This window comes from Talpa europaea, assembly GCF_964194135.1.
Source record: "Talpa europaea genome assembly, chromosome: 1".
NCBI classification, from domain to species: domain Eukaryota; kingdom Metazoa; phylum Chordata; class Mammalia; order Eulipotyphla; family Talpidae; genus Talpa; species Talpa europaea.
Genome location: NC_140073.1, coordinates 72317619 through 72461797, shown reverse-complemented (window position 1 = coordinate 72461797; position 144179 = coordinate 72317619). Strand labels below are relative to the sequence as shown.

At 43.2% G+C, this 144179-nt stretch overlaps 2 protein-coding genes across 2 annotated transcripts; both read left to right on the top strand.

Moving 5' to 3' along the window:
- Positions 1-38065: 38065 nt before the first annotated feature.
- CFAP221 (cilia and flagella associated protein 221) lies at positions 38066-124073 on the top strand (the record flags this gene model as incomplete). Its single annotated transcript, XM_084254269.1, has 23 exons — positions 38066-38204; positions 40310-40410; positions 50115-50201; positions 50336-50434; positions 51779-51879; positions 74862-74965; positions 91067-91226; positions 92108-92228; positions 92312-92423; positions 92624-92732; positions 94577-94664; positions 95551-95640; positions 96958-97056; positions 100580-100685; positions 102196-102326; positions 104753-104833; positions 106515-106622; positions 106711-106845; positions 108459-108617; positions 109855-109946; positions 117220-117312; positions 119779-119874; positions 123965-124073. The coding sequence occupies 23 exons, from the start codon at positions 38066-38068 to the stop codon at positions 124071-124073; spliced, it is 2520 nt and encodes an 839-aa protein (XP_084110395.1).
- Positions 124074-138986: 14913 nt separating this feature from the next.
- On the top strand, positions 138987-139940 carry TMEM177 (transmembrane protein 177; the record flags this gene model as incomplete). Its single annotated transcript, XM_084242905.1, has 1 exon — positions 138987-139940. The coding sequence occupies exon 1, from the start codon at positions 139005-139007 to the stop codon at positions 139938-139940; it is 936 nt and encodes a 311-aa protein (XP_084099031.1). The 5' UTR covers positions 138987-139004.
- Between the last annotated feature and the right edge of the window lie 4239 nt (positions 139941-144179).

Below are 144179 nucleotides of genomic sequence, written 5' to 3'. Positions count from 1 at the left end.
CAATGAGGGACTGGTCTAAAGACAGATATGCGGGGGCCTCCCCGGTGGCGCAGCGGTTGAGAGTCCCACATGGCGCGCAGACCTCTCCTGCCGCCCGCTGCTCCCCTCAGCAGTGTATTTCATCGGTCTGTCTGTTCTGTTCCCCACTCTGGCTCTGGTGAATTCTCTCACCCTCCCGCACTTCTGACTGTACCCAGTGCTTGTATAAATAAATAAATAAATAAATCTTTAAAAAAAAAAAAAGACAGATATGTGGGACCAGAAATAAATTCTCACATATATGTTAAAGGACAAGGGTGCCAAGATAATTCAGTGGGAAAAGGATAGTCGTTCCATAGATGATGCAGAGAAAACTGGATATGCACATGCAAAAGAATGAACTTGGATCCTTAGCTTATAGCATACACAAAAATTAACATAGGATCTAAATGTAAGAGCTGAAACTAGAAAATTCCTAAAAAAAACCACAGGTGAAAGTTTCATGACATTGATTTCCTGACTATGACAACAAAGGTACAGAAAACAAAAGTAAAAATAGATACATTAGATTATATCAAACTTAAAAACTTCTGTACACATCAAAAGACACAATCAACAGAATCAAAGGCAATCTACAGAAAGGAGAAATTATTTGCAAATCATGTATCTGACAAAGAGCTATATCCAGAATATGTGAAGAACTCCTACAACTCAACAATAAAAAGCTAAGCAACCCTATTTTAAAATAGGAATTATATCTGAAATTAATATAATCTTATAAGTACACTATACCTCAGTAGGAAAAAAATATAAGTTAGGTAAATAAAAATGGGCAAGGAATTGAATAGATATCTTTTCAAAGAACATATACATTGGGCCAACAAGCTCTTGAAAAAAATGCTCAAAACCATTAATCATTAGGGAAAAGCAGATCAAAACAATGAGAGACACCACTTCATACTGATTAAGATGTCTGTTATCATAAAACAAACAGAAAATAACAAGTGTTGGTGAAGACATGGAGAAATTGGCCCTTTGAGCTCTGTTGATGAGAATGTAAAATAGTGCACCCCACTATGGAAAACAGTATGGTGGTTCCTCAGAAAAATTAAAATAGAATTACCATGCGATCCAGCAATTCTACTGCTGGACATATACTGAAAAGAACTGAAAACAAGAACTTGAGGAGGTAATTTCCAAACCCATATTCACAGAAACACTATTCACTATAGTTAAGAGTTAGAAGCAACCCAGGTATCTATCAATGGATGAAAGGATACAAAATATGGAATATTATGCAGCCTCAAAAGGGGAGGAAATTGTGCTACACACTACAACTTTTATGAATTCTGAAGACTTTATGCTAAGTGAAATAAGCTAATTACAAAAAACAAATACCATGTAATTCCACTTATAAGAAGTACCTAGAATGGTCAAATTCAATGAAACAGACAGTAGAATGATGGAGGCCAGGGGAGGGGGTAGGGGAGAGGCATTGTTATCAAATGGGTAGAAAAGTTCCAGTTTTGCAAGATGAAGAGTTTGGGAGGTTGGATGCTCCACAATAGTAATTAACACTATTGCACTGAACACTCAGGAATGGCTAAGATAAATCTTACGTTGTGTCTTTTTTAATACACTCAAAACATTTTAGATTAAAAATTGGTTAAGATACTAAATCGTTTATGTCTTTCACCACAATTAAAACAACAAAATAAAACACTGACAACACCAAAGGCTGGTGATGTGGACCTACAGGAACTTTCATTCACTGCTGGTAGGAATGCAAAATAGTTCCACTTCACAGTTTGGAAAGACAGTTTGGCAATTTATTGTAAAACTAGCCATACTCCTATCAAGTGATCCAGGTATCAAACCACCTGTATTTATCCAAACAGTTAAAAATTTTTGTTTACATGGAAGAAACTTATTTATAATTGCCAAAACTTAAAAGCAACCAAGATATCCTTCAGAATGTGGAGAGATAAACTGTTGCATTCAGGCGATGTGTATTATTCAGCTGTAAGAAGAAATGCCCTCTCAAGCCTCGCCAGGACAGGGAGAAAACCTTAAGTGCACACTACTAAGTGAAAGAAACCAATCTGGACAAGTGATACGTGGTGTGATTTCAATTATCTGAAGTTCTGAAAACTATGGTGACAGTAAAAAGCATCAGTTGTTGCCAGGGATAGGGGAGAGGGAGGGCAAAGCACAGAGGATTTTTAGGGCAGAGTCTCAATCCTGTATGAGAATGTAATTATAGATACATGTCATAATACATTTGTCCCAAATGACAGAATGTACAACGCCAAGAGTGAACCCTAATGTAAACTGTGGTCTTTGGGGGATAACGATGCATCAGTTAGGAATATCATATGTACAGGGACAGGGTATTATTTCTGGGACAGGCTGAGTATTTGGGGGTTGGGGAGCAGGACATATGTGGAAATTCTCTGTATTTCCTTTCCCCTTAATTTTGCAGTAAATTGTTCTAAAAAATAAAGTCCACTAAAAATTAAAATAAAGTAGCCATTTCAACATGTATAATTCAGCAGTAGACTCACAGTACTGTGCAGTGACCACCTTCATGTCGTTCTAAGACATTTGCGCCACCACCCAAAGGATACCTCAATTATCCAACTGGCAATTGAAGTGAGAGTGGTAAGAGGCATACAGCCTTGACAAGTACTTTCACCAGACTCTAGCCTTGGTGTTGTCATCTTGCAAAAACCAGTGGTATGAAAATGCTGGCGATATCCACAAGCCCAGAGAAAAGAGGAGTGGTGGTGATGGGGATTTGGGAGTGTCTAGACTGCTTGTGAGCATCATTCATTTGGGACTCTTCCCCCAGGCTCATTTTTACCCGTAGGGGTACTGCTGGTTTGGCTCTTCCTGGCTCAGTGAATAAGCTTCCCTGACCCAGTGGGAACACAACCCACAGGCAAGAATGGACTAACGTGGGCCACGTACCTGAGGCTGGCTGCTCCGTGGCCAGGTCTCCTGTCCTCTCCTTGGAGAGTTCCTGCAGGCACTGGTCTTGTTCTTCCCACAGCACCTGCAGCACATCACACAGTCGGGGGAGGGCTCCTACCTGCAAGTTCAAAGCCAAGAATGTTCATCACTGCCACTTCATTTTATCACATCAGGATTTTCTGTGAGCAAGAATGGGGCTCAACAATGGGGATTCAAAATAAGGAAGGCAAAGTCACAGCCCACAGGGAGCCCCTATTCCACAACAAGGCAGAGGCAGTCAATCTCAGGGGATAATTCAGAACACAGCTGGGATGGCTGAAGCTTGCCCACTGCAAATCTTGCTCTTAAGTTTAGCAAGGCTCCCCAGGCCAATGAGCTATTTGCTTTCTGGACACCTTATTATTAGTCATACCAGTCTATTATTAGTCTTATTATTATTAGGAATTGCTTTATTCTACTCCAATGGTATTTATTTCTCAGGCTTTGAAAGTTGTTCAGTTCAGAAAGGTCTTTGAAACCAATACTTAACCATCTCTCTGTCCTGCAGAAAAGCACATACACCAACCCAAAAGAACAGCAGTGAGAGAGGAGTTGGACAGGAAGGCAGAGAAAGTCCTATTTCTTCTTACAGATTTCTACAGCATGGCTTTCCTATTTCACATCTGTCTGAGGCTAGACAAACATGTGAATGAATGAATGAATGAATGAACGCTGATCATTGAATTGGAATCCTACTCTACTTTTACAGAATACAGAATTTTAGTATTACAGTCTTTGCACATACACTGACTTAGTCATTTTTGAAATAACACTGTAAAGAAAGACAGAGGAGGAAACTGAGGCCCATGGTGACAGGGAACCAAGGCTGTACACTCAAGGGTTTCCAACTCCAGAAACTAACCTTCTAAAAGTCAAGGACCCGGCTTTGGTATAATTCTTGTCACCCCTACATCACTATTTTAGATATGGACATTTCAATGTAATGGAGCAGGAGGGAAAAGTCCCAAGGAACAAGACCATGCTCCAAAATGGCCAAATTAACAAGCACTTTAGATCAGAGAAAGGCAGCTAAAGTAGCATTGTATTCAAATGATTCCCAAGGCAAAGGTCAACTCCCAAGAATCTCCTACTTGAGGCTTTCCACATTTTACCTCCCTTCACTAATGCAGTCTGAAGGGCTCTACCAGCTGTGAGCAATTGCTCTCTTCTACCCATCCCTGACACCCATAAACACACACATCACCTCCCCATTACCTCCCCTGGCCTGTGATCATCCTGTTGAGGAAGTACCTGGATATGTCCTGCTTCTAAGATCATTATCATGCTCACTCCTTCTCTGCCCCTCGCCCTTAAGTTTTCATCTCACTTCTGACATCTTACAGCAAGTGACTTCATCACACTGCTGGGTTACTCAGACTCTGACATTGAAGCAAGTGATTTCCTAAGAATATAGATTGTCAAGAGAACTGGCTTTGGCACACGGCCCTAGATACTCATGCCCTGTCCTCTTCACGGGTTCTTGCCTGGTCCTTGCTGAGGCCTGTTATCTCCAGCTCCCTCTGGTTCTTCAGTGGAGGCGGTGGGAGAGCTAGGGCAGAAAAGCTCACAACAGGTTGGCAGTAAGTTGGCACCGCCTTCAGTTCACTACGTAGGCACACATTCTGTTCAGTACCACGTTGAAACCAACATGACTCTTCAAAGACAGAAACTTCTGGAGGTCATGTTGTTACAGGGCAGGGAGGGGGCAACCCAGAACCCCCAAAACTGCCCGCTCTAAATAGGTTCCGCCATCCACCGCATCAACACAAAACATGAGTCTCCAGTGGGAAGGAACTTTAATACAATTAGTAAACAATGCAGGAAAGGCAAAGAATATAGTCTCTAAATTAAGCACCCATAGTTACCCATTGTCGGTAAAAGTCCACCCAAGCAGGATTGGCCCAGAGCAAGGCCCCAAAGCTGCCACAAGTCTAAAGGACCTTTCAGTGGGGACCCACAGAAAAGGATCAGAAACAACCAGACAAGTTTGGGAGGAAAAGAGCAAAATCAACATCAAGGTAAAAGCTGCCACAGTCACCTCCCCATGGGTCTCTCACCCGCATCTGTGTCACCCAGTCCAGGACCAAAAGGCAATTGTAGTTTCTTCATGTGTCTCTGCTCCACGTGCCTCCTCCAGGTCTCCTTCTGGCTCCATCCACCTTCCTTCCTCCCTCAGTCTCCTCTGCAGCTTCTCCTCCTTCTTGCTCAGCTCCACCCTCCCTTGGGTAGAGCAGTAAACCTGAAACCTCCCCCTTTCCTGGGGACCACGCTGTCACAGTGTGAATAGATACTGTCCTTCAGCAATTTAATTACATGTTGCCACAAAAATATTCATACCCTTGAGCCAACTGATCCCACTTCTAGGAATCAATTCCATAAATGGGAAAAGCTTTATATCAAAAGATTCTGTAGCAGCTTATATAATCCAGGGCTGAAGCCAAAGACTTCAGGTGGGGACCCCTGGAGGGGGTTACTGGTGAGGAAGGATAGCCCCAGGCGAAATACAAAGTGTGGGTGGGGGTGGAACTCTGATAAGAAACAAGGGATTGCAGAAGCAGCCCCTGGGTTCAGCTTTCAGAATTTCAGCGGTTTCTGATTTTCAGCGATTCCAGGGTCAGCCACTTCTGCCCTCACCATGCTGACCTTCCAGAAAGTTGTTGTGGGTCTCTGAAGGATGTAGAGAGGCTTCCAGCCACCAACCTCAGAGAAGAAAAGTATGGAGGCTTTGTGGATAGCTGAGCCACTGAAAATGTTCCCAGCTTTGCTGCTGTTATAGCACGGAAGGGAAGGACCTGGAGTCAGGCCCCTCGCTGAACTGCATGAAGTGGCCATTTGTCAGGTCATTTGGCTGTGGCAGGTGCTGCTTTGAGTACAGGTTGTCTGGTGCTGTGCTGGGGCATCTCAGCAGCTCCAATGAGCACCTCCTGTGGTGTCTTCTGCTGTCTCCATGAGTTGGATCCTGGCCTGTAGTCTGGCTGCCACGTGCCCCAGGCCCGCAGTGGCAGGAAGAAGCCACCTGAGGAGCGTTTGTGTTTAGGACTTTGAAACACTGGACACAGCTTAGGGTGAGGTAAGCAGCCATTTGTGGCCTCAGTGACTGTTTTCCGTGGTTTGTTAAATAAATCCTATTATTGTTCTCTGAAACTGAGTGGTCTTACAATTGTGCACACAGGTGAAGAACTCAGACAGTGACCGCTCAACTATTTGGGCACTGTGGTTGGCCAGTTTTAGTGCCCCTTGCTGCTCTGTATCACTTATATTTAATAGGAAAAAAAACAACAACAGATGAACTTCTGCTTTCAGGAATATAGAGATGTAATTTTCCCTATTACTCCCACAGACCACAAGTAAACTTTTGAACATTACATATAAGACAAGCATACTCTGCAAGGTGGAGGGATGGCCAAGTCACTCTAATGATACTGGGATCCGGGTAAGTTTCCTGAGTATCGTCTTCACCAGTGGTGCTCACGTGTTCCAGTGTCTGCACATCCTCATCAATCCTTGTTTTTCAGTTTTGCTTTAATAATAGCAACCCCAAGGGTAGAAGTGGATCATCCCACATTTCTTTAAAGCATAAGAGACCAAGACAATTTTGTGTGGTGTACAGAAGTGTACAGTCTGCCGATGTCTGTGACAGCAGCAGTCTTCTGATGTGGGGACTGAGCTCAGGGCTTGGAGGCCATGAGCAGCACTGGGGGTGGGGGGAGGGGGTCCCCAGGGCTCCGGGGAGTAGCAGGGAAGACCCGGTGCTCAGGGGAGCAACCATCTGGTAGATAGATGTCTGGGAGGGAGAAGGATTTGTCTATCATATGCAGTCATACCGGAGTTGACAAAGAAAAATAAGAGTTTCCTTCCTTAACATTCACCTGCTTTCCAGAGGAACTATTTTCCACTTGTTTTCATTGTTTATTTTTATTTTTATCTCCATATTTTAAAATTATTTTTCCACATTGCTGTTTCTTGATTTACTAGAGACATTATCCAATACTCTGTCGTGGAAGATCAATACTTAGACGTTCTAAAACCGCCCTACTTATACTTATCTTCTCTGTAGATTACATGTACTTCTTTTATATAATTCTTAGTTAAATGAAAGGTCTGTATCATAAAATGACTTATTTTGACTATGAAACATTGTTCAGTGCTGAGTGTAGCCATGTAAAATGATTATGTCTCTTCTTGTACATTTTGTTTTTCCTGAGATCGATAATTACTTTGCTTTTTCATTTGATTAATTTTCTGTTTTTTCAAGGGCAACTCAGGTCTGCTAGACATCGACCAACAGGTCTGTTTGTTTACGTCTGGAGGCCCTTCTCTCTCAAACTTCTCTCTCAGTCTCGGCCATGGTTTCAGGTACTCGGGCTCCTTCCCTGCCAGCCTAGGGTTCATTTCCCAGATTCTGGGTGTCTTTCCCCTGCTTTGCTTCCTTGTTTTGCAGAAATACATTCTCGACTAATATTTCCCCAGAAAGAGTACATTGGAAATAATTTTTTAATCTTTGTAAGGGCAAAAAAGCTTTTATTAATTTGATTAACAATTTGGGTAGAGAATTCTAGATGGGAAATAATTTTCTTCTTGAATTTGGAAGGTATTTCTCTTTTTCTCTTCCTATATTGTTGATAAGAAATTCAATTCTGGTTCCAAAGCTTTTATATATGACATATTTTGCTGCTTCATTAGAAATATCAAGGCATTTTGTTTGTTTTCCAATATTTTAAAATTCTTTGAGCAAATGATTTCTTTTTACTCACTAGTTAGATATTCAATGGACATTTTATCTAAAGATTTGTGTTCCTCATTTCTGGGAATTAATAAAATTAAGTTATTTATTTTATTATCTACTATTATCTTCTCTATTTAGTCTTCCTGGAATACTTACTAGTTGAATAATGGACAGTGGGGACTGATCCCGCAATTTTTTTTCCACCTTTCTCTACTATTCTTCCACCATTCCGTCCATGTGATCTTCTTTCTGGCATCTTGTCTAGACATCATCAGTTGAGTTTTCAGCTGAATGCCTTGTCATCACACACCCAGACTCCAAGAAACCTTTCCTAGTCTCTGATGATTCCTTTTCCTTAGCATCCTCTTTCCCATACTTACTCTTCTTGACTCCAGCATCCTTTTTATTTTTATAGAATTATTTATTTATGCATACAAGAACTGGGGTACAGGCCAGAGGTGCAAGGGGTGAGAGGATTCACCAGAGACAGAGTGGGGAACAGAACAGGCAGACTAGACTGGCTGAAATACACTGCTGAGGGGAGCAGTGGGCAAGACAGGAGAGGTCTGCGGCCCATGTGGGTTGCTCCCTGGTCGGGGATCGAACTCATGCTGCAGTGGCTGCCGATAGCTTCAGGCTGAGTCTTAACCCCTTGTGCCATCAGGGAGGCCCTCCAGCATCCTTTTTAAAAAATTGTGTTTGGGCCTCCCCTGGTGGCGCAGACAGTTGAGCGCAGTGCTGTGAAGCTGTTCGCAGCCTCTGCAGCATGAGTTCGATCCCTGGCTAGGGAGCTACCCACATGGCTCAGCAGACCTTTCCTGTCTCACCCGCGCTGCTCCCCTCAGCAGTGTATTTCAGTCAGTCTGCCTGTTCTGTTCCCCGCTCTGTCTCTGGTGGATCCTCTCACCCTCCCGAGCCTCTGGCCTGTACCCCGGTTCTTGTATAAATAAATCTTCAAAAAAAAAATTGTGTTTCAGGATATTACCTCTAGTCATGTGCTGTAAGTTTCTCTCCTCTTGTGATGTCTCTGTTCTTTTACATTTCTTTCTCTCGTGTGTTTGTTGCCACACTGAAGTCCTTTCTCAATGTCACATTTAAGTTGGTGGTACTAAAGAGTTCCTAGAACTAAAATATTCCTGGAACCAGGGTGGTTCTGAACTTTGTAAACTGTTGGCCTTGACTATAAGGTACTCAGGACCAGAGGGATCCCCTGTCAGGGGCTATAGAGTGATTTTTTCTCTGGTTTGGGGTTCTTCCGGGGTGCTGAACAATTTCTCACATGCCCCCTCCCACCACTATAGGCATTTAGGTTGTTATTTTCTCCTCACTGCTACCATTACTTCCTTCAGTTCCCATTTCCCAAAGATTTATTGAAATCTTAACTTTTACTGTTATTTTTTATCTTGTTCTTTTTGACTGTGTGGATATATGTCTTTTTCATTCCTTTGCTGTTGTTTTAAGGGTGTTTCCAAAGGGTTTTAAGGGTTTATCCAGAGCTGACAAACACATGTGGTTAATCTGCCATTTTTAACCGGATGTCCTAACATGATACTGGGATATAATAAGAAAGATGTATCTGATCTTTGTCCCTGGTTCCTGCCACAGAGCTCCCAAACCCCTTGCAATTTCCTGAATGATGGAGAGAAGAGCATCTTTTGTTATGATATTTGATTTTAGTCCCGATCCTCATACAAAAAGCTTCTAAGACCCCTGGAATCTCCAGAGAGATGCGTGGCCCTTTTGAATGCTAATAAGATGACAGGTGCTAAAGGCAAGTGGCAGGGGACACCCAACATTCTGCTCTGGGTGCCTCACAAGTTTCAAGAACATGGAAAAATAGAAAAGGGGGAAAGCTCGGGCATTGGGGGAGATAAGTTTGGAAGGCTGGGCTTGTGTCATGATAGAGCTGCCAAGGAAGATCACACGAAAGAAAGAGTGAGCAGAGGGAAGAGGTCAAGGGCAAAGAAAGGGCCTGGGGCAGTGACCTTGCAAGGCCAAGAAGGGGAGCTCAGGAAAAAGCAGCAGAAGAGCAGAATGGGAAGCAGGAGCCAGTGAAAAAACAGAAGCCAAGGGAGGGAGAATGGAGAGGAGGGTGTCTCAGCAGGAAGCTTTGCTGCCTGCCCTGCCTGCCCACTTTGCCCAGGGTATATGCCTCTGTCTCGGAGCCATTGTTCGTGATATCCCGTCTCGCTCACAAATCATGTGGCCCCCTCGGAAGGGCTAGGACTGAAAAGGATCTAGTGAATGTGACAAAGTGAAGGTCACTGTAAGACTGATTTCAGAGGGTAATGGGGTGGGTGGGTGGGTGGGTGGGAACCAGGTTGCAGTGGGCTCAGAAGTGAATGGAAGTGGAGGCAGTGGTGGTGGGCACATCCTCCAAGAAGCTGGTCATCAGGGGCTGGAGCCAGGCCTACGGCCCAGAGTGTGGAGGGAGGGCTCTTTACTGCCTCGGCCTGACATTTGGGCAAGCTGACCGATTAATGGAAAAAAGCCAGCCAAGAGGAAGACAGTGAAGCCTGGGAAGAGTACTGCCATCGTGTCAGCTCAGGACAGAGGTCCATGTGGATTGTGGGGGCGGGAATAGGGGAATAAAGGTTAGGGACTGGCCACAGTGAGGAGCAGGGTCTCTCTTCCACTCAGATGGTGTTATGGACCAAATGTTTGTCCACCTCCCTGCCCCCTCTGCCCTGCAATCTGCAGTTGAAGCCCTAACCCAGTGTGACTGTATTGGGACATATGGTCTATAAGAAGGTAATTAGGGTTAAATGAAGTAATAAATGGAGGGCCCTTAGCTGATATGATTAGTGTCCTTAAAAGAAAAGACAACAGAGTTCTCTCTCTCTCTCTCTCTCTCACTTTCCCCTCTCCCCCGCTCCCCAAAAGAAAGGACATATGAGGACAAAAAGACCATAAGCAAGTCAGGAAGAGAGCTCTCACCAGAACCCAACCTTGCCGGCCCCTGATCTAGGACTCCCAGCCTCCAGGACTGTGGGAAAATCAATGTCTGTTGTTTAGGTCACCCAGTCTATAGTATTTGGGTCGCCCTAGATGTCTGAGACAGATGGGGGAAGGGAACAAGAGGGTTTAGACTCGTCTATAAGCAGATGCTAGTCAGAAAGGTTCATCGAGGCAGGCTTGACTCTCAGACATGGGAGACAAACCTGTCTGCTGAAAATGAAAGGCGAGGTGGCTAGGGCAGGATGGTCATGAGCAGTCACGTGACGAGCAGGAGTGCCCCTTGAGAGCCAGCAGTGAGGGAACTGCTGCTGGACCTGTGGGGATTGTGGAGAAGACTCTAGAAAACTTAGGGCTGGGACTGTAGGCTCAACTAGGAAGGTCCCAGCCCGAAGGGCCCCTGGAATCAGAATGTGCTGCAGGAGGCCTTGTTGCTCCAGCCAGATAGGATACTGACAAGCAGCTAAGAGAAAGGGTCTCACACCGTGGGGCTGAAGATCTGGCATCCCTTTGCTTTTTGTTCATGGACATAGAGAAAAAATTATCACAAAGTATATTAGGCAATAAATTATATGTATCAGCATACTGTAAGTAAATAGCATGGAAAATTGTCTGTTTAGAAATTAGTTGTTGGGCAGTTTGGCCCACTTGACAATGGGAGATGGTTTATTAAACATGCCTGACAAGCATTACAATACAATAATTATAATAGGTCCTTCTTTTGCCTTCTCTTGAAGTTTCTTGGAAAAGTTTTTAATATAAAGCTATTTGAGTTAAGGAATTTCTAGGTAGAAAAAGTTCTGATAGCTAAGCAACAGCTGGTCTCCGGCTGAAGGTCATGTGAATAGAATAGTCCTTTGATGCTTAGGCTTTAGCTGATAGGGATGCACTGGCGGTTATTCACTGTTTTAAATAATTGTCTAAATAAAAAAAATAAGTAGCTTTAATGTTAGGTTTGGTTTACTATCTGTTAACCTTGAAAGCTGCCGTCTAGCTGAGACCTGTAGGGGCCAGTAGTCTATGGGAAACATAATATACTAATTGTTTTTGCTTTACACATGATAATGTATTTCCTTATTATTATTACTAATAATGAATAAAAAAAGACCTGCTGAGTCTCTCAGCAGAAGATACTAGCACCTCACCAAGTGTCAGTGTCTCCTCATTCTACCTCATCCCCTTCCCCTCAGCCCTTAAGTTTCAGATCTTTCGTTTTCGCCGGCCAAGATTGCACTAGACATCATACAATGCACGAGAGAATGCCCCACAACAAAGGATTATCTGCAGCCCCCTCTCCAACCTGTCCCCAATTCTCCCAGCTTATCATTTCCTCCCATGTCAAGAAAGGGCACAGCTCTCCTCATGCACCACCCCCCACCCACACACACACAGCCATTGTCAAAAGCCCAGGTTTAACATCCAAGATTATAGTGTCAAAGTTAAGAAACCTAGCATGAAGGAAAAAGCAGCCCTCTGCATCCTCTTTAACTCACTAAGGTTAAGACGCTGGCAGTTTGCCAAACTTCTACCTTGGATTAAAAAGTTCTATCTTGAATGACTTTCCAGTTTGCTTGACACATTTATGAACAAATTTATAAGCACTGATTGCTTTCAGGATGCCGTTTGTCATTACTTGTTGCTCCCTATAGAAGCCACCATTATTTTATTCTTCATTCATTCATTCATTCAGTCAGTCAATCAACACACACCCTTTAACCCAGTGGTGGGTTATAGGAATGGAGATTGAACCAGATGAAGTCTCATTGCTCAAGTACAAAGTGTGTGTATTAGGGAGAGATGGGAGGGCAAGTGTGCTAGAAAATAAATACAATATTGTTGCAGGTACATGAGACACCTGGGGGTGGGGGTAGTAAAGGGAGATGTGTGTCAGTGTCTCCTATGGAGATCTCGGAAAACTGGGCCCATCAACCATCATCACTTTTTGGTTTATATTTGCATACAGAGAGATTCCTGTCTGCAGGCAAAGGCAAGTGGGGATAGTAATAGACAATTTGGCCTTAATATCGTCCCCATGCCCCCACCTTAGGAAGATACCTATGAAATCCCTCAAGGGGGAGCCCCAAACAAATAAAAACTATTTGAATTCCCTTAATTTCAAAATCAAATGCTTGCCCACTCAGTCTATCAAATAGAAGAAAAGCCGGTTTCGTAGCCTGGGAAATACTCCAGCCACAATAGGTAAGTTCCACTCCTATTTATTAAGGGACTTCCCTGCCAAGAAGTGTGAGAACTCAGGTCTTGCTATGCCCACATAAAACCAGATTTACAGCCCCCCAAAAAACCATCTCATAACACACTTGTGGTTCTATGAAAAGGACATGTAAAGACAAGGGACACAGCCCTCCCTGAGTGGCTGGGAATGAAGTGATCGGGGTTCTAGCACCAGCTCTGCTACGAACTTGCTGATTGGGAAGGTTCCTTCTCTGCATGTCAGTTTGCCCCTCTATAAAATGAGGGAATTGGACATAGTGAAGCCTTCCTTCTCCCTAGGTACAGAGAAGACTGGCACCCAGTGTGGGCTCTCACCTTCTTTGTTTATTCCTGAGATACCCTGGGGACATGTTTAGGTACAGAGAAGACTGGCACCCAGTGTGGGCTCTCACCTTCTTTGTTTATTCCTGAGATACCCTGGGGACATGTTTGAGAGTAAAATGTGTATTGAACCTCAATCCTGAAGTCCAACTATCTGTTGATTTCTTCTGGCAACCTCAGGGCTACTGCAAATACTTGAGAAGGAGTCTGGAAGGGATGTCAAGGCTTTGGGGCAGAATGATGTAAGTTCCCACCATCTTTTCCTGAGGTAAGGTTTTAGCCTCTCTGGGTGTGGGTGTAGGTGCTTTAGCACCTTCAACACCAGCACTGCCACTGAGAAGTGGGTCCAAGTTTACAAGGAAGCAGGGAGCAAATTCCACTCTCCTAGATTGCTACGGCTGGAATGTCATAGAACTGTTAGGAAGATGGGCACCTCATGAGAGTCAACACTCCCATCAACTTGGGGAGCAGAGGTTTTTCTTATAAGCCAAAAGGAGAGAACTACAGTAAGAAAAGGTTATTGGACACTAGGAGGGCCTTGCCCAGGACAGATTGGAGACTCAGAGTTGGGTCTCCAAGCATTTCCCCTGGGGAGATTTTTGGCTTTTGGGGGACAGTGTGAAGCGCTGGTGGGAAGGAATGACTTTGAAATCTGTATTCCCATCCTCTACCTCATCATCCCTCCCCATTCCTTCCATCTAGCCCCTGGGTGTAGCCACTCTGCCATTCACAAAGCCCAGAGGGTGAGGCCAGGATTCCCAGGAGTTTCTGTGGGAAAGAAAAAGAAGGCAGGCACTCTACCACCTTCTCTTTTCTCTTTCAGTTAGTTTCTGGACCTGGTTTGTGGAGACCAGCTGTTCCCAGGAATCCCCAGACATGCATACGCTAGGGAGCCAAATCCCACAGCAGAGGTGGGAGGGAGCTACAAACTGTCCCATCACAGACCGGAAGCTGTGGTCATTCTGAGGTTTTCCAGTCTGCAGAGATGTGTGTGTGTGTGTGTGTGTGCATGCGCACGCGTGCATGTGCACGCACTAGAGAGAGAGAGAAAGAGAGAGAGAAGGGGGGGCTGGATGTCAAGGCTTTAGGGCAGAATGATAAAGGTTCCCACCATCTTTTCCTGGGGCAAGGCTTTTAGCCTCTCTGGGCCTACAGCTTCTAAAGGCAAAAGAGCACCTGTACGCCTACATTTATTGCAGCACTATTTACAATAGGTAAAACCTGGAAAAAACCCAAATGCCCCAAAATAGATGACTGGATCAAGAAGATGTGGCATATACACACAATGGAATATTACTCAGCTATCAAAAAAGATAAACTCATGCCATTCACAGCAACGTGGATGGAGCTAGAAGGAATTATGCTCAGTGAAATAAGCCAGAAGGAAAAAGAAAAATATCGGATGGTTTCACGTATAGCAGGAATATAGGGGAACCAAATAAGACACCAGTGTAAAAAAATAATAACAGGACAAAACACAACAAAGCAAAAACGGACAATTATAAACCAGAGCCATCCTGCAGGGGAGGGGGAGGGAGAGGGATCAGAGGGAGGGAGGGAGGAGCACAGGGGACTGAGGTGATGGTGCACGGGGGCCTTGGGGAAGGAAACTCTGTGGGGACTACACCTGAGGGGTTGGGGGGAAGCAAATATTGTTTAAAAATGAACAATGATGTAAAAAAATAAAAAATAATATAAAAATAAAATAAAAATAAATAAACACTAATTGTTGAACGACAATAGAATAAAATAAGATAAAGGTAATTACGCGCTTTCAGTGCAGGAATGGAGGCACAGCGCCCAGCACACCATAGGCATAGCCGGGGCAGGGCTCCAAAATTTCCGTCGAGGCTCAGCCTGAAGGGGAGAACGGGTGGCAGGCAAGGGGACTGCTTTGCCGGCCGCACAGGCTCTTTTTATTTTAGCGGAGGGGGCCCTCCGGAGAGGAGCTGATCGAGATAATTGTTTGGGGGGGAGCGGAGGTAAAGACGGCTAGTCTTCAGCAGAGGGTCTGCGGGTGTCCCTCCCCGCCATTCCGCGGGGCCCCGGGCTGCCCCCCGCCCGCGCAGGGCCCGGTACTCACGGAGTGCGCGGCGCAGGTGAGCCACAGCAGCAGGAGGGCGGGCGGCAGCAGGTGCGGATGCATGGTGGGGGCGCGCCCCAGGCTAAGCCCGGACAGCAGCCCGCCAGTGCGCACTACCCGCCCTGGAGCTCAGCGCCCCCGGCGGGGCCCCCGACCCCGGCCGACCTCCGCACCCGGAGGAGCCATGGTTGGGCACCCCAACTCGCGCCTGTCCTCCGCACTGCTGCTCCTGGGACGCGGCGGCCGTGCGCGCTAAGCCTCCCGGCCCATGGATGAGGACGCGGCTGCCTGGGCTCCTCCACCCAGGCAGAATCGGCGCGCGGGCGGGCGGGGAGGCTGGCAAGGGAGGGGGCAGAGGGAGGGCGTAGGGGGCCCGGAGCGAGCTGTTGCAGGCTGGGCGGGGTGGAGGTGGGGGTTAGTGGCGGAAAAGACCAGGAGAGGGCACGCTGCCTTAGCCTTCGGTGCTGCAACACCCCCAAATCCGGAGAGAGCACTCTGTTTTCTGGTCAGTCCTGCTACAACCTTGGTGCGTGCATTTGGGCAACGTAGGCCAACTAGCAACTCATCTAATAATAATAACGGACATAATGTCGTGCTAGGGCCTGATGGATATGGCTGATTCTCAGTAAATGCCTGTTGCATCTATTCTGTGGGACAGTTAGGCTGAACTTTGTCTCTAGACTTCACTTTATTTTCCATTATTATTAAAGTCACACTCGCCCCTTCCAGGCAGCTTCACTGCCGTTAGCAGCATCATATGAGACCAAGGAGGACCATCTGGTACAGCTGGGGATTGGGGGCTGTGCTGAAAATGAACAGCTGGAGGCTTTGTGTTTCCTGGTGTCCCTGGGAGACTATTTAAACACCAGGCAGATAGTCCCAGTAGCCTACTCAACCTACATCTGAGTTGGAGGTTGGCTTTTAACTTCTCAGAACGATGTACTCTCAAATGGCTCTTGTAGAACCAATTTTTCTCTCTGTACTGGTGTGCATTCCTTTTTTTCTTTATCTTTGAAACTGGGCCCCCATGTGGGCTGTGGGGCAGGATTGGCTCTTCCCCTCTGCTGGCTGGCTAAATGGCAGGAGTTGCTGGAACAGTAGTGCCATAAGTTGCTGCCTGTGGGAAGCCCCTCCATTGGGCACCAGCTGAGAATAAGCCAGCCTAAGCCCAAGGGGGAGTTTGCTGCTGGCTGCCTAAAGTGCTACCAGGCCGCCCTGCAGCAGAAGGCTGCTGAACTGCTAGAGGAAGGTCCTGGGCTGGCAGGACTTGATGGCTGACTGGCACTGGCTTTTTCACATTTGGCTCCTGGATCATAGAATGGACCCATGAGGTGCAAGCAATACCACCTATCATGTTCATCAGTTCATTCGTTAATTATTCTGCACCAAAAGGCCATATTGGTCTTTAAATGATCCACTTGCTCACTTAGAATTGAAAATGGTCCAATCAGGCAGGGAGGGTTGGGGACCCTGAAATAGGATATAAGGCAGGGCAGGGGCCAGCTAGAAATTCCGAGACTCCTGCCCTGTTCCTGGTCTCCCAAAAAGAAAGAAGCATCATCCAGCAGCCAATCTCTAGAGAGTGACATTTAAGAGCTTTGAAGGCACTGGGCAGGTGCACCTGCCTCAGATCCTGCCGCTGCCACTGGGTGAAAAGAGCACGAAAGGCCCCAGACCTGGTGTCTCAAAGAGCTATTTGCTGCTGTTGTGGGCTAGCAACTCACAAAGAGCTATAATGCTGCTGTTTCTAACATTGTATCTGGTGACCAGGCAACTGGCACTACTGGCCAGTGCTGGCCAGACCTGGGTCACTTTGAGTGCTGTTAGCATGGTGTATCTGATGGTCTGGCACCACCTCCTGGTGCTGCTGCCTCCATTGCTATCTGGTCCAGTGTCCAGTGCTGTCCATCCTGAGCTTCAGACTGTTGCTGTGGGTTGCAGCAGTGTCATCTCAATAGCCCAGCCTGTGAGCATCTCCAGCTGTGCTGAGTTGGATGCTGGCCCTCTGCTTGCTGATACCATGAGTCCAGGCCCTTATTGGCAGGACGATGCCATCTTGAGTGAGTGACCTTTTGTTTGGGACTTCTGGACAGTTTCTGGGGTGAGATAGCCAGCCACTTGTGGCCTTAGAAACTTTTTTTTCACTTGTGTGTTAAATAACCCCACTGTTGTTGCTCCCTGAGCCTAAAGTGGTCTTGCATTTGTGCATGGGATGAAAACCCGTAGACAGTGACCTGTCCTCTTGATACAGGGTCCTCCTTGGTGGCCTAGGGGTTAAGTCTCTATGCTATCACTGCTATGGCCTGAGTTTGATCCCCAGCCAGGGAGTTAACCCACATATGGTGCAGCAGACCTCTCCTGTCTCCCCCGCTGCTCCCCTTATAGTGTATTTCAGTAAATCCACCTGTTCTGCTCCCCATTCTGTCTCTGGTGAATCTTCTCACTGCCGCAACCCCCCCGCCGCCCCGCCCTCCCCAGCTTCTGGCCTATAATCCTGTTCTTATGTGCAAAAAAAAAAAAAATTCTCTTGATACAGGGGTCAAGTGACCAAAAATATCTTGCTCGCTGATATTGTGGAATGTATTGCCAGTGTCTTCTCCTATGTATTTGTATTGCTGCAGATCTTAAATTGAAATCTTTAATCCATTTGAAATTTATTTTTGTGTGTGCTGTTAGTGAATGATCCAACTTCGTTCTTTTGTGGCTTTCAACTTTTTCCAGCACCACTTATTAAAGAGATTATCTTTTCTCCATTTTATGGTCATGGATGTTTTATCATAGATTAGATGTTGGTATATGTGTAGATTTACTTCTGGGCTTTTGATTCTGTTCCAATGGTCCACATGTCTATTTTTGTGCTAATACCATATAGTTTTTTTTGTTTTTTTTTTATTTTTTTTTTAGAGGCATGTTTTATTTATTTATTTTATTTGTTTGTTTGTTTTATTTATACAAGCACTGGGTACAGTCAGAAGCGCGGGAGGGTGAGAGAATTCACCAGAGCCAGAGCGGGGAGCAGAGCAGGCAGAAGGACCGAAGTACACTGCTGAGGGGAGCAGCGGGAGGCAGGAGAGGTCTGCGCGCCATGTGGGATGCTCCTCTGGTGGCTGGGGAGCAGCCGGGGATCGAACCAGCACTGCAGAGGCCGCAGGCAGCTTTGCAACCCAGCGCTCAACCGCTGCGCCACCGGGGAGGCCCAATACCATATAGTTTTTGATTGTTTGTTTTTAAAGATTTATCTATTTATTTGTACAAGAACCGGGGTACAGGCCAGATGCGCGGGAGGGTGAGAGGATTCACCAGAGACAGAGTGGGGAACAGAACAGGCAGACTGAATGAGATACACTGCTGAGGGGAGCAGCTGGTGAGACAGGAGAGGTCTGTTGTGCCATGTGGGACCCTCACCGGCCGGCCGGGATCCAACTGGCACTGCAGAGGCTGCGGACAGCTTCACAGTGCTGCACTCAACCGCCTGCACCACCAGGGAGGCCCAAATACCATATAGTTTTAAACACTGTTGCTTTATAGAAAATTTTTAAGTCAGGTAACTTGATACCTCTATTCTATCCTTTTCTTTTTCAAGGCCTTTTGTGGTTCCATATAAATTTCAACATTTTTTATTCCGTTTCTTTGAAAAATATTGCTGGGATTTTGATGAAGCTTATATCTAATTTGTATATCATTTTAGACAAGATAGTTATTTTGATTATATTGATCTTTCCATCCATGATCCCTTCCACCTCCTATGTCACTAAGTCCTTTGGCAACATCTTATAGTTCTCATTGTATAGGTTTAAACCTCCTTTGCTAGGTTAATTCTGAGGTATTTACTTCTTTTTGAAATAATCATAACTGGAGTTATTTTTTCAAATTTTTGCTCTTGCTTGTTGTTATGTGTGTGTGTGTATGTTGTTTTTATGTTGATTTTGTATCCTGCCACTTTACTATTGATATATTTATATACTGTTTCTAAAAACTTTGTGTGTGGGGGGGGTGGGGGGGACACTTGCCGGCGGCCAGGGAACGAACCGGCGCTGCAAAGGCTGCAGGCAGCCTCGCAGCCCAGCACTCAACCACTGCACCACCAGGGGAGGCCCTCTAAAAACTTTTTGATGGCATATTTAGGATTTTCTATATATAATAGCATGTCATCTGCAAATAGGGATAATTTCACTTCTTTTCCAACTTAGATTCCCTTTATTTAATGTGTTTGTCTAATAATTCTGGTCAAAACATCTACTACTAAGTTAAAGTGGCAGCATTCTTGTCTTATGCCAGATCAATAGAGAAAGCTTTCAGTTGTTCACCACTGAGTATTATTTTCACTGTTGCTTTGTAACATGTGGTCATTATTGCATTGAAATAGTTTCCTTCTATCCACATCTTGGTTAGAGCTTTTACCATAAATGGGTGCTGAATCTTATCAAATGCTTCCTCTGCATCTATTGATATTATTATGTGATTTTTATCTTTACTTTTGTTGATATAGTATATTACATTAATTGATTTACATCTATTAAACCATTCTTGGGATGAATCCCACTTCATCATGGTGTATAATCCCTGTGGTATACTGTTAAATTTGATTGGTTATTATTTTATTAAAAATCTTTACATCAATTGTCCATTAAGGATATTAGTCTGTAATTTTCTTTTCCTCTACTGTCTTTGTCTGGTTTCTGTATGAAGGTAATGTTGGCATCATAAAATATACTAGGGAGCATTCCTTCTTGTGTTCTATTTTTTTTTTAATTTTTATTTATTTATTTTTGCACAGAAAAATTGGGGTGTAGGCCAGAGGTACAGTGGTGAGAGGATTCACCAGAGACAGAATGCAGAGCAGAATAGGCAGCTTTACTGAAATACACTGCTAAGGCGAGCAGCGGGCCAGATAGGAAAGGTCTACTGCTCCATATTTTAACCTGGCCAGGGATCAAATTCTGGCCACAGCAGCGATAACATGATAGTGCTCAGACTTAACCCCTAGGCCACCAGGGAGGCCCCCTTCTTGTATTTTAAAAACAATCTGAGCAAGGTGGAAACTGGTTCTTCTTTAAAAGTTTGATAAATTCAGGACCTCCTTGGTGGCACAAGGGTTAAGATGCAACCTGTGAAGCAATCCGCAGCCACTGCAGCACGAGTTCGATTCTTGGCCAGCCAGGGAGCAACCCACATGGCGCAGCAGACCTCTCCTGACTTACCGTCTGCTCCCCTCAGCAGTGTACTTCGGTCAATATGCCTGTTCTGTTCCCCACTCTGTGTCTGGTGAATCCTCTCACCCCTGCATCTCTGGCCTGTACCCCAGCTCTTGTATGCCTAAATAAATAAATCTTTAAAACAAAAAGTTTGGTAAGTTCACTGTAAAGCCATCTGGTCCTGCAATTTTATTTTTCTGAAAATTATTTTTTACTGTTTCAGTTCTCTCATTTGTGGTTGGTTTGCTCATATCATCTGGGTTAATGTTGCTAGACTATGCGGATCCAGAAATTCATCTATTTCTTCAAGGTTATTGAATGAGATAGTTTTCAATGACTATCTTTATTTTATTTTATTTTTTTTTTTATAGAGGCATGCTTTATTTATTTGTTTGCTGGTTTGTTTGTTTGTTTTGTTTATACATGCACTGGGTACAGTCAGAAGCGCGGGAGGGTGAGAGAATTCACCAGAGCCAGAGCGGGGAGCAGAGCAGGCAGAAGGACCGAAGTACACTGCTGAGGGGAGCAGCGGGCGGCAGGAGAGGTCTGCACGCCATGTGGGACCCTCCTCTGGTGGCCGGGGAGCAGCCGGGGATCGAACCGGCGCCGCAGAGGCCGCGCGCAGTTTCGCAACCCAGCGCTCAACCGCTGCGCCACCGGGGAGGCCCTCAATGACTATCTTTAAAAAGGCTTTCTATGCCTTTCTCTTTTCCTGGGATCCCCATGATATGAACATTATTTCTCCTTAATTTGTCCCTGAGAGTTCTTACAGTGTTTTCTTTTTTTTAATTCTTTTTACTCTACCTTGCACTATAGTTGTGTATTACAAATTGTGTTATTGAGTTCATCAATTCTCTCCATTGTGTATGTCTGCTACTGGTATCCTTAATTTTTTTTAATTTAGCTATTGTGTTTTTTAAGTCCATTATTTCTGAATGTAGTTGCCACATATTTTCATTAAATTTATTCTGTTGTTTTATATCCTTCTTTGTTTTTGTAAGTTCCATCAGCATTGCTAGGATTATTGCCCTGAATTCTCCTTCTGTTATGCTCTGCAATTACGCTGAATCAGTGCTCCTTTCAGAGTTTATTTTGCTGTTATTCTGGCATTTGTACTGTGTTCTTCTGTCTTATTTTCTATTTTATATAGGTTTTATTATGGATAAGATTTTAAACGTTGTTTTTGTATTGTTGGAGTAGTCAGGACGTGGTGCTGGTGTAGATTAGTAGGTAGAAGAGAGGATGGGGCGGTAAGCATCAAAGGATTGCCTCCAGTAGACTAAGGAATTTGAAATTTCCTAGTGCAAAGTATCTCCTTGTGGGGGGTGTTTAGATATCTCAGCCTGGGGTTTGGGGTGGCAGGTGTTTCAAATATCTCAGCCTGGATTTCAGAAGTAGTCTCATCTATGGAAGTCTAGAGGCTCTAACCCAATTCCTATTACAGCTGTTCTGTGTTATGAGCTTGAGTGTCAAGTCAGTAGTCCTCACTCTGTGCCCTCCCCTCTGCTGCTCTCCTGCAATGCACTCACCATCAGGTTGCCTGGACATGCACCCCCTTATCCAGTGCAATGCTGGGGCTTAGGAATCTGATGTTCACATGTGTTGAAAGGAACTTTTTGAACTTTAATTTTCTCTTCTTCTCTCAGTTCCTGTGAAACTTGGATCCTGTGAAACTTGGACCCTGTGAAACCTCCTATATATACTTCCTGCTGGTAGATTGCCCTGTATTCATTCTCCTGGCAGTCTACTCTTGGACTTTGACCTCTCCATTTGGGGTCATACCTGTCTAGCTGAACATTAGCCCACTAGGGGATAGTTGATTTGAGAATTTGATTGGGAGTCCATATTTTGAAATTCTTCTCTCTATTCTTCTCTCTATTCCCTTTGAAACTCTCACTGATTAAAAATCTTTGGGCATACTAGCTTTTGATTACTTTGCTTTTCTGTGCATTGGTAGGCACAAACCTTTATAATGGGCTATAAGGGTTCCCCCTTTAACAGTCTGGGGCTCCTGGGCATCCCTCAGTTTTGGCCAGTATCAACGGCTAATCACGTTCATCATCTTTCACCACTAATAGTCTAGGTTCTATTCTGTCATTAGCAAGAATTCTAAGTCAATTCAGCAGGAATCCCCTTATCCTTCATGTTTCCTCTTAGTAATTTTCTATCTGGTCACCCTGTTCCTTGATTATAATCCCCACTTGTCTTTGTTGTATTCAAAGTTGAGCTCAAACTCTCTCCTCTGTTACAATACTCTTATTATAAGTGTTCAATAAAGTCTTTCTTACCTTTTAACAAGTATCAGAATTTTTTTTAATATGGGTAAGGAGAGAAAGAAGTGTTCCCAGTAGCTGGCAAGAGCTGCCTTTGGGAAAGGAACCTCCCATGGAACCTTAATCAAAGAGGAACACAACTACTGCTGAAACTGTGACTTGACAAGGGAGTCTTGTGTTGGGATAAATACTCTGGCCTCATTCCTTTCACTGAGATCCCGGTGCTGTCTTTCATTGACTCAACCCAACCCAAAGCCCAGATAGGGGTTAGAGAAACTATTGCAGAGGAGGAGAAGAAGCTTCCCCTAACCTCTGGGCTGCTCTGGTTGAACAACCAAAATGACATCAGACAGATTAGTAAGAGAAACAGTATATGGAGGGCCTACATGGATATATATTCCTAAGTAAATGAGGCAAAATGAAGGTGTTTATATTCTAAGCTAAGGAATAGGATAGAAGCCTGGGCATCAAGGAGAGAAGAGGGGACTCACATGAAGACAGTGTGACTTATATAATGAAAACCAGAATGCTGTACAACTACATGTTTGTCCTGCTGTTTATATAGGTTTCTCTAATATAATTGTTATTTTCTGGTAAAGCTCCTAATCTGGATAATATCCCCAATTTTCATTCTTCTAGGTAGTTAATGGAGTGGTAAAAAGTTTTTTAAATCCTTAATGACTCTATTGACATTACCTCAAAATAATTTACATACCAAAGTCACAAGTGTTAGCTCATTCTGGACATTTTTGGGAAGCCTATCCTTTTCTTTATCCATAAAGCTTAACCTCCTAGGTAGAGAAGGTAAAAAATAGATTTGGGGGGGATGGGGCAAAATGAGAATAACCTCAATAGAAAATATCATTATACCCATTTAACAGATGAAGAGATTGAGATTGGGTGAAGCTACAATTTAAGATCATACAACTAGGAGGTAGAATTGCTGGTATTGGAATCCTGGTCTTTTGATTCCCAGCCCAGAGTTGTCTCTACCACATTCATCCCCATTACACCAAAATCTAGTGAAAACCTCAAGGATTATACAGTAATTATATGTTGTCATTTCACATTTCTGGGGCTTGACTGGGCTCAGCCCCACAGTCCTAATGTGCAGTCTCTCACATGGTTGCTGTCAGACACTGCTGGGTTCAGTGCGCTTAAGATGTTCTGACTCAATGTTCTGAAGCTAGATTGTATAGAGGAAGTAAAATTTCTTTTTTTGATTTTCAATGGATAGATAAACAGGTAACAGACAATTTTTAAATCATTGTTTTGGAATCTGTCACTTGTACTAGAAAAAGCCCTGACATATCCTAAGGAAATTTTTCTAGAGAGGTGGCTTTCATGTTGTTTGGGGATGGAAAGTGAGGAAAGTATTAAGGGTAGAGGAGGCTACCCCTGGCTGTTTGGGTCTAAGGCCTTCACCAAATGACTACACAAGTGCAATGAACTTGCTCTGCCCCTTCAGGTGTTCAATAAACTAAACAAAGAGGTCTGTCCTCCCTTTACTGCAAGCTAAGCTAATGTATTATTGATGAGCCATAAATAATGGGGCAGACCTGATTTCCTATTCAGTGCTGAAGTACAATGATATAACAATGACACTTTAATGAGATTTTTACGGTTCTGGTTCACTGTTTACACTCTGGAAATGTGGGCTGACTTTCTCGCAAAGGCAGTTTTACCTTTGCTTTTCTTACTTTCCTCCTCCATTTGTCAGCATCCTTCTGAATATTTATATGAAATATTACCATTAAAACAAAGCAGATAAAAAGAACAAATAAAACCAGAGCTGAAAGACAGTGTTACTAGTTCTCCCAAGGTCTTATCTTTACCAGATGGAGCAAAGAAAGGTCAGGTGCATCTTAACATCCCAGAGACTCCCCACATTTCTGCATTGTTACTTTAGCCCTCTACATCTCAATGTCTTCATCTGTATAATGGGGAGAAATAATATCCTCTTTCAGCATTTTCATGAGATTGAAAGTAATTCACTGAGATCAAATGTTTGGATACACAAATTAAGAGACATTTGGCCGCAGATAATACACAGACCAGCTCAAACTGACTGAAACATTAATGAAGCTAAGTATTAGTTCCCGTGACTGAGAGTCCAAAGGTAGAGCAGACATCAGGTTGGACTGATGCCTGATTTAGGCTCTGTTTACCCGTGATACTCTTGGTTCTGTCCTACTCTAAGTTGGATAACCTCAGCTGGTTGCAAGGTGGCTCTAGCAGTTCTCACATCCAGAGTAATATTGCACTCTTAAGATAGTGACCATCCTTCATGGAAAGGTGGAATCTATGCCCCCTTTTTTTATATAGGGGTGGACCTTCATAATGATCTCAACTGGTAGAAAGAGGTGGAAGTGATTCTGCAAATTCAAGGTTAGGTCCTAAAGAGAAACACCTGCTTTCTTCTTGGATACTTGTTATTGGAACCCAGTGACCATGTTAGGAAGTCCAAGTCACATGTGGCTATTTTGGCCAAGAGGTTCACTGAGCCTTCTAAATGACAAATGCCAGATTATTTCACCTCCCAGCTTTAATGTCTTGCACACTGTGGAGAAGAAACAAGACTTTTTTTCTGTGTCAGTCTGAATTCTTATTCCACATAAACTGTGAAAGATAATAGATGATTATTGTTGGCTTAGACATAAAGTTTTGGGATAATTTGTTATGGAGTAGTACATAGTGAATACCACATAAAATTCTTAAAAATTCTTCAAGTCAAAAACCGTTAACAGTAAATGACAAAATGGTGGAGAGGGGAGTTTGGAACAAATTATAGAACAAAAGACTTATGTCCCTAATATATAAAGAGTTTTAACAATTCAGTAATTTAAAAAATCCAGAACTCAATAGATAAAGAATATGGATTTCCAGAAAAGGAAACACAAATGTCTGCAAAATAATGAAAATACTCTCACTTTCAGTCATCATTAGAGAAACTAAAATGTTTTTTACACATCATATTTCTAAAAATACAAGTTTTTATAATCTATTCTGTTTATGAGGTTGTATAGAAACAAGGGTTGGGCCTCCCTGGTGGCGCAAGGGTTTTAGATGAAATCTATGAAGCTGGCCACAGCCACTGCAGCATGAATTCGATCCCGGGCCAGGGAGCTACCCACATGGTGCAGCAGACCTCTCCTGACTTGCCCGCTGCTCCCCTCAGCAGTGTATTTCAGTCAGTCTGCCTGTTCTGTTCCCCACTCTGTCTCTGATGAATCCTATCACCACCACCCCCACCTCTGGCCTACACCCCACTTCTTTTATACATAAATAAAAAAATCTTAAAAAAACAAGGGTTTTCATGTATTGCAACTGGAAGTAAAAATCAGTGCAAAGTCCATGAGGGCAACTTGGCAATAGTTAACCAATATTACAAATGCACAGATCTTTTGACCTAGCACTTGTATTTGGGGAATTTTCCTATAGATACATTCATATGTATATTAATAAATAACTGGCTTTTGTAGAATTTGGATCCTCAACTTTGAGCCAATAGCAAAACACCTATAGGAAGCCCTCAAAGGTCCAAACTGCAAACCTTATTGAATGTCAACAAGACTTTAATGAAATAAAGGGAAGGTTGAACTTAGCACCAGCCTTAGGATTGCCAGACCCCCAAGAAGCCTTTCCAACTCTATGTGTATGAGAAACAGGTAGTCAGTCTGGGAGTGCTAACCCAATTATTATGACCATAAATGCTGCCCATTGCATTCCTATCCAAACAACTGGACCATACCACTAAAGGATGACTTTGGCATTCACAGGCTGTAACTGCCACTTATGACCTGCATGAAGCAGAGAAATTTACCTTAGGTCAGCCCATCACTCTGTATGCACCACATCAGGTGCTGACATTACTAAAACAGAAGAGTAGACTTTGGTTGACTGCTGGCCACATAGGACACAGCAAGCAGCTCAATCAGATAATCCCAATATGCAGTTGTGAATCACTAGCTCTTTCAACCCAGGGACCTTGTTCCCAATCAATGCAGAGAAACTTAAGACCAGTCTCTGCCAGATCCAAAGTGGGATTCATTTACAGATGGCAGCAGTTTTGTGGAATAAGGACACTCACAAGCAGAATATGCAGTGATCACACTTCCAGACGCCACAGAAGCCAAGATCCCCCCAGCAGGAACAGTGGTACAGAAAGCTTCAGTCTTTCCTAGTACCCCCTCCAACTTTTAGGGTATGTGGAACCACTTGACTTCTGCTAGAAACAAACACTCCCCAGTTATGGGAATTTGACTTTGACTCCATGGAAAGAATCTGATTTTGATCTTGACTTTTAATTTTCTTATCTTTACTGATTTTTTATTTTTGTGAGTTTATATATATTTGTGTGTGTGTATATGCATATATATTTATTTATAAAATACAGGCTTATGATTCCCCCCCCTTTTTTTGTCTCTTTTCAGACTGTTTATGCAGATAAATATATAGTTCTGGTGAACACACAGTCTGGTTACATCAGTGTGAGTAAAACTGCCTTCCCATTAAGCAATGGTGAAAAGAATTTAGCCTCAGAAAACTAGGGTTCATCCTCACAAGGAAGCAGAACCAATTTGTGTGTTGTTTTTTTTGTTTTGTTTTGTTTTTTTTGATGCCGTCATATTATGGGAACATAGTAACAAGTGTACTTATTCCTTATGGCAATGTGTTTACCTTTGCATAATTTCAGTAAGGAATTTTATTTGTACTCAAAACAGAGAATTGGAAATGTGGTTCATTACCAAGGCTTTGACTGGAGTGTCTTTTGGGAGCTGAATTTGAGCAAAGCCAAGAAGGAAAGAGCCCAAGACATTGTCTAGAGGGTTTCAGAGACCTCCGAGGATCACAGGGAAATTTACCTCCCTTGGAAGGCCTGGAGATCAGAAGAAAGCCTTGGGAAACTTGTGAAGAGAAAATTGACCAAAAGGTACAGCTATTTCAGATACGGTGCAGCAAGGCCTTACTGTGTCCTGGCACCCGAAACCTATGCAGGCCAGATGTTGAGAACTCCATCTAAGATACCCTGTGGAAAATCCCAACAAAGCTAACAAAAATTCTGTTTGGCTATTCTGCCCTGTAAATTTATGCAAAAACACAAAAAATAATTAAAATTAGATTTAGTTTACAAAAATATTTTGTTATAGCATTTAATCGATTTGGGGTGACGGTGGAGAGAAATGTAGCCTCTCTTAACCAAATTTGAGACATTTTTCATGTTTTTTCCTCTGAGCTTTTCTGATATCTGCTTGCTATTTATTAGCATCTCTTGCTTTTATTTTTTTTTTTTCCTTGAATGGATTGACTATTTTCTAGAAATGGAGAACTTTGCCATACTGGCTATGCATGAATAATGCCTAGTGATTGACAGCTATTTCCTTTGAATACACTGTAACCCTGAAGAAAGTGTCATCTGAGGCCACACCCCAGCAACCACACATTTGATTTACATCACCAAAGAAATGTTGACAAAAATTGAAAGGGTGGAAATTGTTAGAGATACAATAAGGAGTAAATTCTGAGCCCATGAATGATGCCATGAATAGACTCTACCCCTGACATCTTTCTGGATTCCACTCCCATCTCCATGGTGATGAGATGTCAGGCACTAAGGACTATAACTCCAGAATGCTATGAACTTGGCTTTCTAAATGGGGGAGGCAGCTGTTGGAATCTAGGTATAGAACTGAGTGACCATGTTGACCTTAAAAGACTGAAGACAGGTGAACTTCACCCCCTCATGCTTTTTAAGCTTCAACTTGAACCCTCAGTTGGTACTTCTGGCAGGACAGACAACATCCAGGTGCATGCTGGACAATAAACAACCCCTTCCTTCTCCTTCCCTCCTCTCTCTCCTCTTCTCTATTCTTATTCCACTCATAAATAAACCTTAAAAAAATTTCTCTCTTCAAGCCTGCTTTTAGATCTTGTCTCAAATTCTTTTTTTTTTAAGATTTATTTATTTTTATTTATTTATTTATACAAGCACTGGGTACAGTCAGAAGCACGGGAGGGTGAGAGAATTCACCAGAGCCAGAGCGGGGAGCAGAGCAGGCAGAAGGACGAAGTACACTGCTGAGGGGAGCAGCGGGCGGCAGGAGAGGTCTGCGCGCCATGTGGGACCCTCCTCCGGTGGCCGGAGAGCAGCCGGGGATTGAACCGGCGCTGCAGAGGCTGCGGGCAGTTTCACAACCCAGCACTCAACTGCTGCACCACCAGGGAGGCCCTTGACTCAAATTCTTAAGTGCCCAGTGAAGACCCACAACCTTGGCCATCCTCTTGTTAGGGGGAAGTGATGTCCTGAGTTAATCCCATACAGGCTTTGTGGACTCCACCCCCACTCCAGACTAAAACCATCAGGACATTGGGGAAGACAAATCCCATCACCACCAAGGGGAGGGTGGCTGGGACCTGAGGGTGGAGTTGGGCAGCCAGGTTGGATATAAAAAACCAAACACGTGGGCCTAGGGCTTTCTCTGGCTCGCGATCGCTCGCCTCCCGGCTTCACCGCTCCTGGCTGGCGGCCAGCTCTCAGAGCGCCATTTTGGGGTTCCAGATCGGCGGATCGGGTAGGACTCATTTAAAACTTTGTCTCCCGCTTTTCTCCCAGAGCTGTGCATTTCCTCATTTCCCCTTCCCTTGTCAATAAACCTTTTATGAACCTTTCCCGTGCGCCTGCAGTAGAGCATTGATAAGTCCTTTTAAGCGCGCGGGTGAGGACCCACAGTCAGGCACCCCGTTTTGTATCGGGGTTGCTCTACAACACTCTTTCTCCTGAGGTTGACCTATAAAAACTTGGCATTCTGCTTGTAAGACAGTGGAGGTGGTAGTGTCTACTGCACAATAATATGCTATTTGGTAAATTGTACAGAGACTTATATGTTATATCTACATATCTACCTTTCTAGATAGGAAAATTGGCAATTTTTCTAAGAAAAACAATTAAGTACAAACATAAAAGTATTAACTAATGCCTACTAGAAAGTATATGAAAATAAGCATTTGGTGATATTGTTAGGGGGAAATGATGTCCTGAGTTAATCCTATACAGGCTTTGTGGACCCCACCCCCACTCCAGACTAAAGCCATCGAGACATTGGGAAAGACAAATCCCATCACCACCAAAGGGAGGGTGGCTGGGACCTGAGGGTGGATTTGGGCAGCCAGGTTGGATATAAAAACCAAACACGTGGGCCTTGGGGTGGCTCGCTGTCACTGGCCTCCTGGCTACACAGCTCCTGGCTTGCAGCCAGCTCTCAGAGAGCCATTTTGGGATTCCTGATCGGCAGATCGGGTAGGACTCATTTAAAACTTTGTCTCCCACTTTTCTCCCTGAGCTGTACATTTCCTCATTTCCCTTCCCTTGTAAATAAACCTTTTATTAACCTTTCGCGTGTGCCTGCAGTAGAGCATTGATAAGTCCTTTTGAGCGCGGGTGAGGACCCACAGTCAGGCACCCCGTTTTGTATCGGGGTTGCTCTACAACAATTTGAGTTAAGGTGGGAAGGTCTGGGACTCTGGGGAGCAGAGTACCTGTTCTGAAATTTATAACTTTGTTGGGGAAACAAAATAATGTACCAAAACAACCTACTATGTAAGTAAATTAATTTTCCTTCCACATGGCCAATAGTTAATTATGAACAAAGAACTGTGACAAGGGCTATATTATACAAGTACAATAATGTTCAATCTCCTTCCCCTAAGAATTCTGCAGTTCAAGACACAAGTAATGATGGTACATAAATAGAGAAGCACATAAATAGAGAAGCACCAAAAGACAGTGGAACAACTATGTAAAATCCCAGAGGAGGAGAAAGTCCTTCTAGCCTGGAGGCTTATGAGAAAGCAGAAGGAATTAAAGGTTCAGTTCCCCCTCCCTGCTCCCATCCAAAAAGGTTAGATAGACTTTTCTCAATAGCCCACGGTGGCTTTTTGTTACTTTGGTACAAGGACTAGATGTCAGTGCCCTGTAACCCTCAGGAGGTTTATCATAGTTACTTACAGAATGCAGATTGTTTTGGGTTGACAACAGTAAGTGCCCTGAAGCTTAAACAAGCTACTGCTCTTGCCCATATCTTTCCTCCCTAATTGAAGAAATAAGTGTCCAAAGGTTCTACCCTTTCCCTAATCAAAGAAGCAATCACTGTTCCCAGAAGAATGTAGTTGGGGGGGGGGGTGTCTCACCCAGTTCTAGGTTTATCAGTAAACATGTTCTCTTTATCTAAGAATCTCATCTTTACTCTCAAAGTAAGGATGAGTTTACCCGCTTTCTGTCCTTGCTGCCCCAGGTCTTAAAACACAAGATAATTATTCCTATTCTGTTCCATTATCTTTTAGAATTTCCAAGTATGTGAATTCTCCATACATATATTATTAAATGCGTTGTTTTTCCTTTGCTAACCTTGTGATGCTGTTCTGATTATTCATCCAGCCTGAGAAGAACCCGGATGTGTAGGGGATAATCTGTTTTGCACCCCAACCAGATACAACATTTTCAGTGCTAGCCTTGAAAGATGGAGACAGTTTTAAACAGTAATGATGACAGTACTGGGGGAGGGAAGGGAAGCAAGGGATTCCAGAATGGGAGGATGAGAAAAAAAATGAACATTTCCAGTGTGGTCGGCGTGGGAACCAAGCCACATACAGCTCAACAAGCGATGTGAATGTGGGAAAGGCAATATCTTCATTGGATTCCTACTATCATCACTTATCAGCATAAAGCCATAAATAACATCAAGCAAGTGTCAAGTCATATAAGGAGGGAGCAAGACAAGGACAGGTCTTGAGAACAAAGAAAGCTGAGTGGCCTGTGTGAGGAATAATGTCTATGGGTGAGCAGGGTGAAGTCTGGGGTCAGGGGAACAGGCCAGGTTCCTGGTTTATAATCTAAATATCATTATTACGGATAGAAACTGTTTCTTCCATGAGTAACTTGCAACAAGAAAAAGAAAATGTGGAGGGAGAATCTATTGATTAAAAGAGACCTGAAGACATATCTATATATGAATTTTAGTTGAACTCTGATCCAAAATGGCAAAATAATGTACTGAAGCAACCTACTCTGTAAGTAAATTAATTATAGGTTACAAAACTATGATACAAAACTCTACAACACTATGATAATTAGGAGACGATTAAATATTAGATACTTTGAAGATAAAACTCATTTTTTACAGGTACTGGTGTTGCAGCTATGCTTTTAAAAAGAATCTTTATGGCTTGAAGATATATTCTGAAACATTTAAGGATGAAGCAATGTTTGGGATTCTCTTCAAAACAATACAGAGAGTAGAAGAAAGAAAAGTTAAAAAAAGAATGGCTGCCCATGATTTTGTAATTATTACAAGTGGTGTTTAAGATTCATCACACTATCCTTCCTACCTCTGCATATGTTTGAAACGAGGCAGCTCAGGTTGGGGCTATGCTGAGTGGGGAATGTCCCCAAGGCTAGTGTGGGGGTTGGGAGGTGAGGGGGAAGGAGAAACTCCTTTTTCTACTATTGACCAGAGCAGAAAATGCCAAGTAGACTGTATTACAGTATGCCCACGGGAAGGACAGCCTGTCGGGGAGGGCCCTCCCGACTGGCCCCGGCTCTCCACTCTGCGGCCACTTTCCAGTTCGCTGAGTCTCCCGACTTTTTGTTTCTCCCCAGGAGGTCACTGGTCTTGCACCTCCTAAATCGCTGGAAGTCGCGCTCCGGGCCCCGGGCCGCCGGCTCCCCCCACGGCCCGGGGGAGCATGGTGGCGCCCGGCTGCGGGCCCGGGAAAGCGTCGCGTCGGCATGGCGACGCCCTCGGGAGCCACCTCCAGGGCGAGCGGCCTAGGACCCGGGACCTGAGGCCGGGGGGTGGGCCCCGTGGCCGCCGCCGACACACCCAGGCAGGGTGAGCCCCTCGCGGGTGTCCAGCCCCCAAGTCAGCCTGGGCCGGGTCGCAGGAGAGGTAGGGCGAAAGGCTAAGGGAGGATGTGTGGGGTGCTCCTACTTCAGGGGGTGCGGGGGAGAGAGGGGCCTCTAGGGAGGGAGCAGGCGTTTGGAAAGAACCGCCCCTAGCGGGTGGGAGGAAGGACCAGCCTTGGGGTGTGTGAGAGGGAGACGAGTGTGTGAGTGAAAGTGGCTTGGCTTTTACACCTGCCTCCAGCACAGGCCGGAATTTGAGGTTCCCTGAGAGGGAAGAGAATGGGCTGGGGAATGAGCTTGATTAGGTGTTGAGGGGATGGACAGGAATGAAGCAGCTCAGGTGGGGGCTATGCTGAGTGGGGACTGTCCCCAAAGCTAGTGTGAGGGATGGGAGGTGAGGGGAAAGGAGACACCCCATTCTGAGGAGGAGTATGAAGCTCCTTCAGTGTGGTCACAGTGTTATGCTTAATGCCAAGGATTCCCTGGGAGACTGTAAAGCCTCCTCCAAAAAAACAAATGAATGAAACACATAAAGATCCACACATAATTTTACATTCAATTTCAGGGCTTCCCAGAGCAGGCCCCCAGCCTATACAGAAGCCTCAAGTTTAGAGTCTTAGCTGTGAAGATATAAAGAGATGTGGGATTTGTCAAGTGCCAGTACAAGGCAGTAGCTTATCAAGGCCAAATAAGTAACAGAGACAGTGACTGGTAAAGAATGTTAATGATGTGGACTTGGGGAGAAGGGGGTGTAAAAGGAGTGTTTGGGGAAGGCAGGTGTAGGGCCTGAGGGTTAGGACCTAAAGTGGGACCCTAGGTCCTAGGACAGGACTCTTAAGAGTCCTGGTGGAGGAGGTTTATAGCTTCCCTAGCTCCTCATCCATCTGATTCGGGGAGAGCCCCTGAAATGTGGCTTATAAATGCTGTGTCTAGTAAATGGGTCTCCAGATGACAAAGGGTTGCATAGTCACACACCTAATGGCCAGATTTGGAGAAGTCTCAGAAGAGGCCTGTTTAATTGTTTACTTCAACATTTTCCAAATTTATACACGTGTGAGTGCTTTTATTTCTCCCTTCCTGTGCCTCTGCTACCAGCTTAAGAAGCATGTCAGCATTACATTTTGGAAAAAAATTTTTTTTTTCTTTTGAGAATGTCAGCTTTATTTTTTTTTTCCTTCACAGTTTTTTGTATTTAGTATTAAATGGACATATGTGTTCAAACAATCATGTATATGTGGTGTAGGGTCAGGAAGGGACACTGAGCAGGTTTTCCGATCCAGCAGACCCGATAAGGAGGAGTCAGAGTCCTCAGTGGTTTGCAGGTTTTTATTGGGGTTCAGCGGGTACGTGGCAGGCAGGGGTACTGGGGGGCCGGGAGGCTGGCAGTCCTCCCAGCCCCCATCAAATCCTCACTCTATCTGGGCTCTCCGGCCTTCTCTCTGCTTCTCTTCTTCTCTCTCCGCTTCCATTCGTTCTTGGCTTCTGCTGGTGTCCCCCTGACGCCGCCCTTATAAACTCAGTCTCTCAGTCCAGGTGCACCCACTCCAGGTGCCGCCATCAGGCATGCACTCAGGACCACAGGGTTCCCTCATCTATCCTAATTGTGGGAGGGCAGAAAAGACTGATACTTTTTTCTTACCCTATGATATGCTTTACTTTTAAATATTTTAACAGAATATTTAAGTATTATTATATAAAATTCCCCATTGTTTATGGTGTCTTATATTTACACCATTAAATGTTTTTATATTAATTTTTTTACATCATTGTTCATTTTTAAATAATATTTGCTTCCCCCCACCCTCTCAGGTGTAGTCCCCATAGAGTTTCCTTCCCCAATGCCCCCGTGCACCATCACCTCAGTCCCCTGTGCTCCTCCCTCCCTCCCTCTGATCCCTCTCCTGCCTCCTCCCCTGCAGGCTGTCTCTCATTTATAATTGTCTGTTTTTGCTTTGTTGTGTTTTGTACTGTTACTACTTTTTCACACTGATGTCTTACGTGGTTCCCCTATATTCCTGCTTAAGTGAAACCATCCAATATTTTTCTTTTTCCTTTTGGCTTATTTTTTTTTTTAATTTCACAATGTTTTATTTTTATTTTTTTTTAAATAATAAATTTTATTTTTATATTCCCCATACAATTGCAGCCCCCCCCCATTCTGACCCCAATCCCTCCCCTCCCGTCCCCGCCTCCCTAAAAGTGTCTCTGGTTCATAGTTTTTTGTTGATTTTGATTTTCACTTTCTTACAGTTATTCATTTTCCTGGTCCCTTATTTAAGTTTTCTAGATTTCTGCTATGAGTGAGACCATCCGGTATTTTTCTTTTTCTTTCTGGCTTATTTCACTGAGCATAATCCCTTCCAACTCCATCCATGTAGCTGCAAACTGTATGTGTTTGTCTTTTTTGATTGCTGAGTAATATTCCATTGTGTATATGGACCACATCTTCTTGATCCAGTCATCTATTTTTGGGCATTTGTGTTGTTTCCAGGTTTTACCTATTGTAAATAGTGCTGCAATAAACATAGGGGTACAGGTACTCTTTTGAATCATTGTTTCTGTGTCCTTTGGGTAGATCCCTAGTAGTGGAATTGTGGGGTCATATGGTAGCTCCATTTTTAGTAGACTGAGGAACCTCCAGACAGCTTTCCATAGTGGCTGGACAAGTTTGCACTCCCACCAGCAATGCAGGAGAGTTCCTTTTTCACCACATCCTCGCCAACATTTGTTGTTGCTTGTTTCTTTGATATGTGTTCATTCTTACTGGTGTGAGGTGGTATCTCAATGTGGTTTTAATTTGCGTTTCCCTGATTAAAAGGGATGTTGAACATTTTTTCATATGCCTGTTGGCCATTTGCATTTCCTCTTTGTAGAAATGTCTTTTAAGTTCTTCTGCCCATTTCTTGACTGGATTGTTTATTTTGTTTTTGTTGAGTTGTTTGGGTTCTTTGTATATCTTTGTGATCAGTCCCTTATCAGTTGACTGGAGTGCAAAGATTTTTTTCCCAATCAGTGGGGTGTCTCTCTGTTTTGGTTAATGTCTCTTTTGCTGTGCAGAAGCTTTTCAGTTTGATGTAATCCCAGGTATTTATCTTTTCTTTGACTTTCTTTACTTTGGGTGATGAGTCTTTAAAGATGTTATTGCGATGTGTGTCTTGCAGTATTTTACCTATATTTTCTTCTATATATTTTATGGTTTCAGGTCTTATGTCAGTTCTTTTATCCATTTTGAGTTGATTTTTGTTCATGGTGAGAGGTAGTGGTCTAGTTTCATTTTTTTGCCTGTGGTGGTCCAGTTTTCCCAGCACCATTGATTGACCAAACTGTCCATATTCCATTGCATATTCTTTGCTCCTTTGTCAAAGATCAGTTGTCCATATAAGTGTGCCTTTATTTCTGGGTTCTCTATTTGGTTCCGTTGGTCTGTGTGTCTTTTTTGTTCCAATACCAAACTGTTTTAATTATTATGGCTTTGTAGTATAGCTTGAAGTTTGGAAGTGTGATACCTCCTTTCTCCTTTGTTTTCACCAGTAGGGCTTTGGCTATTTGTGGTTTTTTGTGGTTCCATATGAATTTCACCAGTATTTGTTCTATTTCTTTGAAGAATGTCATGGAGATTTTTTTTTTTTTTTTTTTGCGAGGAAACGTTAGGTTTTTTTTTTTTTATATATAATTTTTTTTTTAATTTTTATATTCCCCATACAACTGCGACACCCTTATTTTGACCCCAATCCCTCCCCTCCCCGCCCCTCACCCCCCCATGTCATGGAGATTTTTATTGGAATAGCGTTAAATCTGTATATTGCTTTTGGTTGGATGGACATTTTAATAATGTTAATTTTTCCAATCCATGAGCAGGGAATGTCTTTCCATTTCTTTGTGTCTTCTTCTATTTCTTTTACAGTGTTTTATAATTTTCTTTGTATAAGTCTTTCACCTCTTTTGTTAGGTTTATTCCCAAGTATTTGATTTTTTTTTTGTTTCAATAATAAAAGGGATGGTTTTCTTGATTTCTTTTTCCTCAGATTAATTGTTAGTGTATAGGAAAGCTACTGATTTTTGCATGTTGATTTGTATCCTGCTACTTTAAAGAACTGGTTGATTATTTTGAGTAGTTTTTCTGTGAAATTTTTAGGATTCTCTATGTATACTATCACATCATCTGCAAATAGTGATAGTTTTACTTCTTCTTTCCCTATTTGGATTCCTTGTATGTCTTTCTCTTGTCTTACTGCCCTGGCTAGGACCTCCAGTATTATATTGAAAAGCAGTGGTGAGAGAGGACATCATTGTCTTGTTCCTGATCTTAAAGGAAAGGTCTTCAGCTTTTCGCCATTGAGAATATTGGAAGTGGGTTTGTCGTATATGACTTTTATCACAGTAGTTATGTTCCTTCTATCCTGAGAATTTCAAGGGCCTTTATCATAAATGGATGTTAGACTTTGTCGAATGCTTTCTCAGCATCTATTGATATGATCATATGTTTTTTTATTTTTCTTTTTGTTGATGTGTTGGACTACACTGATTGATTTTCGTATGTTGAACTGTCCTTGTGCCCCTGGGATGAATCCCACTTGATCGTGGTGTATTATCCCTTTGATGCATTGTTGGATTCTGTTGGCAAGGATTTTGTTAAGGATTTTTGCATCTGTGTTCATTAGGGAGATTGGCCTGTAATTTTCTTTTTTTGCTGTCTTTGTTTGATTTTGGTATTAGTGTAATGTTGGCTTTGTAGAACATATTTGGTAGTATTCCTTCTTTTTCAATTTTTTGAAAGAGTTTGTGTAGGAGAGGCACTAATTCACTGCTGAATGTTTGGTTGAATTCATTTGTGAAGCCATCTGGGCCTGGGCTTTTGTTTTTGGAGAGGCTTTGATTACTGCCTCAATTTTGCTGCTTGTAATTGGTCTGTTTAGGTGTTCTGTTTCTTCTTTGTCCAGCCTTGGATGATTATATCGTTCTAGGAATTTGTCCATCTCTTCTAGGTTGTTGAATTTATTTGCATATGTGTTCATAATAATCTCTGATTATTCTTTTGATTTCTACTGAGTCTGTTGTGATTTCTCCTTTCATTTATAATCATTTTGGAAAAATTCTTGAAGAGGGTTAAGGCCCAGGGAAGGGTGCTGAGCAATGGCATGATACTGGGTAGTGATGTGAGATTACAAGGAGATTAATGGGACAGCCTTGTGTGGGAATGGAGTAGCCACAAGGGACTAGAGACAGAGGGCCCGAACCATAGTAAACTCAGCTGTGACAAGAGGAACATTTGTCAAGGACTGAGGAAAAAATATGTGTGTAGTTTCTCATGGATGGTTATATTGCTACTGTTTTCTTCTCAGGAAATGACCTTTGGCACTAAATGAAGACTCCATTTCTCATGATAAAATGGCAGCAGTGAAAACCCCCAGCAGAGAACTAAAGAAAGCCGAAGAACCATTTAATGATGTATCACCCCTCCTTTTGAAAAGCCTAGTAGAGGAGCCCAAGAAAAGGAAAGAAGTACCTAATCACCTCCTAGAATCAAGTAAGTGGTTACAATTTGCTTTCCAGAGGATCCAAAGCCTAGAAGGCACAATGGAATTTTTGTTGTTGACTTATCTATATTGTTTTACAGGCTATAGTAGTTATCATTGTTAAGAAAAGTAGTCTGTTTCATTCCTTTCATTTAACTTGGGGCTTTGGTGTAAATTGGTCACCCAGTTCAGTTGCTTCCACTACCTTGAATGTGTTTCAGAGGATCTGTCCTGAGTACCTTGTTCCTCATCCATAGCAGGTCACAGGGATGGCTGTAGTGCTCTCGTCTGTGGTCACACTCTCCCCCAACCACCCTTCACATTCCAGTCAGTTTCTAGAATCCTGGTGACTTCTATCCTTGCACTGCTCCAATATTCACAGGTGTTCCCGTCACATACAAAACAAAGTCCTAATTCCTTCACGTGTCATCTGGCCCGCTTTGCTGCTGATGTCTCCCTGCCCACCCACCACCTCCCAGTGCTGTGCTCCCCTCATCCCTGCTCCAGCCCTGTTACCCCTGCTCCTTCAAGACCATGTGCATTTTACACCTTGCCTTTACCATGCACATCCCTTAGGCTAAAAAGCCTGGTAAATCTGTGTCCAAGCCTGATCACTTTGCTTGTGTTATTCTCATTTAATTTGCACAAAGCATGAGATGTATCCTATTATCACTTACTGTTGGAGAGGCTGACACTCAGAGGGGTCAAGTGAATCCCCCAAGATCTCCAGCTAAGTGGAATATTGGTGCTCAGCTGTTGCAGCCCAGAGTCCAGCTCCTTGTATCAACGCAGGTTGCTTCCCACTCATCCAAAGCCCATCTGTATGCCAGACACATGCTGTGATGTATTTTTTTTGGTACTGATGGAATTTATTGAGTACAAATTTGTATATTGGACTGTTTCTGGGCTCAACAGAAAAATGCCCCCTTTATATCAATTTTGTAGCCCTAAAACAAAACAAAGGCTTTAAAAATTACCAAATAATGTTCAATTGTATCCTTAAAAATGCTAAATAGCCTACAGAGATCATCAGTCCTCCTGAAACACCATCCTTGCTCCATCCCAGCCCTTTAGTTTGACTCAAAGCTGATGACAGTGACAACTTACCTGTCATTGGAGGAGCTGAGCACCCAATGTTTGCTGCCCACTTAAGATGTGGATTAGAATCCCAGTGCACTGAGGAAGGGTTGAGAGTGTTTGTGGCTCACAGGATTTGGATAAACTAAGGGTGAAAGGTCATCATTTATAAGAAATTGGACAGTGCATTCACATTGAGGAAGGCAGCTCAGTGGTTGAATTTGACAGATCCGGGATTAATTTTTCACTGCCAGCTTTGGGCAAGTTGTCCAATCTCAGCCTTGTGGAGTCTCAGCTTTCTCATCTGCAAAATGAGAATAATACCTGCTTCATAGTGTTATAAACAAATGCCTCACATAAAGTCCTGATGGCAGGGAGGGGGTTCTCAGTACCATCTCTACACATCTCAACTCCTGAAATGAAGAACTGGGCAAAGTTTTGTAGACCTAGACACTTCTTTGGCTATTTAAAACTTGTTCTCAAATCAAAAAAAAAAAAAAAAGATGTTCACATTATAATAGTTATTTAAGACTTTACTGTCCAGGGGATAATTATTCAGAGCTTTAAGATTTAAGCTATATATCACATTGTAATTCTATCCGAGGGAAACAATAACAGCCAAATACATTGTAATAAAGTTAGACACTTGGTGTTAGGATTCCTCATAGTTATGGCAGAATAAGTAATAGCAGTGTTATTTAGAGCAAAAATAGTGCAGGCTCTTTAACGAGCTCCAGTTATATTATGAAGACTTCTGCAAAATGTGAGGAGCAAATTATTTTAAGAGGTAATAAACAATACATGTGGATTTATTTTGTGAGGATAATATCTCCCGGGTGATGTGTAAAGATAGAGGGAGAAGCAGTACAGTCCCTTTGGAACAGATTAATCTTATTGACAGCTCTGTCCTCTGTCTGAAACTTTCATAGGCTTAAAATATCCTAAATTAAAGAAAGCCCATGTCAATAGGATCTTCCTGCATTTAATATTTTCGTTGACATCTCATCTCATAATGTACTTATCTACATTGTTTTTATAGAGGTTTATGCAAAACTCAAGAATAATAAGGTCATAGAGGCAAAACCTGGCATATTGCATTTTGGAGGCTATGAAGTAGAAAAACAACACCAACAGATTCTGGTAGGTGCTTTTTAAGTGGGCTAATTAATCACAATAATGAAATGACATGAATGTTCTGCCTTTATATACTCGTTCATCTAAAAAGCAGCATTATCAGCAGAAGTACAGGTGTAAATTGTACCACAAAGGGAGGTCTAGGCTGAAAATTTTTCTTTTTCTTTTTTTCCTTTTTTTATTTTTTTTTAATTTTATATATTTTTACATCATTTTTTCATTTTTGCACAATGTGTGCATTTTCATCTTGGTTATAGTCCCCATACAATTCCCACACACCCCTCCCTTGTTTTGATCCTACTCCCTTCTCCCCACCACCCGTAGTGTGTCTCTGGTTTATAGTTGCTTGTTGATTTTGATTTTTACTTTATTATAGTTAGTTTTTTCCCTAGTCTCTTATTTAAGTTTTCTAAATTCCTAAATTTCTAAAATTTCTAAATTTTTCTTTCTGGCTTATTTCGCTGAGCATGATGACTTCCTAGGCTGAGAAATTTTTAAGTTACCTTTGTGCCCTTGGACCAGTTTACACTCCCCATCCCTCACCCCCAACCCTGGCCAAAGATCCTGCTCAGCACCCTTCCCAAACAGGTATCCTTAGGGACCAGCAGCTATGATTTGTCTCACAGGATTTACTATAGTCCTATCCTAGCTCTCCAGCTCTGTGGAGGTTGTAACATTACCCTCACTATAGGAATGAAGAAACCAAGATTCCAGAATGTTATAGTACCTCAAGAACATAGAGCTATTAAGTGATGGAGGCAGAACTTGACTCTTTTTTAAATTTTTTTAAAATTTTTTACATCATTGTTTGTTTTTAAACAATATTTGCTTTCCCTCCGCTCAGGTGTAGACCCCGTAGAGTTTCCTTCCCCAAGGCACCCGTGCACCATCACCTCAGCCCCCTGTGCTCCTCTCTCCCTCCCTCTGGTCTCTCTCCCTCCCCCTCCCCTGCAGGATGTCTCTGATTTATAATTGTCTGTTTGTTTTGTTTTGTTCTGTTTTGTATTGTTATTTTTTATACTGATGTCTTATTTGGTTCCCCTATATTCCTCCTATAAGTGAAATCATCCAATATTTTTCTTTTTCCTTCTGACTTATTTCACTGAGCATAATTCTTTCTAGCTCCATCCGTGTTGCTGCGAATGGCATGAGTTTATCTTTTTTGATTGCTGAGTAATATTCCATGGTGTATATGTACCACATCTTCTTGATCCAGTCATCTATTTTGGGCATTTGAGACCTTGACTCTTAAACTGCCTTTCTCCAAATCAGTGCATGCTTTCCCCAGGCCTACACCACCAGGTAAAGGGGGGTGTGTTTTCTAGGAGATTCCAGCAAGGGTTTTGTTTCACTGCTCAGGTCAGATGTACACATCTAAACTGGTTATTCTGGTTGAGAGATTCTGGCCAAGTCTGGGCTGCAGGGGTCAACTCCATTGAGCTGGCTCCAGAAGAGAGATGAGAGGCGGGACTGCAAAGTGACTGACACCAATAGTGACAGCAGCCCATTGCAGAACCACTTCAAAGTTCAGTCCTTCTGGGTCCCTGTCAATGACCCGAATGTTCTGACTAGGCTCGACCCTCGGTCCCTAGAGCATTCTTAACTCCCATGCTAACAGGGATATGAAGTTTTTAAGTTTGTGTACTTAGCAGGTGAAAATACAACATAATTACATAGTTATGTTCTAAAAATATTTTACAAAAGGATTTCTAATTTTTGGAAGTTTATATTGAGGTAAGGATGGCTTATAGCATTATATGAGTTAATAAATTTCAGCATTATAATTCTACATCTGTGAACACTATAGTTTGATCAGCACCTAAAATCTAGTTTCTATCCATCACTACACACTTGCCCCTTTTATCCATTTCACTCTCCTCCCTCAATCTCCTTCTCCTTGGGTAATCTCCAGTCTGTTTTCTGTATATAAGAGTTCGCTTCAGTTTTTTGTTTTGTTTTGATTTTGGTTTTTTTGGCTATTTGCTTTATTTATATTTCACATATGAGTGAAAGAGTTTTGTATTTCTCACTTAGCCAATACCGCTAGGTCCATCCTATTGTCACAAATACCCAAAAGTCATCTTTTTTATATCTGAGTAGTATTCCATTATGTATATACACCATGGCTTCTTTATCCAACCATTTGTTGTTGAACACGTAAGTTGATTTATTTTATTATTGTTGTAAATAATGCTGCAGTGAGTATAGAGGTGCATATATCTATTTGTACTAGTGTTTTCTCAGTTTTTATAAAATTATCCAGTGGAATAGCTGGATCATATGGTATTTCTATTCTTAATTTGTTTAGAACTCACCATTCTGCTTTCCATAGTAGTTACACAGTGTTAAATTCCCAGCAACAGTGTATGAGGGTTCCCTTTTCCCCACATCCTTGCCAACACTTGTTTTTCTTTTTGATAATAGCCATTCTCACAGGTTGAGATGTCTTTGCAGTTTTGATTTGCCTTTCCTTGATGATAAATGACCTTTTCATAAATACCTTTTCATGTGCCTGTTGGCCATTTCTATGTCTTCTTTGGAGAAACGTCTATTCAGGTCTTCTGCCCATTGTTTGATTGGGCTTTTTGCTTTTTTGTTATCGTTGTTGCTGAGTTGTATGAGTTCTTTATGTGTTTTGGATAACCCTGGATGCATGTATGACTTGCAAATATTTTCTCTCTTTCTGTAGGTTGCCTTTCTGTTTTGGTAATGCTTTCTTTCCCTGTGCAGAATTTTATATTTTGATGTCATCTCACTTGTTTATCTTTTACTTTTGCTTCTCTTTTATGGGTTTTCCATAAAAAGCCTTTTTAAAGGCTTCCTGCATGTGTTTTCTTCTATTTGCTTTATGGTTTCAGGAACCTGAACTTTAAATCAGCTCTACAACCTCTGTGACTTCACCAGGATCCCCTAAAGCAACACTGTGCTCTGGGCCAAACTGACCTGAGCATGGATGGGCCCGAGGTGGGCTCTCACCTCCTGGGCTCCCTGAGGCTCTCCCCCTATCCTTACCCATGACAAGCATCTACCTTTAGATGTAGTGCATTCTTTTTTTTTTTTTTTAAAGGTTTATTTATTTATACAAGAACTGGGGTATAGGCCAGATGTGCGGGAGGGTGAGAGGATTCACCAGAGACAGAGCGGGAAACAGAACAGGAAGACTGACAAAATACACTGCTGAGGGGAGCAGCGGGCGAGACAGGCGAGGTCTGCTGAGCCATGTGGGTTGCTCCCTGGCTGGCCGGGGGATCAAACCTGTGCTGCAGAGGCTGCGGACAGCTTCACAATGCAGCACTCAACCACCTGCGCCACCAGGGAGGCCCTAGATGTAGTGCATTCTTAGAAGCCATCTATCATCTAAATAATTTCAGAGAAAGACAAATACCACATAGTATCACTTTCATGTGGAATCTAAGCAAATAAACAAAATCAAGCTCATGGATATAGGGAACAGATTGGTGGTTATCAGAGGCAGGGTGGGGAGTGGGCAAATGGGTGAAGGGGTTTAAAAGTACAAAGAGTCAGCTATAAAAGTAAGTATGTCACAGGGATGTCATATGCAGCATGGACCGTAGTTAATAATGCTGTATTGTATTATTTTAAAGTTGCTATGAGAGTACATCTTCAAAGTTTTTATCACAAGAAAAATTTTTGTGACTATGTATGGTAACAGATGTTAGCTGGACTTACTGTGGTGATCATTTCACAGTGTATTCCAGTATCAAATCATTATGTTCTATATCTGAAACTAATGTAATACTACATGTCCATTTTATAAATATTTTAAGATATTTAAACTCTCATGTTAGACCGCTCAGAGGAGAATCTTGTGGGAAAAGGCAGCTGGAAGAATGTCCGGGAGTGAAGTGAGGTTTCTGTCAGGCAGTCCCCAGTACACAGGGCAAGCAGCTTCCACAACTTCTTATGCACTGACGTGGCTAAAGAGAGACTAGATCAGGAGAGAAACCTGTTAGGTGCCCAGCACTTCCTCTCAGGAAAAGGGATTTAAGACTGATTAGGAACTTCCCCCATCGACCTATGAGAACTCATTTCTTATAACAGCATCAAAAACCAAGGTTAATGATTCATTTTAGAGCTTAATTTTCTTAGTATTAGATTTGCTAACTAGATTATGAAAGGATATACCTAAAATAATTGTCATTTGTGACTATTCATTTTTATAATAAATAATTTACTCTCCTCTTTATCTTACTCCTACCCTAGACAATCACTAATCTATTTTATATTGGTATAGATTTGCCTGTTCTGGACATTGCATATATTCTGGACTTCTACAACATGTGGTCTTCTATAACTAGCTTCTTTCATTGAACATTAATGCTTTCAAGGATCAGTCAACTTGCAGCATGCACCAAGAACCAAGACATCATTCATTTTTTTGGGCCAAGTAATATTCCATTGTATGGATATACCACAGTTTAGTCATTTATTGGGTGGTGGCTTTCCATTTGGGGGCTTTCCATTTTCATAGTGCTACTGTGAACATTAAAATACGTGTTTTTGTGTAGATATATTTTCAGTTCTCTTGTAAATATGTCATAGAGTGGAGTTTTAGGGTTGTATGGTTTCTGTGGCTGGCTTCATAAATTACCCCCAAATCTATGGTCTTAGAAAACAGAAATTCTGGAGATCAGAGTCCAAAATCAACATGACATGCCCATCCAAAAACTCTTGGGGAGAATCTTTCATTGTTTCTTCCAGCTTCTGGTGACTCCCGGTATTCTTTGGCTTGTGGCAGCATCACTCCAATATCTGCCTCATCTTCACATGGCCTTCTCCTCTGATTCTTACTGTCTTCTCTTATGCCTATTAAAAGTACTTGTCATTGGATTTAGGACTCATCTGGATAATTCAGCCTAACCTCATCTCATGTTGAGCATCTTTTCATGAGCTTATTGTCATGATGTTAAAAAAAAAAAAGGCTTATGGAGAAGCCATTTGGATAGTTCAAAAGTAAAGTGAGAAATAGGAAGAAGCTATCAGGGCATAGAGGAAGACACTGAGAGAGGTTCAGGTAAGCATGTATGCAACATGTTTGGACACCAGTGTACAACCTGGTTTTCCTACATGGTAAGATTTTGGGAGGCAGGTAAAAGCTTCACTGTGCTGAAGAACAGGGCTATCGTTGTCTTTTGTAGGGCACAATGCCTAACACACAGAAGACATTCAATAAATATTTGTGATGACACTGAGCTCATTTTATTGGAGATACACTAATTCTAAGCAAATGCTGTGTAGAGTTTTAATAATCACATTGCTTCTATTAGACATTAAAACAAACAGAAATAGATAAAAGTACAAAATGATTTCATTGTAGTAAAATTCTGGGAGATCTTCAGAAAACCAGCTTTCTGTTTCCATCAGCAAAGTTAAATAAATACCTAATGTAATTACCTTGAGATTCTTGCCAAACAATGAGAAAATCCAGCTCTGCTTTTATCTTGGTTTTGCCACAGGAAACTATGCACATTGCCCAAGAAAGGAATGATTGTGTGTTTTAAGCCACAATAAATTATTCATTAACATTTGAGTTTGATCCGGATCCGGTTAAAGGATTTACTTGGATTTAAAGCATTTTACTTGGATTCATATCGAAATCAATGTTATGATTCCCTTAAAATTTGAAATAATGCTTTCCAGTTTTCTCAAAATTAAGGCCTTTTTCTTCAATTCTTTTTCCCTCTGTGGAAAGACTTGTCTGGGGAATTGCATTTATTAAGTAAATAATTAATCAATTTTCCCATGAGACAATCAGTGTTGCTGTTGCCAACCCCAAACACAGTTGGGAGCCCGTGCAGCCTTATCTTCTGTAAATTAACAATTCTTCAGGCTTTCTGAAATAACAGTAGTAGCTTTCAATTCCCTACTGCAGACTTTAGAGACCCTCCCAAGATTTTGATTCTCAAAATTGGATCCATGAATCTCAAAACTTATCCTTGGTGTGTCAGGGTGGGGAGAGTTGTAGCCAGTGTACATATATGCTTAAAGCATCTTTCTAGAGCGTCAATTTTATCCTGATATTTTGGAACAAAATTGTAGAGCAAAGTGTGTAACCAGCCTGCATTTTAAGATAAAACAATCTAAAGAAACTACAAACCTGCTTGAACTTTGTCTCCAGCTCCCTGGAGTTAGATACTAACCTTCCCTGAGAAACTGTGCCACTGAGGGAAGCGGTAAAAGTCACGAACTTGAAGGCTGAAATGCTTTTGGAAAATACTGTGATAAGTGCTTGCAGCTGCAATTTAACCCCTATTCATCCCAAGTCACCCCTTCTTTGGAAGGTGGGCTTTGCTCTGCACTGGGGAGGGAGAAGGCAGGGCACTCCTGGGAGCACAAAGAAGGGGGCACCTGGACACAGGGGTAGGGCGTGGGGGTGTAGGGGGGTGTGGTGGGGTGAAGAGAGCTATGAGCAGTACTTGGGAAATCCCTGTAAATTTGGAGTAAAAACTATTAAATTGATGACTCCTTGGGGACTTGGGGTGTGTGGTTGGTAGTTTTTTGTTTGTTTGTTTGTTGTGTTTGTGAGGTCAGTTCTGAAAAGCTTAGGGGCTAAGTTTCATGTTCAGAGTTAGCCTGGTGCCCTGTGGGGTCAGCATGAAGGTCATGATGACCCACTCAGCCAGGAGAAGCTCTGTTCCCAAGGAACACAGACCTGGGGGCACTGGGGACATCTATGGACCCCAAAATTGGTGGATAAGGCAGGATTTTAGATAATTTTATCTTTCCTCACCTCCAAGTCAATGCTGGTTTATTTGTTTTTTCTTATTTTCAAATAAGCTTTTAATACTGGTTTAAAATACACTTTCTAAACACTTCTTTCATCTAAAGGCTTTCCCACTCCCTTTGAGTAATTATTTTTCCCCAGTTTTAATTACAAATGAAAAGACAGAATGCCATGTTAGTCCTGAAAGGCTATTACTTTTTACCAACTTAAGAAGTAAAACTGACCTGCTGATGAAGTATATCAAGAAAGGTGGAAAATGCAATTTGGGCTCTGAGATCTGGTGAGATGTGCAGGAGCAGGGGACCAGAGCCCTGGGCCAGAACTGAGGACCAGGGTTCTAGGCCCAGCTGTCCACTCAGCCCCGTGTGCTGGGAGCGGTGCCAGACCTTTGTGTCTTCATACGCTCAGAGGATTTTACTAAACGTACTAAATGTGCAATCAGAACTTGAGAACTGCAAAATTAATAGAACCTCCAGTTGTCCTTTTTTGCTTTACTTTGTTAGGGTTTGTTGTTTTAAGCTAGTTAAAAAAGTTCATTGGCAAATATGTGGTCTCAAACTATCTTAGGAAACATTTGATTTAAACATCCTTGTAAAAAGAAGGATTTTCTCCCCCACCATCACTGTGTCCACTGTTTATTGAGGCCTTGGCCCTCTGCCATCTGCCACGGAGCCCTTCAGTCGTAACAAGTGTCCGTTTCATGCACAACAAAGCAAAAACAGACAATTATAAACCAGAGACATCCTGCAGGGGAGGGGGAGGGAGAGGGATCAGAGGGAGGGAGGGAGGAAGACAGGGGACTGAGGTGATGGTGCACGGGTGCCTTGGGGAAGGAAACTCTATGGGGACTACACCTGAGGGGGTGGGGGGAAGCAAATATGGTTTAAAAATGAACAATGATGTAAAAAATTTTAAAAATTAATATAAAAAAAGAATAGAAAGTATGTGAAGGGTATACCTCACAGGTGGTAATTTTCTTTAGAAACCATTGACAACTAGGAAATAAAACATTCTATTTTATGTGTCTTGGAAAAAAAACAAGTGTCCGTTTCACATCAAATCTCAGGAAAAGCTGGAGACATTTTCTTTCTGTTTCTGTACTCTTTTCCTGAATACACATTTTTATTTTTTTTATTAAGGTAGCATCAGTTTATAACACCCTGAATGCTTTAGGAGCACAGGCTCGCGTTTCCTCAAATGTGTGTTGCCACACCACACCCACCACCAGAGTGCCCATCACCCTCCACCATAGTCCACCTCTCCACATCCATCCTCTCCCCTCCTCCTGTTACCTCAGCATGGTGTCAGAAGGCTCGGGTTTGTTTTGGTTTGTTTTGTCTGTTTGTTTTTCTTTATTGTCTGCATATATGTGAAATCACCTGGGACTTGTCTTTCACTTAGCATCCTTCCCTTGGGTCCCACCCATGTTGTCACAAATGGGAAAATTTTATCTTTTTTTTTTTTATAGTGGAGTATTTTCCATTGTGTGATTTATGCACATCTTTATCCAGTCGTCCACTGATAAGCACTTGGGTTGTTTCTTGCTGTTGTAAGCAGGGCTGCAGTGAACACAGGGTGCATGTACCTTTTGAATTCATGTTTTTTTTTTTTTTTTTTAATTTTCTAGAGGCATGTCTTATTTATTTATTATTTCTTTGTTTGTTTGGTTTATACATGCACTGGGTACAGTCAGAAGCGCGGGAGGGTGAGAGAATTCACCAGAGCCAGAGCGGGGAGCAGAGCAGGCAGAAGGACCGAAGTACACTGCTGAGGGGAGCAGCGGGCGGCAGGAGAGGTCTGCGCGCCATGCGGGACCCTCCTCTGGTGGCCGGGGAGCAGCCGGGGATCGAACCGGCTGCAGAGGCTGCAGGCAGCTTCGCAACCCAGCGCTCAACCGCTGCGCCACCGGGGAGGCCCTTGAATTCATGTTTTAATACTCCTCAGATAGACACCTAGATGGGGAATCGCTTGATCACATGATAGTTCTATTTTCAATATTTTGAAGACCCTCTATATGTTTTGCATAGGGCTAGGCCAGTCTCCATTTCCACAGTAGTGTGCAGGGTTCTGAGAAAGTCCTTAAGCTGGGCAGAGGCACCGAGGCATAGTTGATTGTTCTTTAAATCGTGTTTGCTATGATTATTATTTTTTGTTCTTTAAATGGCAGTTATGTTTATTATTTTTAAAATTGATGTGTGATGTGATGGAGTTTGTAGCTTTTAAAAATATATCTCCTCAAATCTCTTCAGGAATAAGATGAAAGATAAATAAACCAGGAGATGTATATTGTGTAAATTAATTACCTAAAAAAAAATTGGAGTCAGGAAGGCCTGTAGAGGGAGCTCTCCGGAACTGGCACTGCAGACCTTCCTGTGTGTCCTCACCTTCATTTGCAGCCCCCACAGGAAGGAGTTAATCCTTCCACTTCCAAACCTGAAGAGGTCCTCTCTTCCACCTGCTTTTGCTCTACAAAAGTAAGCCTTTTTTGGGGCCTCCCCGGTGGCACAGCCGGTGCAGCACAGCGCAGCGCTGTGAAGCTGTTGTCTGCAGCCTCCACGGTGCCAGTTCGATTCCGGCCCGCCAGGGAGATTCCCACATGGCGCAGCAGACCTCTCCTGTCTCACCCACTGCTCCCCTCAGCAGTGTATTTGAGTCCTTCTGCATGTTCTGCTCCCCGCTCTGTCTCTGGTGGATTCTCTTAGCCTCCCATGCCTCTGGCCTATACCCCAGTGTTTGCATAAATAAATAAATCTTAAAAAAAAAAAAAAGTACGCCTCTTTCAAAGTATTTTTCTGCACTTGCTGTTCTCAGCCATAGCATGTATTTCCCAAATTGCATTTCCTCTGGCTGTTCACAAATAAACAACTTGTTGTCACTGGTAAAATAACCGGCTACTTTGATCTAAAGGGGACAATATGCAAACAGATAAAACTCTCTTCTCTAAATGCTTCTTTTTCTCTCCCAGCATCTGGTCAATGTATCCAATGAAGACATCAATATTCATATTATACCCCCACAAACCAAATACTTTGAGATCAAGTATGTGAAAAAGGTGAGCGTCCTCTGCTTGTCTAGTCTTCCATAGTATTCCTTGTTGGGTTGTGCCTTGGGGTGGGTGTGTGATGTGGGGTCACCAGCCCTGGTCTCTGTGTGCCATGTCCCAACAAAAGCTCTCTTGCCTTCCAGGAACAGCACCTCGTCCCTGGCTTGTCCCTCATGGTCACCATTATATTTTCTCCTGATGAATGGCGATACTACTATGACTGCATTCGTGTTCACTGTAAGGTAAGTCCTCACAGTGGGAGAGGGAGTGTCAAAACTTATGTTCTCAAGAGAAGAAGAAATAAAGATGGAATCACAAGTCGGAAGTTTCTCTGTCCAACCCTTGGGTCTGAGTGCTTGGAGGGTCCTCGTCCAGAAACATGGGTCCCAGTTGGGAGGGTATTAGGCTCACAAGAATGGGGCAGAGCCACGAGACGCTGTTCGCCTCAGGCTTCTCACCTGCCCCAGGCTAGAGACCTCACTTACCGTGTGTTGCTGGGAGTTGAAATCTTTTTCAAATAACTTAAACATACTCCTTTAAGCAACAACCCGAGTTGTGATTAAAAACACTGGGGACTGGCTGGTGTTTCCTGTTGGAATGTCCTCAGAGCTAGAGCTGGGGCTCAGCAGAGAGGTGGGGGCCTTGCGATGGGGCTGCAGATGGTTGTGCTGTGTTAGTTTTAGAGACTTTTCAAGGTCACCTCCTTTATCCTCTGGCTCCAGTCAGAGCCAACTCCCAGTGCTGCCCACCCTCCTCTTAAAACTCTCCCCTTTCCCCTTTGCTCTGTATTCCAGACCCCACTCTTTAAATTGAAAAGACTTAAGTTAACTAAATTTAATTTTTCAAAACCAAAATGGAAGAGTATGCTTTGGTAACAGTTAGGTGTCAATTTAAAAAACAAACCTAGAAACAAAATCAGAATATTGCCTTCAGGAGAAATGTTCTGTACCAAGAAGAAAAATTTCTGGGACAGGCATTGTGCAGAGTGTCAGGCACACTTCCTGCAGCTTTGCAGCATGCTAGTAACATCTGGCATTTATGTGGTAATTTTTATCTTTTAAAGTTTTGATCATCTGCTTTACATTTTTAAAACACCTTTACAGAAAGGCAGAATTATTCTTGCAAAGGAAGAAACAAGGCTTGGAGAGGTAGAAGGTCATTTTCAAGGTCACTCTGCAAGGCCTCCCTGCCCTCTTGCCAGCTCACTGTCCACTATTCAGTGTTTTCTGGATCAGCTGATTCTGTACTGGTTTCTCTTTCTATCCAGCCACTAAAGATTGTGTTTCCCTATAGTTTTCTGAGCTAGAAGCAGGTAGGTTACTGTCTTTATTTTTACCCAACGGCATCTTGACCTTGCCTGAAAAATAATGAATATAGTTTCAGAGAAATGTACTGAAAATTTCCTATACTTTTATTTATAGCTAGGAAAACTTAATATTTCTGATGTTTTGCTTAAGCACTCAGGTTCCTTAAGGAAATACCTTTTAATGATAGGAAACAAGATAAGAAATAAGGCATCTACAAGTTCGTATTTGAAAATTATTGTGTTCAGTTTAGTACACTTCACTTTTTTCCATTAATTTTAGGGAGATGACACTTTGCTTGTTCCCATCCATGCCTATCCTGTTATGAATACGCTGAACTTTCCCTCATTTATAAATCTATCAAATGTTCTCCTTGGTGAAAGGTAAGTTACCAAAATGAACTACCAAAATATGTAATAGTGTGTGAAAAGTTAGGATATATATATTTATATTGAGTAAATATATATTTCAAAAGCTAGATTTGTATTTTTCTTAATGGAAGATTATGCTTCTAGTTGAGTTAGACTGGTTGAGTTTGCCTGGCAGTTGCTAAGGCAAAATAACAACAATAAAAAAACTCAAGTCAAAATATCATAAAAAAGGGAATGTATCAGGTCCTTTAACTGAAAGGTACCAGGTGGGCCTTTAGGCATGGCTGGATCTAGGAGTTTAAATCAGATTGAAGGACATGGACTCTCCTTTATCTTAGTTCTGCTGCTGCTTTCCCGGCAGGCTGCCACTCTTGGGGACATGCCCACATACTGAGGGCAGTGGAGGTGGTTGGAGTAGCTGTAGAGGTTGAGGCTGTTAAGCAACAGTCCCAGGATTGAGTCCTATTGAACCAACTTGGGTCTTGTGCCCATCTATTAATCAATCTCTATTTTTAGATGAAGTGGAGAGTGGATGCAGGGAAGGCACAGGTAAGGGAAAGCCAACACAGGAGCCAAATCACAGATTCCCTCCCTCCCATTCTTTTTTGTTGGGGGAAATAGTTAATGAGTCCAATTGTAATTTAAGACATGTCTTGTTTCTTTCCATAAATATGTATTAAATACTTACTATCAGGAACAGAGCTGTCTGTTCCTAGGATATATAAAGAAGAAGGATATTGAGTTGTCAGATGTTGATATTTAATGGCCATGCCAGTTGTTAAAATATCGAAATACTTCTGTACTGGTTGGGAAATAAACACTTATTGAGCCCCCTTCTCTCCATCCCAGCTGCCTGTCCCCTCTTCTGCCATTCCTACCCCGCTCAATGGTTCAGTAACTAAGTTTCAATACCTCACAATTTGGGTTGGGGCTTGGCTCAGTCTTCTGTCCACTCCAACTGAGATCTACCTGTGAAGTCCCAATAGATTGATATTTTTAATGTCACCCATGACAAAAATTTCTGAACCTACTGATCTTAGAATTTAATGGGAAAATAACAATATTATCAATTAATTACAACAATTGGTAAGTGCTGTAACAGACGCACACATAGGGTCTGAGTAGAGGGACCACTTAACTAACACATCTTTCTTAATGGGGAAGATGCTGTTCATACAGGGGTGACATCTGGTTATCCTAAAAGGACATCTTGGCTTGGGGTATGAAGATGACTTTCAAGGCAGGGTAATAGCATGTACAAGGCTTAGTGGCAGCGAAGAGCATGGACTACATCTTGTAGGTGATGAAGGGCCACTAAACAATTTTAATCCATCCAGCAACTGACAAATTCTACATGACTCTTGATGTAGGCCCAGGTGATGTCCAAGGACTATGGCTTCAGCATGCTTATGGGGGTGACAGCTTAAGCTCCTGCAGGCAGCACTAAGCAGAGACTCATTAGCAACTGCATTTGCTGAGTGCTGGGTTGATGGAGTTGGAGAAAGGGATAACTGAACCCTTGTGGTGGTGGGAGAGGTCCCTGGACCGACATGTCTGATCTTCAGGTGTTGTCCGTGTCCTTGAGTGAAATTTCAGATCTGGATCAATTGCTTTGGTTCAGTGATGTGTGACCCTGTACCCCCACCCTCATGTCTTCCTGGGAACTTCTGACTGACTCACCATCTCTCTTAACTTTTCTTAATACAACTCTTTAAGATTTATAAATAATATATAAAAATATGTAATAATATAGACAGTTAAAAGAATAATATAATAAATACTGGTTTTAAGACATTAAAACATAAAACTTACCAGTAACTTTGCCATCTCTGTTCTGAATTTTTTGATAATCATTTCTTTGGTTTAATACTTTTAACACATACTTATGTATCCCCAAATAGCATTGTTTATTTGCCAGTGTTTGATCTTTATATAAATGGAATCATGTTGTATGTAAGTTCTTTCATATCTTGCTTTTATTTATTTTTTATTCTTTTTAATGCAAGTTCATTTGGGACAGTATTTGTTTATTTTAGTGGCAAGTATAACACTTTGACTTTTTACTTTTTGTGTGTGTGTGTATTACTATAACTTTTTTTTTCTGATTCTTTTTTCTTCTTTTTTTTTTCTTTTATATTCCCCATACAATTGCAACCCCGACTTTGACCCCAATCCCTCCTTCCCCCCACCCCACAAAGAGTGTCTCTGGTTCATAGTTGTTTCTTGATTTTGATTTTTTTTCTTTCTTATAGTTATTCTTTTTCCTGGTCCATATTTAGGTTTTCTAGATTCCTGTTATGAGTGAGACCATCTGGTATTTTTCTTTTTCCTTCTGGCTTATTTCGCTGAGCATGATCCCTTCCAGCACCATCCATGTTGCTGTAAATTGCATGTGTTTATCTTTTTTGAATGCTGAGTAATATTCCATGGTGTATATGTACCACATCTTCTTGATCCAGTCATCTATTTTTGGGCATTTGGGCTGTTTCCAAAGCTTAGCTATTGTAAATAGTGCTGCTATAAACATAGGGGTGCAGGTGCTCTTTGGAATTGATGTTTCTGTGTCCTTTGGGTAGATACCTAGGAGTGGAATTGCTGGATCATATGGAAGCTCTCTGTTTAGTAGGTCCAGAAATCTCCACACAGCTCTCCATAGTGGTTGGACCAGTTTGCACTCCCACCAACAGTGCAGGAGAGTTCCTTTTTCTCCACATCCTCGCCAACATTTGTTATTGCAAGTTTTTTTTAATATGTGCCATTCTCACTGGTGTGAGATGGTATCTCATGGTAGTTTTGATTTGCATTTCCCTGATTGCATCATATCTTGCTTTTAAATTCACCACATTGTTGTGGTTTCATCACGTTAATGACTATAAAACTGTAGTTCACGGCTGGCTGTCACCGTGTAGATTTACCATAATTTTCTGTCTGCTCTACTACTAATGTGCTGCTGGGTTGTCCCCAGGTTTTAGCTTTTGTTTTTGTTTTTCTGCTGTGGCCAGTGCTGCTGTTAAGCCTCCTGGAACCTGGCCTGGCCCTCATGTTCTGGAGTTTCTCCAGGATACACACCTCGAGTGGAATTGCAAGCCCAGCACAGGGTCAGGGGAACTAGGTGCCAAATTTTTGTCCACAATGGTGGTCCCCCATTTACACACCCCCTTGCAGCGCATGGGGATTCCTGTATATCCCATTCATGTCAGACTGCTGCATTTTTGGTGACATATATTTTTGGCCCCTTGCTCTTCCGTTCTCTATTGATTTACACCAAAACATTCTGCCAGAACTCTCTTCCAGTGCTTTCCCCTCCTCACCATCAGCCCTTCCTGTGTTTACTGCCCTCAGGATTATATGATCCTGCATTTAAGAAAGGTGAATTCCTCCTGGCAGGATTCATTCTCTGCATTTTGAGGACAAATCTAGCTATTTCCTCTAAATGGGTATATATAGTAACTTTTACCAAAATCCAAGTGGTAGGGAACAACTAACTTCCTAGCTTATTCTTTCTTTCTTCTCCCTGTTCCCTCCATTCTTTCTTCCTTCTCTTCCTGCCACAAATTATTTTTTGTTTGGACCTTAAGCCAGGCCGATGAATTGAGAACAATGGTTTAATAAAACTGTGAAAATGATATACTTTATAATGCAGACATCAGTCTTAGTTCTTAAAACACAGTTCCTCAAACACCCCAGGAGGCTTTGCCCAAGCTGTTCTGAACATAATGCCCTTCATTTGTAATCAGAATGAAAATTTCAACCAAACAGTTTATTAAAATGAGTTATAATTTTTTTTCCCCTGTAAACATCCTGGCAGTAGGCAGTGACTTCTCAAGACTTGATGCACTTTCTTAAATGGCTTTTTACCAACTACCCAAACCCATCTTATGCTGAATTCAATCCAGAAAGGCTGGTGTCAAGACAGGGGGTATGCATGGAGTGGGTTTTCACTGGGAATGTTCCCGAATAATCCTGGGCTACCCTGGAGGGTGCAAAGATCATTTGAGTAGGTTCTTTACTCATCATTCATTCAACAAGCCTTTGCTGAATGCCTGTTACATGCCAGGCTTAATGTTAAGTACTGAGGATGCAGAGCTGATTAAGACCTGATGCATGATGATATCCTGATTTCAAAGTCAGTGTACTCTGAAGGAGGCTCCTTACCCCAGCTCAGTGTAATGTGAGTGGGGGGCACTGGGCAGTGCAGGGGGTGTCAGAGAAGACTTCCTAGAGGAGAGCATGTCAGAGCTGAGTTTTGAAGGATGATTTGAAATCAGTCGGCAAAAGAAGGGGATAGAGTAGGGGTGTTTCAGGCAGGGCAGTAGGTTGGGCAGAGTCACACATGGGAGTCGGCACGGCACTTTGGGGCCTGTTTACAACACTTGTGTGACTGGACATGGGTTGCCAGAGCTGTGGCACGGGAGATGGGGAGAGGGCTGAGTGGGAAGGGCCTCATGGGCTGCGCTGGGAGATGTAGATTTTTACCCTGGGGCCATCACTAAAAGATTTAAACAGAGAAACAGCACGGATGTACCATGAAGGGCCTCATGGGCTGTGCTGGGAGATGTAGATTTTTTACCCTGGGGCCATCACTAAAAGATTTAAACAGAGAAACAGCACGGATGTACCTACTGTTTTGAAACTTCATTCTAACCACTGTGCAGAGAATTGGAAGTTAATGGCCAGGGCTGCTGTGGGGAGCCAGGTACAAGAACAGAGAGGCCCTGGGACAGGTCAAAAATAGGCCACAGCTGTAAATATCTCAATGAGGCATAGGGTCTTAAGTCAGCCTACTTAGAAGCAGAAACAAGGATTCATTACCTATGATTTATTAAGTCATAACCCAGGAAGGAGTTGAGGGTAGGGGTGGGGTGCCCACCCACACAGCCCAGGGCACTTCTTTGGAGAAGGTTAAGTCACAGCACACCCAGAGCCAGGTTGTAATAGGCAGGAAGGGACAGTGCAGGTTTTCTATAACCCGAGCAGACGGGATAAAGGAGAAGTCCTGGAGCCCTCGGTGGCTTTTAAAGGCTTTTATTGGGATTTACCCAGTACACAGCAGGCAGGAGTGCTGGGGGGCCCGGAGGCTGGCAGGCCCCCCAGCCCCCAGCAAGTATCCACTCTGTCTGGGCTCTCTGGCATTCTCTGGTAGTCTCTGCTTCTCTTTTGCTCTCTCTCTTTCTGTTTCTCTGCTCTGCTTCTCTCCTGGCGTCCCCGTGACGCCGCCCTTATAAGCACAGTCTTAGCCCAGGTGAATCCACTTATGCATGCCCACACCCTACTCCAGGCATGCATTCAGGATCACAAGGATCCAGCACCAATCCTAATGGCAGGAGGGCAGAAAAGCCTGACACTTTCTGTTTACCCCACACAAGTGATGGTGCACTAGCTAGTGAGAAAGAGTGCCAGCAGCGTCGGCAGCAACTCTGTAGCAAGCAGACTGGGTGGTGATTTGCACATCCATTTGTCACCCTGAACTTGTACTTCTCTGGGGTGATGGTGTGGATGCCAGAAGTAGTTGAGCTTATCTGAGCTGCCTGCTCACAAGGCTGATGCTCTTCAGGTGAACTGAGACACAATGGGACTATGCAAGGCTAATGCACACCAGGTGAACCTTCTCCGGGCACCTTTGCTCACTAGGGCATGTAAGGGCAGGAAGGACCACCGAGCAGGTTTTCTAGGATCCAGCAAACCGGGTAAATGAGGATTATTGGGATTACCAGTTATACGGCAGGCCTCCCAGCCCCCAGCAAGTCTTTACTCTATCTGGGCTCTCCGGTGTTTTCTCTTCTCTCTCGGCTTCTGTTTGTTCTCAGCTTCTACTGGCATCCCTGCGATGCCGCCCTTAAAAAAAAAAGCACAGTCTCAGCCCAGGTGAATCCCATCTACCTATGCCCACAGCTTACTCCAGGTGCCCGCCATCAGGCATGCATTCAGGACCATAGGGTTCCGTCATCCATCCTAATGGCGGGAGGGCAGAAAAGCCTGATACCTTTTACCTTACCCTACAGGGCAGATGGGGCACAAGGAGGCCCAGGAAATCTCCAGGGATTCTAGAGGGTGGGAGGTCAAAACGGTCCAGCCCACATGCAAACAAAAATGAGAGTTCATTGTAGAAAATTTTTTAAAGACAAGAATACCTACTAGACATCCATCTGCTTTTGAAAATTGCCATGCACCACATTATCAGTGATGAAATACTTCCCTCTGCAAACCACTGCTCGATGTAGAAGAGGATGCAGTCACCCCATTTCTGATCTTTAGTCTCACTGAGATCGCCAAGCTTCCAATCTCATTTTTGTTGCTTTCATAGCATTTCCTTCTGGGTGAAGCCTCTTAAGACATCCCTTCAGTGCTGAATTGCAGACTGGCTGCTGCTCTTTCCTGCCTAAGCATGATGCCACCCCCACCCCCATGTGCACGTAAATAACCCGCAGCATTCATTTCTTCAGGGGCTGCATGTGAGATCAGGTTATGGGAACAGAAATGGATGCACCTTTCTAGTGCACGCACGTACGAGGCAGCCTCACTATCAATTCAGGCAGACAGATAAAGAGAGTCCCAGAGCCCTCAGTGGATTTTACAGGCCTTTAATGCTCTCAGGGAACCAGGTACAGGCACACCAGGCAGGGGGGCTGGCATGCAAGGAAGCAGGTGTGGGCCAGGCAGGAGGACTGGGAGGCTGGCAGCCCTCCTAGTCCCTGGCAAATCTTTGAGGTCTTTCAGTTGGTCTCTGGTCTCTCTCTGGCATTCTCATTCTCCTGTTGTCTTGTGGTGTCACCTCAGAGTGGTCCTCTCTGAGCTGTAGTGTCAGAGTGACTCCGCCCTTTTATCCCTGGCCTCTCAGCACAGGTGTGAACATTACATTTGCGCACACCTGTGCTCTCTGGGCTTAGGTATCCATAATCAAAGGCGTGTGTGCCCCACCCCCACACCCTTCAGCGCCCCTGCACTGATGCAAGCAGCAGGAGAGTGTAAAAAAATATGATCACTTCATTTACCCTACAACCTCCAAATGCGGCCCTGCTGCTCTTGTCCCAACTTCATCCATTTTTAACTACCCATCCTGCCCTACCCAGAGATCAGGTCCTGGTCAGTGCCTCCTTTAGCTTCACCATGCCCTGTCCCTGTGTCTTTAAGAGATGGGATCACTGACTCTACAGCAGTTTTGTGTCTAGCTCATTCTACTTCCTTCTTAGCCCCTCAAACTTAGTCTTACCAATCTGTAATTCATTATTTCCATTTTACAGAAAGCATAAAATCTAGGACAATTTTCTAAGGCAGTTTTAGATTGTTGGAAGGGAATGAAGAATTGGTGCACCAATCCTCAAATCTTGTTCCTTGAAACTTTTTTTAATCCTTATCTTGTTTTTTTTTAATCCTTCATCATCCATCCATTCATTCATTCTAAATTTACTGGGCCCTAGTTTGTGACTTCCAATTTATTTAAACTACTTCCCTGTGGAAGTAGTTCATAGTTTTTTAAACATTTGAAAATCAAGATTTTACATCAATAATTACATTTCTACTCTCTCCTAAAAAAAAGGTGTAGGGTAAGGAAAAGTGTCAGGCTTTTCTGCCCTCCCACCATCAGGATAGATGATGGATCCTTGTCCTGAATGCATGCCTGATGGCGGGCACCTGGAGTAGGTTGTGGGCCTATGTAGATGGGATTCACCTGGGCTGAGACGGGCTTTTAAGGCCGGCGTCATGGGGACGCCAGTAGAAGCCAAAAGAGAAGCCGAGAGAAAAGCAAGAGAAGCAGTAGCTGAGAGAAGGCCGGAGAGCCCAGAGTGAAGAGCTGCTGGGGGCTGGGAGGCCTGCCAGCCTCCCGGCCCCCCAGCATCCCTGCCTGCCATATGCCTGGTGAACCCCAATAAAAGACCTGCAAAAAGCCACTGAGGACTCTGATTCCTCCTTTACCCGGTCTGCTGGATCCTAGAAAAGTTGCACTGTGTCCATTACTGCCCTTTACAAAAGGGCAGGGGAAGATGCAGCAATACTGCATGGTCACAATAAGTTCAGTTGAGCTGAGCTTAAAAAGGTGGTTAGAAGCCACCTTTTTAAAGAGCAATTCCTTTGCTTGCTTGCCACAATCCCCACCATTCCCTATCACCTGATGCCCTCTCCTCTTCATTCATTGTTTCCTGCTTGGCCTGTGAGGACTTTCAATAAAGAAACTGAAAAGGATAAAAGGTAATGTAGTGTTGAGTAAAGTGAGATTTTCTATAGCTGATGAAGAAATGCTATACATTGTGGAGAACAGTGAAAGGTGAACACAGATTCAGCAGAAAGTAGATTCAAAAGGCTATGGTTTCTCTTTGCATATAAAAATCCATTTGGGGGCCTCCCTGGTGGCGCAGCGGTTGAGCACTGGGTTGCGAAGCTGCCCACAGCCTCTGCAGCACTGGTTCGATCCCCGCTGCTCCCCGGCCACCAGAGGAGGGTCCCACATGGCGCGCAGACCTCTCCTGCCGCCCGCTGCTCCCCTCAGCAGTGTACTTCGGTCCTTCTGCCTGCTCTGCTCCCCGCTCTGGCTCTGGTGAATTCTCTCACCCTCCCGCGCATCTGACTGTACCCAGTGCTTGTATAAATAAATAAATAAATAATAAAAATAAATAAAAATCCATTTGGATAAAACTGCCAAGAGCTGTAAAGTTGCATTCAATACCACTAAGTTTGTTTTCTTACATTGGAGTTGCCTTTAGGGAGAAGCAAGTTGGGAAGAATCTCTCTGTGGACTGGGTAGCACCTCAATGAATTTTCCACAAAGTTATGAAGTAGATTTGTATATATTCATCAACTGCATTTTCATTGGCTGGCTTTGTTGGTTGTAAATTGCCCCTTTTTTTTAGGATTTATTTATTTATTTATACAAGCACTGGGTACAGTCAGAAGCACGGGAGGGTAAGAGGATTCACCAGAGCCAGAGCGGGGAACAGAACAGGCAGACTGACGAAATACACTGCTGAGGGAAGCAGCGGGCACGGCAGAAGAGGTTTGCACGCCATGTGGGACCCTCGCCGGCGGCCGGGGATCGAACCGGCGCTGCAGAGGCTGCGGGCAGCTTCACAGCCCAGTGCTTAACTGCTACGCCACTGGGGGAGGCCCTGTAAATTGCCCTTTCTGAGGCAAAATTCTCTGTGGACACTTGCCAGCTACCTGTCAACAACCTTGCTGGCATAAGATCTGGTAAAATGCATTTTGATAACTTCTGTAAATAACAAAAAGTTGTGTTCCAGTTTCTGTCCAACATCTCTAAACCAAACACTACAGGGTGCAGAGGAGTTTCAGCTCCCTTCTTTTCTATAGGTTGAAACTGTAACTAGGTAAACCTATCCATCATCACTGATTAAATTTTGTAATCTCTTCATGTCTTAACGGCTATTGTAGATAAAATACAACCTTACCCTTCCCACAAGCAAATAATAACTTGCTTACATTTGGTATTTGATGTTTTCTGTCTTTCCATTCCCATGGTTCTAAAAAGAGTCATGTTAATTCATCATGCTCTGCAATTTTTTCAGCAATGTCTACTTGGCACAAAAGAACTGGTTGAATTCGGGAACAAATCCAGCCGGTTGACCAGTTTCTGTCCATATGACACCAACTGGTCTTCCTCGAACCAGGTTGACTCTGTTGAGCAGTCGGTGAGTGTGCTATGGACAAGCATACGTGAAAGTCACCTGGATTTCCCATCATGTCCCCATTTTCTTCTCTGGGCCTGACCCCATGGGTAATGCTTCCTCTCAGGGCTACAGATGTGCTGCAGACCACAGGGCCTCATTTACAACACTAACAGGAAAGGTCCCCAGTGACTCCATTCCAAAGCCAGGATATTTTAGTCTCTGGAACTTTCACATGATAAGTTTAAGAATTTACCAAAGGATGCCTTTCCTTCGGCGATGAACTCCATGACTTGTTTTAGAAAGTGTGGGAATAACCAAGGTCAGAGAAGTATATCTGGATGAAATCACAGTCTCTCACTGCTCTTGGAGTGGAAAGCATCCAGATCATGGGAGAATGCATGTTCTGAAACTAGCAGTTAGAGGGAAAGACTTGTGCAAGTTGGGATCCAGCATAGGCAACAACCAGGTCCCATCTTGAATTATGCCAATAAAGGGCGTCTATGTGAGCGGTAAGTGGGTTAGCATGAAGGCATCAGGGTAAGACTACCAAATTGAATTTGAGAAGGATTTTTGGAGGCCCTCCTGCTGAGAGTAAAACAGGGGGCAAGAGGGGGATATAACCTCCAAAGGACAGTGCCCAGTAGAGGACAGGTCACGGTCTGTGGGTTCTTCATCCACGCGTACAATTGCAAGACCACTCAGGCTCAGGAACAATGGGGCTTATTTAACAAAAGGGGGAAACAAGCAGTTCTCAAGGCCATAAGTGGCTGGCTGTTTCACCCAGATAGTGCCCACAGTGTCCAAAAGTCCTAAACAAAATGTTGCTCATCCTAGATGGCATTGCCCCATCAATGAAGGCCTGAACTTGTGGTGCCGACAAAAGCAGTGGGCCAGGGTCCAACTCACTGCAGCAGGAGGTGCTCACAGGCAGGACTGCTGAAATGACACTGCCGCAGCCTCTAGCAATAGTCTGAAGGCCAGGCTGGATAGCACCGGACACTGGACCAGACAGCAATGGAGCGCGCAGCACCAGGAGGCACTGTCAGATGATTAACAGCTCTCAGAGGTGACCCAGTGTAGTGCCAGCAGAGCAGGCGGGAGGCCGGGAGGCTGGCAGGCCTCCCAGACCCCAGCAAATCTTTATTTTCTCTTTGTCATTCTCTCGTGATTTCTTCCTCTCACAGCCATCACTTGTCCTCTCATAGCCACACACCAGAGCTGTTCTTTTAGTGACGCCGCCCTTATAGCCCCAGCCTCCAGGCCCAGGTGTGCCCACTTACGCATGCCTACACCACACTCCAGGCGTCTCCTCTCAGGCACGCATGCCCTGTGCCTAGGATCCCAAGCACCTCCGCATAGCACAATCAAGGCCGCACGTGATCACACAGAGGCCAGCAGTGTAAAAGCCTGAGCAACTGTCATTTACCTACACCCAGACACAAAGTGCCTGTCACCCTTCGACAGTGATGGTCACTACCAGTCACTAGTGCTACAGCTATGTGACCTACACCACCAACAAACAGCTCTTTGAGACACCAGGCCCGAGGCCTGGTGCTTTCAGGTGATGTCGGAGGCAGGCTGGAGGCAGGTACAGCCAGCCCAGCCTCTGTGAAGCTCTTTGGCTTTTCGGCGAAGATTTTTGGCTTCTCTTCTTCCTTCAGGGCCAGCTGCTGGGTGTCTGAGAGCAGCCATTCCAAGTGAGTCCGAGCAGTGCAGGCACGCCGCCATCCGAGCATGTGCCTCAGAGAGTCCAGTCCAAAGCTGGCTCCTGCCCTGCCTTATCTCTTCTTAGGGTCCCCCCACTACCAGTCTAATTGGACCCATTTCAATCCTATGACTGATTGGACCATTTTCTAATCAGCTCATAGCTCGCACCTGATCGGTCAATTCCATAATCCAGGCACCAAGTCCACGGGCTCCTGTGATGCCCGCAGCCGGAGGGAGCCACAGCACTGGAGGTGCACGCTCTGGACTGCCTGTCAGGGGAACTACTGCGTCCACCATCACTGCTGGCCTCTGCCAGCAGCCTGAGCCCCAGTGGGGTACTGCTGTGCATTTACTGCAGTAAAATGCCCACCACCTGCTGCTGCTGCTGCTTGCACTGTCTGCAAGCAGGGCTCTGAAGCCAAGCACTTGAACTCCAAAATTGGGGTTTCCAATTTCAAAAATAAATTCACATTTTTCAGCTGGTTAAATGAAATACACTCCTTACTCATAATAGAGACTCATTTTATAACTCCCAAGCTCAAAGCCGATTTGAAGAAGCAGCAGCATTTTATGAAAACATTCCGATAAGAGGGACAAGCCCATTGTTCTGGAACCATCCCAGGCCAGGTAGGGTCATCATCAGCACAGGCAGCTTGAAAGAGAACCTTGGAGCTCTTGGTATTATCCCCACAGATTAAGGGAAACAAACCAGCAGGGAGAGAGCAACTTGGGCCCCCTGCAAATCCCTATATGCTCTTTGCTCTCTTAGCCATTCTCTGATGCTCTACACTGCACTCTGCCTATGGTCTTCTACCACCCCACCCTTCTGTGCACCCCCCTCTTAGCTCAGGTGCACCCACTTACGCATGCCCACACCATGCTCCAGGTGTCACCATCAGGCACTCGTGTAAGACCACAGGTGTCAATCATAGATGCCAATGGCGGGTGGGTGTAAAAAACCTGATCACTTCCATTTACCCCACACCCATGAACACACTTGTTCTGTGCCTGAGTCCCTGCTAGTGTATATGGAGCAGTAGAGAATTTATATTTCAAAACTGCTTCAAAATTAATAATCAGGTAAAATAATCACTGTCTCTTAACAACAACCTGGATTGTTAGTGTATGAAAATATCTCCCATATTTTGTTAAAATTACTTTGTTTTACTTTGATACTGTAGCTGTAGGAAGGATGGAGTAAGTTCTCTATAATCCTATGCAGGTGGTGTAAAGGAGGAGTCCTGGAGCCCTTGGTGGCTTTCCAGGCTTTTATTGCCATTTTACCAGGTTCATGGCAGGCAGGGAGGACGGGAGGCTGGCAGGCTTCCCAGCCCCTGGCAAGTCTTCACTCTGGGCTCTCTGGCGTTCTCTCGCGGCCTCTGCTTCTCTGCAGGTGCTGCTCTCATTCTGGTCTCGTGTGGTCTGGTCCGGTCCTTTCACTCTGCTGGCATCCCCATGACACCGCCTTTATAAGCCCAGACTCTCAGCCCAGGAGTACCCACCTATGCATGCCCATACCCTACACCAGGCGCCCGCCATCAGGCATGCATCCAGGACTGCAGGATTCATCATTAATCCTAAAGGTGGGAGGGTGGGAAAGCCTGCTGCTTTACTTACCCTACAGATACCTTTGCTGATCTACTATCAAATTTGTTACTCATCTTGACACAGTGTTTTTATGAACTTTAGTAGGCAAAGAAAACCATCCAACCTCTAATATAGATCATAGGGATCTATATTAATAGTAACAAATGGGCATAAATGCATCTTCAGAAGCAGAAGTAATGTCGACTTAAGACAGTCAACACAGGGAACTTTTAGTGGAAGACCATCATTTTCTTTTAAAGTGTTCTTACAAAATTTTTAAATCTAGACTTTCAACTCTTGGAAAAAAGCAGCTAAAAGGCAAAAAACCTAAAATGGGAAAAGCCATTACTGACTATTCAAGCCTAACTTGAATATTGTAATATTGTGCTTTTATTCCTTAGATTTGTGCAAGTTTGAATTAGAAAATTGCTTAATTGCCTTGCAGGAGGGTTAAAGAAGAAGTGGCTTACATTTAATATCAGCATCTATGGCAAATGATTAGGTGTACTCAGTAATTAAAGTTGGCAGTAATTAAAGATGGAGTATTTTTCTAGTTTTGGGTTTTCTAACCTTTGTATAAATTCATGAAATGATTCATTACATTCAATAACATCTACATTTTGTGCCTTATATGAAACATCCACGTTGGTATCCTATATTAAGCAGTAAGAAACTTTAAAATAACATTAAAAAAAGTATTCATGAATGATTTCCCAATTCTAATATTTAGGAACAGAACATAAGAAGTTTCAGTGTCGACCCAAAGCACATTCCTGGAAGACTCCAAGGCAAAAATTGTGGCTGGTTTTCCGTCCCGGAGAGACACCCCCAAAATCAAAAGTGTTTCTGGGCACTCCTCTTTCTCTGGTTTGCTTACTTGCCAAATTCACTTTCAAAACTGTACATGATCCTACACATGGCCACTGCTGTTGCTGTCCTCTGATACCCATTATCACGCATGCACATGCACACACACACACACACACATGCACTTTTTCCTGCATGCACTTTTAATATGCTTTATAGGATGTCATTATTTAAAGCTTGTCAAAATATTTAGAATAACTTACAGTCAAATGAATAATGACTTCTTAAATAGTTGCTTTCTCATAAATATGCCATAAATTTCTCACCCAAGTTCTTACATATTGTGATTATTAAAAAATTAAATTGAATTGCATATGAAAATATTATGATTTAAAACCAAAAGTATTTGAATTTCAATTGCTTTGCTTTAAAATGCATTTCTTATTTTGCTGCCTAATTAGCTTTTTGTTTTAATAATTGCTGGTGGGAAAGCCTTGAGGACTGGTAGCTGGCAGCTGGGGTCCTGCTGACTGTTTCAGGGCAGGCACGAGAGGTCTTTTAGCTCTGAGGAAGTGCGATTTGAACACAGTCAGCATGTGGTTCCTTCTGTCCCCTACTCTAAAAGAAAAAAGGCCCAGTAGTTCTTAGTGCATCCTCTAATCTTCTCCCAGTGAATGCTACATTTTCCTCAGCAGAAAAGCAATCAGTCTGCAGGAGGCTTTTCATCTTCATTTTCATCACACTTTAGCTGCCTCCTTTTTCCTGACAGCGACTTTCTTCCCAATGCCAGAGCTCCCCACTCTCTGGTCTCCAGCTGAATGCCTCCTCCTATCTTAAATGAGCCACCCCTGAATTTCATTCCTTACCCAATTCACTCTGGTGAACTGTAAGGTGCTATTTTGTATTAAATGTATTATTTATATTAATACGTTCATGTGAATGAGAGCTAAGATTTAATTTTTTAACTGTTTTATACTGCATGATACCACTTATTCAAGTTCTCAAATTCAGGGACAGAGGTAGAATGGTAGTTGCCAGAGGCTGGGGAAATAGTGGGGGGTAGAGCATGGGGAGTGACTTCTAATGGGTACAGAGTTCCAGTTTTGCAGAGTTCCAGTTCTATAAATAGATGGTATGGTGGCTGTTCAGCAGTGTGAATGCACTCAGTGCCACTGAACTGTACATTTACAAATGGTTAAAATGGTATATTTTATGGTATTTATATTTTACCACAAATTTTTAAAAAGGTGTTTTTGAAATATGAGTAGGGTATATATTACCAAATGCGATCACATCTTTTATTGAATTTGCAGATATGACTTCATCTCTGATTGTTCCCTTGTGTTCTCACCAGATTTGTATCTTTCCCTAAACTAGTGGGGAAAGGGTTATGGGGCAGGTAGGTGCCGTTTTACTAGAGTGAGGGCTGCTTAAGGTTGGGGACGAACTTGAGCCGTAGGCCAGAAAGGAGCATGAAGGCCAAACTACCAAGAGAAAGAAACATCAAAACTCCTTGGACTCTTTGCTGTTCTTTGCCTCTAATAATGTTCTAAACTTCACGTAGAATAGGATGGTATTTAATTCTCTAAATGTGTAAAGTAATCAAATGCTGGTTACTTGAACATTTCTCTTTGTAGATTTATGTTTTTCTTTATCTGATTCTATCATTAAGGCGCATGGGCCCACTATGCTTCTGGTTTGAGGCCCCAATTCCAGTCAGATAAATTGTGTCTTTGAAAATAAGATAAGCAACAAATGACAGTTCATTAGAACATAAATTATCTAGGATAAGAGGGCATCCTTTGAAATTTGCAACATAATTTACTTTCAACTCTTTATAGCATTTCAAATTGTGCCCATTTAGGGAGTTACAGGGTCTGACATACCTGGCAACTAATCATCATGTCTGATTTCTTTCTGTTTTTGTGGGTCACATTTTGAATACAGCAATTTACACCTAAATGCTAAAGGAAAATAACTGGCCAGTTATTTTTGCCGCCTTTCTTTGTATTTCCTCCTTTGTATTTATTTCCTCCTTTCCGCAGTACTTGAAACAGGTTAGCAATATTAGAGAAAAGGTGGTAAGATTATTATGAGCCTTTATTGCCTATCAATTAATTAAGGGAAATGCCTTTCTTTTTCCCTCGAATTTATTTGTCAAATGTTCACATAACTGTCATTTGGAGGTACATTTTTACATCAACATTTGTGCAGATGCTTTACCCACCCACCAGTGCAAAAGGCCTCCCCCCTCCCTCCATCCCCTTTCCATCCAGTAACCAGTATTTTTCTCACACAGTCTAAGAACACCTTCTTAAAGCTCAACAAAGTACAGGGGATTGGTTCCAAAGAGAAAGTTAATAGGGAAGAGAAGTGCAATGCAAATAATGAAATGTCATATGTATTCTTTAATACCAGCAATCATGAGAAGCAATTTGACATAGGAGTTAAGAGTTCAGGTTCTGGTGTCCTGGCTGTAATGTCCACCTCATCTCCTACTAAACACGGGGCCTTGGGCTTCCCTATAGGTCAGTTCAATTATCCATAAAATAGGGACAGTAATAGTACTTACTCCTAGGGTTGTTAAGAGGGCTAACTGAAATAAAAGCACAGTGACAGGTACATATTACAAGTGAGAGCAAAAAAACTGGTGACTTGGTTCGAGTAAGTGTGCCAAGAGACACAGGAAATGCCACTTTCTTTGACTTGTCCTTAAAAAACAAGTGAAGCATCACTTCCACTATATTCCATAGAGGCCAAAAAGAATTTCAAAGGATGAAAACAGCATCAGAGCCCTTTGGGACCACTTAACAAGAAATTATATCCATTTCATGATGGTCCCAGAAGAAGAAGAAAAAGAGAAAGACATAGAAAATTTATTTAAAGAAATGATTTATGAAAATCAACTCAATCTGTGAGACAAACCAGACATTGTAATGCAAAGGCCTAAAGAGCACCAAACAAAACAAGACAAGCACACATTAGGACACATTATACTAAAGCTGTTGAAAACCAACAACAAGGATAACCTCTTAAAAATATCAAGAGAGCCTCCCCTGGTGGTGCAGCAGTTGAGCGCTGGGCTGCAAAGCTGCCCACAGCCTCTGCAGCACCAGTTGGATCCACAGCCCCTGGCGAGGGTCCCACATGGCACGAAGACCTCTCCTGCCACGCCCACTGCTCCCCTCAGCAGTGCATTTCGTCAGTCTGTCTGTTCTGCTCCCTGCTTTGGCTCTGGTGAATTCTCTCACCCTCCTGTGCTTCTGACTGTACCCAGTGCTTGTATAAATAAATAAATAAATAAAATCTTTTTTAAAAAAATTAAAAAAAAAAAAATCAAGAGAAAATAGGGGACCTATACGGGAACTACAATCATGCTATCAGCAGACTTTCCAGCTGAAACATTACAAGCAAAAGGGCCTGGAAAGAGATATTTAAAGTGTTTAAAGAAAAATGTTTCCAGTACAGAATCCTTTACTCAACAAGTGTAACAATCTAAATGGAAGGAAGAGTAAGGAACTTCATGAAAGCAAAAACTGAAAAAATTCATCAACACCAAGCTGTACGTGAAAGAAATCCAAAGGGGTTATAACACAGCAATATAACAATGAATAGTGAGGCAACAGACACCTAAATTATTTATTATGAAGGTAGAGAAAGGGAAGTAACAGTGTGGTCCTCTAGAGCCAGCCAGAGACCAGACAGTCCAACAGGTCATATGCCCAGCACATAGTAACCTCAGTCAAACCATCAAGCAAAAAACAATAGAACTATCACATAAGACAATGGAAATGGAACTTAAAATGTAATGAGAAGGGCTCACAAAAATAAAAAGGCAAAAAAACAAAAAATAAAAAGATAACTAAATAGAGTATTGCAACAATCACCTTTTGCATAAAAATGACTTGAACGTACCAGTGAATGGATGTAGAGTGGCCGAATGGATTGCAAAACGAGCTCAACCATCTGCTGTTTATAAGAAACTTACCTCGTCAACAAAGTCAAGCATAACTTAGAATTAGAGGTTTGTGTTTTTTCTTTTTTTTTTTTTTTTTTGTGGGACCCTCGCTGGCGGCCAGGGACCAGCGCTGCAGAGGCTGCAGGGAGCCTCCCAGCCCAGCGCTCAACTGCTGCGGCCCCAGGGGAGGCCCTACAGTTAGAGGTTTGAAGATAATTATACAAACAAATGGCAACCCAAAAACAAAATCAGCAATAGCTATACTTAATTTGATAAAATAAATTTTTAACTAGGAAAGATGAAAAGAAAGGCTTTTTAAGTACACTATATTATGATCAAGGTTATAATACAAGAGTAAGAAATAACACTCATATGCACCGAGTGATAGGGCACCAAGATACATAAGCCAATTAATGACAGAACTAAAGAGAGATATTAGTAATAATGCTGGGGGGCCTACCTGGTGGCCTAGGGGTTAAGTCTCAGCACTATTATCTCTGTGCACTGAGTTCGATCCCCTCCCTGGCCAGGAAGGTGACCCACATGGAGCAGCAAACCTCTCTTTCTCTCCCTCTGCTCCCCTCAGCAGTATATTTCAGTAAATCTGCCTATTCTGCTCCCCATTCTGTCTCTGGTGGATCCTCTTACCCCCCACACCTCTGGCCTATACCCCAGATCTTCTATGCAAAAATAAATAAAATTTAAAATATATAATAATGCTAGTGGGCTTTAGTATCCCACTTATAGTAATCGATAGAACAACAAGACAAATTATATGTCAGGGAAGCTTTAACTGAGGAGTCAGACCAAATAGGTCTAAGGGACAGAACACTTTACCCCAAAATATTTGACTGCATACATATTGTTTTTCAAGTACACAAACATGGAACAATTTCAAAAATATATATTAGGACACAAGTCAATTGTCCATAAAACCCACAAAGATTGAAATTTAACCTTGTACCTTCTCTGAACAATAGACTAGAAGTCAACTTTAAGAAAACATGAAAAGTTATGAATATGTGAAGATAGAACAACATGCTGCTTAATAAGCAATTGGATAAAAGAGAAGATCAGAGCAGAAATTTTAAAATACTGATACTATGAGACAAATTAAAATGGTGACACAAATTACCAGAATTTATAGGACATAGCAAAAGTGTCTTAGGGGGAAGATAATTGTGTTATAACCCATATTAAAAACAATACTAATAAACAATATAATTGCACAGTTAAAGCAACTTGAGAAAGAGGAACAAATAAGACTCCAAGTAAAAGGAAGGGAATAATAAAAATAAAAGTGGGCATAAATGACATAGAGATAAAAAAGACTATATAAAAAATCAATGACACTAAGAGCTGACTTTTCAAGAAAATAAGCAAGATAGATAAAACTCTAGCTGGGCTAACAGAAAAGATAACATAGAAATACGAAAGATCATTAAGAGATTAGTATGAACAATTTTCCACCAATAAACCTGATAATCTTGAAGAAATGGGTAAATTTCTAGATCAATATAATGTCAGGACTAATCCAGGAAGAAACAGAACTGAACAAACTGATCACAAACATGGAAACCAAAACAGTGATCAAAAATTATCTGAAAAACAAAAGCCCGGCAACAGATGGCTTTACAAATGAATTCTATCAAACCTTTAAAGAACTAATGCCCATCTTGCGCAAGTTGTTTTTAAAATGCTCCCCAATACATCTTACCATGTCAATATTACCCTAATATTGAAGCCAGGAGAAGACAGCACAAGAAAAGAAAATTATAGACCAAAGTCCCTGATGAATATCTATGCAAAAATCTTCAGTAAAATACTAGCAAATCTAACTCAACAGCACTTCATAAGGATCATACACCATAATCAAGTGGGAGTTACCACAGGGGCTACAAGGATAATATACACAGACAGTTAATGTAATACATCTGTAGGGTAAATGGTTTTCAGGCTTTTCTGCCCTCCCACCATTAGGATTGCCCTGCCTGATGGGGCATCTGCAGTTGTTACATTGTTGTAAGTTGTGTTGTTTACTTCTGTGGCCATGGCTGCAGTATTGAGATAGTCACCAAGAGAAGCAGAAGCTGGAAAGAGAACAGGAGAGAAAGGAGAAAGAAGCCAGAGAAGCCCAGAGTGAAGCCTTGCTGGAGGCTTGGAGGCCTACCAGCCTCCTGGCCTCCTGGCACCCCTGCCTGCCATGTACCTGGTTGTTGCACTACATGTAAAAGCTCAATAAAGGCCTGAAAAAGCCACTGAGGGCTCCAGGGCTCATCCTTTATCCCTCTGGTCTGCTCGAATCATAGATAGCCTGCTCAGTGATTATCCTGCCCCTACAACATCATATGAACATAAGTAAAGATAAATATGCATGTGATAATATCAATGGATGCATTTGCTAAGATTCAGCACCCCATTTATGACAAAAACTCTGAATAAGATGGAAATAACAGGACCTACCTCAATATAACAAAAACCATATATCACAAGCCAATATCAAATAAAATACTCAATGGTGAACAACTGAAAGATTTCCCCCTAAGTCAGAGACCAAGACAAGGATGCCTAAGACAAGGATGTTTAACTTAGCAATGGAGGTTTTGGCCAGAGCTATCAGACAAACATGGGAAGTAAAGAGAATCTAAGTAGGAAAAGAAGGAGTGAAACTATTGCTATTTGCAGTTGATAGAAGATCCTAAATACTTCATCATCAAAAAGTTATTAGAAAAAATAAATGAATACGGCAAAGGGGTAGGCTACAATATCAACATACAAAGAATATATATATATATATATACAGACAACATAGGAGCAAAAGAAATTTTAAAAATTACTTCAATTATGATTACTTCAAAAAGAATTAAATACCTCCAATCAACTTAACGAGGGACGTAAGAGACCTATATAATGAAAACTGTGAGATGTTGCTGAGGGACTTAGTGACATAGGAGAAGAAAGATTCCATGCACATGGATGGGGAGAATCAATGTAATCAAAATGACTATCCTGCTTAAAATGATAAGCAAATTTAATGCAATCTTCATCAGAACACCAGTAATATTTTTCAAAGAAACTGAACAAAAAAATAGTGAATTTTAGATGAAGCCACCAAAAGCCTTGAATTGCAAAAGCAATCCTGAGAAAAAAGGAGAGAAACAAAGTTACCAAATTATCTGACTGAAAACTTTACTATTAAGCAACAGTACTAAAAGTGACATGGTACTGGCACAAAATTAGATACATGGATCAATGGAACAGAATCAAAAGTCCAGAAACAAGTCCCTGTACATACCAGCATCTAATCTATGATAAAGCAGCTAGAACCATAAAATGGGACCTTCTCTACGAAATGGTGTTGAAAAGTAAGAAAGCCACATAATAGGAAGAAATTGTATTACTAACCTCATACACAAAATAAACTCCAAATGGATTAAAGATTTAGATTAAAAACCTGCAATACTAAAATACATAGAAGAAAACATTGATATTAATAATAAAGATATTTTTGGTGACTCAACCCCATGGCAAAAGAATCAAAACAAAAATAAACAATCGGGATTACCTCAAGTTAAAAAGCTTCTATACAGGAAAAGAAAATACAAGATGATTTTTAAAATACCTATTGAATGGGAGAAAATATTTTCACATTATGTAACTTATAAGGGATTATATAAAAAATCTCTTATAATTCTACAATAACAAAAAAATAAAACCAGTTAACAAATGAGCAGTAGATATGAGCAGTTTACCAAAGAGGATATCCAGACGGCCAAAAGACAAATGAGAAAGTGTTCACCATCACTTCTAATAAGAGAGATGCAGATTAAAACTACAATAAGTAATGCTTTCCACCAGTAAGATGTCACCTATTAAAAAGCCCTCCAGGGCCTCCCCGGTGGCGCAGCGGTTGAGCGCTGGGTTACGAAGTTTCCCACAGCCTCTGCAGCCTCTGCAGCCTCTGCAGCCTCTGCAGCCTCTGCAGCCTCTGCAGCCTCTGCAGCCCCGGTTCGATCCCGGGCCACCGGGTGAGGGTCCCACATGGTGCGCAGACCTCTCCTGCCACCCGCTGCTCCCCTCAGCAGTATATTTCGTCACTCTGCCTGCTCTGCTCTCCCCTCTGGCTCTGGTGAATTCTCTCACCCTCCCGCGCTTCTGACTGTACCCAGTGCTTGTATACATAAATAAATAAATCTTAAAAAAAAAAAAGAAAGAAATGATTACTCAAACTATCACTTTAAAAAATAAATAAATAAATAAATAAATAAAAAGCCCTCCAACAACTAGTGTTGGACAGGATGCAGAGAAATAGAAACCCTATTTTACTGTTGAATGTAAACTGGTACAACAACCACATGGAAAGCAATCCTGCTGTACCTTTAAAACTAAAAATGGAAATACTGTGTGACCCAATAATGCTGTGCTTGGATACATAGTCACAGATATGAACCATCAACACAAAACCTGTTATGTTCCACAATGTTCACAGCATTATTTACCATAGCAAGGACAGCCTAAATGTCCATCAATGGACAATTGGAACGAAGAAGTGGTGTATCCACACCATGGGATATAACAGCCATAAGAAAGGATGAAATGCAGCTATTTTCAACAAAATGGAGGAATGTCACCAGGATGACATTGTGGTACATAAGTGGTACTTAAGTGGGATGTACCTGTGGTACATAAGTGACAACCTCAAACTTACATAAATCATCTGGTCTTGATCGTTTCTGAATACGCAAACCCTATCTGGTTCCTCTACTGGTTATTGGATTTAAAACCAAATAATCCTGGGCATAATTCAATGGAACACACCTCAAGTGTGTTCTCTTCAGCATGGTCCAGTCCCAACCTCTGCATAAGCCAGACATGTCCCACACTTCATATGAGGGATGATTAGTCAGTGTCCCTAGGTCCCTTGGGACCTGTTGCGTGGCAAAGATAGCTTTTCCCTGTGGCTCTCTGGATCCATAAAATAAATCTGATAATACTCAAGAGTAGGCAAGGACAAAGATGTTCAGTATATGGGGTCATTCTGGGCAGTCAACCTGTGTTAAATCTTGGTCTGTCATTAACTGGTGGTGTCATTTTGGGCTGAACACTTACCCTCTTTTGTGAATCCATTTCTTCTTGTTTAAGAGAAGGTCATCATAGTTATCAGCTCATAAGATTAACATAGTTAATATCTGGGAAATATGTGTTCCTGGCACCCAGGAATTGCTGTATCAGGGTTGACTGTTGTCATTGTTTATTACATTTTTGATATAAAAAGATCTGGTTATAAAGAAAAATAATGTTTTTTCTTTTTGCAGCAAAAATTATGTTATTCCTTTGCAATGCAGCTGTCCTGTAGATTTTGAATTTCATATCACTTTGATTCAGTCTCATCAAGACTTTACTGTTGAACCAGCATCAGGTAAGGAGAATCAGTATTTCAAGTTCCCAATTTCCTTAGGGTTCTTAGATTAAAAAGATTTTGAGAGTAGTTCTCAAGTTTAAGGGAGAATAAATCACACTTGAACATGTCATTTTCAAATGCATGTCTGTGACAAATTTGATATATCTGACATAACATAAATTGGAATTGGGAATAGGACACTGTAATAATTTGTATCATGCAGATAATTTATAATAATGTCAAGGTAACTTTCTTCCAAAGTCCAAACTTGAAATCAGAAGTTAATCCATCCTAATTCTAATTTTGGTTCTTGGTGACACATGCTTGGTTTGGTGTTCACCTTTTAATTCAATATCAAACAAAATTGTAATAGTATTTCTTTCCAAGTCTTCTGAGTCTTAATGAAGGGTCTCAGAAATTCACCGCGTGGACAATCTGTCTGTATATTTCCCAAAGGACCTAGATGCCGATGCAGCTCAGAAAATTTGAAGGTGAAATCATCACCAGAGTGATTTCTGCTTCCCACTGTCTGGTTCTTGATGTTTAGGTTGGAATTTAAGTATCTATCCACAGTGGTTTGCTGTGAATGCTAAAAAATAGGAGGGGTTTCTTTTGACTTTTTGATGTATAATTGACATATAAATTAAAACATATTTAAAGTGTAAAGCATAATGATTTGAAATCTGCACGCATTGTGAAAGACTTCCCCCACTGAATGAACTGACACATCCAATACCTCTCATAGTTATTTTTGTTGTTGTTGAGAACATTTAGATTTGCTCTATTAGCAGATTTTGATTACGCAATACAATGTAATCAACTATAGTACTGTGTTTACATCAGCATTTTAGGCCTTGTTCATCTTACAGGTGAATGTTTGTACTCTTTTAGCAACTCTCCATTTCCCCAGCTTCTGACAACCATGCAGTATTTGTCTTTCTCTGACTGGTGTATTCCAATTATAATCCCCTGCAGGTCATACATCTTGTTGAAATGGCAGTATTTCCTTCTTTTAAAAGGCCAAATAATAATTCATTGTAGACAGCCTTGCAGTGCATAACAGTGTTTATTGACTGACCACATACACAACAGGCTATACCATATAGTCTAGGCTTGTGTGATTATACTCTCTGATGCTGGCACAACGTCAAAATCACCTAACAGTGCATTTCTTGGAACATATCCCTGTCATTAAGCACATTTCCTTTATCCATGAATCTATTTACATTAGGTGGCTTCCATACCATGGCTATTAAGAATAATACTGTAGTGAACATGAAAATATCTCTTTAAGATAATGACTTCATTTCTTTTTGATATATTCCCAAAAGTGGGATTATTGGTTCATATGGTAAGTCTATGTTTTGTTTTGAGAACCTTGTCTGTTTTTCAGAGTGACTGTACCAATTTATATTTCCACCAACTGTGGAAGCAAGGGTTCCTTTTTCTCCACATCCTCACTATCACTTGTTCTCTCATCTTTTCGATAGTAGATATCCTAATAGGCGTAGGATGATATCTTACTGTGGTTTTGATTTACATTCCCTGATGATCAGTTTGAACACATTTTTTATGTTCCCATTGGCCATTTGTATGTCTTCTTTCAGAAAAAAAGTCTATTCAGATCTTTTGTCCAATTTCTTTTTTTATTGCTTTTTGTTTTGTTGCTATTAAGTTTTATGAGATTCTTGTATAACTTGAATATTAATACTTTACTGAATATGTGGCTTGCAAATATTTTCTCCCACTCCATAGGTGGCCTTTTGTTGATTTTGTTGATGGCTTTGCTGTCAGAAGCATAGTTTGATGTAATCCCACGTGCTTATTTTGCTTTTGTCACCTCTGATTTTGGTGTCAAATAAAAATTATTGCCAAGACAGGGTTAAAGAGCTTTTTCCCTGTTTTCTTGTAGGAGTTTTATGGTTTCAGGTCTCATGTTCTCGTATTTAATCCATGTTGAACTGGTTTTTGTGTATAGTGTAAAATAGTGGTTTAATTTCATTCTTTTCCATGTGACTATTCAGTTTCCCCAGAATCATTTATTGAAGAGACTATTCCTTCTCATTGTTTATTCTTGGCTCTTTCATTGTAAAGTAATTGGCTATATATGTATGGATTTATTTCTGGGCACTTTTTTTGTGTTCCATTGGTCATTATGTCTGTTTTTCTCCCAATATCATCCCGTTTCAATTGTTGTAGCTTTCCGATATAATTAGAAACCAGAAAGTGTGGGCATCCATGGTGGCCTCAGGGTTAATTCTCAGCATTATCACCACAACAGCCTAAGTTTGCTCCCTGGCTAGGGAGTTAACCCACTTATGATACAGCAGACCTCTCCTGCCTCACCGGCTGCTCCCTTCAGCAGTGTATTTCAGTAAATCTGCCTGCTCTGCTCCCCATTCTATCTCTGGTGAATCCCCTAACCCCCCACATCTCTTCTACTCAAAAATAATTAAATATTTTTTTTAAAAAAAGGAAGAAACCAGAAAGTGTGAAGTATATAGTTTGGGTAGGGCTCAGAAACAGAAAAAGGCATTGTAGTCAAGCTTATTGTTGCCATAATGAGAAGCATTGTGGTGTAGAAAGGAATGGACTTGTGCTTTGTGTTTCCAAAGGTTAGAATTAGAACTACTTAATTGTCAGAGACACCCAAAGATGAATTTGATGCTTACTGAATAGCTAGTCTACTATGGATAAAAGCTGGTGGGAATGCTGTAGAAGGGAGTCAATGTCAGACGGCTTACTCTGGGTTAGTGCCACAAAGTTTTGAACCCTTGTGAAAACTATAATGCCCAGGCACCCATCCCTGGTGAGCTGGGTTGAGTAACTCTGGGGAAAGTATGGTTTTCTATATGGGAACAAGCACCTCTAGGTGATTCCATATGGGCATTCCTGAGAGTGATGCTTGGGAATTACTAGATTAATTTTAGCTGTAAGATCTTGCCCCACCTGATGGTCTATAGTTCTATTAGATTCCACAGGCAGAAGGATTTTGAACAGTCATCTTGGGATCTGTTTATCAGGAAAGTCAGCATAGCTGGGCCTCCCTGGTGGCGCAGCGGTTGAGCGCTGGGTTGCGAAGCTGCCCGCGACCTCTGCAGCGCCGGTTCGATCCCCGGCTGCTCCCCGGCCACCGGAGGAGGGTCCCACATGGCGCGCAGACCTCTCCTGCCGCCCGCTGCTCCCCTCAGCAGTGTACTTCAGTCCTTCTGCCTGCTCTGCTCCCCACTCCAGCTCTGGTGAATTCTCTCACCCTCCCGCGCTTCTGGCTGTACCCAGCGCATGTGTAAACAAAACAAACAAACAAACAAATAAATTAAAAAAAAAAAAACATGCAAGAAAGTCAGCATAGCTGCCAAGTGCCTGAGGTGGGTTCAGGCAGAGTAGAAAATCACTGTTTTGGGGATGAAATAACATAGGTCTTGATAATTTCACCTCAAGTTACTTAATTCAGCAGCACAGAAAAAGAAGGGACAATTTGGAAGAAAACTAGAGATTCTTGTGAGCAAATCCTACTTCTCTAAAAAACTGTGTCCTAAGACACAGAATATTAATTTACCAAAAAGATTTTGAAACGCAGTTTATTCAAAACTTGAGAATTGTGTACATAAGTAAGTACAGTTTTGAACATAAATGAAAGATAGCTATATGAAAAACTTTTTAAAATTAAAAATTAAAAATTTAAAATTTAAATTTAAAAATTGTTCAAGCCTTTCCACAAGCACTCAGATAATAAATTTCATAGTTACATAATTCTGACAAATAGGACATTCAGAAGCTTCTTTGTCTAATCCTACTAATGGACTTTTCTGGTTGTTCTGGTGCTTTGGTTATGGCTTATCTTTTGAATTCGGTCTTTATTTTTTTATGATTACTATTTTTTTATGTCTTCACTTAAATATTTATTTTTTATATTAATTTTTTTTACTTTTTTACATCATTGTTCCTTTTTAAACAATATTTGCTTCCCCACACCCCCTCAGGTGTAGTCCCCATAGAGTTTCCTTCCCCAAGGTACCCGTGCACCATCACCTCAGTCCCCTGTGCTCCTTCCTCCCTCCCTCTGATCCCTCTCCCGCCTCCTCCCCTGCAGTATGCCTCTGACTTATAATTATCCATTTTTGCTTTGTCGTGTTTTGTACTGTTATTTTTTGACACTGATGAAACTAGACCACTACCTTTCACAGTGCACAAAATAGATAAAAGAACTGGACATAAGACCTGAAACCATAAAATATATAGAATAAAATATTGGTAAAACACTACAAGACATACATCACAATAACATCTTTAAAGATTCATCACCCAAAGCAAAGAAAGTCAAGGAAAAGATAAACACCTGGGATTACATCTAACTGAAAAACTTCTGCACAGCAAAAGAGACATTAACCAAAACAGAGAGACACTCTACTGATTGGGAAAAAAATCTTTGCACTCCATCCAACTGATAAGGGACTGATCACAAAGATATACAAAGAACTCACATGGCTCAACAAAAACAAAGTAAACAATCCAGTCAAGAAATGGGCAGAAGAACTTAAAAGATATTTCTCTAAAGAGGAAATGCAAATGACCAACAGGTATATGAAAAAATGTTCAACATCTCTTATAATCAGGGAAATGCAAATTAAAACCACATTGAGGGCCTCCCCGGTGGCGCAGCGGTTGAGCGCTGGGTTGCGAAGCTGCCTGCAGCCCTCTGCAGCGCCGGTTCAATCCCCGGCCGCTGGGCGAGGGTCCCACATGGCACGCAGACCTCTCCTGCCACCTGCTGCTCCCCTCAGCAGTGTATTTCGTTGGTCTGCCTGTTCTGTTCCCCGCTCTGGCTCTGGTGAATTCTCTCACCCTCCCGCGCTTCTGACTGTACCCCAGTGCTTGTATAAATAAATAAATAAATCTTAAAAAAAAACAAACACATTGAGATACCACCTTACACCAGTAAGAATTCTGTCTTTAAATGAAATTAAATTGAATATCCCAATGTGGAGTTAGGAGAAACATAAGAGCTAGGGACATAACTTTAGGGAAATAAAATCAATGCCTGTCACCAGGCATTGATGGATTTTACTTCCATGGGGATAGGGATAAGGACACCTCATAAGTGACTATAAATAGAGAAGAAAAGTGTATCCAGGGCACATACCAAGGGGGAGATTCAGAAGAATGTGATGCAAGAGAAGATGTGAGAGAATGGATGAATGAATGAGGGTAAGCCAGGACATCTTTGTGATTTTAAATGATCTGTGTTAAATGAATGGTGTTGCCAATGTGATCTTCTAGGTTCAACCCTTCAGCCTCTGAAATAGCTTTTTTGTGAGATTTAGTGCACCCTGTGGTCCACTGGCCTTGGCATTTTCTTGCTTTAGTTTCCCACTGTGTTGAGGTTTTCAATGCACATTTGTCTACAACACTTTTGAGGTTATTAAATTTAGTGATGACTCTCATCACCTGCAATTTAAAAGCTTTGTCTCTGTGTATACTGAATAACTGTCCTCACTTGCCAAGCATCCAGCCTGATTCATAGGTGAAGAGTCATGGCTCACATTTCAGTCAGTAAGTGATTATTGCCTTTATTTTACAGTTGGGCCAGATAGGCTAAGAACCATGGCTACAGTGTTAGCATGTATATCTGTAGACATTATTTAGGTCATGTCTTTGGTAAATGATTATCTACAGCTTCTGGAGACATCATAGTTAGGTAGGTTATAAGGCTGCATCTTTTGTAGAAACTAGGCCCATCATTTATCCATGCCTTCTAAGCATTTTGTGCATGGGCTTGCCAAATGAAAAAAAAATTGGATAAAACTAATTCCATTTACAAGATATGAATTTGACATAGTGCCCTCAACTTTAACTCAATTGCCATTTGCCCACCGGGCATGCTTAAGATGCAGGTGTGCACTGTGACTATCAAAAGCCAGATGTGTTGACAGTACCAAGATTTTCCTGAGATGGGAGGAAAAGATTCTGCGACCTTCCTTATACTACTGACAGGAAATCATATACAATTAAAGCATCAAGAACACTGTTGATAATTTTGGAAGAGCCAACAGTACATGACTTTGGTCAAGATTTTATTGGAGTTGGAGACCAATCAAATGTCACCCAAAAAATGTTGAATTTATTTACTTTTGACCACTTGGAGATCCTGAACATTTGCTTGGTGTCACATATACTCAGAAAGAGTACATCTGGTTCATTTAAATGGCAAACTGTAGCATAAAATGGCCAGTTAAGCAAGAGTTCCTGCAGGCTGTTGCCCAGAGTTCACATAGAAAGTTTCAATTCTTTCATCCCCCATTTTTTTTCAGTTACAAGGCCATTTGTAAATAATATCATATTTTGCACTTTCTTCCTAAATGCAAATTTCTTACAACTTTAGATTGATTGGTGAGTAGTACCAGAATCTCTGCCCTTGCCTTGGCCTCAGACCACTTTTTGGTCATTTGTATCACCCACTGACCCAGGGCCACCAACCCAGCAGGCAATACATCCCAGCAAAGAGCAAATTCCCCTGCCTCTGGGGTGCCATGAACATTTTACCCTGCCCATTGAGGTCATTGCATCTGAGTGTACCTCCTCCTCTGGGACTGCCTTGATCCGTGGTACAATCAGATCATTTCAACTACACCATTCATATGCGTGTAATACCTGCCACAGCGCTGCACACAGCCCAGCATTTACCCATTTTGGTTTCAAAGGGAAGTGAATGTTAACCCCTCTTGCCTCATTTTTCTCCAAAGACCCCATCACCCCTAGCTGAGGTATCTTATCATTAACAAGCTTCACTTTCAAAGTCCAAAAAGCCTTTGGGAGTCCATGGGCAAAGCTATTCCTTCCAGACAGAAATACACATAGAGAAAACATTTCCTGTACATCGTCCCACCTCACTGTACACCTATGGACAGGTGAGGCAGATGAGCCCCAAGCCCATGCACAGAGTGGGCAGGGACAGATCAGGATTGTGGAGGGATGGGAAGAACTTTGCATGTCCAGCACACAAAGCTGATCCCCATAAAATGCTGTTATTGGTAGCTAGGACCATCATGAACAGACTCATCCAGGAAAATATATACTGATTACAGGGCTCTATAGAAAAGTGGAGACATTCAGATATGTCTTTAGCAAGTGGTAGAAATGAGAGAGATACGCCAGCAAAGTGTTGCTGATGACCTGCTGGTTCGGCCAGTGCAGAACCACCAGAGATCTTGTGCAGGGTTGGAAAAGAAAGCTCAGGAGAAATAAAAGCAAGAGAGTAAACTTTTTCACAACTTTCTAAAGCACCAACCTAGTGGGGCAGGAAGTAACAATTAGGACAGTGTAGCAAATGCAAATGAGATCCCCATGGCCTTATTTGAAGGCATGGACACAGCAGTTACATCTTATCCCCAGGAAACATATTCCAATACCCCAATGGATGCTTGAAATTGACGATAGATTCAAACCCTATTTATGCCATGTTACTACCTCTAAAGTTTAATTTATAAATTAAGCACAGTAAGAGACTAACAATGGTAACTAACAATAAAATAGAACAATTAAAACAATATGCTATAATAAAATTTATGTGAACATGGTCTTTCAAAATATCTTATTGTGTGGAATATCTTCAGACCATGATTGTTGGCAGGTACTGAAACTTTGTAATGGACACGCAGAGGAAATCAGGAAAAACCAGACAGGCAATTTTTATGCACAGATCCAGAGCGGCTGACAGGTTGTTAGCAATGCTCCATTGTACTCAGCACTCAGTGTCGCCTCAATGGGGGGGATGGTCATGCACAGTGTGCTGGCATCATGTTAATTGTTGCATCCATTTACTAATTGTTAACCACACGCCAGCCACTATGCTAAGCACATCACATGCACTGCCTCGTTACATCCCTCCACCCCATGACAATGGGCGGTAAACTATCTCCTTCCTACAGCTGAGGACAGAGGCTCAGTGAGGCCAGATGACATGCCAAGGCAACAGGGTCTGTGTGGCCCCACACTCAAGCCTGTGAGCACGATGCTCAGCTGGCGAGTAATGGCAGCAGGATGCTTGGAATAGGAGAAGGGCTACAAATAGAATGGGATTACAGACTAAGAGTTGAGAAAAATTCTATTTCATGGGAAAAAAGTTAGAGAAATTAGTTAAATAGATTCAGTATTCTTTATATGTTCTCCCTGCCTTCTGGGCCCCGAGGTATCTCCCTGCAAGATGACCATTTGGTAACATGTCAGTCTGGGCTGCTGGAGCTCATCTGATCGCAATCCTGGTCAGTGAACTTCACCCAGAGAACAATGCCTGAACTTTGATCCAGTCCCCCTGTAGCCCAGGGAGGGCTTGGCCCACGTTTTTGTACTGCAGGGAATGCCTGTCTTCAGGACACTAGAAGGGAATGTGGATTTGAGTCCAGCCTAGGGTCCCACAGGGCTGCTCTGGGGAAGATGCTGTGGCCACAAAACAATTAATAGCAACAGCAGTGGAAGGAAAAGAAAAATGTTGGGTGTAGATAACTGTAGGAGATTGTGGATTAAACAAACATAAACAGGATTTCTTTTAAAAGTGGCTTTATAAAAATGAAATGTGTTTGTTATAAAAAAAAAATCTACACACTGCAAAGAAGCAAAAATTCTCAGTTGAAAAGTGTTACCCAACATCTCACCACCCCAGAAATAACCATCATTAATATCTATGGACATAGTGACAGACACACCTCTCTCTGCTTATGTAAAAAGACAAGAAAGGAAGGAAGGCTGGATACATAGGTCGAGAGACAGATAAAAATATTCAAAAAATGGGACCATGTTATATGTTAAAATATGGATTTTGTTACCTGATTGTGATTGAAGATAAATGAGGAGAGCCAAAGGAACTGAGGAAATTCTTTTTTTTTTTTAAAGATTTATTTATTTATTTATTTATTTATTTATACAAGCACTGGGTACAGTCAGAAGCGCGGGAGAAGCACTGGGTACAGTCACCAGAGCCAGAGCAGGGAGCAGAGCAGGCAGAAGGACCGAAGTACACTGCTGAGGGGAGCAGCGGGCGGCAGGAGAGGTCTGCGCGCCACGTGGGACCCTCCTCAGGTGGCCGGGGAGCAGCCGGGGATCGAACCAGCGTTGCAGAGTCTGCGGGTGGCTTCGCAACCCAGCGCTCAACCGCTGCGCCACCGGGGAGGCCCCTGAGGAAATTCTTAATATAAGTGATATTCGTTCCTAAAACTTACTGCTAAAATTAAGAAGAGATGATGATAACATCAAGAGGTCAGACTGTCTTCCTCAACTTCATGTTTGAACTTCAGCTAAAGTCTTGGCTTTGGAAGAAGGGGGAGTGGGGCAAGTATACTTTCTCCCCAGCCTCACAACTCTGGTTCTGTTATCTTGTGTTACGTATCTACATTTACAGTTTTCTTTCTGCTTTATGACTCCAAGTGCCACAGTTACTTAGTTTCTGTTAAATGGAGACAAGAATTCACCTCCATTCTTTGTTCCATGTTTTCTCCATCCCTGAGCTCCTTATTTCGGTTCTTTTTCTGTTTGTCTGGAATACGTCATCTAAGGAGTTTTTAACCCCCAGTTCCTGGGAGCCACATACCTAGATCTAGTGCATGTTTGAGAATGTCCTTCTGTGGCCTCTGTTCCTGAAGGACATCTTGAGTGGGTCTGAAAGTCTTAGTTTAAAGCTTTGGTCACCTGCAGACATTGCTTGGTTGCCCTCTGTTTTGATTTGTTAGGAATCCAGAGTCTGGTCTGAATCTTTCCTCATCCAAGTGAATTCTGGATGCCCTTAGAATTCTAGCCCTCACCCCCCGCTCCTCCCCCACCAGTCTTGAGGTTAAGTAATTTACCAGCATATGTTTGGTGTCTGTATCATTTCCAAAACCCCTGGAATATGGCTTGTCCTTTTGATCTGGAGAATAACAACTTTCATTATTTTATTTTAGGAAATGTTTTCACCTCCTAAAATTTGGAATATTTTTATCTTCTATTTGTTTTGTTCTTGTTCAGAAATATGAAAATATGTGTGTATTGACTGTTCTATGTCTTCAGTATCCATTATCTTCTTTAAAATAATTTAATTTGGGGCAGATGCTTCATCCCTTTCTGCCACGTCTCTGTGTTTCAGTGTGTGTGTTTACTGTTGTTGCTCCTTCAGAAGCAGTGTCTACCTCAGTGACGGCTCCTCCTTTGCTTTTTGTTTGTTTCCTGAGCTCCACAACTTTCTTCATCTCCTAGCAAGCTCTGATATTCCTCCCTCGAATTATGACTCTTCCTGTAACAAGGTCATGCTGACTACAGTTTCTTTAAGACTCTGGTGAACCCCCTGCACCCCAAGATCATCTTCTTGGGAATGTGTGCTCTTCACCTAATTTTCCTTATGTTCCTTTCCTCCTTCAAAATGAATTACTTTTTAGATTCACAGTGTTCATGCCTAGTACCTGTGGTTTTTATGCACACTTGGTTCTGCTCAGAATTTCACTCAACTTTAAATAAGTCTGCTACCAGCAGAAGAATAATGCAGGAGAAAGGATTATCATAATAATAGTAATAATAGCTAATGTTTACCTAGTGCCCCCATGGGCCAGGCAACATTGTGAATACATAACACATTTAATACTCCCAACAACTCTTATGAATAGATTCTATTATTAAGTCTACTTTTCAGATGAGGAACCTGAGGCATGGAGCATAATAGGGGAGTTTCCCAAGGGCAGAGCTGGGAGCTGGGAGTCTGCTCATCGCCGTGGGGGGGCATCTCCCTTCACTGCTCTGTGCCCACAAGGGCTGGTGACTCAGAAGAGTCGCTAAGTCTTCCATGCTGTGCCATTAGGCAGCCACTTATCCTCCTCCCCCCGACCCACCCACACGACATCACCCCCAGCCACCTTCCAGAGCAGGGCCTGGGTCTCAGATGAAATAAGTAGCCTGGCAGTTACTCCTTTCTGGCTCTTCTGTGGCAGTGAGATTGGGCCTCTTTTTCCTCCATCCCCACTTCTCCAGGGCCTCAGTTGTACTCCCACAATCTGCCACTTTTATCAAAGAGTGGTTGAAACATTTTTTCAGCCATGACTCTTACTTTTGGGGAAATCCATGGCCTCGGCTCACGGCATACTCCATGCCTCCGTTTCCACTATATGGTGGACATGCTGCTTTTTGTGCTTTGAGGAGTGAGCAGTCATTTCTCTTATTTGTTAAAAAGATGTTTCTTCTCTTTCATTTGACATGTTTTCCTTGTTTGTGAGTTACTGCAGGAGGGTGCTCAAGTTAAAATAGCTTTACTTCACTGTCTTTCACCAGAAGCGCTGCTGGCTCTATCTCTGCGGGGCTCGCACCCTCCACGTGGCCCCACATAGACTGTCCAGAAACCCCTTACAGAGCCAGGTCCTCAGTCCCTGCTGTCATCAGCACTGTGGCAGGCACTGGGGTACACAGGGAACAAGACAGATGTGTCCCCACTCCGATGTGACTGACATTCTAGTGTGTGAGGGAGAGAAACAGCACGCCACGAAGAATGTTGCTCAGAGTAGAAGTGGTCTTGAAGGAAGCTGTGATACCATGCGACCAAGTGGCCAGTCAGGAAAAGCGTGGCTGAGGAAAAGTCAGCTTAAACCCACGGACAGGGAAGTGGCAGCCCGGGTAAGAGCTGGTGATGAGGATTTTGAGCAGAGGAAGCTGCCAGTGCATCAGTAGTAAGTTTGAACAGACTTGGCATGGTCAAGTTCAAAGGCAGAGCAGCAGCCCAGTATGTCTGGAGGCTGTGAGCAAGGGGAGAAGAGGAAGAGACCAAGTTGAAGAGGCTGATGGGCACTTGATAGGGCAGGAATAAGGGGTACATTGTACGATGAAGTCTGAGCTGGCTGAATTGGACTGAAGACTGAATTTATTCAGTAAACGAATAAATACAATCGACATTTTCAGAGGCAGGCCCCTGCTTGCCTTCCACCCAGTAGATTCGTCTGCATTTGGCACTTGTTTGGCACAAAAGGAGAGACCTGCTGCTTTGGGAAACTCAGCCCAGTGACCTGGCATTGTGAGCCGGACCTCTCTTCCTTATAAAGAACTCAAATGGGGGCCTCCCCGGTGGTGCAGCAGTTGAGCGCTGGGTTGCAAAGCTGCCCGCAGCCTCTGCTGCGCCGGTTCAATCCCCGGCTGCTCCCCAGCCACTGGAGGAGGGTCCCACATGGCACACAGACCTCTCCTGCTGCCCGCTGCTCCCCTCAGCAGTGTACTTTGGTCCTTCTGCCTGCTCTGCTCCCCGCTCTGGCTCTGGTGAATTCTCTCACCCTCCCGCGCTTCTGACTGTACCCAGTGCTTGTGTAAATAAATAAATAAATCTTAAAAAAAAAAACTCAAATGGGTCAAGTGTAGGTTTTTCCAAGAAATATTTCCTTTCCTGACATTTCAATGATAAGTTAAATCACAGGACACTATTACTTATTTAATATATTAGTTAGGACTCATGCCATGAGTCAAGCCCTGTATATTATTCTATCCTTTAAATAATGTACAGCCCCTGTACATTATTCTGTCCTTTAAACCTTGTCCCTTTTTACAGATGAGAACATTGAACTTCAGATAAAGTAATCGAACTGAGTCACAGAGCAAGCCTGGGCAGGGGTATGAATCCATCCGGGCGCTCCCTCTGGCCTCTCCTTGGTGGTGGTGGTGGCAGTGGCCAACAACTCTCCCTGTGGACAGCTCATGACTCACAGTGGTGAGTCAGATGGGGCACTTGAAGTCCTCTCTTCTGTAATCTAGTGAATCAAAAACACTATTCAAGTTTGTCAGTAGCTTGCTCATGGGTGACTTCAGACCACGTAGCTGTTAAATTCCCAACTGAAGTTTGTCAAGATTAAGTTTCCCCGCAGGCACATAGCTAGTGAAAGAAACCCTGAATCTCTGGAGATTAAGACCAATACTAACACATCAAGCATGTGGGTTCATGGCTGTATGACAATTTAAGGAGAACAATCTATACTTTCTGACACTTTTGAAGGAAAAGACATTTAAAAATTGTAACAATAGGGGCCTCCCTGCTAATCTCAGCGCTGTCACCTTTACAGCTAAGGAGATAACCCACATGGCACAGCAGGCCTCTCCTGTCTCTCCTGCGACTCCCCTCAGCAGTGTATTTCAGTCAATCCTCCTGCTCTGCTCCCTACCCTGTCTCTGGTGGATCCTCTCACCCCGGCACCTCTGGAGTCTGGCCTACACCTCAGGTCTTCTATGCATAAATAAATAGATCTTTTTTTAAAAAATGCAACAGTATTATAATAACAGTGTGTGGATATGTTAAAAGGAAGAAATTTTAAAAGTATCCCCAAACCTTACTGCTCTAACAAATAATGCACTTTTATTTTTCCATCTCCTTTCAGTAACTGCCCAAGTTTATGCACATGTTACATAATTGCAATCAAGGCAAAGATACACTGGTGTTTTCTGATGACTTGATTTATTTTTATAGCAGTTTTCAATGTTGTTACATTTTCTTCCAAATAGCCTTTTTATTGGTAAAGTAAGGCTTCTTTTCCTTCAGTTTCTTTCTCTCATATCTGCCGCACCACCAACCTGCTCTTTGATTTAACATTATCCCTAGTTATGTTGAGGGTATTCATCTGAAATTGGCCTCAGATGATAGCAGAATTAAACCATAAATCATGATTTGGGGTTTTTCTAAATGAAATAGTAGTTTTTGGAGTGCCTTTCTCACTTTAAAATATTAAACCTACTCTCCTTTCACCCACCACTAGTTTTTGCCAAGCAGTAAGCTGTGATGCTTGGCACACACTTTATGGCTGTTAACATTTGACAATCAGCCCCAAGTTCCACTAACCAGCTTTGTTAACTGGCATCCCTGTTAATGGAAAAATCAGTGTACTCCAGTTGCCTAGGCTACATTTCCAGTGTGCTTTATGTATTAGGTGTGGACATGGAGCACTTAAAAATAAATCACCAAGGTCAAGGCGAACATTAATCCTTGCTCCAGAGCTTGTTCTTATTTTTTTTTTTAAGTTAATGAACTGGAGCAGAGGCAATAGAACGTTCCTAGTCTAAAGCCCACCAGTGAATTTCAGGTCAAAGCAATATTTTTGACCCTGGTGGGTAGTCAAGGTATTGAACTCCAGCACATGATGGAGATTCTGTCCAACTGATCTTAGGTTGACCAGTAAAACTGAGCTCGTCTGCTGATTCACTCTTTCCTCCTGTAGCCTTTAGGGTCTCCAGTGGGTATCATTTAAAGACTGACATCTGGGCTCAGGATATTCACACATTTTGAAGTAGTTTTGAAGCAGTGTGCTGGAGATCTGGGAAAATAAAAGAGCCTGGAGACTGGTGTCTGCATTAAGGACTTAGAATCTATTTGGAAGGTTGCACACTCTGAGAGGCAGGTAGTACATGAGAAGGGAAGGATTGACAGGTGTTTAGGAGAGTGAAGTTTCCTGTGGATGAAATGACAGGAGTTTCATGTAATGTCGGTTGACATATGCTCTGAAGATTAGGTTCATTCACTTGTTCAGCACATATTTATGGATCTGGGAACACAGTAATGAGCAGCACTGGCTTCAGTAAAATTTAACATTCAATTCTAGGGCAAGGCACGCAGTACAGAGCCATTCAGAGAGTGGGATGAGGACACTAAAAAACGAGGTGGAGAAAGGGCTTTCCAGACCAAGGGGACAACATGTGTCAAGGTCCTGAGGCAGCAGGAGCTCAGACTTGGAGGATTAGAGCAGGCTCTTCTCCTCATTCAGGTCTTGGCTTCAACATCCCCCTTCTGTCATCCTGTCTTCAACAGCACATCATGCTTTCCTTGCCTCAATATGCCCTGATTTATTTCTTTTTTTGGTGTTTACGACATGACTTGATATTTTCTATTCATTTGTTTAGTTCTTTTTTTGTTTTGTTTTGTTTTTAAAGATTTATTTTATTTTATTTATTTATACAAGCACTGGGTACAGTCAGAAGCGCAGGAGGGTGAGAGAATTCACCAGAGCCAGAGTGGGGAGCAGAGCAGGCAGAAGGACCAAAGTACACTGCTGAGGGGAGCAGCGGGCAGCAGGAGAGTTCTGCACGCCATGTGGGACCCTCCTCCGGTGGCCGGGAGCAGCCGGGGATCGAACCAGCGCTTCAGAGGCTGCGGGCAGCTTCGCAACCCAGTGCTCAACCGCTGCACCACCGGGGAGGCCCCTGTTTTGTTTTGTTTTTGTTTGCTCTCCTGTATGGAACGTAAGCTCACTGAGACCTGGGACTTTGTCTTGTTTGTTACTATATCTCAAGTGCCTAAAACGGTGCCTGGCACACAGTGAGCACTCAGTGAAGATCTGGAAGAGTGAAGGAAATGTCTGTGTGCTTGAGCTTAGAGAGCAAGGGAGAGCATAGTACAAGACTCAGAGAGGGCTTAGATGTGAAAGAGAGCCTGCCATGTATCTAATTGAGAATGTCAAGGCCTCAGCAGGACAGTGGAGAGACCAGCTGCCAGGGTGGAAGGAGTCATCTAGAAAGCAAAACAAGGAGCCTTCAGTGGAAGTCAGAGAGAACATTAGCTCTTCTCACACCTAGGCCATTGACCCCTCCTCCCTCCATTTTATTTTTCTTCACATGTTTATTGAGCTGTGTTCTGTTCCAAGCCTCAGTGGCACCAGACATACAAAGGAGGAATAAAGCATGGTGTGATAGTTGCCTTTGGAGAGGACAATAGTTGATCCTGAAGATTTGGAAGGAGAGAATCTGATTACACAAAAATATAGGGAACTGAATTATTTGGACACACACTTTCATATGCGCTTTAAGCTTTTCCTTGCTGCTTATAGGATTAGCATTGACCTTTGGGAATTAATGTAACGATTACAGTTCTGGGATTCATTTCTGATTCACTAATGCTGATTGAGATGTATTTATTTATCTAACGGACACAATTAGATAATTATTACAAAGAATTAGTATGGTAACTGGTAAATCAGATCCGTGTAAACACACAAAAATTGATTCACATTTATTTAATGAAAAGATAAGACAAAAATAAGAAACACTGTGCTTATCACGGGGAGGATGTCTTTGTGTGTGTGAACCTGTTTGAATAGATTTGACAAGAAGAGAAAGTATCATGTTTTCTCTTTTCTTTCCCCTTAGGAATAATTCCAGCTAACGGGAAGGTGAATGTGACTATCAAGTTTACCCCTCTTCAGTATGGGACTGCGCAAATAAAGATACAGCTCTGGATCTCAGAGTTCAACTCGCAACCATACGAATGTGTTTTTACTGGAACCTGCTATCCCAACACAGGCTTAAAGTACGTCCACTTTGAACTGTTTGTGTTTATTCACAAAACTTTCCCCAAAATGCAAGTCTTCCTTTCTTCTACTTAAAGTGATGCGTTTTCATAAAATACACTTTGAGACAGAACAGTAACACATAGAATATCCCCGTGTATGTAGTAGTGGTTCTCTCTGCCCAGAGGGGAGATAACAGAGAAAAGGGGGTTTCTATACTTCTTTTTCACTGATGACTATTGATGTGTTGTTTAAAATTTTGACCTTAGGTATTTATATTTTGATACCCAACTGGAGCTTAGTACTTTATTTGGTGTACTCGTCATGTTTTCAAAGACTATGTCTCAAGACTTGCCTGTCTCCCCAGCATGTAATTCTAGTACCTCTCATGGTAGAGAAGGCAAATAGCTTCTGCAAGCATGGTAGCAGCTCTGTCTATACCTACTTGTGTCCAAAGATAGTTTCACTTGTAGAAGAGACCTCAAACTGCAGTCTAAGTCCCTTTTTAAGAGATCTTGTTACAAATAGCAAAGCAAAGTCAATTATTCTTTTACTAGGGCAATAAATCACTGTAAGATTTTTTTAATGTAGTAAATTTAGCTATTAAAAATTAAGAGCCTAAAATTGAATGATGCTAGACTGTCAGAGCATTTTTCAGCATGTCAAGTTTTCCACTTTTTACATTCTTTGAGAATATAAGGAAAAACAGCCATCTGATTATATTCTGATATATTGACTTTCCATTTGGCTTAGTAGACCACTGTTTTAGTGTACAGATTGATTTTCAGTTTATTTATAGTAATTAGTAGTTGTCAGTCATGGTATTATCAGAAGGAACATAAAAATAGGCATCTGGAGTTGTTGGAATATATACTAATTTCATATCTGTTTTAAACTATAGATCAGAAGAATTTGAAAGATTAACTACCCTTTCTAAAAAAGTAGCCGTTCCTCCTGAAAAGGCCAAGTCACGTGTAAATTTTCGTCAACTTCCAGTAAAGACAAAGCCTCCAAAAATCAAGGTGAAGTGGTCTTTACACTAACCATGAGGGAAACAATGACAGAGAGGTAAAATAACAAATTTTCCCTCTTGATTTGGTTCCAGGAAATTGAGTATCAGAACTTGAGGTTTCCAGTAAATTTATCGAATCCATTTGCTGTAGCAACTGTTTTAAACCAAGAACCAGGAAGACTGAAGATTAAACAGTTAAGAGAAGGTAACCAGCTGATCCTTCATAAATCAGCCCCTGAGCAGAATATGAAAGAATTACTGCTTGTCACATTTACTATTTATGAACAATAACAATAAAACTCTGTTGATTGCTGTGTTTTGTCATTGGAAATGCGAGGTTTTTTTTTAGCACGTGGTTCTCCTGATTTGGTTCCTGTTATAATTGTTGTTTGCGCTTGCCCTCAGTGTTGGACCAAGGCAATGAGATTTCAAAAACAAGACAGATGAAGGAAGCACTCTTTGAACAGAAAGTCAGACAGGCCACTTACCAGGAGATCGAAAATCATCTTAAGTGGTAAATATTGGGCAATTATTTATATCAAGTGGCTGTGCAATGTTTTTAGTTAATGGCTTTTTATATGTAGGACACAATGAAATGCAATAATTTTTGTGCCTATTGAAAAATTTCATTATTCTCTTCCCTCCACTGGACTGAAGTATTGTTAGGAATAAATAAATATGACCAAGCCAGACTCTTCCAGAAGCATTACCAGGCAGTGGCAGAACCCAGTGTTCTATGGGGAAAACGCAGACACTGCCTCCTGTTGCCAGCACCCCTCCTCGAGGACAGACCAGGGTGACCCAGGCAACCCAAATCTTACCAATTATCTCTCACCCCACCATCAGCCCCCTGTACCTTATGGGGAGCTCAGCAGTACACGCTGGGGTGGGGGAGGGTCCCAATGGATGTTTTCAAACTCAGATGTGAGACCTCTTTTCTCATGATCCTGTAGTCAAAATGGAGCCTTCTGCACCATGTTTCAGTAGCTCATAGAAGCCATACCCATGTGTGCAGATTCAGCTAAAGTAACTTTAGAAACTCTTGAGCTCAAAAGGGGCTTCCTAGGAAAAGTCACTGAGAGGCCCCTTTTCCATGCCCCTGTCACCCACTTCCCACACAGGAGAACAGGCCCAGCACTCCAGGGCCTCAGATGCCCCATGCTCTACCTTCTGGCACGGGGTAATGTTCTTCATTTTTTACAGAAGCTCCTTCCTCTTCAGTCTGAATCTGTATTCAGGGTCTGACATCGGTGGAGGAATCATACCTGGTAACTGAAGCTCATTTTTTAAAATGTTCTTTCCCTGTTATAGAAATTGGACACATTGCCATTGCAGAAAACCTAAAAACTTGTTTTAAGTGGAGAGAAGGAAAAAAAATCACCATGATGCAATAACCACAGTTAACACTGGTATATGTCCTTCTTCTGAGCTTCTTTGTAACATACTTGAAATCACATCCTAAATGCCATTTTGAATGCTGTGTTTGTATACTTAATATTTTTTTAAAGATTTATTTATTTATTTATACAAGAACTGGGGTATAGGCCAGATTCGCAGGAAGGTGAGAGGATTCACCAGAGACAGAACGGGGAACAGAATAGACAGACTAACAAAATACACTGCTGAGGGGAGCAGCGGGCACGACAGGAGAGGTTTGCTGTGCCATGTGGGACCCTCGCCATCCGGCCGGGATCAAACCAGTGCTACAGAGGCTGTGGGCAGCTTCACAGTGCAGTGCTCAACTGCCTGCGCAACCAGGGGAGGCCCTTATGGGCTATTTTAAATAATGCAAAGAACATCCGTATACAAGTATGAGTGTGAACTTATTTTTGTAGTTCTCTCGGGTATAGACTTAGGTGAAGAACTGCTGAGTCATGGTAGTTCCTGTGTGTTTGAGGAGCTGCCAACTTTTTCCATGGCGGCTGCACTATTTTACATACCCATCAATGATGTACCAGGCTTCCAATTTCTCCACATCCTTAGCAGCACCTGGTAAATTTCTTTGTCATCACATTGTTGTTGTCATCACTGGTGTCATTGTCATCGCCATCCTTGTGAGTATGTTGTGGCATGTCATCGTGGTTTTGATTTGCATTTCCCTAAAGACTATTCATATTCAGCACCCAGACTTTTTGATTCATAAATATTTTAGCATGTGTTACTAGAAGATAAACTTCATTTTATAGAACACATTATTCATCGTAGTTATGTTGCTGAAGTCTCCAGAAATTCTTTCCCTCATGGTGTTTCCACTATCTCAGCATCTATTTTCAGTTGTGGAGTACAGCGAAGACCCTCACTCCATCATAACATTGACTGATAGTCTGATGGATTTTAGAATTTTTTTTTTCTCCCCAGGCAGGTGCACCCTGGTAAAGATCACATGTCTCTTAAGCTTCAAAAAGAGATCCTTGAAGAGCGACAAAGAGCAGACACCAAATATAAGGTTAGAATTACTACTACCTTGATATCATTTATGACATTAAATATTTTGAATTCCTGCTATATGCAAGATGTCATGTCAGGAGAAAGAACATTTATAATTAGGTTGGAAGGCTGATGACAAGTTAATTGTTAACCATAATCAATCTTGTGACTGGAAGTGTCACAAAGGTGTGTACTAACTATTGTGAGAAGTCAGAAGCCAGAGAGGAGAGAATTCACTTAATCGGATAGTTTCTTGGAAGACATGATATAATTGAAAAGTAGTAAAGAGGAAAAGGTATTTAATTCAGAGTGAGAGAATGACTCCAGTCTGGGTGGGAATTCTGGGTGTGAGGTCTGCCCTCCCTTTGAGCTACAGTGCGTGACAGTAAAGGGAGACATAAAGATAGCAGCCAGGAGCCACACAAATTCCATGTCAGGGACTCTCAAATGGGCTGAGCAAAGAGGAGGAACTGGTAGGAAGATGCAGGCCTTTCCTGGATTGCAATGGCACCACCCATAGGGTCTGGGGAGGAGATTAGAGAAGGGAATGATGGGCTTGTGGGATACCCTGGCTTATGTGGCATCAGAGAGCTCTTCATAAAGACTTAAGAAATCTCCCTCTTTCTTCTAACTAACAACCTATTTGCCAATCCTTTCAAATTGCCAGTTTCAGGGCATGTTATTCTATTTTAAAGAATGTTTATAAAATTTTAATTTAAAAGTTTGGAGTTGACAAAACACCATTAAATCCATTATATCATACTAAAAAAACCCAAATTGCCCTTTTCATTTAGTGATGGGTATGTTTCACCCATTGCTTATTGGATCTCTACAAGTTTTGAAATAAAATAGAGTTGTATGCATTTACATTCAATTTAAATTTTTTTGATGATTGAAAATCCCAGCTAGATAGAGGAGATCCTGTTTTGGATGAGGAATTTCAGCGACTCAAGGTAGAAGTTAACCACAAACGGGTCATTCACAATCTAAATGAGGTGGGTAACTCTCCTTTCTTTGCAATCTAATTATTGGCTGCTCTTTATATGGTTATTTTCAAAAGGCTAAACTATTCTATAGAAATCCCTTCACCAAGAGATAATTAACCCTTTTTAATACGTGCCTACATATTCTCAAGTAAAGCATCAAAACTTGTGATTCATGGTCCCCTTGACATTAACAGCATTATGCAGTTTGGCTGCTCCTTCCTGACCTCTGCTTTCTGCTTCTTGGCCTCCCTTGTAGTTTCCCTTTGCAGAGTCCTCAAGGTAGTCCCTGGGCCTCAGTTCCTTGCCCCACCCCTCCTTGTTGGGAGGAAGGGAGGTAGAAGACAGGAAGGTAGAAGCCAGAGTTCTTGGCCAGCTCTGCCACTGATTTGGAACCTGGAAAAGGCCCTCCCAGCCTTGGTGCCTCAGTGTCCTCAAATGTAAAATGTGGGCCGTAGCTCCTGCGCCTGAGGCTCCTCCATCATATGATAGCTTCTGGTTAAAGCCCAATTTTTTAATTTAAACAATGGAAAAATTCTTCCTCATCTCCCCCACTTCTGCCATTTTCACCTTTCTTTCCTGGGTTGGCCACACCTGAGCTTTTGGTACCTCTTTTCCTCTACCCCATATTTTAATCTGGCTGGAACATCTTGCCCATAGCTCTTCCACAAGACCATATCCGAGTCCAAGCTCGTTGTTGGACTAACTAATACACGAGGTTGTTCACCTGACTCTTCTCCACAGCCCTCTGTGCATTCCTGGAAAACTCATTCATTTTTGAGTTTCCTCTTCCTTCCTGTTGTTCTCCTGCTCAAGAACTTACAGTGCCCAAGGCTCTGGCTGCCCTCTGTGCACCCCAGGCCCGCCTTCCTCCTTCCCCCTTTACTGACTGGTACATACTGTGCGCACCCGAGCAGGTGCTGTGCTGGTGCTGTGGGGCAGGCTGGGCACGGCGGCATCCTCTCTACCAGGGTCACGCGGTCTGCCCCTCTCGGTTCTGGAAGCAGTGCCAGCACCAGCCATGGGGGAATCATTAGTGCGTGACTTTATTCTTCTCCCTTGACCTGCGTGTCTTTGCCTGGGCGTCCCCAACCAGACTAAATTTTGTTAAAACCCAAACCAAACCTCATCTTCTATTTTTGACCCCAGCCCCAAAAGTATTCCCTGTAATCCTCTGAACATTAAAAGTGCCTAATAAATGCTCATTAAGTGGCAGAGCAAAAAAGTAATAACTTGATTTGGGATCAAACTCTAAAACGTTTTCATTAAATGCTTATGCCAGGATGTTAAAATTTAAATCTAAGAGGTGCCTCTATTTTATGTTCACAGAAAATCAAGGAATTTCATCCTAATTTTGATCCACTCGTTAATAATACTTGGTTCAACAGGTTCAGGGCACAAAGGAGGTTTCAACAAGCAGCGCGCAAGGTGAGCCTCAGCACCAGGTTGAAATTTTAATTTGTTCAGTCATCAGCCCAAGGAAATGGAACCATTTTTTATAGCAACTTTACTGAGATATAAACCATGTACCATAAAATTCATCTTTGCAAAGTGCACTATTCAGTAGTTTTTAATATATTCGGTCACACAGCTCTCACACAGTCTAATTTGTAGAACATTTTTATCACCACAAAAAGAAATCAAGCTCTCATTATCCATCACTCTGCATCCTCCAGTCCCTGGCAACTGCTAACCCACTTTCTCTCTCCATGGATGTGCCTATTCCAGATGTTCCGTGTAAATGGAATCGTGCAGTATCTGACCTTTTGTAATTGACTGCTTTTGTGTGACGTGCTCAGAGGTCATCCATCTGTACCATGTATCAATACTTCTTTCTTTTCTATGGACAAATGCCATTTCCTGTGTGTAGGCCATACTTCCTGTATCTGTTAATCAATTAAAATGTGGGTAGTTCTCACTTCTAGGCTGTTACAAATAATGATGTTATGAATATTAAGCTCAAGTTTGTGAATGTATGTTTATAATTCACTTGGGTATATATGCCTAGGAGTAGAAATGCTGGGTCACATGGTAACTCTAGAACAATAGAGAGGACACTGGAGAACACCTGTGAGATCATGTCTGCAGCACCCACGCTATAGCTTCCCCTTCAAAGCATGTCATCTCACTGCTGTGCTTTCTTCACCCTCATCCTGGTGTCCCACCCAGCACACTTCGACCCTCCAATGGCTGTCTATGATCAAGAGCAAATGAAGACTTCTTGGACTCTCATGCAATAAAGGGCATAAGCTTCTTGCCCCACCTTCCACCCCCCACATTGCTACAGCCACACCTGTTCAGCTACCCCTGTGTCCTCTGTCAGACACACCAGCTCATTCCCTACTACAAACCTGTGCTCTGCTCCTCACCCTTCAACCAAATGCCATTCCGGCTCTCCTTCCTCTGTCCACTCCTGTCTGTTACACCAGCTGAGTTCTCCCTTTCCTCCACAGAAATTGGAAGCTTTAGCACTTAGCAATCTCCATAGTGATTCTTGTGTCTTGGGCTGCCTATAGATCTCTTGTCCCTGCCACCAGTGTGGCTGCCTTGGGTAGCAGAGCCTCCCCTCAAATGAGAGAGAACAATCAGACCCTGGAATCAGGCTACCTACCTTCTTTTTTTTTATATTTATTTATGGGTAGAACTGAGGTGTAGGCCAGAGGTGCAGGAGGTTAGAGGATTTACCAGAGACAGAGTGGGGAACAGTACAGGCAGATTCACTGAAACACACTGCTGAGGGGAGCAGCGGGCGAGACAGGAGAGGTCTCCTGCACCATGTGGGTCAGCTCCCTGCTAGGGGATTGAACTCAGGCTGTGGCTGTGATAACGCTGAGCCTAACCCCTCTGCCACCAGGGAGAGCCCTCCCTTACTTCTTGATGCTACCTCTTGTGGGCATTCAGATCTTAAGACAAACCATCTAAGCTGTGTGCCTTAGTTTCCTCATCTGTATCTGAGGATAACAGGGATTTTGTGAAGCTTGAATGAGGGAGTATGCATAAGCGACCCCAGCAATGTATGCCATAGGTAATCTTTCGAGCAGAGCTTTCAGCCTGCACAGAGGGTGGTGAAGTGGAGAGGCAGACCTCGCTGCTTTATGACCTAGCCCCCACCTCCAAGGCTCTGTAGAGCTGTGCCTGCCGAGGCTTTGGCCGGGTGAGTTCTGTATACACACAGAACAGAGGTGGTCACCAGATGTTCAGTGTGGGGAAGAAAGTCATGGGAAGAGGTGGCACAGTGCTGCGCTCTAAGGGAGAAGGGCACAGCTGTTGACGCTGGACCAACAACGGCAAGAAACTTGCCCGGCTGACTTCCCACTGGTGGACCACCCTGGCCTTTTTGGAGCAAGGTCTCTGGCATGAAAATTATATTGCCAGCATTTCTGTTCTTTGCTCTGAATGGTAGCTCAGTCTTTTCTCACACCCTCCAGCAAGTACTGACAGTCAGTTGTGCAAGCATGTCCCTGGCCTGATGACGTCCAGCCATCTCCCTGGCTCAGTTGCAGAAGTCACCTCTCGCCTGGACCTCTGTGACAGAACTCTCTGCTGCCAGTGTCCACCCCGCCATCAGAGTGTGATTTCCAAAGCTAGAACCTCTGGGAGGCTTCTCACCGCAACTGAAATAAAATGCACTTTTCATGACGGCCACAAGGCCATACTGGATTTCTCTCCATTCCTTAAACACATCCCCTTTGTTCCTAAACAGGATCATTGTATTGTAACATGAGCAAGACTGCAACCATTTTGAGAAATAACTGCCATCTCAAAAGGGCACAGCTAGGTTTCGTTTCTGGGCAGAAACCACAACATAAGGAGAAACGAAACCTAGCTGGCACCATGAGAGCTATCCAATCAGGGTGGACCCTGCCCCAGGTGTGAAAAGTCCCTGCATCCTGTAACAAAGTACAAAAACAGCTGGTTGCTCTGGGAGGGGGTCCCTCTCTCAACCTGCTGAGACTGCTGTGTCAGTACTCCAGGCAGAGTCCCGCCCTAGCTTAAGCTAGCAATAAAGCCTTTTTGCTTTTGCATCTCTGGCTCCGTGTGGTCTTTGGGAACCCGGGACGGAGTTGAGGCGCCAACTCCTAATGGTGCATGTCAGTTTCTCTGCTCAAAACTCTCTTCCAAAGATCGTTGTTACTTCTTCATTGGAATCTCAGACCAAACCTCACCTCCTCACCTTCCCTGATTATCCTGCATGGTGACCAGAGACTCCTTTCAGCCCTTCAGTCCTACCCTGGCAGGTGTATCATCTTTCATTTTCCAAACAGAGTTTATCTTATTGAACTGTTTGTTCTCTCTCCCGACTCCTCCCACAAACACACACTTGGAGCATCAGTTCCAGGCAGGCAGGACATTTGTTTGCTCCCCTTTGTATCTCCAGTACCTTGCACAGAGCTGGCCACAGAGTTGCCACTTTGTAATAGTTGTTAAATGAAGGGGTTCTCTGCAGGAGGGATAGGGTATTCATACTGGAATGAGTCCCTTTCCACTGCAGCTCTGGGCACGAGTGCCCCTCACCTTCTGTGGCCGCCACTCTGAATGCAGGGCACAACGGGGTACAGCTAATACACCACCCGCCATCCGCAGTCCCACTTAACAGAGTCCTGCAGTTAGTCTGTCCTTCAACTCTGAAAATAACTCAGCAGGAACATACTATTCACACATACCAAGAAGATAGAATATAGAACTAGTCTTTCTTTTCATTCTGAAGATATAAGAAAACCAACGCTCATAAATTGGGTGGAACAAGGCCAGATGACAACCTGCTAAGTTTTGGTATTTAGACAGGTCAACAGTGTCCCGATCTCAAGGTCCCCATGGCCACTCTCGCTGTGAATGTGACTTAGAGTGGTGGCCTCAGCCCTTAGTTGTGTTCGGGGGAAGCAAATTGAACTGAATGCCAAAGTAAACATGTACCAGTAATAATTTGAAATCACTATCTTTCTAATTCTAGATTATGATCCAACGACGATTATTCATTATGCTGGATGCTGTTCGTAACATGGACAAAGAGGCCGTTAGGAGAAATCTCAGGGAAGGAAAAGATTCAATATTACAAGGTAAAAGTACAGCTGTGAAGGACAGCAAATGCTTTGCCCTGTAAGTGCCCCGAGAATGAGTTTTCTTTATAATGAAGTTAGTTGTATAGACACAAAATATTTCCATCAATTACATGTGTTAGTTTCTATGGCCATTCTAACTAGTCAACACCACTTGCAAGGACAGAAATTTATTATCTCATGGTTCTGGAGGTCAGAAATCTAAAGTTAAGGTATCAGCAAGTCTGGTTCCCTCTGGAGACTCCAGGGGAGACCGTTCCTGTCCTTTTCAACTTTTGGGGGAATGCCTATATTCCTGGGCTCATGGTCCCATCTGCACATAGCCAGACCTTTTCTTTCCGTCATCACACCACCTTCTCTGCCTTGAATCCTCCCACCTCCCTCTTTTATGGTCTGTGGGATTGCTTTGTACCCACCTGGTTTAACCCAGGACAAGTTCCCCATCTCAAGATCCTTAATTACAGTTGCAAAGATCGTTTTACCATGCAAGGTGACATATTCACAGGTTACAGGAAATGGAATGTGGTTGGGGAGTCATCCTTCTGCCTACCCCAGGACACAGATCAGACCATGTCAGCTTTGGCTGTACTACCTGCCCACCGACTGACCTGGCCAGGTGTTAATGTCTGGGTGGTTTGGTCATGGCCTGACCTCCCATTCTGTGCCCTCTGTTCTCTCTTGTCACAAGACTAGGACACTCCTCATTCATACTTGCTGACTGGCTGGATCTGGTATTAACTCAATAGAGACTTGCACATAAAACTTTTTATCTCCTATTTTCTTTGCTACTTCAAGAAATTTAACCCTCTGATTCTCGGTTGATCGGAGCTATGGGAAGCCCATTCTTAGCTTCTGGGAGCCGAAAGCCATATCATCATCTTCTTGCAAAACATGTGTTTCTGATCCATGGCTCACATGCAGAGCCACAGGGCACACTGAACCTCCCAGACAGACCTGCCTCCAGCTCCGGCCAGGCTCAGGATTGCCTGTCCTCCCCGGGCACGACCGCTCTGCTCTTCTCCAAGATCCAGATGTGTGTTTTGTTTTTCATAACATTTACTGCATTTCGATTATTCTTTTTTCCTCAGATTATTTTTATATCTCTGGTATTCAAATTTCTAGTAAAGAAACTTTTGAAAACATTGTGAAGTTTACCTGTGAATTATGTATGGGTGCTTATAAAATGTCTTCCCTGGCTTCTTTAGTCTTTGTCTCTGCTGACAAGGAGAAAGAATATTCATCGAAGATACTTAAAAGTAGAAATTATACTTGGGGAGAATAAAAACAATTTTTTTTTTAATTGGAGAAAGGGCTGAGGTAAAAGTCCAGAGGGAACACTCAAAATGGAACAGCTCACATACATAGTCTTTTTGAAATGCTATGTGACTAGGACTCACTAATTGGCGTGAGGCAAATATAAAAGTAAAGTGGTGGTTTGACACAGAAACACCTGAAGCACCCAACTCCACCCCCACCCTTCTCACCATGCTGTTTTGTCTGTCGCCCACAGAGAAGAGTTCCTCTAAATTTATGCTGCGGATGAGTCAAGATGATTATTCTGGTCATTTCTCCGTATCGCCCATGAAAATACTGCCCTTCACCTTCCCATCCTGCTTTACTACCACAACCCCTGATGAGCTGGTGGGTGCTGTCAGGCTGTGGGGTGGGGGTGGGGCATGATCAGGTGTGTGTAGGGTGGATACCAAGGCAAGTCCTACCTCAGTCTGAGTCCCTCCCCCTCCTCCTGAGGCTCCCAGAGGAGGCCTGTGCCCAGGGACTTGTGACCAGTGGGAAACCAGGATCAGCTCCTGCCACCGCCTGGCATCTGATACACCTGCACTGGCTATCTGGTACCTGGGCTGGGTCCTTCCCAGCCTACACCCCAGCAAGAACATGAGCCCTGTCTGACTGGGAAACAGGCCTGAGAGCCCAGGTCAGAGGGAGAAGCATGGTTGTAAATTACAAAAAATAATCGAGCAGACTAGGGATACTTATCCTGAGTTTAGGGACCTGGGGTACTGGGGGATATTACATGACAGGCAAGAAGGGTGGCCTCGTCCTAACTCTAAGAGTGAAGATAAGATTTTTAGAAAGAGAGAACATGTTCACTGATAACCCTAGAACTGGGCAGACCCTCCAAACTACCACCTTCAAGGTCATAAAACGGGAGTGATGATTGCTTCTCTGATGAGGAAAAGGGCAGCTTAGGATATGATGATCTCTTACTCCATTAGGGAGGGACAAAGGATTTAGATAAGGATAGAAGCATATCCTCAACCTCAAGGGATTTCACTGCTCTTCAAAATATTCTGCATGCCAGACCAGGGCTTCTTGAGGACCAGCTCTGAGAATCGTGAACTGGTCTGATTTGGGCATCTTGAATTAAGAGTCCCTGTCCCGTAGAGGCAGGTGTCCAGCTCAGCTGAGCCCTCTTGCTATGTGGGCAAATGGAGAGGCGAGAGTAGACCAGCAATCAGGCCTGTAACCCAACATGGTGATCAGGGCTGTGGACCCAGAATCTAACATCTAACCCAACAGACTCACAACTGTACTACCCCCTTCACTCCCTCACCCTGGTCTCTTCCTCTCGGTCTCTCTCTCACCCTTTGCCCGCTCCTCAGGTCCACTGTGGTACATTATAAGAAATAGTAGCTAGCTCTTACATTGCACTTAACATGAGTCAGACAGTGTCTGAAGTGTTTCAGTTGTATCAATTTATTTAATCATCAACAAATCTGTGTAACAGGTTTGTCGACTTATAGATAAGGAGGGAACTCACACACAAGGTCACATAGGCAGAAATAAAATGTTGTCCAAGTTCACAGAGTTAGCAATAACAAGTTGATACTGAAAGTACATATACAAAATAAGTTCTTAGTTTCAAATAATGAACTTGCCATTCACATCCTATAGTATTTGTTAAGCCCAGCAGATTGATCTACTCTAGAATTTCAGGTGGGACATTAGAAGTTCTAAGTGCTTTCTGCATTAGATAATTAAATGATTTAAAAGGTCAGAGTATTTAGTTCCTAGAACATAATAAATCGGTGGTTTTCAAATAATAACAAGTATTTGATACTCAATAATTGAAGGGGTGGAAAGGGTGATCGAGATGTAGAGACAGGGCCCCAGTGATATGTGACCATCTCATTATTTTGAATATTTGAAAACTTATACATTTCATTTGATGCTTTGGTTAATTCATAAAGACTTCGCTGCTCAGGGTAGATGAAAATCAGAAGGGTTAGCATTCCTGTTTGTAAAGAATTTTTAATTTATTCCATAAATGCTGTATTTCATCAATCTTAAGATCACTATTTTGTATTGTTAGCATGTTTGAAATTGGGAAATGTCTTACAATTGAGGCCATATTAGCCATCATATTAATTGAATGATGGAATCTTAGATGAGGTATAGTGTGATGTTTACCGAATGTCCGTAATACATCGGGGGTTGCTCCAGGCTCTCTGGGGGTCTGGGGCAGATGAGCCAGCAGGAAGTTTAGCGGGTCGTTTTGGGGACTCGCCTGTGGAAGGGAAGCAGGAGGAGCAGCAGTGAGAAGTCTGAGTGCAGTGCTTCTGGACCAAGCCTCAGCGGGGCTCGGGAGGCGTGCTGGAGCTAGGAGCAGGAGTGAGGACCCACATCCACACCTTTACTCCCACCTGTCAGTGGAGGCAGCCTGCCTGGGTGGGCACAAGACCCTGAGCAAGGCAGCTCCCTTCAGCCAGGGCAACTCCTGAAGAGGGCCGACCCCCACGAGTTGTTTTTTCTCAACTTGGCTCCTAGCAGCTGGGTGACGAGATCTTTCCAGCCCGAAGGGGATTCTGGGCGGCATTGCAGCTTCCGCAGTAGTGGAAAGGAAAAAATAGAGACACCCTATATACCAAGAGACAAGAACAAGGGAGTGGCCAGCACTGTCTGCGCAGCCCACACATCAAGTGAAATTGTCCCAAAAAGAGTGACTTTGAGAGTCGAACTGTTTATTTAATGTTCAAAATGTATAGAAATAGAATAGTTGCTTTTGCTCATTGTTGATTGTGTTCATTTTTTGAATTTGCACATTTTAGGCTCCTGATGGCCTTGGACCAGTCCCAATTAAACCTTTAGATCTTCAAATCAAGCAGAGTTATTCCTACTTCAGTCTGCAGGTCAGACCTGTCATATGATGTCAGTTCTTTGTGTTTCTCATGAAGTGAACAAATAGTCTTGGATTTGAATTTTATGTCAATTTTATGTTCCGTTATTGGCTAAGTGGCACATGGTGCATGTTTTTCTGCTGCTGTTTGATGATGTGTGTGAGGAATAACGTTGTTTTTTCCTGGCGTGGAAACCAGAATCTTTACTCTGAATATACTGTGTGACATACAACCGTGAAGCTTGCTAAACAACTTCTATTAGAAACTTTAAGGAAAAAAATATAAGGGGCCTCCCTGGTGTTGCAGGGGGTTAAGATGCAACCTATAAAGCAATCCGCAGCCACTGCAGCATGAATTTGATCCCCGGCCAGGGAGATGACCCACATGGCGCAGCAGACCTCTTCTGTCTCCTCGCTGCTCCCCTCAGCAGTATATTTCAGTAGATCTGCCTGTTCTGGTCCCCACTGTCTCTGATGAATCCTCTCACCCCCCACACACACACCTCTGGCCTGTACCCCAATTCTTATATGTATAAATAAATAAGTCTTTAAAATATATATATATATATATATATAAGATGAAGTGAACAACAGTTAGTCAGCCTTTCTTGAGGTACATGGCCCTTCCTAGTTTTGCAAATATGATTATTTTCAGTTGACAAGCAACTACTGGGTATATTTCAGCAATTACACCATTAGGTGCAAGGATACCCATGTGTGCTGGGGCCCAGAGCAGGGTGGGGGCTGTGCTGATGAAATCTCTCCAGTGCTGGTCAGATCTAACTATGGCCCCAACTGATGGTTTCTTTTTTTTTTTTTTAAGATTTAATTATTTATGCATACAAGAACTTGGATGTAGGCCAGAGGTGTGGGGGATGAGAGGGTTCACCAGAGACAGAGTGGGGAGCAGAACAGGCAGGTACTGAAATACACGGCTGAGGGGAGCAGCGGGCAAGCCAGGAGAGGTCTGCTGCGCCATGTGGGTCACCTCCCTGGCTAGGGATTGAACTCCTGCTGCAGTGGCTGTGGATAGCTTTACAGTGCTGACTTAACCCCTTGGATTAACCTCTTGCGCCTATAGAGAGCCCCTCCCCCCCCCCAACTGATGGTTTCAACAGGTGCTTGTTTTCCTCTCACCTTCAGACAGCCTGGAAATGTTGTTGAGTAGATCCCACTAAATGATAAGGGGCTTTTTTTTTTTTTTTTTTTTTGATTCAGTGAGGTCATTTTATTTTTTATAATAAATTTTATTTTCATATTCCCCATACAATTGCAACCCCCTTATTTTGACCCCAGTCCCTCCCCTCCTGCCCCCTACCCCCCATAGAGTGTCTCTGGTTCATAGTTTTTTGTTGATTTTGATTTTCACTTTCTTATAGTTATTCATTTTCTTGGTCCCTTATTTAAGTTTTCTAGATTCCTGCTATGAGTGAGCTTCCATATGATCCAGCAATTCCACTCCTAAGTATTTACCCAAAGGACACAGAAACATCAATTCCAAAGAGCACCTGCACCCCTATGTTTATAGCAGCACTATTTACAATAGCTAAGCTTTGGAAACAACCCAAATGCCCCAAAATAGATGACTGGATCAAGAAGATGTGGTGCATATACACCGTGGTATATTACTCAGCATTCAAAAATGATAAGGGGCTTTTAAGGCTACTTAATCATTTGTCTTCCTTCATGCTTAGGTTCCTCAACTGTACAAAATTAAGGGGTATCAGTCCTTCTCCATCCAGAAGTCTGCAATGAGCGACAGGCCACGGAAGCTTGCTCGGGCCCTGAAGCAAGGAGCTGAGGTAACACATCCCCACCTTCAAGGATCTCTCTCCCCTGAGCTCTCATGCTGGTAACACAGTTAACATGCTGCTCCTGGTCCTGTCCTAGGATGAAGCCACCACCATCATAACCCTGCCGAAGCATGACTGCGCACCTCAGCTCCCTGGCAGCTCCTCCGTCTTGAGCATGCAGCCCCCCGAAGCCTTAGCCAGGTCTCCAGATTATGACCCGCTTTATATTTTTGTAAGTGACAACTGGCAGAAGTCATGTGTTCTTTGTTCCTATATTTACACAGTCACTTAGTAAAAAACAGAAACATTAACTAGGAATATTTTCCCTCTTGGCAATATCAAGGACTAAGCAATATCTCGCCTTTGAGATTGCTTGCCGGCATTTATTGTTTGCAGAATTTATCAGTGTTCCTGTCTTTTCACATTTATTTTTATGACAATATCCTTAAGATCTTTTCTACATTATAGTAATGTTTCTACATTATTCTACGCAGGCTCCCTCCGTGGGCCTCATCACTGCCACACCCTCCTTCTTTTATATCCATGAGTTCAGTCCAGAGCCCCCAGCCTCTCTCCCTGGCTTTAGCAGCCCCTCAGCACCAGACTTCCAGTCTTTCCAGCTCTCCTGACCACTAACACATTCACACACCCACCATCATGAGACTGTCTTCCCAGTCTGGATGCCCTAGGGCCCCCCTGGTCGATCTACATTTTCTTTAGGTTATGGGGGACGTTTGTTTCTTAGCAATGAAATTGGGTTTTCATCAGCCAGGTGGAGTTTTGTTTTATTTTAATTGTCTTTTAAAAAAATCATACAAACAAACAAAAATAACAAAATCTTAACCTCATGGTTCTTTAATGTCTGAAATGAAATAACTGTGAGTGGTTAGAAACTAAGCTGTTTGGGAAGAGTAGGGTTTTTTTGCTGGGCAACCCCAAAAGGAGCATGAAAAGCCTTATGTTCTCTATTTTTATGTATTTGCTCTGTGCCTCCAGTAGTTCTGCTAGAAAATTAAAAGAAAAACAGGATCTCCCTGAAAACCAGATACTACATCCAAACGGAGCCTTCCTGGATTAAAAACATTACCAAAACAATGTTAAATCTTGACATTTCCTGATATATCAAATGTCACCCTCTTTATCTTCTCTTTAAAATAGTTTTTAAGAGCTATTTTCGTTTGCAAGACCAGAAGCTTATTTGCTTTTCAGAAACCAGTTTGATTATTAAATAATACCCCCTGATATATCATATTTAGAAAAACAAATACTTAAAGTCATTTAAAGTTGTAATTTCAGTTACGCTTGTTGCCATGTGAGTTTAGTAAATCCACATGGTAGGTAATGAAGCTCTTAATCTGGAAAAGTGGCATTTATGAATGACTGTGACATTTAAAATGCTACCAATTTGAAGACACCTCTGCTCTCCTTACCCAGGCGAGCTGACTTGGAGTCAGTGTTAGTTTGGGTAGGAGCCATGGAGGTTAGCTCATGCCCACCCAGTGCCTGGTTCAGAAACTGGTAATCAAAATTAAAAAAGAAAAATCTTTTGGGCCTCCCCTGGTGGCGCAGCGGTTGAGTGCTGGGCTGCGAAGCTGCCCGCAGCCTCTGCAGAGCCGGTTCAATCCCCAGCCACCAGCGAGGGTCCCACATGGTGCGACAGACCTCTCCTGCCACGCCCGCTGCTCCCCTCAGCAGTGTAGTTCTTTGTCAGTCTGCCTGTTCTGTTCCCTTTTCTGGCTCTGGTGAATTCTCTCACCCTCCCACGCTTCTGACTATACCCAGTGCTTGTATAAATAAATAAATAAATCTTTACAAAAAAATTTTTTTTTCCTTTTTTTTCTGCAGAATCCCAGCCCAGGATTATTTGCTGTGATGCACCCCATGACCTATGTAGAAACCTCAATAAATTACCATCTGTGCCCGCACCCCAAGTACAAGTTCACCAAAGAGTCCCACACTGGATCCAGCATTCCTCTCACCCAAAAACAATTTCTCCATCACACGGTAATGCCAGCACTAGACCCACGGGTGGAGCTGGCCCTGGGCTGCAGGGAAGGGTGGCAGGGGACAAGGTTGGAGGGTCACAGCTGGAACTGAGAAGTTTTGCGGCCATGGCTACAGAGGAATGGTGACAAGGGCAGCAGTTGGGAGACTCAGAACCTCTCTCATGCAGTCCCTACCTCTCAGGCTACATGTTGTGCCCCCCCCCAACACACACACACACACACACACACACACTTTTTTTTTACAACTTTTTTTTTCACAATTTTTCCCTTGAGAACTAATATTTATTTTATTTATATTTCAATCATATAAAAAATGATCACATGATGGGCATTACCCTTGTTGGTCTACTTTTTGTTGGCCCCAGCAAGGGTAAATACACCAGAATGGACAAATGCACAGTAAGGAAGAGTCTCCAAAGTGTTTCTTCTCCCCCCAAGATAACCATCCTGACCTAGGCATACAGTGACATCTCGTTGGGAAGTTACCCTAAGCCCTTCAAATTCATTAAACATCCACCTTGACCCACCACTGTGCAGTCAGTCCTCCCTAGAAATCTTCTTTTGACATACACCTGATTATGCCATTTTTCAGCTAGAAAGTGCTCAGTGGTCCCTGCTGCCTGTGGGAATAGCTCCCAGCTCAGTAGCATGGCCCACAAGGCTCTCATGACCAACCTACTTGCCAGCATCACCTCCTGTCAGTCCCCATCCCCATCATACCCCACCCCCTTGGGCTGGCCCCTTCCTGCCAGACCCTCCTTAGCATCTCCATGCATTCCCATTTGCTCTACCTGCTTGGAATGCCATCTGCTGAGGGGCCCATTGTCTTTAAATGTTGCTTTAGCATCACATTTACAATAACCTAAAGAGACCGTAAGACTGGGCCTCCCCTGGTGGTGCAGCGGTTGAGCTTTGGGCTGCAAAGCTGCCAGCAACTTCTGCAGAGCCAGTTTGATCCCTGGCCACCAGCAAGGGTCCCACAAAAAAAAAAAAAAGAGAGACTGTAAGACCATCTTTAATTCTGTTATGTTGTTTAAGGCCCCTTTGGTGTTAAGCTGCCCTTATTGTCTTTTAGCTTCAGAAAAGTCCACTTAGTGGACTTCATGAAATGATAAATTTTGGAGCTAAACTTTTAAGAATGGAAAATAGTTCATTGAAATGGAAGTCCCGCCTAAACTTTTCCTCACCAAACATTTCCTTCACAAGGAGTCCCCCTGTGCCCACTTTCACTGCAGGACATTATTCCCGGAATAATGCACTGGAAAAGGTTCCAGCCCCTGGTTTTCTCATCCCTGCTCGACAACCACAAGATAGAGGCCACACGGAGGTAAGCCACCATCCACCTGTTGGTCTCACAAGGTTATGTCTGCCCTATGAATTACAGAGACAGTGATCCTGTTATAGGGCAGCCCTGATATTGAACGGGTTGCCTGGCTGTGGGTCCTCACCCGCGAGCTTAAAAGGGACTTATTAACACTCCACTACAGGCACACACAAAAGGTTAATAAAAGGTTTATTTACAAGGGAAAAGGAAATAAGGAAAATGTACAACTCAGGGAGAAAATAGGGAAATAAAGTCTTTAATGCGTCCTACCCGATCCGCCGAACTGGAAACCCAAAGGCACTCTCAGAGCTGGCTGGGCGCTGCGAGCTGGCGGGGAGCCAAAATGGGGGACCCCCTCCAAAGCCCACGTGTCTGCCTTATATCAACCTGGCTGCTTAACCCCACCCTCAGGTCCCAGCCACCTTTCCTTTGGTGGTGATGGGATTTGGAGTTCCCAGTGTCTTTGGCTTTGGCCTGGGGTGGGGGTGGAGTCCACAAAGCCTGTATGGAATTAGCTTTAGGACAGCCTTTTCCCCCTAACAATCCCAGAAGTTAAGTGCCAATAATGTGTCTGATTATATTTTTAACACATAAGGAAAGATTCCTAATTAGAGAAATAATGATGATGTATAACTGATTTTCATGTTTGAATTTGTTAGTTGAAATGCATTTAAAAAAGTGAATGTCACAAGTGGCTAGTTGGCTGTATGTCAATAAATGCAGACAACTAACAGATGGAAACTCCACTTTTGGTGGCAAACATAATATAGAGATGTTAATTTGGATTTGGTACACCTGAAACCTATATAATGTTATAAATCAACATCATTCCATTAAGAAAAAATTTAATTAGACAACCAGTCCATATAATTCAACTGAAATATTTATGATCAATTTTTACCATTTAAAAATTGTCAGGGCACATAGTGCACTAGGGGTGAACTATGGGTCATTTGGTGGTGGGTGCACTATGGTTACCACACCTGATGGGGATATCCCACTATTACCTCAGGTAAAAATAAATTAATAAAATTAAAATAAATAAATATATAAAAATGGGGGCTTCCCTGGTGGCACAAGGGGTTAAGTCTCAGAACTATCAGGATATTGCCAGCCTCTGCAGCATGAGTTCCATCTCCGGCCAGGGAGTTGACCCACATGGTGCAGCAGACCTCTCCTGTCTCGCCCGCTGCTCCCCTTAGCAGTGTATTTCAGTAGAATTGCCTGTTCTGTTCCCCACTCTGTCTTTGATGAATCCTCTCATCCCCAGCACCTCTGACCTATACCCCAGTTTTGTATGCCTAAATAAATAAAAATATATCTTAAAAATTGGCAAGGGGCCTCCCTGGTGGCACAGGTGGTTAAGCACAGGGAAGCTGTCCACAGACTCTGCAGCACAAGTTCGACCCCTGGGGCCGGCCAGGGAGCTCCCTACATGTCGAGGCAGACCTCTCCTGTCTCGCCTGCTGCTCCCCTCAGCAGTGTATTTCAGTCAGTCTGCCTGTTCAGTTCCCCGCTCTGTCTCTGGTGAATCCTCTCATCCTCCACACCTCTGACCTATACCCCAGTTCTTGTATGCATAAATAAGTGAATCTTTTTAAAAAAATAAAAATAAATAAAAATTGTCAGGATTAGCTTTCTACACTCTTTATATCTAAATCCAGGGAATCCACATCTCTCATGCACAGCCTGGCAATCACTATGAGGTTCCCTGGCTGTCACCATCAGAGACATAACTCAGCTCAGGTATAGCCTATAGCTCAGCTTCAGAAACAGAACTGATGGATGAGAATATTGCTGGACCAAGGAAGGGAGAAATTTAGACTAACTAAATTTTTGCTAATTTACTTATTCGGAGCCCTCTTTAGAGCCCTAAAGTGTTGAACAAGGAGACTTATACTTTTTCTTTAAGTCTCTGACTGCTCAATAACCAGTTCCTGAGTCCTTGAATTTACTTCTTTAGCCCACTATTCTTATAAACACTGTTAAATGAGTTGTTGGTGAGAAAGTGCAGTGAGTATCTCAAAAAGATTAGCATGAGCAGTCCCCTCTTTTGTTCAAATCCTTTGATCCAGAATGAGGTCCTCCTTAAAGTGGCAGAGCCTATCCCGGGCCCAGGAGTAATCAGGAAGCTTGGGCTCTGCCACCAAGCAAGACCAGCAGCTGATTTTCAAAGCTCTGACTCCCACCAAGGTAGCCCAGATCCTCTGACAGAAAATCCAGGTCCTCCCCTCACAAATCCATAGGCCCTCCAGGAGTGGTGCGACCTCGGTCATGTCTCTGGTCCAGTGCACTTGTCCATAACTCAAGGGGACTGGACTTGCTGGGAAACCCCTTCTCAAGCCATTTTAGTAGAAGTAGGAAAGCTCCCCCAATGTGCAGTGACCTCAGAATACTAGCTCTCACCCTCCCTGTACCAGGTATTTGAGGAGATAGTAGAAGGTCTAGCCTGCAACTCTGGAATACTTAATTTTACTAATTCTTTCCAGAGGCTTTTCCGCATGCTACCCCTTAGGGTTGTTTCCTGAGTGCTACCCTATTGCTCTCTTTTGCCTCAGCATTGACATCAGACCTGCAGAAAGCACCCTGTTGGAATCTGGGACATGGTAGAAGCTCAGAAATATTAGTTTTTTTCTATGGCTTCATCCTTATCTGATCCACACTGTTGCCATGTCAAATGCAACATCTCTGTTGTTCACTTTAGCATATTTCTAAAATCGGAAATCTCCAGAATGGGTGAGACACTGCCACTGTAGGGACAATGAACAGTTTGGTGTCCAAGGGACCTGCCTCCATTATTCACAACTTGTGTGCCTCGCTCTGTGTCCTTGACGGGTTACTAATTACTCAAGCCCTTTGATCAGTAATTTCCTCATCTGTGGAACAGGGTGGGTGATGGCTTCCTCACTGGGCTGTTGCGAGGAAGTAAAGTAAAATGATGATGTGAAGCATCTGGCACCATCTTTAATAACTCTTCTTGCTCTTGTACCTCCTCCCCCATGCTAACCACCATCACTGTGTTGCCACCAGGTGGCGATGACCTGCCGCCACCTTGACACTGTCTCTCACTGCGGTGGGGTGAGAGCACTTCAAAACTGACCCAGTTATCAGTAAGCCAGGCATAGCCCGTGCGGGGGGAGGGGTACTGTTAGGACACAGAAAAAGCAAGATGGGAAACGTGAGGACTCGGGATGGCCTGTGTCCACCCACTGTCAGCACGCACAGGTCTCAAAATTAAAGGAAAAAAAATTTTTTTTCCCAAAGCAATGTCCTTGGAAAAAGCTCTTGAGGCTGTTCTTAAAAAAAAAAAAAAAGTCAGAAAATAAAATTTTAAATAAATAAACAATAGTCAGAATGCAGTTACCTTGGGCTTGGATTAACCATGAATGAAACATGAATTCTACATGAATCAAAGAAAACTCCCTAACCATTGAGCTGTTACTTTCAGCTTAGGTGCCTGAGTGCCCTCTGTTAGGCCAATTTGTTTCAAAATAAATTGTAATTGCATAACAGATTATAAGATCAAAAGAAGAGTCTATATTTTTTTAATCATAGATTTCCATGATGAAAGAGACTAGATTATGTTTTTCTTTCCAAAAGCAATTACAAAGTAATAATGGTTTTCTTTGTTAAGTTCCTGTATTGGTTTTTTTTTAAGTTCCCGTACATTCATTAATGATATTTAACTTTGAGTCATTTTGCTTGAACAAATTACCTATTACTTCTGAGGTATTTACCTTGTATCTTTTGCCGCTGAGCAGTATCCGTTGTTAAACCATGACTATACTGATTTAGTGTTTGCTTATTCCAATAAATTTATTTCAGTAAACTCACTTTTTGAGATTTTAAATGTTACATTTTATTTAATGTTCAAATAGATTGTACCGTCACATGGTTAAAAATTGGGTGATTATTTTTTAAGTGAAGTAATATTATATTATGTACAGTTTCAGGTGTGCATCATTAAAAATCAGAGTCTATATATATTACATTATGTTCCCCACTAAAAATTTAAATCTGTCCTTCATCGTACAACTGACCTCTTTTACCTGATTTACCCACCCCCACTTCCTTCTGATAACCACTAATTTCTCTTACAGTCTAAAAGTTTGTTTTTGTTTTACTTAGTTTATTCATTTGTTTTGTTTCCTTTTGTACCACTTGTGAGTAAAATCCTATGGTGTTTGTCTTTCCCTCCCTGACTTACCTCACTTAGCATAATACCTGCTAGGCCCATCCACATTGCTGCATATCCCAAGGCATTTTTGTATTTATAATAATCAAAATAACTCATTTGTTCACCTTGTTCTTAAATAAATTCAGAGAGAATTTGTTAATTCCCTAAGACTTCCATAAAATCTGAAAGTCAGAAAACTATGAAAAAGCTATGTAGTCATGTACTTCAGTCAAGTGAAATGCCCAATAGAGTTTGGGAAACTGACTTAGGAGTGTCAGACTTCTACTTCGCCAAGAAAGGAATTAAAACAAGACAAAGCAAAACCAGATGCCCAACCACTGTCTACTATCTCCACCATTTCCATCTCAAAAGAACAAATTAACACACACCAAAAAAGCAAGAGGGGCACTGAGTTTAATGAGTTTTAAAATTTTGTGAAAACCTCTTGGTTGTTGCCATTCTCAGACCAGCCTGGTTTATCAGGAGTGGACCAGATTTTCAACTTCTCCATATCTTTGGGGGCCAAACTCCCCTCTGGCTACAAGTGTTCTGAAGCTTCAGTGAATTGTCCCTTAGAACCTGCTTCCTTTGTCACGGTCAGTAAATAAGATCAATCTCTGGGTGGCACAGCCCAGGATTCTTTTAGTGAGAATGTTATTAGGACCAAAATGTGGGTGCTAGGTGTACATATGTTTTTGTTTTTTGACCTTCTCAGCAGACATGCCAAGCTGTATTTGTGAGGAACACACACATATATACACACAAAGTACAAGTACACAAACCTATATACAAGTGTTGCATATACACAGGCACATAAACACACATCCACACCCGTGTAGCCATACTTTAGAGATCACAAATTTATGGCAATGTTTGCAATTCCAGTTCTTATCCATAGAGCCATTGCTTCCCCTTCCATGTTGTTTGTCTCTCCTTCCAATGTATCTAGCACTTTTACTCACACATTTTTATAGTACATTTAAAATAGTTTCAGAACTGTTTCACCTAAAACCAATTTAATAAAGCAGCCTAAAAACAGAATTCAGATTTATTTGCATTTTTCTCCCTTACTCCATCCCATCCAAAACTGAATGCTTGGATTTCTTCTCTCTGTCTCTCTCTCCCGCGCCACCCCCCCCCCGCACCCCCCCCCCCCCGCCTTTTCCTTTCTGCCTCTTTCTTTACTTCCACTATGATTACAGAATTCATGTGAAGTATAATTTGTTTCATTTTGCCATCAGCTTAGGATTTTTCCCCTTCCCTTTCTTACTGAGTTAATTTTTTAATATGTAGAGCATTAACATGCTGTCCTAACTCCAAATGGTACAGAAAGGCAGATCAGAGAACTGGTGCTCCCTCCCTCCCCTTGTCAGTAACCCAGCTTAGTCGGCTAACATCCTTCAGGCATTTCTCTTTGTCATGTTAAGCAGAACTTGTTTATTTTTCTTATTTTCCCTTCCTTCTTATACAAAGCCTGGCACACAGATATGCTTTCCTGCATTTTGCTTGATTCACTTATTTTCACTGGCTTTCTTCTGAAAATTGCTCCACATTAGTTTATAAATAACTTGCTCAGTCTTCTACAGCTGTCAAAACCATGTGCCATAGTTTTATTCCACCAATCGAAACAAGGAAAAGAAACTTATCTTGAAGGCATATTTGCACACCCATAAGAGACTTCAACGAATCACCCAGTTTTTTCCATTCCTGCCTCATGTCTGCCCGGCAACCTGCAGACTTTCCTGGGTCTGTGAGGAGGTCTGTTTCTTTCCTGTGTATTCTAGAATGTCATTCTTTACTCTTTATTCGTGAACATTCTTCTCAGCTTCCATAAATTTCTTCCAGAAAGTTGCCTTTAAGATCATTTGAAAGATACATCAAGAAGAAGAAAGAAAGAAAAGAAAAACAGGAGAAAGAGAGAGAAAAGAAAGCAGATATTAGTTTCATATCTTGAAATAAGTCAGCAGTCAGCCTTTAAATAATGTGTCTTTTTCTCCCCCATCTCAATTCTTTTAATGTCCTCAATACCGGGAATTTTTATAAAAAGCTCTAAATTTATAATACTGGACAATAATTAAGAAAGTGAGGACGAAGGCTTGAAATCTAATGTGACTACTAAGGACGAGTATAACTGTGGGGAGTGGGGAGGGGATGTTAAGACCAAAAAGCAGGGCCTCCTCAGTGGCGCAGTGGTTGAGCTCTGGGTTGCGAAGCTGCCCGCAGCCTCTGCAGGGCTGGTTCGATCCCCGGCTGCTCCCCGGCCACCAGAGGAGGGTCCCACATGGTGCGCAGACCTCTCCTGCCGCCCGCTGCTCCCCTCAGCAGTGTACTTCGGTCCTTCTGCCTGCTCTGCTCCCCGCTCTGGCTCTGATGAATTCTCTCACCCTCCCGCACTTCTGGCTGTACCCAGTGCTTGTATAGATAAATAAATAAATCTTAAAAAATAATAATAATAATTTAAAAAAAAAAGAACAAAAAGCAATCTAATTTCCCACATCTTCCTGGAAATAATATAATTTTAAACTCTACCAGTGTGAAAATTCCATTTCTGGACAAAGTTTTACTTGACAACATTCTCCTGGGCTTGACTGGTTCCCATCACACCCCTTACCTTACCTTTAGGGAAACATGAGTGCGTTTTCAGGAATGAGGGAAGTGGTAAATAAAAGTACTGTAGAAGGGCCTCCCCAGGTGGCGCAGCGGTTGAGCGCTGGGTTGCGAAGCTGCCCGCAGCCTCTGCAGCGCCGGTTCGATCCCCGGCTGCTCCCCGGCCACCGGAGGAGGGTCCCACATGGCGTGCAGACCTCTCCTGCCGCCCGCTGCTCCCCTCAGCAGTGTACTTCGGTCCTTCTGCCTGCTCTGCTCCCCGCTCTGGCTCTGGTGAATTCTCTCACCCTCCCGCGCTTCTGACTGTACCCAGTGCATGTATAAACAAAACAAACAAACAAATAAATAAATAAAATAAAATAAAACATGCCTCTATTAAAAAAAAAAAAAAAGTACTGTAGAATATTATAGAATCTCCAAGATTATCTATAGCCTCCAAGATTACTAATGTCATCATTTATCCTTGGCTGCTTGTATGATTTTTCCCAACAGTTGTGATTCCTACAATGTAGCTATGATTCCCATAGATGTCCCTGCGGTTCTGAACACCTTACCAGAAGAAGACAGATTGGAAACCATCGAACGGTATTTTTTAAAACTTTACTCTCTAATGCAGTTTCTTTTTTTTTTTTTTTTTATAGAGGCATGCTTTATTTATTTGTTTGTTTGTTTGTTTGTTTTGTTTATACATGCACTGGGTACAGTCAGAAGCGCGGGAGGGTGAGAGAATTCACCAGAGCCAGAGCGGGGAGCAGAGCAGGCAGAAGGACCGAAGTACACTGCTGAGGGGAGCAGCGGGCGGCAGGAGAGGTCTGCGGGCCATGTGGGACCCTCCTCCGGTGGCCGGGGAGCAGCCGGGGATCGAACCGGCGCCGCAGAGGCCGCGGGGCAGCTTCGCAACCCAGCGCTCAACCGCTGCGCCACCGGGGAGGCCCTCTAATGCAGTTTCTTTTTCCAACATATGACAGGTGCTGTGAGAAATTTCAAAGAGCACACTGTGCCTGAGTTTGCAACTTAAACAAGATAAGGCTAACAAGATGCTAAATTCCTGGTCTCAAATTTGCTGATCTGTAGGTGCTCCTGGAACCTCTCTGGAGTGGGAGGGGGAGTTATTAGGTGGCAGGGGAACGGCTGGGAAAGGAATAGAGATGGTGCCAAATGGCCTTGGAAGGCTTCCATGATCAATTGGTGGTAATTGAAAGATGCGTAGGATTTGGAGCGGCATAAAGAACTACAGTTCTGAGCCTCCCTGGTGGCACAGGCAGTTGAGCGCAGTGCTGGTTCGATCCCCGCCTGCCGATGCCCACATGACGAGGCAGACCTCTGCTGTCTCACCCGCAGCTCCCCTCGGCAGTGCATTTCAGTTGATCTGCCTGATCTGCTCCCCACTCTGAGACCCACCCACAGGTAGTGATTCGTAGCAATATTTGAGCTTCCAAAACTTGGAATCCCAGTCTGAACAGGAAGGTGTCTCCTACTCAAACCACCTCATACAGTCATTCCCTAAGAATGGTCCAGCCAGGGTGGGACAATGCACATCTGCTCTAGGTTCAGAGGACAAGTCCTGCCTGCTCATGCCCAAGGGGGAGATGTGTAGCAGACCAAAGCATTGCTAGCACAACCTCCTCTCAGCACTAATATGTGGACTGTTGTGACTCAGTTTTCTCATCTTTGAAATGGGAATAATAGTATCTATTTCCTAGGAGGTTGTCAGAGTTATAGGTAAGAATGAGGATACTGGGATGACAATGGTAGCTATAGCAATGAACATTTTCTAAATACTAAATGTGTTTCAGGTATGGTGCTTTACAAGCCGACTCATTTAAAACCCATAATGAGGTCTTGTTATTACTCCCCACTGTAAAGATGGGGAGGCTGCTAATGGGGAGCCAGTGATGCAAAGCCCCTCAATAGTGATTCGCACAGAGCAACTGCTTCATAAAGCTTAATTTTCAATACTACAGGACTGGAACAACTTTTGCAGTTTTCAGGGGTGCCTTCCTAAGTAAAATATTGCTATGCCCACCTCTGTTTATGTGTCACTGCTGAGTTGTGTTCCTGTTTATAATTCCAATGTTGCTTTTGTTGATGTTGGAAGCATTTTGCTTTAACTGAATCTGGCAGAGACTGGTGCTTTTAAAAAAATCAATGCCCCTCCTTTTCTAAAGTAATAGGGTTGCTGCAACTAGAGGCTTCCCAACCTCCTTTGCAGTTAAGTAATCCATTCCACCAGGAACGTGAGCAGAGGCGAGGTCTCTCACTTTTGTGGTCAGGGCACTTAACAGAGCACACACATCTCTACACTCTCTCTCTGCTTTGTTTTAGCTGGTCCCCATATAGGCGGTGACCCAACTTTCACTCTCAGATAACAAAGTTCTAGGCCAAGGGCCAGCAAACCTTGGCCTATGGCCAAATCTGGCCTGCCACCTCTTTTTGTAAATAAAGTTTTATTGTAAAGTGGCCATATTAACTCATTTAAAGATATCCTATGATTCCTTCATGATGCATCAAAAGAGATGAATAGTTGAAAAGAGGCCATAAAGCCCTGCTATAGGGGATAGCAGATTATGAGTTAAAGATAACCTCAATCCCTTCCTTTTTTCTTTCCCTCATAGATTATTTATAAATATATTACTTAGTTTTTAAAGTAGTTGCACATTTTTTAGTTGTCTTTTTTGCTATTGATTTCTATTCAGATTCCATTGTGGCCAGAGAACATACTCGAAATGATTTCACTGTTGAAATCATTCAGGCTGTCTTTATGACTCAAGATATCACCAATATGGCAAATGTTTCGTGTGAACTTGGAAAGATTATGAATTCTGTCATTCCAGTTTTTGAAAAAAATGCTTTTTATTCTCTGTTTATAAGAGACTACTTCTACCATTGTATGTTGGTGGAAAGCAATTTATCGGCCTTGTGCTTTCTCAATAAAAGGAGGTGGAACTAATGTTGAAAGTCATAAGAATTTCCTAACTCTTAAATGGTCACATTGTTTCTCTACTTTGGGAAGGAAAACCTAGTCCACCTAAATGTCTTATTCTTTTTCAGTGAGCTGTGTGAACAGAATGCAGAAGTTATTTTGACTCCAGAAATGATAGAAGTGGAATTCCATATGTTAGACCACAAGAGCACCAAAAAAGAGAGGTAAGTAGATGCTTTTAAAGATTACAAGAGGTAGCGTTGGATCAGAGTTGTCCTATGTGATGTGTCCTATGTCCTGTGTCTGAATTGGACTATTTCATGCTTCAAAAGAGACATGTTTCCAGTGCTCTAGACATTTAGATTACTTTCCACCCTCAAATGTTGTTGGCATGTAACCCTTTAAAAACAAACCAAATTTTTCCACTGGGCTATGGAAAATCATTCCATTGTTTATCATTTAATTTCAGAGATATGTTTGTCTCTTACTGAGAGCTGAATGAGTTTCATTCAATAGAAGGAGCTGGCCTTGGAGCCAAATGAGACCAGGGGCAAAAGCCCAGCACTACCACTGTGTGTTCTCCGCCCAAGTTACTTATCTTCAGTAACTGGGCCTCCTCATTTATAACATGCAGATAATAAGATCTTTCTCACAATTGTGAGGATTAAACAAGATGCAATTGCGAAGACATTTAGCCTAGATGCTCAGCAAATGTTCTTTCCTTTGCTTCTCCTTCAAGGACCAACAAGCTAAACAAATGTCATCATCATCCTCCAAAAAGTCAGTTTTGAGGAAAACTTTTGTAGTATAAATAACCACCTATATAGTTCATATAGTTTATAAGTTTTAAATTCCAGGTATACTTCTTATATTTTCCTTTTTTAAAAAAAATGATATTTTTATTATTAAAAAATTCAGAAAATACAGAAAAACATAAAGAATAGAATAAAAGTAATCATCTTACTACCTAGAGACAGTAACTTGGACATTTTGATGTACGGTTTTCTAAATATTTATTTATAATCTTCTAATTAAATATTAACAGATAGTTAAGAAAAAAATTAATCATATTATACATATCGTCTTGTCTTCTACACATTCATTTAGTAATATATCACAAACGTATTTGTGACAAATTGACACCATTCTGTGTTACTGGTGGATGGGCCATAATTTATTTAGTGATCCCTCTACTGATGATTTTGTAAACTCTTTTCAATGTTTGGCTGTTACCAATAATGCTGCAATAAATGTCCTTTTGCCATAATTCCTTGTAAACTTCCCAGACTACTTCTTAAGGTAGGGTAAGTTTCTAGGAACATGATTGCTGTATTAATGTGCACCTCCAATCTTTAGTATATACTGCTCAATGGCCACCCAGAAAGCACATCAATCTACCTCCTTTCAGCAGAGGTCAGGTCTGCCCACATTCAAATGCACCAGGCAACATGGAATACTGCCATTATTTTTTCTTATTACCATTAGATTTTTCAAAATGACTGTCTCATCATTTTAATTTTAACTTTTTTGCTTACAAGTGAAATCGAAATTTTTCCTGGGCTTATCAACTATTTCTCTTCTTTTAGAAGGGCCTGTTTTGTCTATTTTATAGGAAATGCTTGCCTTTTTCTTATTTATTTGTAAGAGTACTTCATTTATTAAGGATAATTATCCTTTATTACACATGTAGCCAATTTCTCAGTTTGTTTTCTAGCTATGTTTGGGTGTTTTGGGGGAGCCCTCCTTTTCCTGAAAGAAATGCCCACATACCTTAAAGTGGATGGTGTTGCTCTGGTTGGTTTGTCATCGTTTTGGAAGCCTACAGCAAGCCGCACTTCCCAGAAAATGGACTGGCAATTTCTAGTAAAAGAAAATTTAGGGAATAAAAATTTCAAATAGCATTTCAGTGAGCATCTGTTTAGATCAGTTAATTAACAATAAAATATCAGGTTAATCTACATAGCTCATAAAACCTCTTATACCTCACCAATAGATGCGCTTGCATTTATTACAGCCTTAAAATTAATAATTGACTGGGTTTTAAATAAAAATCTTTTTTTTCCTATTTCAAAAATTATCCATGACAAAATGGCTAACCCCATGTTATATCCAATACCTCTCTGCTCAATTTGTTAATGTGAATTTTTACTATACAAAGAGCTAATGTTTGATTTGATTGCCAAGTCGTTATTAAATGAAAGAAAAGTAACTGTTGTATATCACCCAAAGTGGTAATTTTTATTCATTTCAACTATTTACCAAAAAAAAACTATTAATGAACTCTAAACATTTTCTGTACACCAAATTATCTTCTAATTTTTTTCAAAATGCACATACATTTTCACATATTTTCAATAGACATATCTATGCGATTTTTAACTTATCTATTTTGCAGCTTACATTATTCCATGTACATTTTTCATGTGTCAAAAATGTCAGCATAATTTTCCTTCTATGAACTCCGTAGTACACCAACCCGTTGAGATGCCATAGACGATGTTCGAAAGTTCTTGATTCAGGGCCTCCCCTGGTGGCGCAGCGGTTGAGCACTGGGCTGTGAAGCTGCCCGCAGCCTCTGCAGTGCCAGTTCAATCCCCGGCCGCCGGTTGAGGGTCCCACATGGCGCGCAGACCTCTCCTGCAGCGCCCGCTGCTCCCCTCAGCAGTGTACTTCGTCAGTCTGCCTGCTCTGCTCTGCTCTGCTCTCCACTCTGACTCTGGTGAATTCTCTCACCCTCCCGCGCTTCTGACTGCACCCAATGCTTGTATAAATAAATAAATAAATTTAAAAAAAAAAAGAAAGTTCTTGATTCAAAAATCCCCCCCACTTATATCAACCATTGTCCCACATTCAGTACATCATCTCTATCTTTATTTGTCTCCCACTCAGCCTGGACACACAGGGACAGACTCCAAAGAACACATGAGTGGTATTTTATTTCCCCCATAAAGATTGCTATTTATTTGGTTCCTGGCAAATATTTATTTTCATGGACACAAAGAATCATCAGCTTTCTTTCCATGACTGTTATTAACCCAAGAGTTTCTTTTTTTTTAAATTTATTTTATTTATACAAGAGCAGGGGTATAGGCCAGATGCATGGGAGGATGAGAGGATTCACCAGAGACAGAGCAGGGAACAGAACAGGCAGACGACTGAAATACACTGCTGAGGGGAGCAGCGGGTGAGACAGGAGAGGTCTGCTCACCATGTGGGTTGCTCCGAGGCCGGCGGGGATCGAACCGGCACTGCAGAGGCTGCGGACAGCTTCATAGCGCTGCACTCAACCACCTGTGCCACCAGGGAGGCCCTAACCCAAGAGTTTCTTTGCTTTGATAATGATCTTAGCTTTCTCAATACCTACGATGGGGAATCACGTTGTAAAACATCTAAAAAACTATGACTTTAGTTCTTAACACATCATCCAACAACGCTACTTAAAACACCACAAAATCACTCAATTATTAGTATCTTTAAAAGAGCGATATGACCTGCATATATTCTTAAATTGATTCCATAAAATGGGGCCACTTATTATTTTTAAATACATGCATTAGGGAACATTTTAATTCTCTGCTGTCAGATATTTCTGTTTTTTCCAATGTCAGGTATCTGCCAGAATTTTACATTTCATCCTCTTTTAGAAAATGTTTCAGAAGCACTTAATTTTATGTTCTAGTCTCCTATCTAGGCAGATCATACAGTTAAGTTCACAGTCTTTAGGTATCTGTCCTTCCAACCAAATGCACTCATCATGTCCTCCCAGATGTATATTTGGAAAGTTCTACCCAGCAACTATTGCCACACCCACAAGGTCTGGGCAGCATGGCAGCTGATCCAGGTACATAGCCCTCCCTCTTGATTCCCAACCTTTGGGGCTTTTGTCAGAGAAGGAGATCATGTGTCTACTTTACTCACAAGCATGAGGAATCAATTGATGCTGACTGAGAAGTTAGAAGACATTGTGCTAGGACATCAACAAATAATTTCTCACTTCACCTTCACAACAACATGGGAGATGGGAATCACCCATCTTACACATCTGGAGATAGGGACTGAGAGTTTAGGTAACTTAGTTAGCTGTGCTAAGAAATTAGTGCACTGAGATTCGAAACCAATGATGCATCATTTACCAGAAAGGTGTTTTCATTAGTAATAGTATTATTGCTTAATCTATTTAAACCATATGCAAACTCCTCCAGTATTCACTAAGTCATCCCTGGCAATCCTGAGCCAGCAACAGGGGGCTGGAGGGTGACCTGAGAGTTTTATGAAGCACCCTGATGTGTCCTTGTTGGGCTTTTTGATGTTTAGAGAGGTGAAAGACCAACCACAACAGGAGGAGAAGGTGGGAGAAAAGGTGCTTGAGGAAATGAAGTCTCTGCGGAGCAAAGCTCTCAACTCGTACCTGATTCTAGAATAGAAATCATCAGGAGGTCAGTTCCTCTCATTTGCTTTCTGCTGGTCACTGGTCCTTTGTGTTCATTGATGTTCTAGTCATTTTGGGAGTTAAAGATTCTAGAGAAAAAAAAATTGAAATGTAGGTGATAAATGTATTTTTAAATTATTGTTATTCTTTTTAAAAATAAAAGATCAGTATTATGATGGAAGTGTTTCAAGTTTCTTGGTCTAAGATTTAGTGCTGGCAGTACAGAGATGCTAAGAGCCCAGCACTGAGTCTTCTGGTGGTGAGGTAACCCCAGGTGCCAGAGGTGGGTTGAAGAGAGGTTTGAGGAGAGCCTTTCTTCCACCTTTTGGTGGAACCCCCCACCCCAACCACCCAGGTCCCCTTAGCATCACTGATTTTGGCTGTGGTAGCTGTTCCAGAAAAGACCAGCCTTGGTGAGGACACTGGCTCCCAAGTAGTTCTCTGGAGGCAGACACGGGGGTGGGGAGGGCAGCTGAAACTTGAGAGGACATTGTGGGGTTTAGAGCTTGCAAACTGATTTGAGAGCAACTGGATAAAACGCCTCTCGGAACTCTCAAAAGCATCTGGGACAGGAAGTCATTGCCAAGGGATCTCAAGTCCCTATGAACACATCAGTAAAAACCAGCCCTTACAATTGTGTTTGTTAACATGACTCCATTCATTTGCACAAGCTGGCAAAACATTTGTATTGTAGAATAGCAATCTGTAGAATAACAATCCATAATTATCCAAATATATTTGGCTATATTATTACCCCTCTCTTTTCTGTGCATGTATTTAAATAATTGCTATCAGACTATGTACAATTCTGAAAGGGCTCTTCATTAACTCGTTGATTCTAAATTATTTATTTTATTTATACAAGAACCGGGGTACAGGCCAGATGCGCAGGAGGGTGCGAGGATTCACCAGAGACAGAGTGGAAAACAGAACAGGCAGACTGATGAAATACACTGCTGAGGGGAGCAACGGGCGATACAGGAGAGGTCTGCCGCGCCATGTGGGACCCTCGCCGGCTGCCTGGGATCGAACCAGCACTGCAGAGGCTGCAGACAGCTTCACAGTGCTGCGCTCAACCGCCTGCACCACCAGGGGAGGCCCGATTCTAATATTTTTCTGGGATTGCTTTTACCATCGTGAAATCAAAAGTCTTTAGGAGACAGGGCCCCTAGCTACAGTGTGTTTGAGGCAGTTCTTCACATGCTTCAGACAGCTGAAGGTTGCTGATGACCGTTTTCCTGCTGTCACCCAATAGAGGAGGTAAACAAGGGAGCTTGGGTCTATGAAATTCATTTATTTTTATTGGGTGAATTTTCTGTGAGGCCAAAGGCAGGCTTTCTGACCAACTAGAAACAGGACCATTAGTTTTCCCTGGGGTCTGCCATGCACCATGCCCTTGGCCAGCCCATAAAAGGGCTGCTCACACCCTCCCCAGCACAGAAAGCGATGGTGCCAGAAGCCAGGTGACTTCCCAAGCTGGTGAAGACCAGGATGGCCTGGGTGACTTCGAGGCCTGGGCAAGATCAGGGACGGATTCTTCATAGACAACCAAGAACTCAGAGCCTCTCAACCATCTGGGCAGGAAGGGCCGTCAGAGACAGGGTCACAGGTGCCACCGCCTGAGAACACCATGCTTCCTTCCAGAGCCACCTACAACAAACTCCTCTCCCCGAGCCCCTGTCCTCCTGTGGGTCTTCTTTCTCTGCCTCCTCCTCTCCATTCTCCAACACCCTGGTCTTCCTACTCTTCCTCGACCTCTTTTCTTAAGCCACCAAATTATTCTACCTCAACAACTTAAGGGATAAAATGAAGTCACATTACTTTTACTACTCAGGGCTCACAATTACATGTCTCATCTCACAAAACAAAAATGGAGGTGCTTGCCTTTAGGGGTTCCTTTTTCTTCCTTTCTTTCCATAAGTCCAGGCACCCCGGGAGTCTTACTAGGCCCAAGACCTGATGACCAGTAAGGAGCTTGGGCCTGTGATTGCTCTGACAAGGGGCTGTCTCTGCAGGCTGGCATCTGATGGATGTCCATCTGCTGTGGGGGTGAGGGTTCACACAACATGGCTGATGAGGCAGACAGGGAGGAGTGGCCACTTCATGCCCATGCAGTCTTGGAAGATGGCATCTGCGCATGCAGGCACACACGTGCACACCAAGATGTACACATATACACAGAGAATTCAGAAAAGTCTCTGAGTGCCAGCCAGGAGCCAAGCACGGACCCTGGGCTATGACGGGATGCTACCCCAAATGTGCCTGTGGCAAAGGGATGCACCATCAACAAAAAAATACATTTTACACGGGTGTAGTACAATGCCAGGTCATGAAAAGTGCCACGAAGGAAGGCTAATGTGTGGCAAGTGACAAGGTGAGAGGGAAGGGTCACCAAAGGTCTCTCAGAAGGGGTGTCGCTGCGAGAGACCCAATGCAGTAAGTAGCATGCTGGGCAGTCTCTGCACTGAGATTTCCAGGCAGAGGGGCTGCCCCACAGAGGCCCTGAGAGGACAAGAGCTTGGCACCTAGAGGATCAGCAGGGAGGCTGGGCAGCTGCAGCAGAGTGTGCTGAGGGGATGATGGGGTGAATACAGGTGGCCAGGAGCCAAGGCATGTGGAATCTCGTGGCCAGGATACCCAAAGCCCTCAGATTTATTCTAAGTGAGATGGGCAGCCCTTGGTGTGTTTGGAGCAGGGAAGTAATGTGAACTGTTTTCGTTTTTAAACAGACTTTCTGGGCCTACATGAAGAACTGACCAGTGGGAGCAGGGATGCAAAAAAGGCAGCCAGCCAGCTAGGGACCATGAGAGGAATCTGGCGCCAGAATGTTCCAGACTAAATTCCTGTTGTCTGGCACCAGAGCCTTTTTTGAGAACAAACTGGTCAGATTCATCTCAGGGTCACACATCTTGTTACACCAACGAAGGAAAACAAACACAGGAGTTCCAGGCTGGAGTCACAGGGGCAGGGTTGAGGGACGAGGCCCAGGACATGCATCCCTGACGGCTACCCTAAGCCAGGCTTTCATGGGGAAAGGCCATACTCTTGGCTCAGACATGGGGTAGATAGTGGTCAGACCTTATTCTGGGAAAGAATTCCACTGTTCTTATGGATAGAAAGCCTTTGATCTGGCAGTACATTCGAATCCCTTGCAGAGTTTTGTAAAAAGACAATGCCCAAGCCCCAGCTCAGACCAGCTAAATGAGATTTTTTGGATTGAAACTCAGGCAGTGATCATTTTTAAAACTCCCCAAATGGATTTAATGTGTAGCCAGGACAGAGAACCACGGCCTCTAGGATAAACTCCAATTCCCTTACTTGGGATCCCCTACTCTAGTTTTCTTTTGCCACCTCTTCTTTTCCTGTAGGGACATGGGGAGAGCCTGAATTCCAGTCCTTCTCTGTAACTTTGTGACCTTCTTAACATCTCCCCATTTCAGTTTCCCTGTGTGCAAAAACAGGGCTCAGCATGAGCCCTACATGGATGGGGCTGTGAGATTTAAATTCAGAAATGTAAAAAGTGTACCTGGTGTTAAACAATAGCTGAAAAATAGTAATTCCCCTTAATTCACAAGGCAAGTCAGTAGGCATCAGTAACTTTTAAAATTTTATTTTGAAATAATTTTCACATAAGGAAAACTTACAAAGCTTCTTCAGAGACCTCCCATATGTGTTTGGCCTCATCACCCCTAATGGTGTAGTCTGCATGGTACAATTATCAAAACAGGAAATTAAAATTGGCACAATACTATTGACAAATGCCTTTTTACTATCCTGGAACCTCACATTGCATGGTGCCATCAAGTCTCCTGAGTCCCTTTTGTGTGTGTTTCTCTCTGTGTGTGTGTGTTTCTCTGTGTGTGTGTGTGTGTGTGTGTGTGTGTGTGTGTTTGTAGAAGAACTGGTGTGTAGGCCAGAGGTGCGGGGGTGAGCAGATTCACCAAAGACAGAGTAGGGAGCAGAACAGGCAGATGTACTGAAATACACTGCTGAAGGGAGCAGCGGGTGAGACAGGTGAGGTCTGCTGTGCCATGTGGGTTGCTCCCTGGTGGGCATGGAACTCAGGCCGTCACAGAGTGGTAGCGCTGAGACTGAACTGATAGGCCACCAGGGAGGTCCTCCGTGACACTTTTGACAGTTATTCTGTAGGAGCTCCTTCAGTGTGTTTGTCTAATGTTTCCTCGTGGTTAGAATGAGATTATGCATTTTTGTAAGAATTCCACAGACGTGTCATTCTTGGTGCTTCTTACAAAGGGCTACATTATGTCAATCCGCCATATTACTGGTATTAACTCCCTCGGTCACTTAAGATGCTGTCTGCTGAGTTTCTCCTCTAAAAAATTGGTAGTTTTCCTTGGTAATTAAGAGCTGTTTTAGGGCCTCCCCAGTGGCGCAGCGGTTGAGCGCTGGCTTGCAAAGCTGCCCGCAGCCTCTGCAGCGCCGGTTCGATCCCCGGCTGCTCCCCGGCCACCGGAGGAGGGTCCCCCATGGCGCGCAGACCTCTCCTGCCGCCCGCTGCTCCCCTCAGCAGTGTACTTCGCTCCTTCTGCCTGCTCTGCTCCCCATTCTGGCTCTGGTGAATTCTCTCTTATTTATTTGGAGAAATAAATAAAATAAATATTTTTTTAAAAAAGAGGTATTTTAGAGATGATAATTTGAGATTATACAAATAGCCTATTTCTCTTCATCTCAACTTTGTTCCCACTCATTTTAGCAGCCATCAGTGAATTTTGCCTACAAAGTTATGACCATGATGTTTACTTACTGATGATTTCCATGAACTGCCCTTCTCTCTTCCTCATTCATTTATAATTTATATAAGAATGGAGTCATGGATATTTATTTTATTACATGGATTATAAAACAATAATATCATTATTTATTTTGTCACCTAAATTGTTCAAACTTTAACCATTGAGAGCTCCTGTGTCCTTTCAAAATACCACCATCCTTTAGAAAGTACTTCCTTACTTTCTGACATTACAAGATAGTCCAGGTTTATCTGACATTTTCCCCTGCCTCAACTGTGGAGTCAAGTATTTCTCCAAAGAATCCTGGCTCCTTTTAGTGGAGAATGGTGCTTAGAAACCAAGACCAGGGTGCTCATTGCTCCTGAGCTTCTGCTACTTCCAGGCTCTCCCAGTGGACAGAGGTAGGAAATATCTATATTTATACTAATGCACACATCTATAACTCTGTGTCTACCTATCAAAATGATAAATCGATGCTGGTACTTCGGATTCCAGTCCAGCACCATGAGGTCCATTTTTGCCCTCCCCTGTCACTCAGGTGTGACTTCATTTTCCTACAATGATTAACCCCATTCTCATTAGCTACAGTATTTACTTATTTGTTTTACATTTTCTTATTTGTTCAAGTATTTACATTTACTTATTTGTACAATTTTTATAAGTCCATAAGGTAATACCAGAATTGTTAACTTATATCCCTATGAGAAACATATATACTAACAGGATTACAGTATTTGTGGGATTTTTTTTGTCTTTAGTTTTATAGGAGCCAGTTAAAAATAAAGTTCCTGAGGTTAGTTCTTTTATTTTTACCTCCACTCCTATCCATGTTACTATTTGTATTCCATCATGGGTTCTTCTACATCCTTGTTGTTTTCAGTTATTTGTCTATATCCAGGGCATGTGAAAGTTATGTAGAACATTGCCGCAGTTCTGAGAGAGCTGTGCAAGGAGACATGCTCATGAGGTCACTCTCTCCTCTCTCCTCATCCCACCTCCATCCCTTCCCTCATTCTACCACCCCACTCAGACCCAGCCCCTGTAGGTAACCAACCTCTTTAGTTTCCAGTTTATTCCTCTCTTTCATAAATTTTTTTAAAGCTCCCAAGGGCTGAGAACACCGCTACCTCTTTTTCACTCCTCCCCTGCATTTATCACAGGGCAGGGAGAGGGGCAGCCCAGACCCCCAAAACCTGCCTGCTCTAAATGATGCCATCCGCCGCATCAACACAAAACATATGAGACTTTAATGGGAAGGAGCTTTAATACAATTAGGAAACAACACAGGGAAGGCAAAGAATATAGTTTCTAAATCAAGCACCCAAAGTTACCCGTCCCCTCGTGGGTAAAAGTCCACCCAGACGGGATTGGCCCAGAGCAAGTCCCCAAAGCCTGTCACAAGTCTAAAGCACCTTTCAGTGGGGACCCACACAAAAGGTTCAGAAACAGCCAGGCAAGTCTGGGAGAAAAAGTGCAAAATCGACATCAAGGTAAAAGCTGCCATTGTCACCTCCCCACGGGTCTCACCCACATCTGTGCCACCCTGTCCACGACCAAAAGGCAAGTGCACTTCACGTGTCTCTCGGCTCCATGTGCCAAAGGAATATGAGTGACCAGATGGATGTTGATGGGTCTCCACTAGTCATACTCAAAGAGTGATGCAGAATCCGGATTTGGGGTTCAGCAGATAGGGTTCCACCCTCAGGCTTTCTCCTCCAACCTGAGCAAACCACAGAACAGCACTCCTTCTGGCTCCATCCTGCTTCCTTCCTTCCCCAGTCTCCTCTGCAGCTTCTTCTCTCCCTGCTCAGCTCCACCCTCCTTTTGGGTGCAGGGAACCTGTAACCTCCCCCTTTCGGGGGACCACCCTCTTACACATTCACTGGTCTCTGCAGTCACTAACTACGGCCCTCTGGGTCACTCTTGCACCTTTGTGAATGCTCTTCCTATTCCTCATGCTTTCTCACCCTGGTGCCCTTCTCAGCTCAGGTGCCTTCAGACCCTGTACTACCCCTGAAGCTAAGTCTTTCACCTCTGCATGCCCAGTCCCTGCCACTATTGAGGAGAGAGGGGCCCTCTTGAGGGTCATTGCTTCTTCAGGGAACTGCTTCCCTTAACATCCAGATTCAACATCACTTTGTCTACTTTACTTCATTCAACATGACCAGCCAGCAGTTACTGAGGCCCTGGCTATTGCCCCAGCCCATCTCCTTTCTCCCTGGGCCCCCAGCATGGCATTATTTGTATGAACTTTCTTGCTCAGGGCTTACAATCACTTTGAGTCTATTCTCATGTCAGTGCATGCATTTATGTCCATCTCAGCTTCCCCGCCTATAAACAGAATTTTTCTCCCTGTCTTCCCAGGGTCATTGTGTGGCTGTGGCCCCTTAGAAAGATTGTCAGACTGAGTTGGGGGTCTGGTGCCACCTGGTGGATGCCACCAGAGAGAGGCCTTTCTGCCTCCCAAGTTGTAGCCTTAGATTCCACCAGAAACCCAAGCATCTTCCAAATATGGAATATCACCTACGCCTTTCTTCCTTTTGTCAGAATGTTATAGAGCAACAAAGTCTGTATGGAATTAGCTTTAGGACATCCTTTTCCCCCTAACAAGAACACCTTTAGGTGGGGAAAAGCAAGGAGAGCATCTATGTATTGTCCTCTGTAATCAACCCATGAAAAAAGTTCCTGCAACACAGGGGACTCCCTGCAGCATCAGTTAGTTTCCAAAAGGAATCAAGGATAAAATCAAGGCTTGGCTACATGAATGAGGAATTTGGGGTTTCAGTGGCTGTCTCTGAAAACCTTCCAGCTTCCTCTGTCTTGTATTTGCTCAGATTATCACATCATTCTCTCTCTAAGCCAAAGAAATTTATAAAACCAAAAAAAAAAAAAAAAAACCTCAGGATAATTCACTTTGGTTGCTTCACTTTATGAGTAATTATAATTGCTTTCATTTTTGGGACTTTTGGTTTCCAATGTTTTTTCTAAATGATCCTTGAAATGTCCTGAAACATACAGAGTAAGTGTTATTATCGTGGGGAAATTGAGGCCCAGAGAGCTTCCTTGTCCTGGACTTGCCCAATTAACAGAAATGTCAGATTGGAGCAGAGTTCAGGTTTCCTGATTCTCTATCCATTTTTCTCTCTACCATATGAAAATCAGTGGAAATATTACAGACTTGTCATTCTGAGCTTTTTACTTAAATGTTCAAATTTGGCTAAGCAAGATTGCATGATATTTATATTTCACTTAATTATTTCTTCTTTAAAATGGGTAGTGTGGAAAAAATACAAATTAGCCAATGTCCTAGCTCTAAAAGCAGTTTGGATCAGGAAGTATGTTTGCCCCAAGAGGGCAGCAGCCATGTTCTGCTCTCTTCTGTCCCCACAGCACAGCACGATGCTTGGCACAAAACTAGCCTCTCAAAAACCATTTGTAAAATCAAAGCATGTAAAAAACATGTGACAGCTCTCTAGTATCTGCTTACCATTTCTTGTTTATGGAGTATGCTTGCTATAAGCAAAATAAGAATTGAACCTAAAATTTAGAACATCAGAGGTAGAAGGATAGGGAACATCATTTAGCCTCACCCAGGTAAATAACAGTATAATCTCTGCAAATTAAGCAAATTCATAGTTTCCTTGCATTTCATTAAATAGAGGGAAATAACAATATCGATAATGTATAATAAATAGCAGCTGTTATTAGGATCTCAATATTTATTTGTCAAAGGAGTAAGATTGAGTCTTTTCCCACCACTCCATCTTCCTCATTCCCCTGCCCATCATCCATTCATTCATCTGCTATTCTCCAATAACTAAGTCGAGATCGAGTCATGAAAAAGAACTTTCTTTTTTATGAATATTTATTTATTTAAATTAAAAAAAATTTATATATATTTTACATCATTCTTGTACAAGGTATGCTTTCTCCTCTCAAGTGTAGTCCCTGTGGAATTCCCACCACCAGTTCACCTGTGTCCCATCACCATAGTCCCTTGTGCTTTTCCACCCCTGTTTTGATCCTTCCCCCACCCTCTCCCCTGCAGAATGTCTCTGATTTATAGTTGCCTGTTGATTTTGATTTTTAATTTATGATGATTATTTTCTCCCCTGATCCCTTATTTGTATCCTCTACATTCCTCCTGTAAGTGAAGCCATCTGATATTTTTCCTTTCTTTCTGGCTTATTTCACTGAGCATAATCCCTTTCGGCTCCATCCATGTTGCTGTGAATGGCATGAGTTTATCTTTTTTGATTGCTGAGTAATATTCCATTGCATATATATACTACATCGTCTTGATCCAGTCATCTATTTTTGGGCATTTGGGTAATTTGGGTAAAGGATATTAGACCAGAAAACTTCTTAAAAAATTCTTTTGCAAAGTAGCAAAAGTGTGCCAGACTCATTTCCTGACCACGGTGCAAGAAGTTACTAAACAAATTTAGAAATCTCCTGTTTTAATCCTTTGGCAATTAAACAACATCTACCACTATCAATCAACATTCCTAAATAATTTCTGGATTAAAATAGAAATCAGCCTGTGATTATGCAGGTGTATATTTTCACAAGTCTTTTCCCTTTTCTAGATGGTTATGTTGATGAAGCATTACATGAAAGAACACTAAGCAGGCTCATGGAAATGTTTTAAAGGGTGGGAGGTTTGGGATGTGGGCCTCGGGGAAAGCAGAGGAATGGATGGAAAGCAGGTTTTAAGCTCTCTCATGCCCTTTCAAAGATGTGAATGGGTCTGTCTCAGGTCTCTGTCCAGACCTTGCAGCCTTGCCCTGAGTCAGACCACACACATTTGTCCTTCTCCCACTAGATGGCATCACAGAGTGGAGTTTCTGTTAGCAAGGCAACAGATCTACCTCTACTAAAGAACTTCTCACAGAAGGCCCCTTTATCCAGAGCACAGAGGGCTGGGGCTGCCACTCACCTAGGAGGTACAAGGCCCATAGCACCATCCCCCCTCCTCCTCATAGTGAACTGATCAGAGCAAACAAGCTCCTTATGTTACAGGGCAGACCCAGGAGAAAAGAGGATGACCCAGTTTGTGAGTCCTCACCTGTGCATTTAAGAATACAGGACAAGACCCAAAAGCAAATACACAGAGAAAAACAAGAGAAGAATGATTTTAAAGCAATCATTTACATTCAGACTGAGAAAAGGAAGAGAAGAAAACTTACTAGCTGGCATGTGGCCAGATACTATCTCTTCTACCCACAAATGGCATCAACTGAGCAGACACCAGTGTGCAGTGGGAACCAGCCATAAGGGGAGAGAGAGAGAGAGAAGAGAAAGCAGATCACATGAGTTCCATCTTTTTTAAAATTAATTTCTTTCATTGTTGTTCATTTTTGTATATTTTTGTACTATACCTGCATGGAGAAATTGGTTTCTCCACGCAGGTATAGTCCCCATGCGGACCTTGAAAGACAGAGCACTATGTTTATTGGAGCATTATTTACAATAGCCAAGCTATGGAATGCCCTAAAACAAGTGAATGGATCAAGATGATGTGGTGTGTGTGTACATACACACACACACACACACACACACACAATGGAATACTAATCGGTGATCAAAAAAAAAATAAACTCATGCCATTTTCAGCAACATGTGTGGAGCTAGAAGGGATCTGCTAAGTGAAATAAGTCAGAAGGAGAAAGACAAATATCGGATAGTTTCACTTATATGTGGAATACAGAAAAACCAAACAAAGGGTCAGGAAAAAGACAAAACTTACAAGCTGACCATAGATCTGAGGCATCCGGCAGGGAAGGAAGTGGAAGGGGGGGTCAAAACAGGGGAGGGAGAGCACAAGGGACAGTGGAGATGGAGCACGGGTGCTGTGGTGGGAGAACTACATGGACTACAACTGAGGTGAGAAATAAAATACCGTCCAAAAAAGAAAATAAATTTAATATATATATTTTTTAAAGATCAGAAGCAAGACATGGCTGCCCAATTCACTAGTTCTGTTCAACATGGTGTTAGAAGTTCTAGTTAGTCAGAGCAATTAGATAAAGAAATAAAAAGTATCCAGATTGGAAAGGAAGAAGTAAAATCATCTGTTTGCAGATGATATAATCTTTTTTTAAATAAATTTTATTTTTATAAATAAATAAATTGCAGCCCCCTTATTTTGACCCCAATCCCTCCCCTCCCCGCCCCACCCCCCCATAGAGTGTCTCTGGTTCATAGTTTTTTGTTGATTTTGATTTTCACTTTCTTATAGTTGTTCATTTTCCTGGTCCCTTATTTAAGTTTTCTAGATTCCTGCTATGAGTGAGACCATCCGGTATTTTTCTTTTTCTTTCTGGCTTATTTCGCTGAGCATGATCCCTTCCAGCGCCATCCATGTTGCTGCAAATTGCATGTGTTTCAGATGATATAATCTTATCTGTAGATTACCCTAAAGATTCCACATGCACACATATGTATCCACACCTGCTAGAACTAATAAATTAATTTAGCAAACTAGCAGGATCCAAATCCAACACACACAAACCAGTTGCTAGATATTAAGGTCATGCTTCCTCCTACCTCACAAAATGAGCGATTCATTAATATCCTCTAATACTCAGTCCATATTCACATTTCCCCAGTTATCTCAAAGGTGTCCTGTTTTAGAAAATGAACTGCTGATTCGGGATCCCAACAAAAATTCACAAATTACATTTAACTTCTATGTCTTTCAAGTCTCTTTTAAGTCTCCTTTCCCTCCATGTTTTTTATGTCATTGATTTGCCACATTGTTTGCCCTGTAGAGTATCTCTCATTCTGGACCTGGCTGAGGGCACATATTATAGCACTGTTTACACACAAGCAACTGAGGAGCCAAAGTTGGAGTCTCAGAACCAGAACGGATCTGAATAGTAAGAGCTATGCTGGGTACTGCACATACAAGAATTCATTGAACTCCCACAATAACCCTAGGAGGTAGGTAATATTCTCATCCGCATTTTATAGATAGGAACACTAGGCATAACATGACACAGCTAGTAATGGATACCACCAAGGTTTGATCCCAGCATTCTGCCTCCAACATCTATGCTCTTTACCACTGCCAGGTTTACATCTGATCACTGAAGTCCTTTGCTCCAGACAAGGTGCCTTTCAAAGCTGAGATTAAAGGGACACTCCAAGTCCTATTCAGGGGCAAGTAACTTGAAATGTCCCCTTCCCCCCTTGTTAGGCAAATAAGTATCTAATTATCTTCTAGGATTAGAATATAATAAGGGCGTCTTCCTGGTGGCTTACAGGTTAAAGTCTCAGTGCTATCAAGCTATTGCCAGCCACTGCGGCATGAGTTCCATCCCCAGTCAGGAAGCTAACCCACTTGGTGCTACAGACCTCTCCTGTCTCGCCTGCTGCTACCCTCAGCAGTGGATTTCAGTCAACCTGCCTGTTCTGCTCCCCACTCTGTCTCTGGTGAATCCTCTCAACAACCCCTGCACCTCTGACCTACACCCCAGTTCTTGCATGCATACATATTTTTTTTTAAAAAGGAATATAACAAGTTCCCTTGAGATACATATTATCTTCACTTTAGAAACGAGGAAAGTGAGGTCAAAAGAGATAGCATTCTTTCCCCTGCCTCCTAAGGAAGTCTCCCCGGGGGCTACAGTCTCCGTAAGCACCGACCCTAGGCTGTGGGGCTAGCCCAAGTTGGGATAGCTGCGCTGGATCAAGGTTCTTCACTCATGTCAGGGTCCTCTCTGCCTGACCACCCCATGACTCTACAGTACAGCCATGAGTCAAACCTGAGACAGAACACAAAGGGTTAGCTGGGCATCATGCATGGACCCCCTGCAGCTAATCCTTTTGTGCTGCAGAGCTCTCTCTTGGACAGAGCGCTGACCCATGGAAGAGACAAAGACCCTCCGGCTGGCGTAAGACCGCCTCACCCACACAGGGCTGTCGTTTTCCCGAGGGCTACAAGAGATGACCAAGGCAGGCTTCCAAGAGCAGAGCCCCAGCGATAACCCGCGCCGAACGGGTCACCGCGGGAGACCCAGCAGGTCGCAGGCCCGCTCCGGACGCCCAGCTGGGAGGGGCTGCGAGCGGGGGCCTGGCCGCCAGCAGGCCCCGCCCACGGCCCCCGCCCACGGACAGAGGCCCCGCCCCCAGATCACCGCCCCGCGGTCGCGTCCCCTAAGCCCCGCCCCCACAGCCAGCGGTCCCGCCCTACAGCCACGCCCCTGGACCCGCCCCCTAAGCCCGGCCGGGGCCTCCGAGTCCCGCTCTGTGTAGGCCCCGCCCCCTGGCCCCGGCCGGCGTGCTTTGCGCCCGGCCCCGCCCCGCGCACGTGCCGCGGCGTCCCTGGCGGCGGCGGAAGAGGTGAGCGAGCGGCGCGGGGCGCGCAGGCGCGTGGGTCCGGGCGCCGGGCCCCCTCCCCGGCTCCCCCTCGCCGGGTTGGGAGCCGCCGGGCGTTGCCTCGGAAGCTGGGGTGAAAGCTGAGCGGGGACCGCCCGCTGAGGGTCCTGCGACCCCTCCTGGCAGCCTCCGAGGCCCACCTGGCCCTGGAGGACGTTGCGACCTTGGCCGGGACCCTGTCTCGCCGAGCCTGGGGAGAAGGTGTGACAGGGCGGGCCCCGGGAAAGCCCTGTAACAAAAGGTCCAGGTGCCGGGACTCTGGGAGGTTTGATTACACCAGGCCAAGCAGCACCCCGCGTTCTGGTTAATTACACGCTCCGCAGGAAGGCAGTGAGCGCCCACCGAAGTTAAATATTTGAATATTTACTGAAATATTCATCTGTATGAAATACTTGGCATAGTATGTAAGTTAGCGTTAAAAATTTTCTAAAATGAAAAGTTTGCTGTGGATCCCTGACAGCCTGTGCTCAAATACTGTGCCTTGTATTCTGCTAGAGCTACCAAGAGCTGGAAACTTACCGGCTGCCTTCAACTAAGTGGCAGCAGTGGCGAGCTTTGTAGCCTATGTCTTCTGCACAAACTCCCTTCCTCTTGCCCTGGAAGCCTGACTGGACCCCTGCATGGCCCTCCCTGTCTGCAAATAAATGACAGTTTGTTTGCTCACAATTCTAAAGGATAGAAGTCCAGCAGGACTGGTTTCTTCTGAGGCCTCTCCCAGAAGATCACCTTCTCACTATTGTCTTCTTATGGTCCCTGTCTTAATCTGCTCTCATAAGTATTTTTTAAAAAAGATTTATTTATTTATGCATACAAGTACTGGGGTACAGGCCAGCAGTGGGGGGGTGGTGGTGAGAGGATTCACCAGAGACAGAGTGGGGAACAGAACAGGCAGACTGACTGAAATACACTGCTGAGGGGAGCAACGGGAGAGGTCTGCTGCACCATGTGGGTATCTCCCTGGCCTGGGATGGAACTCGTGATGCAGTGGCTGCGGACAGCTTCATAGGTTGCGTCTTAACCCCTTGCGCTACCAGGGAGGCCCTACTCTCCTAAGTACACCACTCACTTTGGATTAGGACTCACCGAAGTGACAACCTTTTGACTTAATCCTTTAAAGACTGCTTCTAAATGCTGTCACACTCTGAAGTGTTAGGGGTTAGGACTTCAACATGAATTTGGTGAGGGACACAATTAAGCTGGTAGCAATGCTGCTTGACTAGTTTTTACTTTTGACTAATTTACTTAATCTGTGCCTCCACTTCCACTCCTGTAAGTATGTGTAACAGCAATAATTAGGTTATGGAGTTGTGAGGATTCGATTGTTAGATAATATACATAAAGCTCTTAGAACTGTCTAGTATAAAGGATGTACTTCATAAGCTGGATATGTTTCATCTATAAATCAGTGATCATAAGGCTTCACCGTGGGATGAATAGTAGAGTAAGGTGTTTGGGTACTTGGTGTTCTGCTAATTATGGGAATAAATGATCACAACCATTATCACAGAGGGCGTCTGCCAGACATGAATTTTTATGTGTGTTTATTTGTGTACCCATCAGAGCCACCCTCCTTGTGTCCATTTAGCAGATGGAAGTGACCGAGGTGAAGCTGGAATTGAACTCAGGCTCTGGAGCTCACAAACTTAACTGCTGTACTATATTGCTTCAGTTAAAAAAGATTGGGGTGTGGAAAAGAAGGGCTGTATGAGATTTGCAGCCTGCAGGTGGGCCCAGGGAACTAACAGCTGACTTCTCTTTTTCTTGGCCCAGGTTTACAGCAGTGGCAGCACCCATGGCTGGTCCCCTGTGGCGGGCCACAGTCTTTGTGCAGAAGCACAGGACAGGCCTACTGGTGGCTTCCTGTGCAGGCCTGTTTGGGGCTCAAATTTCATACCACATCTTCCCAGATCCTGTGGTCCAATGGCTGTACCAGTACTGGCCACAGGGCCAGCCTGCCCCACTCTCCCCAGAGCTGCAGACGCTCTTTCAAGAAGTGCTACAGGACATGGGCGTCCCCTCAAGCCATTGCTATAAGGCCTTCACCACCTTCACCTTCCAGCCTGTGAGTGCCGGCTTCCCACGACTTTCTACTGGGGCAGTGATGGGAATCCCCGCCAGCTTCCTAGGTGGCCCAGTGGTCAACAGTGATCATCCTGTGATTGTACATGGGCAAAGAGTGGACTGGCAGAGCCCAGCAGGCACCAGACTGAGAGATGCCCTGATTCTGTCCCATGATGCCCAGAAATTCGCCTTGGCCAGGGAAGTGGTATACCTGGAGAGCAGTGCAGCTGTCTTGCAGGCCCTGCCGGCCCCAGCTTCCCTGGCAGGAACTTGGGCACTAACTGTGGGTGCCAAGCATGCCCTGGGGCTCTATGGAGGCCCAATGAACTTACGGGCTGCCTTCAACTTAGTGGCTGCAGTGGCAGGCTTTGTAGCCTATGCCTTCTGCACTGACTCCCTTACTCTTGCCTTGGAAGCCTGGCTAGACCGCCGCACGGCCTCCCTGTCTGCAGCCTATGCCCGAGGTGGAGTGGAGTTCTTTGAGAAGGTTCTCTCTGGGAACCTTGCCCTGCGCGGTCTTTTGGGCAAGCAAGGCGAGAAGCTGTATACACCCAGTGGCAACATCATTCCCAGACATTGGTTCCGCATCAAACATTTGCCCTACACAACCCGCCGGGACTCTGTGCTGCAGATGTGGAAGGCAACACTCCAACCTGGCCACTCTTAAGGGCTCATCTCAAAGACAGTTCCAGCTGGTGCAGGACCATCTTGCCATGAGGGGACCCTCAGCGCCTTTGCGCCCACAGCCCAGTGTCAGGAAAAGCAGACTTTAAACAGTCTAGATCCTTCCCCACCCCAGCACTTAGGATCTCAGTGATATTGGGCCAGTCCCTTTATGTATCTGCGCCTTGGTCTCCCGAGTTGTAAAATGGGGAGGATGTGAACTACCTGATAGAATTGTCAGGTTGTGTGAGATCGTGAACAGATGGGCCCGGCAGCACGGGCCTGCTGTCAATAAACAGGACATCCCTCCTTAATCTTTGAACTCCAGCGGGCTGCGGGAGTCAGCCCCATCTCCACAGTAGAGGTGTTGGTGAAGACCCACCCATGGTCTGCCAGTGGTCGAATCCCAGGTTCCCTCTGCGCGGGCACAGAGGAGAAACTGAGAGGCCAAGATGAAAAATTAGTGTAGGCCTGTCATGTAGGGGTGGGACTTCCAGGGTGGTGTGCCCAGTGCAGATGGCATGTTAAGAGCGGGCTGGGCAGCAGACAAGGGGCAGTGGGACCCAGGGCCTAAAGGGGAGGTTATCCCGGAGCCTGGCAAGACTTGCGCTGAGGGGCACCTCCTGGCAGGAGCTGTCACGAAAGCAAAGGAAGAAACAGGCCACTGAAAAGCAAGGCCCTGCAGGGAGGAGCCCTCTGCTCAGACTCCGGGGCACATGGCATTGGAGAGGAGCGGAGGGGAGGGGAGCTGGCAATGGCAAGCTTGACTCCCAGGAGCAGTGAGAACTGTGTGGTGGAGACAGGGTAGATTGTGCCTGGGGTCACACTCAGCACCCAGAGGAAGGCTGTACCCATGGCCTGCTTGTTTCCCCTAAGGCCTCTCACGGTGGACGGAACATACCCCACTTTTGATCCTTTGGCAGGACGCCTAAGCAGAGAAATGAGGACAGCGGTGATCAGTGAGCTGGGTTTGCTTGGCCATTCATATGTTTTTCTTGGAGAGTACTTTTCCCCTGGAAGAGCTGAAAAATTCAGACCTGGTGCCAGAATTCTCAGGGTACACGATTAGGCCATCCATATCTAGGGGAGGGGGCAGAACTGTACCAGGAAGGTCATTTAGCAGTGGCAGAAAGGTGTGGCAGGGAGCTGCGAATGGAGAAGAAGCAGGGCAGGGAAGGCACGCTGCTGGGTCCTTGGCCATGGGTTGGGTTGAGGCATGGTGCTCTGGCTCCATTCTGTGCCCCCCGCTGGGTCCTTCCACCAGGTCTACCCTGACTGAGTTCCTGACGCTCAAGCACCGCATCTCAAGTCCCTGGGACAGCAGCAGGCGTAGGCTCAAAGATAGATGAGCGAGTGAGTGGGTGATCTCCACTCGGAAATAACACTTCAGGGGAGCTCCTTGGAATGTCACCCAGCTGCTGCCGCCACATGGGGTTGATTATTGGCTGGAGATAGGTCATTTGGGGTCTGAATGTTCTGAGCTTCCCCACCCCAACTTCTCTCAATACTGCAGGAGTTCAAATGGCTTCAAGGCTTTCCTGCCGATCTGCCCAAATGATTTAAGTAAGGGAGCCCCAATGAGCGGGGAGGCACACCCTAAAATGGCTCCTGGCTTGGCTCTGTCTATTCCAAATCACAAGTTTTGTCTCCACTCAGACTGCTTCCAGTCCCCACACCTGCTTTCCATGGCCCACATCCAAACCTTGACTCACAGAGCCCCACCTTGAGATTCTGCACATCCCTAGACAAAGTTATCACCTGAACCCTTCAGTGCACTCCCCACCCCCTCTCCAAGTTTGCAGCAGAGAAGTAGCAACTTTTGCTGAGAAACTCGGCTGGGCAGTTCTCTCTGCCCACCACTAACCCAGCTGCCAGCCTCAGTGATGCTCCTACCCATCCTCAACCTCCCAGGCTTTACTTTTTTGGGCCACCAGGCAGTTCTCCCACCTCTCCTAGCTCTTGGAAATGCAGGTCTCTCACTTCTGCCATTTAAGCCCTTTGTGAGTAGCACCCGACTTTTGATGACATGCACCTCTGAACCTGGGCCTGCGGGCCTCTCTAATCATGTGTCATCCTCTCTCCCAGGCTCTGTGCGTCTTAGTCTCACCAGCACTTTGGTTCCTTAAGTACCATCTCCCTCCTTACCCACAGTGTCCTCCATCAGGGTGGAACCCCGCTGCTGCCCTTGGCTGTTACTTAGTGCTCCTCCTGCAAGAAGACTCAGTACCTGTGCCTCTCCCTAGCCCTTACTGCTGACCCTAATTATATAATTAAGCTTCCATGGAGTTAGTGGCTTAACATCTCATCTGCTGAAATGAGGGTTGTGCATCATGTACAGGTCTGGACCAGCACTCTATAACATTTTAAAATAAATGGACAAGTTTTTTTTTTTTTTAAGATTCATTTATTTATACAAGAACGGGGGTACAGGCCAGAGGCACAGGAGGGTGAGAGAATTCACCAGAGACAGAGCAGGGAGCAAAACAGGCAGACGGACCGAAAAACACAGCTGAGGGGAGCAGCAGGTGAGACAGGAGAGGTCTGCCGCGCAATGAGGTTATCTCCCTGCCTGGGCGGGAATCAAACCCATGCTACAGAAGCTGTGGACAGCTTCACAGCGCTGCGCTCAACCCGATGCGCCACCGGGGAGACCCAACGGACAGGTTCTTAAGCTACAACAGACACAGGCCTGCCCCCCTAAAGTTTCTGAGCAATTGCAATAAGGCTGGCTGTGGAGGCCATATGAATTATATGTGATCCTGTTCTGTCTTCCCAATTTGGGATTTTTCCAAGGACAGAGTTCGATCCCTATCTCCCTAACTGTAACCCAATAGAAACTAATCAGTATTCCCAAAGATATATGTAAGAGCATTATCTACAATACAAAAAACTTAAGAGTAATGGAATGTAGAATAGCAATGACGTGAGAGATTTTGGTATATCCATTTTTTGAATTTTGTTCAGGCACTGAAAGGTATAATTATGAAGACTGGTAGAAATATGTATCAAACTGCATCAAATATTGGTTGTAAATATCAATTATTTTTAAAATATGAAATATTACCTTATGTTGATTGCAATAATAATTTTCTTTCTGCTAGAAAGAAAATTCATAAATTGAAAGTAAGTCTGTTAAGGTAGAATTTTGAATGACTTTATTTTAGGGGTTAGGACTTAGCACCATATATATTGATAGTTGTATGTATGAAGGCTCATTTCGCGGGACCTCCTCTCCCTGCATTAAGGTGACAGGTCCTGGCATAAGTGCTCCTTGGGGTGTGGCCAACCTTCTGTCCGTCGGTTACTGTGCAGTCATGAAAATGTGCTGCACAGATCTGCTGTGGGGAGCAGCATTGACTGACAGTCCCAGCTGTTGTGTCTCTAGATCCACCACATTTGCACTGAGGCCATGCCTCTGCTGGCTGCTGCGGCCAATGACTGCTCCCGAGGGCAGTACTAACGCAGGCCCATGTCAGTGAATGCTGGACTCCTCCAAGGGTGACTGTGGCTTGAGCACCTCCCTTCAGTGACCTTGGCTGATCTTTTTTTATTTTTGTAAATTTTTTATTGAAGTACCATTGGTTTACAGCGTGTTAGTATTTTGGATTTGGATCTCCCTGCTCGGGTGCAGTCACGGGGGTGTACTCACCGCCAAAGCGCCCTAGTCCTCTACGTAGACCATTGTGCTGTCTCCCCAACCTGTTCTCACGCCCCCTCTCCGATGCTTCAGTTCTGTGGTCAGCTCTCAAGGGTTGGTTTAAAAGTTTGTCTTTGACCCTTTGTTTCATTTCTCTACATTCCACATATAAGTGACACCGTCTGATATTTATTTTTCTCCTTTTGGCTTATTTTACTTAGAATTATCCCTTCCAGCTCCATCCCATGTTGCTGCAAACAATGAATTTGTCTTTTTTGATTGCTGAATGGTATTCCATTGTGTATCTATATCACATTTCCTCAGCCCACTCCTCTTCTTTGGGACACTTAGTTTTTTTTCCATAGCTTGGCTATTGTGAATGGTGCTGCAATAAACACTGGAGTGAAAGCTTCCTCTCAAATTAGTGCTTATTATTCAGGTAAATACCTAGGAATGTAATTGCTGAGTCATATGGTAGATCCATTTCTAATATTTTGAGACATCTCCATACCACTTTCCATAGGGACTGAGCCAGTCTATATTCCTACCAACAGGGTGAGGGAGTTCCTTTTTCTCCACATCCTTACCAGTCCTGTTTCAGGTCAT